This window comes from Cupressus sempervirens, chromosome 8, assembly GCF_028749045.1.
Source record: "Cupressus sempervirens isolate cs-2001-9-10 chromosome 8, ASM2874904v1, whole genome shotgun sequence".
Lineage (NCBI taxonomy): Eukaryota > Viridiplantae > Streptophyta > Pinopsida > Cupressales > Cupressaceae > Cupressus > Cupressus sempervirens.
The window spans coordinates 755,280,535-755,424,713 of NC_143125.1; the positions used below are offsets into that span (position 1 = coordinate 755,280,535).

The 144,179-nt window shown below is 36.3% G+C and overlaps 3 protein-coding genes across 4 annotated transcripts; all 3 read right to left on the bottom strand.

Annotated features, from left to right (window-relative positions):
- Positions 1-36,638: 36,638 nt before the first annotated feature.
- LOC149544626 (uncharacterized) lies at positions 36,639-37,995 on the bottom strand. The gene is made up of 2 exons (XM_089795220.1): positions 37,535-37,995; positions 36,639-37,399 (listed from the first exon to the last, which is right to left on the bottom strand). Exons 1-2 carry the CDS (start codon positions 37,884-37,886, stop codon positions 36,816-36,818), a joined length of 936 nt encoding a protein of 311 aa, XP_089651346.1. The 5' UTR covers positions 37,887-37,995; the 3' UTR covers positions 36,639-36,815.
- Positions 37,996-38,017: 22 nt separating this feature from the next.
- LOC149544627 (uncharacterized) lies at positions 38,018-40,272 on the bottom strand. The gene is made up of 4 exons (XM_089795994.1): positions 39,142-40,272; positions 38,787-39,019; positions 38,517-38,669; positions 38,018-38,445 (listed from the first exon to the last, which is right to left on the bottom strand). The coding sequence occupies exons 1-4, from the start codon at positions 39,756-39,758 to the stop codon at positions 38,018-38,020; spliced, it is 1,431 nt and encodes a 476-aa protein (XP_089652120.1). The 5' UTR covers positions 39,759-40,272.
- An 820-nt stretch (positions 40,273-41,092) lies between these two features.
- On the bottom strand, positions 41,093-103,293 carry LOC149544628 (tRNA-splicing endonuclease subunit Sen2-1-like). Of its 2 annotated transcripts, none has more exons than XM_089795221.1 (5): positions 102,956-103,293; positions 101,757-101,884; positions 76,767-76,951; positions 41,699-41,801; positions 41,093-41,582 (listed from the first exon to the last, which is right to left on the bottom strand). In XM_089795221.1, the coding sequence occupies exons 1-5, from the start codon at positions 103,197-103,199 to the stop codon at positions 41,427-41,429; spliced, it is 816 nt and encodes a 271-aa protein (XP_089651347.1). In that variant the 5' UTR covers positions 103,200-103,293; the 3' UTR covers positions 41,093-41,426. The 2 variants fall into 2 exon arrangements, with proteins under 2 accessions (XP_089651347.1, XP_089651348.1); XM_089795222.1 differs by having other exon boundaries at positions 76,767-76,948; positions 102,956-103,288.
- Between the last annotated feature and the right edge of the window lie 40,886 nt (positions 103,294-144,179).

Sequence of the window (144,179 nt, forward strand, 5' to 3'; positions counted from 1 at the left end):
TCCTACTAAGGTTCTTCTTACTAACTATTCCTCTTTGACTTCAATCACTAGTTGTTCTAATTGTGTCTGTCTACTATTGTCACCCTACTGAAGAGATTTCTTTCATCTATATTCTAGACATTGACAGTTGCAATCAATCCTATAACATAGAAAATTAACTCAAAATGATAAACTTGTTTCGATATGTCAAGCTTTTTTTTGTTTATTTTGCTTTCACTTTATTATGTCTCTTTGAGCAACTCGGTGATTTCTCTGTCGAATAGAGAAGTGAGGACTAGTGGCATGATCTTTTCTTTTCTTTATGTCTGTGGTTTAGTTCCAATGATCTAACACATCCACATCAAATGGGTGTCCACTATGAGAGCCTCCATCTTGTACTGGATGGTTGTGTGTACCTCAACTCCTTTTATATGAATAAGTCAATGAGATTGATTCTTTTCCATGTTTGTTAGAGTGAACTCTTTATGCTGTAGTAAATATTGATACTCATCCTGCTAGGTGAATGTACGGGTCACTGTGAGTATGCATAGCACACTTTTGTCTCAAGTTACAAATGCAAGGGTCGTTACATATAGAAAGCTTACTAACTACTTAGCATAAGAAGGATCTCTTGTGTGCCTATTGTGTTTGCACATAAGAAACATTCTAGTCATCCTAGCATTTATGCTTTGATGCTTATGTTTGCTTGCTTCATTAAAAGGGACAAATGTTATGGTCATTCTAGCTTCTTGTGCCTCGAATGCTTACATTTAATCCTGACAAAACTAGAATAGATTTCCTATGATTGCAATGTTAGTGGGGATTGTATGACATTTGGGGTTTCACTATATCCTCAATGATGATAATTGTTGAAGCTTGGTAACTAGACCTAGGGTTGCATCTAGCTTAGAAATTACATCTAGAATCAGCTTGCATTGCATAAGTACATGGTTTGATGACTAATTCACATGCATCCTTTGTGGTAATGGATTGTTTGCTTCCTCAAAGTATCATGTTTATTCATGGCTACACAAGTGTTCAGTCCTTTGGATTGTCCTATCGATCTTTATGGGATACCTGCCACTATCAACAACAAAAAAACATTACATGAGATGTTACTTCATTCACATTTTCTATTTCATACATAATCCCATGATACACTACAGTCATATATCAAAATCACATCTGAATTCATACATCACATCATATTTGCATTCCTAATCACAACATAAACATCTCATGTACAATAAACTATAAAGAGAGAAAGTGACACATGTAAATGGTACTCGACTCAAAATCTTTTGTGTGTGTGTGTATCTCAAAAATGTACATCTATGGAAAACTAGACACTACTCGAGTGTTGTCGATATCAAAAATGGTACAAAATAGTGCAAGCACACCAAGGGATACATAGCTAGATCAAAATTGGGGCAAAAATGTATCTAACTCTCTCCTTCCCCCTCACCTCCCACTGGTGGAAAAGGAGGAGGAGGCATATTAGGTCTCACTACAGGTTGTGCACCTCTAAACTCTCGTGCATACTATGAAAATCAAAGCACCTGCTCAGCCTCATCCAATACAACTATTGCATAAGCCACAAAATAATAAGTTGCCCAAGCTTACTATAGCTAGATTTCATCCTACTGTTGCTCTGATCTCTGTGTCACACGCTCTAGCTACTCTCATAGCTCTTGGATCTCACACTCCTTGTCAGCAATCTGGGAGTCACTCATAGCTACTTGTATCTGCAACTCTCCTAGCTACTGCTACATAGTGTAAATCTGCTCTATAGCTCTCCTCAAAGCATCCTCGGTCCCTACAGCAGGCTAGTCCTACATCTCCTCATCTCCCTGCTTAGCCAGCTGCTTGGCTGGTCACTGCTCCTTTGTATGAGGTCTCTATGTGTCACATCCTATGGGTCCTAGCAATCCCATCTCTCCTCGCCATTGCCTCTAACCCATCCCACTCCCACCAACATTAGGGTCTAATCCCATCTGTCTCAAAGGAATTTGAACCTGTCTGGTCCTATGCCTCACTCCCTCCTATTGCAGTTGTTGTAGTGGTGCATGGGGTACTTGAATTGGCTATCTAGGTGTGGCCATCCCCACTAGATTTGTAAACCTAGGAAAAGGATGACTCACAAAGTAAGCTTGATATGTAGGAGTCATCCCCCCATCTGTACCACTAGCAAGTAGTCCCACTATGTCATAACCAAGTTGCGCACATCTATCACTGATCTCCTAGGATACAATCTCGGGACCACCCCTAGTCCAAATCTCTAGCTAACCACACATAGGAGCAGTACTCATGTGATATATCCTATGGTCTCTCATACTATTGCCACATGCGAGTCAATGGGAATCTCTCCACTATCTCCATGGATTGACCTATCAGTGATCGCAAAGAGAACATCTGCCCTAGCTCTTAGGGTGCATTATCCCACTCCTTTATCTCATGTCTGGGTCACCATACTATGGGCACCAAGTCATCGAGGTGACCCCTCCACTACTCAGTCTTCCCCAAAGCTGTCTAGGTAAGCTTGCCTCTATATCGGCAAATATATGCCTCCATCAACTATCACTCATTGGAAAAAATGGCTCTAGTAACTAGAAGGTGCTCTCATGCCCATATCTGGAGAACATAAACCTTGGAGGCCATGCTCTTCCTCTCATGATATACTATCTTGTGCATCTTGTGATATATGTCCACAAGCATGCACTTACCCCATCCATACCTCTCTAAGGTCTTTAACATCATCTGGAGCATCTGGCCCCACCCACACTCCAATCCATGTTGGCCTCTATCCAACATCAAGAAATAGTTGATGAATATACAATTTGTGTGTGTCCCCATAAGTATGCACAAGCTCCTCCCATGTGATGGCTCTGCTCATGATCAACTCCTAAAATGTGGCCCTCAGTGCCTTTGTGCTTTTCTATGGCACTATGTCATATACTACTCTTGGCCCATGGAAGGGTATTTATAGTATCCAGTAGATGTCCTCCAGTATCATTGTCATCTCTCCTTGTAGCAAGTAGAATGTGTTCATCTTTGAATGGAAATACTCCACCAGTGCAATCAACAAGTCATGATTCACAAACACTAGTGGAATTCGGCAAAGATATGATAGGCCAAATCTATCAATGTGAGACATATCTCATCATCAAGTCTCTACAACAAAGCTTCATGCAACGTGTAATAGAATTGAAATTTGACATCCTCAAAAGTAACCTGCACACACATGAAAACAACATGCAAATGATCAGTCTTTGCTAAATGAACATGATGAAAGAAAGCATGAAATTGCAACAAAAAATCAAATTTCAAATGCTAAAACTTGCATTTAACAACAGAATTCCATGCAAGATCTCATGTTCTCACGTGAGATTACACATCTTCACGTGAGGATACACTTTCTCGAGCAAGTAGCGATCAAGTACTAAGAAAAAAATGAACTAAAATCAAGATTTTTCATGTGACAGATGGGTATCCACCATTTAAGAAATCCCACAAAGCCATGTGATGAAGTACTAGGTTGGTACTTCTTCGCACAAACTTCAATTAGCTATGCATGAGGAGATACATCCTCGCACAAGAACTGACAAGCCAACAATTAAAAAGACCTAAAAATGACCTAAACTACCTCAAAATGTGTGAAAAAATAAATGTGAAGCAAGTTTATCAATTACTCATCGAATGCCCATAGTTTGTCAGTCGGCTATGTCGTCAAGAGCACTCAAATCGATGTGTAGACAAGGGGACCACCATTTGCACCTCAGAGCTCTCTTCTTCACAAAAGACAAAAGTGCAAATGATTTGAAAATGACCTTGTGGGCCCTTTTATAGGTTTCAACCTAATTTTTTAAAGTGCTTTGATTGCCATGAAAATCACCCCCTACATAATTTGACCACTCTGAATCCTTTTTTGGGATCGAATTTGAAATTTAACACACTTAAGCAGTTCAAAATTGCATTTTAAATTTTTGGGACCAACACAATCAAACACTTGTGTAGTCCAATTTTTTTGATACTTTGCGAATCTTGGAATCTTTTCAAATCACAACTCTCTTCAAAAAAATTCCAAACCTCTAGAAAAAAGTCAACTCAAGTCAACTATGGTCAAACTTCATCTTCTGGACCTCTAACTCACTTCCAATCAGCTCTAAATTTTCTTCTGATCATTTTGATTTCTTCTACATTCTTCCAAATCTCTGATTTCTTTACTTTCTCTCCATTTACTGTTCTATATCATATTTCTAGTATGTCATCTTTCGATTTCACTCCCAAGGGGGAAACATGATTACATCATTGAATTTGAATTTCAACTCAATTTGAAACTCATGTCCTCACCACTTGGGGCATCTTTTCCCCTTTCTATCTAACATCTACGTCATCTATCTCATCTTTTGATCAACTAATCACATCTTATAGAAATCCTTATCAGAGTTTGATGGATAGGTATTGGGACAGTCTAAATCCTGACTCCTAAGGATCAAGCCTCATTCTAGGGATGATTTTATGACTCGTGATGGGATCTTGCTATCTTTTACAGATAGGTATCTAGATGTTCTATCTGGATTCCCTAAGGTTAAGCTCCATTTTAGAGATAATATTTAAAAGCTTATCAATCTCGTTATCTAGGTGTTTTATTTGGATTCCCTAAGGTTAAGCTCTATTCTAGAGATAACCTTTAAAAGTTTATCAATCTTGGTATCTAGGTGTTCTATCTAGATTCCCTATGGTTAAGCTTCATTCTAGAGATAATATTTAAAAGCTTATCAATCTCAATATCTAGGTGTTCTATCTGGATTCCCTAAGGTTAAGCTCCACTCTAGAGATAATCTTTAAATTCTTATCAATCTTAGTATCTAGGTGTTCTATCTAGATTCCCTAACGTTAAGCTCCATTCTAGAGATAATCTTCAAAAGCTTATCAATATTGGTATGTAGGTGTATTATCTGGATTTCCTAAGGTTAATCTTCATTCTGGAGATAACCTTTAAAAGCTTATCAATTGGTCTTTGTATCATCAATTTTGGAAACAATCTCATTTCTTGATCTTTGCATTATACTTCTAATTTCTTTGAATTGAACATTTTTCTTGTACATTCATTCAAAGAGGGGCAAATGTAATACCCCAAAATTGGCACATTGCTATGTAAACCAATTCTGATCTATCTTGATCAACCCTAAGTCTTATTTTACTAGGAAATTCTTATTCTAGTTATTACTACTTGACATAATTGTCAGATGTAGAAAATCCTAATCTACATCACATTCTCTATTTAATTCCTAAGTATTGACTCGAATTAGCTACATTACACCTATTGATTAAATTTGATTCCATTATAAGTGTTCATACTTTAATTTAATTAAATTACTTCTTTAAGCTAATGTGCAAAGGAATTAAACATATTTAATTTAATGAGATAATGTCATTATTTCAATTATTGGGTTTAATTATTCAATTAATTAGAAATATGCATTTACGAAGTCATATCTCATTTTATTAAATTAAATAATCTTCCAAATCTTATCTTCAATTTAGGAATGGGAATTCTATGTGATCTATCTCTCGAATTAAAATTGAATTAATCAACTTATTCTCAACACTCAGGCAAATTTTAGTTAACTCTTCATTATACTTAAGATCTGAGTTAGTTAACCTCACCTGCACTAGGAATCTTCCATCCTAACTGACCATCCATTCCAATTGATCTCGACCATTGGTTGATTTCAAGAATTCTATTTAAGAGACTTCTAATTCCTCATTATGGGGATAGGAATGGAATTGCATCAAATTATTGTTGAAATAGATACTTAATTGCTTAATACTTTCATAGCTTTTATAATTGCTTAGCATTAAATATCATCTAGATTAAAATTCACTCATATAGCTTAATTTTCTTTTCCTATTATTAGATTAGAATTGTATTTCATCTAGATTAATTGCACTATCATATAGCTACATAAATCCTTCATAGTAAAAAGTTTGGTTGCCCACTTCTCGATCTGAGAGAAAAGAAAAAATTCCTTCTAGTTAGAAGGCAACATGTTGCTCTGTTAGATTACTCAAATGAACAATTCAATCTTCATCCCAGGATGATCTCTTAGGTAATTATCATGTTGGAGTGTGTGTGAGGATCTGAGGCCCACAATTCACATATACAATATCATAACTAATAGATAAAAGATAAATAAAAGAGGAAAGCAGGTAGAATGGACTCACCTTGAAGACAAGAGAAAAAAATGGTATTTAGATATGATTTTTACTATTGTCGGGATGCCATAAATAACCATAACTCCAGATCTAGGATTCTAATATCTATATTTTTCTATTGTGAAATTTGTATCCAAAAAGTGTAGGACCAAATTGACTAGATTGAACTAGTCTAAGGCTATTGTAAAATTCAACCTAGCCCCTATAGGTCGAAATCTACTAAAAATTTCTCAAGGTATGAGACTCCTGAATTAAACTTTGCAACTCCCAAAAGTATTATTGCACACACAAAAAGAGAAGAGGTCTTGGAAAGGGGTTTTCCTTTGTCAAACCCCTGTATAGGAATTGACCTTGAAATGAAAATTAGATTGCACAAAGGAAAGTGATATATACTAATGCATGAACATCCTAGGTGTAATGTCAATCTTGCATCACACAAATATATTTTTATTTTTTATTTTCAATAAGAGTTATTTTAATGAAGATTTTTTATTTCTAGCAGCTTACTATTTTTAGTAAGTTGGTTATTCAAACTTAGAATATTTTTATTTCATCCATGGAGGTTCATTTTAGATATATCAGTCTACATGTAAAGTTTCATTGCAATACCAACCGTATTCATGAAGTTACTGAGAATTTTCAATATAAAACCTTTGGACTTAGTTTTGAAGGCCTTAGAGGCTATGAAAAGGAGTCCAACCCTGACTTACTAAAGCCTATGTGAGTCATGTTCTTTAGATTGGGAGGTGTCATTTCTAAAAAGGGGTAATCATAGTCAACCGAAGCAACAATTGATGAGTTATAGTCTCCAAAAGTTGTGATACCTGAAATTATGAGAAATGAAACTATTTTAGTTGACTCCAATGTAATAATATATGAAAAATAATAGTAATGTAGGTTTGGTCAACCTTGGGGTCTTGGACTAGATTCCTAGAACCTTCTTGGGTGGTAGAAAATATCTATATAAAGAAGGCTCGTAGGGTTGTCTAGGGAAGTCATGGGTTTTGGTGGTGGCTCTAGCATATAGGATATTGTAAGGAAAATGACCATGTGGTTTTGCATGTCATATTTCTAAAATTTATAATTACATACTATTGGAGATCATAAGAAGTCCATTTTTTGTTCTTGCAAACTATTGTTATTCCTCAATTTTTTGTGTGTTTTTGCATTGATAAGGTGAGAAATCTTCATCATAAGCAAGATAAATCTTGGATTCACCTTGCATGAAAAAACCTTTATAAATGGATGTAGTGATCCTCAAACCCACAATGATGCTTGAATGTGTGCTTGAAATATATTATAGAATCAAGGATGCCTTCACAAATGCATGGATCTGTGCTTGCCAATCCTAGATCTTGAATAAATGTATGCTTGATAACTATTGTCACTAGAGTATGCACCCGATCTTAGATGGTGATTAGAAATCTAAGCATTCTTGTGAAACATTGAAACAATATCCCAAGTGTGGGACTTGACAAGTGAGATTGAGTCTCCAGAGAAGGTCAACTTCTTATACAATCACAATGCACCTCAAACTACTGCTTTGAGGGAAAAGGGCAAAGGATATGTTAACACCAAATTGTTTGGTTACCCTCTCTTCCTATCGTACATATGACATGAATAAAGCACCCAAATACATTGATCTTGACTCTAATATACTCTCCAAGGATTCATATACAAGAACAAATGAGATGTTGAAAGGAAGACTAATCTCCACAATCCAAAAAAAAAGGAGCATATTGAACACAACATAAAAGAAAGGATACCAAAATAGAAATAATCCATACAAGGTAAGAAAAGTACACAATGTATTAGACTAGAAAGATAAGGTAAGAAATAAGATTTATATTCATGTATAGTAAAAGAAAAATACAATTATAGAGCAAAAGACTACTGCAAAAGAAAATAGAGAAGAACCCTTTTTGAAATGTACAAATTCCCTTTTTAAAGAGTAAGCATACTTGTGGTTCACAAACAAAGCTCAAACCCAGCTAGGTTGGTTATGAAAAGAATCCCTCGCAAGATAATCTTGGCCTTAGATATCTATCATCATAAATGAGCATGGCAAGATGTTGAAGATTAGATCAGGCCTCAACAATAATGGTGTTACTTGAAGGAAATGACAAGGATAGATAAGTAGTTGAACATAGCTAAAAGGATAATAACGACCATCTTCTATATGCACTTCTCAGAAAGACAGAAATATAAACTATTATGTACAAAATTTACAAATGAAAACATCAAAGAAAACTATTCATTGGCTTGTTGAAATATCTACTTTGCCAATTAGATTTTGGTTCCTTGTATGCATTTAGTAAACTAGATAAAGCAACAAGAATGATAAGAAAACTTAATAAACTACAATAATTCCCTCTAACTATCAAGATCTGGAAACTAGACAAAGCAACAAGAATGATAACCATTCAACATATTGCAAGAATGCCCTCTAAGTGTCAAGAACTAGGAAGCTCTCCCACAGTAAGATAGACTTGCTCCTTTTTATGATTTTCACCCTCGTTTTTTTTATGCAAACATGACTGGAGGAAAATGTTAAGTTATTGCAGAGCTAGATGCCTATTGGGGCATCCTCTAGATGGCAAAGAGCAAGCTAGACTTGACCAATCATTGTGATTTGCAATGATGCTATCCTACTAGTTTGGAAATACCTCTTCTTATTTCTTCAAAGATAACCTCTTCATGATGCTCATGAACCACCTCCTTAAGAGCTAATGGTATGCACTAAATTTCCCTATGTTTTTGGTTCAACTTATGATCTTTTGATGAAGGAAAAGATGACTTGATGTCGATGGATGAATAAAACATCTCTAACTCATTCCAAAAGTTCTCATACTCTTCATGTTGTATTGTGGGGATATGTGCACTCTAAGAAGAAACCCCGTGTATAACAACATGGTCCTTGTCAAGTATAGATCTATTCCTAGAGGCTTATTTCTTGTCATCTATATCATGGAGGAATTCTTGTTGCAATGATAAGTCTTGTTCTTCTTTTCCTTGCAACAAGTCCTCTGATTTTCTTAAAGGCTCATAAGCCAAGATTGTTTCCTTGAGGAAAAAATAATATCATTATCTTATCCGCAAAATAAGAGGGAAGCTCATTAAATAAGAGGATTGGGTCCTCTTCCTTTTGTTCCTCCTTAGTATGTATAGAAGGCTAAAATAAAACAAACTTATCAAAATCCTCTTGTAACTCCTTTATATCCTCCCTTAGTTTATTTAATCAAGCTCATGTCAAGGTCTAAAAATAATAGGTTCTTCCTCAAACCATCAACAGTCTGTACAATCGATCCACCCTTGAAGAGTAAAATGGAAATAGGTATAGAAAATTGAAAGGGTATTTTTTATTGCATAGGAAGTGAAGAAGCTATAGTAGAAAGTTCTTGTAATGGAGGAGATTTCTCAAAGCTTGAGATGACACATTTAGGGAAGAGGTTGCTTTTCTCTCTAATTCTTGCACTCTAGCTAATAAAAGCTTCATTTTCTCATCCTTTGTAGCACCTTACCCTACAACTCTTCCTTAAATTGTCTTTTTTTGATCATCGTCTCTTTTTTTAGCTCTACAAGCTTATCCAAATTTTTTCTTTTGGCTATTCAAAGTAATAATCAAAGGAATTTTTGTCATGTGGAGCCTAATCAGACTCAGAGGTTTAGTTAGCATGGTTTTCTCCATATATTAATTCTATGAGGTCAAGAGGTAGCGCCCCTGCAATGTCTTGGGGCAACGGTGTGCTCCTTGTCACAATACAAGGTGGGGTAAAGGGACAATGCCCTTGCGAGGGCTTTGGGGGCTAGCGAAGCCAAAAATGCCCTTATATTGTAAAAGGTGTTGGCTGCTATTTTCATATTGGACAACTTATTCTAGCCCTAATTTTGTAAGCAGCAAAAGCTTGTATAAAAAGGATTAGGGTTAGGGATTTCATAACATAATGGTGATATTGTAGTTTCTTGTGGCAGTACTGAGCTATAAGGGATTGTGGATTGTAGTCATTGGATAATAATAACATTAGACTTGTTGTTGGTTGACGTAGCCCATGGATTGGGTGAACCACATTAAATCTTGGTGTCTTGTGTTCTCTTTTATGTGATCTATTATTTTTTATATTATTGGTTATATTTGCATGTAACTATTATTTATGTTTGATTTCAATCCTAACAAGTGGAGGCAGAGCCAAACAATTGTCATTTTTTCTGGCCAAACTATTGTCAATATTTTTAGCCAAACCGTCATCATTTTTTTAGGAATCCTTTGTAGGAAGGTCTTACAATTGAGTGGGAACGATGGTAGACGAGGGTAAGCTAAAGGTGGAGAAGTTTAATGGGTAGAACTTTCAGTTATGGAAGATGCAAATGGAGGACTACCTTTATTAGAAGGATTTATGGAAGTCGTTGGAAGGAAAATCCAAGAAACAATGAACTATGTCAGATGAGGATTGGAAGATGTTAGACAGAAAGGCACTTGGAAGCATTTGATTATGCTTGGCACCATCAGAGATATTTAACATTACAAAAGTGAAGATGATCGAAGATTTGATGTAAACCCAAGCAAAACTGTATGAAAAGCCCTCTACTTCAAACAAGGTATTTCTCATGAAGCATTTATTTAATATGAAGATGATAGAAGGTGGATCTATTGTGGATCATTTAAATGAGTTTAATATTGTTACTAGTCAGAACTATCTTCTGTGGGTATTAATTTTGATGAAGAAATTAAGGCTCTCTTGATTTTGTGATCTTTGCTTGAAAGCTGGAATGGCTTGGTAATGGTTGTGAGTAATTCTATTTCTGGATCTAATATCCTAAAATTTGATGATGTGATTGGTGTTATTTTGAGTGAGGAACCTCATAGGAAAACCTCAAGTGGATCTACATCAGGAAGTGCTTTGAACACACAAAGCAGAGGAAAAATAACTAAGAGAGGAAATAATTTTGAAAATTGTGGAAAATCAAGAGAAAATTCAAAGGGGAAGAGGTCTCAATCTAGAGGACCAAGAGATTGCTTGTACTATGGTAAACTATGGCATAAGAAAAAATATTGTTGGACTGAAAAGAACAATGAAGGAGATAAGCCAGAAGGGAACAAGGAGGCAAATGTGGTAGGTAACAAATCTGAAGAGGAAGCTTTTGTTCTTTCTTTAGAAAGTGTTGATGATTCATAGGTTTTAGATTCTGGTGCTTCATTTCATACTACACCTCATAGAGGTTATTTTATTGATTATGTCCAAAGGGATTTTGGGTTTGTTTATTTGGGGGATAATGAACCCTGTCAGATTGTTGGAAAAGGAAAAGTTAAGATTTAAGTTGTAGAATGAGAATCATTGGCTACTACATGAGGTAAGACATGTTCCAAGGATGAGTAAGAATTTAATGTCAGCAAGGCCACTCAGTGATGAGGGTTGAGTAGTTACTTTAATGAAAAAAATTGGAAGGTTTCAAAAGGTTCTCTTGTAGTAGAAAAAGGTGTGAAAGTAGGAACCTTATATCTTTGTGCAGGTCATATTTTTCCTTCTGCTTTGATTGTTTCAGAGAAAAATGAATATTCATGAATAGTTGTTGTAGTTGAGTAGGGAGAACAAACAAATGTTGTAGATTTTGATATAGTGCTATGGCACAAAAAACTTGAGCACATGAATGAGAAAGGTATGAAATTATTTCATTCAAAGAAAGTTTTATCAAGTCTGAAATGTGTTAATATAGTTTTTTGTGAAAGTTGTGTGTATGGAAAATAAAAGATAGTGAATTGTGTGAAGCCTGGAATGAAAAGAAAAGTGAGAAATTAGAGCTTGTGCATACAAATGTATGGGGACTAGCTAAGGTATCTTCCCTTGGTGGCTCTCATTATTATGTTACATTTATTGATGATACAACTAGAAAAGTATGGGTTTATTTCCTTAGACAGAAATCTGATGTATTTCAAATTTTTAAGAAATGGAAATGCTTAGTTGAAAATGAGACTGGAAAAAATTCAAATGTCTCAAATCTAATAATGGTGGTGAGTATTGCAGTCATGAATTTGAAGATTATTGCTCCACTAATGGTATTTGTAGATAGAAAATTGTTCCAAGGACTCCACAAAAAAATGGAGTGGTTGAACGCATGAATAGGACTATAATGGAGTGTGCAAGGAGCATGAGGTTATATGCTAGGTTGCCCTTAAACATGTGGGTAGAGGCTATCAATATTGTTGTATATTTGATTAATAGAGGTTCCTCTACTCCTTTGGGCTATGGTATTCTAGAGGAAGCATGGACTAGTAAGAAAGTGAGTTATTCTTTTTTCAAAACCTTTGGTTTTGAATCATTTTTTAATATAGATTTTGAAAATATAACCAAGCTAGAAGCTAAGTCAAAGAAATGTGTAGTTGTTGGATATAGCATTAATGAATTTGGTTATAGGCTTTGGGACTTTGCAAATCATAAAATTGTAAGAAGCAGAGATGTCATATTCAATGAGAAAGTGTTGTACAAAGATCTATTGCAACAACATGAGAAGAAAGAAGATGATTATGTAGTGCTAGATGATGTTCTAGCAATTCATCATGATCTGCAACAAAAAATACCACACACACCACTGACTGTTAGATAGTAAACAAGGCTAAGTAGACCTCCAGAAAGATTTTCTCCCTCTTTGTATTCTATTTTACTTACTGATGCTGGTGAACCTGAATGTTATGATGAAGTTGCACAAGTGGATACAAAGATTCGGTGGGAGTCTACAATGAAAGAAGAAATGGACTCTTTGCTAAAAAATAAGACGTGGGATTTATGTCAGTTGCCTACAGGTAAACAGGCTTTGCAGAATAAAAAAGTTTACAAGTTGAAAGAAGAGGATGGAGGTAAGAAATGATTTGAATCAAGGTTAGTGGTAAAAGTATTTGCACAAAAAAAAGGCATTGATTTTGATGAGATATTCTCTCATCTTATAAAAATAACTTCTATTCACACTATTTTAAGTATTGTGGCTACTGAAGATTTGCATTTGGAGCAAGTTGATGTTAAAATAGTCTTTCTTCATGGTGATTTGAATGAAGAGATCTGTATGACATAGCCATAGGGATTTGAGGTCAAAGGTAAGGAGAACTTAGTGTGCAAATTGAAGAAAAGTTTATATGGCTTAAAGCAAGCACTTCGACAATGGCATCTGAAATTTGATAGTTTTCTACATGAGCACAGATATAGTAGGTGTCATTCAGATTATTGTGTTTATTTTAAGTAGTTGGATGATGAAAACTACATTATTTTATGTTTATATGTTGATGATATGCTTGTAGCTAGGTCTAACATGGATCACATTAAGGGGTTAAAAGAATAGTTAGCATATTCATTTGCTGTAAAGGATTTGGGATTAGAAAAACAAATTCTTGGTATGAAGATTTGTAGAGATAGGAAGAACAAGAAATTTACATTATCTCAGGTTGATTATGTTGCGAAGGTGTTGCAACGTTTCTCTATGGAAAATGCTAAAGTTGTCAACACACCTTTACCTAGTCATTTGAAGTTGACTAAGGAGATGTCTCCCAAGACAAAAGAAGAGGAGGATAAGATGCCTAAGGTACCTTATGCTTCAGCTGTAGGAAGCTTGACGTATGTGATGGTATGTACTACCCCAGATATTATGGATGCAGTGGGAGTTGTTAGCAGGTATATGAGCCATCCAGGAATTGAGCATTGGAATGTAGTTAAATGGATTCTCAGATATTTGAGAGGAACATCCAGTAAGTGTTTACATTTTGGGGGCTCTATTACTAATTTACAGGGATATCTTGACTTATCTTTAGTAGGGGATATTCATATCAAGCAGAGTACTGCAGGTTATGTATTTACTATTGGTGGGATAGTAGTGAGTTGGGTTTTTCAATTATAGAATTTTAATGCTTTATCCACTACAGAGGCAGAGTATTTTGCTACTACAGAGGTAGCCAAGTAGATGATATGGCTTCAATTCTTCATGGAAGACTTGGGACACCCACAGAGGGATAATTATTTGCTCATAGATAGCTAGAGTACCATTCATCCTGCAAAGAATTTAGCTTTACATTCCAAGACAAAAAAACATATAGTTGCAATACTATTATATTCGATCAATTTTGGATGATGCACAGTTAAAGCTAGAGAAGATACAACTAGATGAAAATCCAGTGGATATGTTTACAAAGGTAGTGATAAGGGAGAAGCCAAACTTCTCTTTAGCTTTGATTGGTCTTCTTTACTAAACAGAATAAAAGAATAGTAGAGTCCAGGGTGGTTTGATATATTTCAGTGGAAGCTACAGGTTTAGCAGTGTTATGATCAGTCTCCAAGTGGGAGCTTATTCTTGTGGAGTTTGATCAGTCTCCAAGTGGGAGATTATTGTGATGTGGAGACTAGTTAGACTTGTAGGTTTATTCAATGTAGTTTTCTCCCCATATTATTTCTACAGGCAGGACAAGGTCAAGGGGCAACACCCCTGTAGGGTCCTGGGGTAGCACCCTAGGAACACTCCCTATCACAATATAAGGTGGGGTCAAGTGGCAATGCCCCCATGAGGGTTTTCAAGGGCAACATCCCCGAAGCCAAAAATGCCCTTATATTGTAAAATGTGTCAATTGCTATTTTTCTTATTGGATGACTTATTCTAGCCCTAATTTTGTAAGTGGTAAAAGCTTGTATAAAAAGGCTTAGGGTTAGAGATTTCATAATGTAATAGTGATATTGTAGCTTCTTGCAGTAGTATTGAGCTATAAGGGATTGCATATTGTAATCACTAGATAACAATAATATTAGACTTGTTGTTGCCAAACCTAGATGAGGGATTGGATGAACCACATTAAATCTTGGTGTCATTTCTCTTTTATGTGATCTATTAATTTTTTTGGTATTGTTTATATTTGCATGTAACTATTACTTCATGTCTAAGGTTAATCCTAATAGGAATTGGTGTGTTGGCTCCTCTAGTTGCATTCAACCCCCATTGTTTTCTAATACTAAGTAGTTGTCTAGCCTAGTCCCACAAAAGAATTCTCAAATCCTGGTCATCCATGCCATTAAAATATAGGGGAATATCTATAAACTAGGTGTAAGCCATGTCTAGGCTAGAAAACCTATCACAGAGATCCATAGCCTAATCCCAAATCTCATTAATGTCCATTCTACCTAAGAGATGAGTTGATGTAGAAGGGTGGTAAGTAGGTGGAACATGTTGAGAACTTAATGTTGTAGGAGAAGATGAAGTAAAACTAAATTGAGGCTCAAAATGATTTGATAAAAGAGGGGTGTGGGGGAAGCATTATCATGATATGGAAGGGAATGGTGTGTGTTCCTATGAAAACAATCCATTCTATAACTTCATAAGACTACAATTTCATAGAAAAGTTAGAAATCATGAAATATTGGAAATAATCCTTACACACACCAACTCTATAATTGCTTAAAATCAGCACATTTGCACTCAGAGTCATTGTGTTGTTTGATGAAATGCCTCCAAAGTCTAATAGAACTAAGAATAACACCCAAATTCTCAATGATTGAAACTTTATATGGTCCACAAGGTGATTTCTTGAAAATGATTTTTATTTTTTTTACTTAGCAATCTAAGAAACCTTGTGTGTTATTGAAAACAAAACCCAAAGTGGGGCACTTGACTACTGAGATTGAGTCTTTAGAAAAGGTTGGCTTCTTATACAATTATGATGCACTTATAACTACAGCATTGATGGGAAAGGGAGAAGGAGATACGGACAGGGGAAGAAGGTGACACACCATATTTATTGTTTGGTTACTCTTTCTCTACCTATCATACAAATGACATGACTAAAACACCCAAGTACATTGATCTTGACTCAAGAAAACTCTCCAAGGATTCATATGCAGGTAAGGACAATGAGATGTTGAAAGGAAATCTAATCTCCACAATGTAACACTCAAGAGTATATTGAACGCAACATACAAATAAGGATAACATAATAGAAATAATCCATACAAGGTAAGAAAAATACACAATGTATCATACTAGCAAGATAAGGTCAAAACTAAGCCTTTTATTCATGAATGGTAAAAGGAAAATACAATTACATAGTGTAAGACTACTACAAAACAAAATAGAGAAGAACTCATTTACAAAATGTACATTGTTTTAATGAGAAAACATAACTTTAACTTTATAAGAGAAGCTCTAACCCAACTAGGTTAGGTTACAGAAATAGGGACATATCAAAAGAAATGTGATCTATAAGAAAGACACACATATGTGATAGAAAAGATGACCACATAAATTGTTTTTAGTCAATAAGAAGAAAACATCCTATCCCCTTCAAGTTTATCCTATCCTTAGATATACATCATCATAAATGAGCATGGTTGGTGGTTGAATATCAAATCAAGGCCTTGACAATGATAGCACCACTTGAAGGAAATAACACATGATATTCAACATGATAGTGAACACTATAAATTTGTCACCTTACAATGTTGTATACAAGTGTATATTATGAGAAAGATTATCACCTTCCAATAATGTACATAGGGGGCCCATAAAGTTGTAGAGTCACACATATGAAAAAGGACTTTACACATTAAACATCTTTAAATATATCTCAATACAAATAATATAATTTTGAAACTTAGTCTCAATAATTACATTTCAACCATACCAAGTTTCTTTCTGAAGTGTTCAACTTTGACTTTAGAGAGAGTCTTGGTGAGAATGTATGTTATTTGATCACTTGTACTAATATACTCCAATTGGATTTCATTCCTTTCCACCATATATCTCAAATAGTGGTAAGTAATCTCTATGTGCTTAGATTTATCATCAAACAAAGGATTCATTGAGAGCTTGATGCAAATTTGATTGTCATAGTTGATAGTAGTAGGTTTAGAGGCACACCAAATAGTTCCACGATCAAATTTCAAAGCCACATTGCTTCTCTAGATTGACTCATAATGGTTGCAATGTATTTTGATTATGTAGAAGTTTGTGCTACAAAAGACTATTTTCTGCTTATCCAAGAAATCATGGTTGATCCCAAACTAAAGGAACATCCTGACATTCTCTTTCGATTAGTCACACTTCCTGCCCAATTTGAATCTAACTATCCATGTAGATATAGGTCAAATTTCTTATATTTGAGACCATTTCCAATAGTATCCTATAGGTACCTTAGTAATTTTTTGTAGCAACAAGGTGTATCTCATGTGGTTCACACATAAATTGACTCAAAGAATTCACTGCATAGAAAATGTGAGGTCAGGAGTTAACCAAGTATGTCAATGATATGATAATATGTATATAAAGTGTAGGATCTACAAATCTAGATTCTATTGTTGCCTCTTTTAACTTCTGTAAGTTTTTTTCCATGGGTGTGGACATTGGTGTACAATTTAACATCCCAAATATTTTTAGAATATCAATAGTGTACCTCCCTTGATTTAGAAGAATAGTATCAGGTTTATGCTAGACTTCCAAACCTAGGAAGTAATGTAAGATACCCAAGTCCTTCATATCTAATTCTAAATCCAAGTCCTTTTTGCATTGAACAATAAGATGATCCTCTTTTGTGATTCATATTTCCTAAAAAAGGATTAGTATTATTATATCACCTTTGATAATTTTAAAATAAAGGTTTTGATCTACAACATTCTTTGTGAACCCTAGACCCATGAGATAGTTGTTGACCCTTTCGTACTAGACTTGTGGACCCTTCTTTATCCCTTATAGTGATTTCTTTAATTTTCATATATGAAATGTTGCATTATGAATCACAAATCCTTCAGTTTGTTCTAAATAGACTTATTCTTTGATAGTCTCATTCAATAATTCAATTTTCATATCCATTGGTGTATCTTCCATCCTTCGGTTATTGCAATAACTGTGATTGTTCTAACAGAAGTATATCTAGCAAAAGGTGTAAATTTTTCTTCATAATCAATACCTTCCTTTTGAGAGAACCCTCTAGCAAAAAAATGTGCATTGTGTTTCTCTATTATGTTGTCTACATCATGCTTAATTTTAAACAGAAACTTGGAAGAGACAAAAAATTCTCTTTAGGGCTAGATAATATATCCCAGACATTATTTTTCAAAATGGATTGATACTCTTCTATCCTGGAATCTTTCCAAACTCGATGCTTGAGAGCTTATGTTACACTAGTAGGTTATGAGTTCATGATTTCTCTCATTAAGGCAACATAGCTTAAGAATTTATTAGGCCTCTTGCTTTCTCTAAAAGTTCCTTTGGGTGTTGCTAAATTTTCAGCTTCCTCAATCATTTCATAGCCCAAAGTTTTTTTTTCTGATTGTTGATGATTTGACTTTCCTCTTGATGCTTCCTTTGATTCTAAGGATTGGGTCGGTTTTCATTTGATTTGATGTTTCTTCTAGATACACCCTTTGAACTTCAGGAGAAGGGTCTTCCTCCATATTTGAGTTGGAATTCTAAATTTCCAACTCATTTGAGTTATTTTCCATTTTGAAGGCAATTTCTTCCTCAAATTTGACATCTTGACTCGATTCTATTTTTCTTTGTCCAGGAATGTAGATTATGTAGGCTTTTGAGGTTTCGTTGTAGCCTACAAAAATTCATTTCCTCTCAAAAGGTTCTAGTTTTGACCTCTTATCTTTGGGCACATGAATATACATAAGACAACCAAATATCCTTTAGATTGCTTATAAAAAGTTTTAGGCTAATAAAAGTCTCTTCAGGGATTTTATTTTCAATATGTGAATGGTGACATCTTTTTTGGATGTAAATGACTTCTCTAGATGCTTCTATCCAAAATGAGCTATCTCAGTTTGGTCATACATCATTAATTTTGCAGCCTCCACAAGAGTTTGGTTTTCCCTTGTATCTACCCCATTTTGTTAAGGATTATAAGGTATAGTAAACTCCCTCTTAATCTAGGTAGTAACACAAAATTCTTAAAATATTTTTGAATTGTACTCTTTCCCATTTTCAATTCTTAGTGTTTTAATTCTCTTTCCATAGGAGTTTCCTATTAGGGTTTTAAACTCCTTAAACCTATTAAGAATCTCTTCTAATCCTTTACACTTTAGGAAGTAGATCCACGTGTTTCTAGAGAAGTCATCTATTGTATGTGACTTGTAGGGAGGACTAAGCTTAATAAGTAGAAAATCACCCCCACACATTATACATGGTGATCCAAATATTATAACTAGTATGACAAAAGACACATGAACCACTCCCCTTATCAGAATCATCAAAGTTATTAGCATAGAAAGAGTTCCTCCAAGAGAATGGCTTGCAAACATAGAGGCTAGACAAAAGAATACATATTTAAATGTTACTATTGCATTTACCATCTTCGAGAACTCTTCTTCTTCTAAGGCATTGGGTTTGTCCTATTGCATGCGCATGGATTTACAAATTCAATGCACTCCTCCATTTTTCAATCTATAATTTCTTAATAACTAGGAAAAGTAGTTATTAATTTCTTGAAATGCGGCATTTTAAATTTTTCCTTTAATTGTAAATTCCAAGTTAGAAATGACTTAGAAATTTAGCAATCCTAATCTTTTAGAGGTTATAATTTTGACAGTTTTGAGCATTAAGGTTCTATATTTGACTTGCCTGAGCATTTAAAAGAAATAGTTAGAAATGCATATTTTTGAAGCATTTAAAATCTCTAAGTTTTGCCCCCCACTTTTTGAGCATTCCTAACCATTTTAATTTTGAGTGCTTCACTTTTGAACATTCAAAATTATTTTGGTTTTGTTTGCTGAACTTTTAAACATTTTCAACTTTTTAAGTTGTGTCTGCTCAATTTTTTAGCATTTCTAACGAAAAGGTTAGTATTTAGAACTTTTGAGCAATGCCAATATAGGAAGAGATATTTCAATAAGATTGAAAATATATTCCTCCTAAAATAATATAATGGGAAATAAATAAAATTAATTTAAATATTCAATTTGTTTTTGAAAAATAATTTTAAACATTTCCCATTAAAAATTAAAAGTCAATTTTAGGAGAATGCTTGTGACTTTTGGCTGGTAAATAACTTGAATTTAAAATTTCAACTAGGTATGAAGTTGGATGTTGGATTTAGCAAAAAATTAAAAAATTTGGGCGAGAAGTATAAAAGCCTAGGCAATACACTTTCAAGTCATGTTATGTCAATTGTATTGCATCAACAAAGCTCAAGTATTGTTCTTCCAACAACCAAATCCTTAGATCTAATACCAAAACTTATGTTGACAAGACCTCTACCAATGAATTTTAGAAATTTCATTTTGGAAAGACCCAAAGATGTCTTTTTGAAACACTTCATTGATCACCTAGACATCCTAACTCACGTCATAATGAGTCACATCATTGGTGTAACTAACACTATTGGGCCACAACTTTTCCATCTTTTCTATGATTATAGATACACTATTGAACTCCATTGGAAAGATTGTCAACTTGCTATGTCGATAAATGATCCTAAAGCCCAATAAATGAAATTCTTTGGATTTTTATGAGAGCATGGACCCAAAATCTTGTCCTTGGTCCTATTGAAGCATTGCAAGACCATATTGGTGGAACATGAGAGGTGTTACAGTAATATTTTGAAGAATTCCAACTGATTAGCTCAAAAGACTTGCACCATATGAGCTTCACTTATGAGATCAATCTAGAGGGTTATTGGTAGTTTAAAAAGGTCAACAACAACCTCAATGGAGAAGGAGAGAGAAGAAGAGTGGATGTATGGATCTTCTTTATTTGTTGTGTGTTCCTTGCTTGGCCATTGTGGGACACAAATTTGTATCAATGAGATAAGATTTTCCTTTCTTGAATGGATCTTGAAGAAATGGAAATTTGGAAATCCTATATTTGGTGCTTGCCTTCAAATCTTGAATCCACCATTTCAATTGATTGAGATGTTGTCTTTCATGTACTTGATCAATTGATTGTTTGCATATGGATTGGATATTGAGAGATCATGTGTTGTCAAAATGGGATGAGAGAGTCCCCTTTTATTCTCATTTTAGGATTTAATTTAATTCCAAGTCAACCACATATTAGGGAATTGGAAGAAAACCACACCATCAACCCCCAAACCAATTTAAAGCACAAGAACCAAGGACAAGGATGACCTAGTCTAGGTTAAGGTTGGCTTGGTCAACCAAATCCAAGCAATTTTACTTCAAATCTTCCCATGATCAAGGAGAATGTGATAGAATGTGGAGGTAGAAATTATATATTGTTGACATCAAGCATAACGGACATTGGGACCTCAAAGTTAGCAAAATGGGGTCTAATAGATCCTAGAGCCTCTAATTATTGGTGCTTAATTTTTTGGATGGTATGCTATCTTTTATGGGAACGTAGGCCTTTAAGTTGAAACCTCTTCTAAGATCGAAGGCTTAAGAGGTACCCATTTGCACCAAATTCATCTAGGGCATCGATCTAAGCCTCATCCCTTATGAAGTTGGAGTTTTGCTTAATTCAAACTTAATTTTTGGTTGTCTCATTAAGAACCATTCTTCTTCACTAGCGGACAAATGGCCCATTGACTTATTTTTTAATATTAACCATCCATAAACCTTTTAAATTAATATGAATTTCCACACTTGTTTTTTCCCTATGGCATAAGATCCCAAATGGACACAATTAATACCCATATTTTTGAAACTTACATCTTTAACCAATTTATAACCATGTAATATGGTTGTCCATTTATCATTATGATTCAACTTGTTTACACCCTTATTCTTTGCATACTTTCACCTTTTGATTATTACTCAAATATTTGCACCTTATACATTAAGATTGGTTGTATTATATTTCATCCATGTATACCAATGCATATGGTTGTTGAACTAAATCATATGTTATGTGTTTATTAGAGTTGCACAACATAATATTATGACAATATGTGTTATATAGACATCATTATGCTTGCTAATACATTATCCAACGCCCAATGTATCATTATTTGCAAAAGTGTAGCAATTAACTGCAAAATTATGTGGTTCAAATACTAAATCATGTTGGCTTGATATTTTTTAATTGACATTTTTTGGATTAAATGCAAAACAATATTTGCAACCACAACACAGAAGGCAAGATCCCTCCTAAATGCAACGAAAGACTCCCCTTGTTTATTTTTACTGAAAACACCTAACTAAGATCTATGATTATATATACTAAGTCAAGCAATGGGTGTTACATTTTTACCATATTCTCTTTCTTCAAAAAATGTGTTCTTTATCATATCCTCTTCCTTTAGGACTAATGTCACTTTCTTACAATAAACTCTCAAGTTTAAACTAGCAAATTATGTGATCACCAAGAAGCTCATGAAAACTCAACTGTCCATGATTTCTTATGAGAATTCAAAAACAAAGATGGAGCAAACATGCAACACAAAGACTACAACATATGTTACACCTTAAAAGCACAAACATAGAAGATAAAAGTAACACAAAGACTACAAATTAATTCTTAGCTTAGGAAAATGAGATAAGCTCCAAATGTAACAAGCAACACAAAGACTGCATGATCAAGTATAAAAACATAACATTAACTATTAACACAATAAGCTGCTCAAAGACTGCAAGATTGGGTTCAAAGCCTTTTAGATGACATTGCAAGACTCACAATCAGTTTCGAATAATGGGTCACAACATAACTTGCTTCACCACAAAGTTTGGAAGCAACCTACTTCTTTTATTGACTACAATTTTCTTTTACATCATAAATCAAAGTTTGGTAGAATTTTTGTTGCATTTCCAAAAGATGACTATTTAGGGTGAGCCCTCCCTTATTTATAAAAGAGATGCAAGAAAAAAGAAATAGGATCCTAACTAATTGGTGACCTATTCAACACTGTAATTCTATGCTAATTTGTCTTGTAATGTGATTACACATACTTTCATTTTATAATTCTATACATGATGCGATCACATATAATTATAATTTATGACTTTACACATAATTTGTTAAAATTGAATTACATGTACCTAATCGAAACTAAGGTAAGTGTCTAAAAAGACACAACTCTTATGGATATCATCTTCTGTTAAGGTCTTCATGTCACTAGATGGCTTTCATATTGCCAAATTGCTAGTGCTTGGAATCTTCAAATCTAAATGCAGGTAAAACATATTTCGAAAACAACACTTTGAACTTTACATTTAATGATGTCAACAAACAATTAATCATTACTTTGACTTGTGACTAAGAATTGTTCATTTCATGTTATGTCAATGATATATCATGTTTTTTATAAGGAAAATAGGTTTTGAAGGGTGCCTGAAACCCTTTACAGATCAAATAATTTTCAATGAAGCCCAAACATAAAAACAACAATCCTAAGGTGAAATAGGTCACCCACCAAAACAAGGTGACCAGGGTGGCCTCACAGATAACACAGTGCTCTACTACCACCTAAACAGGTTTTAAACGGGATCCTAAAACCCCATGGTTGCAAAAGAAGACATTTAATTTGAACCATGTAAAACTACAAGATAACATATCATATCAATGACATATCATGTTGCTCCTTGCAATTTTCTTGCATATAAAACTCTCATGGATATGTATCTCATGGCACTATCAATTATAATGAGACATCATGTTGCCTTCTTACTACCATGAACTATTATGTTGTCTTTGTATTTTCATCCCCTAATGACTACTCTTTCTATGACACCTTGATAGCGATTATTACTAATCCTTGGCATTTTGAATTTTGACCATTGTCTTAATACATTTTTTACTATCCTAGTGTGTTCTTATTATTTTTCACTCCACATCTAATCTCTGCATCCTATTTATCATATCATTATCAAAAGTGAGGTTAGGCCTATTATTCATACATTGTTGTCCTTTGTCTCTATCCTTTGTCCTTAAAGAACCTTGCTTCATCCTTGAACTTGATGTTTGTAGTAATCTCTCATGGCCTTATATTATTGTGGCTTGATACAATGACTTCCTTGAAAATAACTTGTGATATTCCTTATGAACAGTGTAGCACACAAGTCTTTGTTAACACTTGTATGTCATCATATGCAATAGATTAAAAAGATTTCCAAGTTGGCTAACAACTTGACAAAGGAAATAAGATGATGGAGAAGACACAAAAAGGAGAAAAACAACTAAAAATGGGCAAACTTGTGATTTCAAGGTTTTGAAAATGTATTGCACATGAAAGAAGGGTGTTTATGTTTATAGGTGTGATCAAGACTAAAATTCTTGACTACACTAGTTCATAATGGAGGGGAAAATATTATGTAGTTGAAACTAAAACTTTCAACTACACAAAAAAAAAATGCACGATACTTAATGCATTCAAGTCTAAAAGTCCTTATTGGAAGGTTTTTGGCAACTGAGGATGGAGTCAGGACTAAACATTTTGATTTCAAAGGAAAATTTAATAATATTTAAGTGCAAATAGAATGTCTAATCAGAACTTATAATTTCAACTACACTATGCAAGTGTAAATGTGCACATAAGTGCAATTGGAACTATATCTCTCGATCACACATATAGAAAATGTAAAGTGTCTTGCAATCAAGACTAAAAGTGCTAAATACACTTAAAGAACATTCAACATTGTATGCAATCATGGTTATAAATCCTGACTAAACTAGGCATTCATGTGTTCTGACTACAAGTTACTAGTTCTAATTGCATCTTTTGAGGGTATTGTCAAATGTTGTAATCATAAATGGGAGTTTTGATTGCATTATCATTACAATAGAAAATATGATTAAAATTATTGACTCTCCCATGGAAGTTATGCGGGAAAATTACCTTGTAATCATTAACCGCATTTACCTTTTGCACATGATAATGTTTATGTGTTGTAAAAAAGAATAGTGGTTTTGAAAAGCAAACAAGTAATGTGTACAAAAACTCTTGAAATTTGACTATGATATAACGATTGTTAAGTGATTTCGCACAACATATTGACAAATGACACAAAGTAGTTGATGTAGACAAAACCCGCCAAATCAAAAAACACCCTAAACAAAAAAGGAAGTAGGGCATAAGAAAACATGGAAACACCAAAAATGTTAACAAACCCCTAACTCCAAAAAAAGAAATTGAGTTAAACCATATTTTTGTTTTAAAATGCACAAGGGTTTGGATGATGACAAGGAAGAAATAACAACTCACAAAAGACAGCCTATGATTGATCATGGAAATGCATATTTGTTTGTCAAAAAAATTGATCAATACACAAGTTATATGCTTGCACAAGATTCTAGAAAGAAATAAAAAGATGCTTTACGAAAAACTCAAAACAAGATTCACAAAAGGTCAATGAAAAAGAATCACAAACCATTTAAAATGTGACTTCAAAAACTAATTGCCTTATTAGTTATAATTGGAAATTAAATAGTTATTTATAATTGTTTACATGGCCATTAATGTAATTCGAGACTTTAGGTCAACTAGCAAGTGTAAATTGGGATTTGAAGTTCGAATTGTGTGTGTTTATAAACTCACTTGCAATGAAGGGGAAAAGTTCCAAATTTGAACATTTTTTCATATATATTACGATAGTTCAAAAGATCTGAAAAATATTCAAGTTGTTGTCAAGAGTTCATGTCTTCTAGAAATCCTACAGTCATTAGTATGACATATATCTTTACATCAATATAACATATAGTTTTACAAAAATAAGCAATGCCAATGATGAGTTTGTTTCATGTTATCTTTACATATTAGACAATATTAACATCATCTGTACAAAAAGAAGTATATCACCACACTATCTAGTACAAGGATCACCATTAGTGTTGCTCCAACCTACATGGTCACTTGTATCAATCCCCTAGCTAGGGGATTCCTCGACCAACTCATTACCTGCGACATCCCAGCTATATGAATAGGGGCAATTGTGTCCAATCCCCTAGCAATATCCTGATTCGCATTAATCTTGGGATCTTTGATGTACTAATTAAGAGCATCAAGTTCCTTAGGGTCTAGCATATCTTTATGCTTTTTGAAGTACTAGACAAACCGAATATCATTTTTACGAATCTCTAGAGTGCCTTCTCTCATTAGAATCGTGAATCTCTCCTTTGAAATATCTACCACCGTGGATGCCTATGACATAATATGATAATGTATGAATTTAATGTTAAACCCAATAAGTTGGCTCTTGTTACTTTGAGAAAACTCTCCATTTGTGTCCTTCTAGAGGAACCAAAAGATCTCACAAGTAAGAACATAGCAAAACTTATTAAAATCAAAAGAATTCACAAAACTAGCAGGGATCTCATTCTATGAAAGGCCAGGACAACTATCCCAGACAATGAGATGCCCAAGGAAAATTGACCAAACCACCCCCCCCCCCCCCCCCCCGCCCCCCTCAACACAGACACACTAGACATATTTACAATTAAAAAAGGTGATCAAAGGTTTTGGGGACAGAACAAGCACCACATGTAATAGGATCAAGACCACAAATGACAAAACAAACCCAACAATCAATCTCTTTAAAAACAAGAGCCAACAAAAGCAAGATGTATGGGGTTCACTAGGAGAATGCAAAAAAAATAAAACACAAAGTGTCACTTAGAAATAGACCAATCAAAGCCCCAACATTGGTTAACCCGATAGATAATAGAGGAATTCTCTTTCAACATACTATAAATTTTCTTAATAGAAACATCCATAAACTTACAATCATCAACCCATTTTATTGTTGCAAAGGTATTCAATGTGCAAAACATTTGTAAGAAAATAATATCCAATAGCTTTGGCAATTAAAGAACAAGTCTTTTTTTCTGGTAGAACTGATCTCAGTCCATGTCCCTAACCAATTGTCAAACATGATATCTCTTATTAAGGAAATATTTTTCTCATTCCAAATTTCAGCAGAACAACTTTAAGATAGAGCAATAGGCTTATTTTTCATAACCACACCCCACCAGATAGATTTGTCAAAAACAACATATGAGGAAAGGCTACCAATAGTCCCTTTGGATGAGAGTAAATGGCTTACCCAAGACCATGGCTTCCACAAGGAATTAAACACTTGAGAATCAAAAAAAATCATTTGAAGTCACCCATAACAATGTCACGTAGAGGAATATCCTTCCAATTTTACCTCTTTTAATAACAGACATTTCAATATTGTTTCTAACCAATACTTTCAATGGTTCATCACCCTTCAAGGATTCAAAGATCCATTTAGAAGAAAGAGCACTACCATGCACCCTCAAACCTCTAATGCCTGGACCATCCATGTTCCTTGGTCTACAACACCATTCCCATCTAGCACAATGCCTCCTCTAGTCACCCATGTCATTGAGACCAAAGAAAATCTCTCATAATTTTGTCATTTTATCACACGGACCTGGTGGATCCTCTAGGGGGACTACGTCCAAGGATGGCTTTCTACACTAAGCATTTCTTAGTTATCCGAGATGGGATTATTGTACGCCCTGAGTACTTACATAGATATTAGACTCACACCCTGCGTATCTCCCTTAGCTCCTTTAGGGTGGGCTCACACAAACTCCGAATTCAGGTCGACCACCATATTGCTAGAGAGGATCAGGTGTGTACACTTTGTACCTTAGCAGAGGCAGAATCTGAGATTCTTTTTTTTTCCAGATGCCCCATATACTACGAGATTAGAGGGAGATTTTACTGTTTGTTTAGAGATTGCAGATCCCTCTCAGATTTTTTCAAGTACACAGATCAGTGTTGCATTGCACTCTATCTCTGCGAGTCCTTACAGCTTCGTGACCATACTTTACAGCTTTCATTTCCCAGGAGTCAGACCCAAGAACAGCTTATTACGACCTTCTTCTTGCCCTTAACTCCAGCTCGGGGTGTGAAGCGACCGTACAGTTTCCCTAGCACAGGCGGTTCCAGATCGATGAGACCCCGCAGGGGACCTTTTTGCCAGCGACACTCCTCTCGTAGCACTCAACTTCATCACAAGGCTTCTGGTAGCCGCACATATCAGTCACTGTTGGACTTTTTCCCTATGAAGATGGATACCTAATCTTTTCCGTGATGTTTCCTGCTTTCTTCTTCTTTTGTTGTGCTTGTTCTTTCTTTTTTAGGACACCATTTGGTGTTCCGTTTGTCTGCTTTTTCCTTGTTGTAAGCTTCCAGTCCCATAGACCCACGTTGTGGCCTTTTGTTGGACATTAATAAATTTATCTTATCTTATCTATTAGTCTTGTAATTGGAAAAGAGCCATGAAAAGAAGTAAATATGGTGAGGAAAGAACCTTTTGCACAACTTGAAATATCCCAACCATTGATAGCATATGAGTTTGCCACTTTAAATGTTTCTTCTCAATCTTCGAATAAAGCCACATACACATGTCTTTGGTGGATGATTCAACAACAAACGAGATGCCCAAATGTCTAACAATAGTGTTCAATCTAGCCCACAGCTATCCCTTAGAAGACAACCAGTTAGGAGCAAAGTTAGACCATCCCAAGAAAATGATTTTTTGAGGAGTCAATTTTGCTCCAGAGGCCAAACAAAAAAAAAAATGGAGCTCTTTTAACACACTATCTAAATTTACCTCATTCAATTCAAGGAAGAAAGTTGTATCATCAACAAATTGTGCATTAAAAAGTGGCTCCTGATTAGGGAGGATAATACCTTTGACAGGGAGACCAAAATTGGGATTTCTAAAGATATAATATAATGCATCATCACAAATCACAAATAAGGCAAGCACAATAGGGCATCCTTTCCTAATTGACATCCCCACAATAAAAGGTCATTCAACTATGTCATATGTTTTCTCAAAATCTAGAAGAACCATTGCAGCATTATGTGTATCAGCGTTAGCAAATGCATAACTTCCCAACTAGTAATTAGATTTTCAAGAATTTTTTTCTTTCCAATATCTTTATTTGGCTAGTGAATATGAAGTTATTAAGGAAACCACCAATCCTCCTAACAAGAGCTTTATCAATAATTTTGTATTATACGTACAACAAAATTAATAGGTCTCTTATTTTTAATCAAAGTCTTGTCACTGCTATTTGGAAGCAATTTAATTACTCATCTATTAGCATCTTCAAGTAACACTTTCTCATAAACATCATCATAAAAAGCCATCAATTCTTGACTAGTCCAATCTGAATGTTGTTTTAGAATTCATCAAGTAACCCATCAAGTCCTGAGGATTAGCTAGTGAGCTAATTGTTACTTCAATCTCTTCACGAGAGATCTTCATATCAAGAGCACAAGCCCCACAATCATAGATCTTTTTTGGAATTGATTTTAAACATTGATTAATTTTGAACTTTGTATTTCATCAATGATTTATCTCTTGTTCATAGCTCAAAACAAATTTAAAAACTATTTAGATTATGTATCCCCTCATTTAAGCCAAATCATCTTGGCCCTAACATTATGTCCATGTATCTTGTTTTGATGTAATCTCCTCAAATAATCTTTGACCTAGGATAATTGTTCTTTCAATGCAATATCATTCATTTTTACCTAAAGGGCCTTCTCAATTGAGTTCAATATGGTTTGCAAGAAAGATTCTTCCCTAGTTCTATCCATGGATTTCATCTTACCAATAGTTGAAACAATTTTCTCCAAGTTGTCGTGAGAAACACCCATTGTTCTCTAGGTCTAAGCTCCTTATAACAATTCTTTGTCAGACAAGACACCATCTTTATTGCCTCCCTAGAGTCCTCATAATTTTGCAAGGAGACATTCAATCTAAATCCACTAAATTTTTTAGGTCTTATAGGAGATGATTACCAAATTTAGTAGAAGCAACAACATAGATAGGAGAATAATCTAAAGTGGAGGCAGGAGAGACACAAATTGGTGAATGCGCCCCCTGAGAGGAAAAGGATAAGAAAGAAGCCTATTGATAGAATTTATCCAACCTACATTATACTCTCTATTGACCACTTTGATTGTTACACCAAGTGTACCAAATGTTAGAAAAAAACTATTTTCTTCTTTCAATAGGATCAACTAGATTAGAACGCCTTTTGAATTTAGCCTAGGTAAAAAAATGCATTGCCTTTCCACCCATGAACATTACCCCTACATTTATCTTCCCTTTGTTCAATCATGGTAAAAATCACGCACATTAATCCAATGAGCATTAAGTAGACTCAAACTCCACAAAACCCACAAGTAGACTCTATCTTTATAATCATTAGCATATATGTATTGCAAATGTGTCTTTGTCTTCAAATGTGACCCAAATGGCTCTTTGACAAGGAGAGACCCCATTAGTTGTAACCTCATCAAACCACTGTAGGCCAATAAGAATGGTAGTGCCACTTTTGCCCCTCTTGTCATTGTCCCAAATTTTAATGTAATAATTTAATTTAATTAATTATTTAACTAGTCCCAAAATTTAAATAATATAGCAAAAAGACCTTTAATTAGTTACTTTAATTAATTAATATGGAGCCCAAGTTGATAATATTTGTATTTGTTGTTCCAATTGATCTAGTATATCTCGGACCCATTTATATTTTAATTGTTTTTGTAGGTGTGGTCGTCGTCTTTCTTTGTAAACCCTCGGGAAGTTCCTCTAAAGGGTATTTTATTTAAGCACGACATGTAGGTAGCAGTTGGTATGTGATTTGGATTATTTCTTTGTACTATGGATTCTTGTTGGAATTCAGTATTGTTTGTCACTTCAGAAGTGAAAGATCTTCCCTACTTGGCTCTCACGGTTTCGGTAGGAATCAATCCTCACCCTATTCCATCCATTGTACTTCTTTGCTTCAAATCTGGCAAATCTGGAACACCATTTTAATCTGGACTATATCTATATATATTTGTATCACTATTGGAAAGAGATCATCTTTCCTACATCTTTCTTTTCTTTTCAACACTCTTGTTGGTGACTTCAGTAAATTTGTTTGCATTGTCAACATCAAAACCTACTAACATGTCAACCAACATGGCAATGTTCTCCAATGTTAATTCTTTTGTGGCATCCTTGGTGCCAAACACGAGGTTACTCTTATCCAAAGGGACATGTTTAGATTTTCTAACTAATCATTTTTTTCCAGCAATGGTGGCTAGGGCCAATTGTTGCCCCTCTAATCTTAGTGGTGGGGCCTCACAATTTGGGTTAGCAACAAAAGAACTTGTCGAACAATCAACTAAGGTGTTAGACTCATTACTATTACCAGAAGCAGATACCACCTCATTCTTCCTCGAAAAGAGGATTAATCAAACTAATAAATTCCTTATTATTGTTGGCATAACCACCTTAATATTATCCAATTGTTCAACATCTTTGTTACGACCAAAAAATTGAACAAAGAAGTAATATTTTCCTTGTTCATTCTTATGTCTATTTCCTTATTTGACTTATCCTTCACAGATTCCTTAGAAGCTACATTAAAATTAGTTTTCTAGGAATTTTTGAGAGATAGACAATCACACTTTGTGTGTCCATTCAACTTACAATGAAAACACGCCCCAGGTTACCCAACATGGATATTTTCCAAAATAAGTTTAATCTATATTTAAGGATATTTTTTAGGAAAATCAGCTTCTAGAACCAAAGCTATAAGAACCCTAGCATTTAAATGACGAAGAGTGGTACTTGACACTTCAATTTGCTATACAAAGCCTAATGACTTTAAAATATGGGGGATAAAAGGCCAACATTCTGATTGTAAATCCTTAATTTCAATCCAATTCGAGGAAGAACAAGCAATAACCTGCTTAAAGTTCCCTTTAGGCGACCATGGAAATGCTCTAAGAAAAGAGCCCCACATTCCAAAAGCTCATCTTCAAAAACTTATCCAGCATGCTATAAGAATAAGAAAAATCACAATACAGAACTTAACATGAATTCCCAATTTCTTGCCACCCATTAGCAATCCACTCATCAAAGAATTTTCGTGACAGTAAAGAGTCTTTGTCCATACAAACTAAAAAATGACAATATTTCTCAAACAAGACTACTCAAACCTAATGACTATAATCATATCCTCATTGGCAAAGAGGGAGAGAGTTCTCAAACCACACGAGGAAAACTTACCATCTTCATTCCCTCCATGGTCACCAAAACCATTGGGTTCTTTGTCTCCATGCCTATCTCCATCGGTTGTAGCTCTTCCCATTCCACTACCATATTCTGGACTTGGTTGTCTGCAAAACCTTCCATCAAAGCAAGTAGATGGTGGGCACACAGGTAAAGATTGTTCTGACACTGTAGCTTTGTATCATAATTTATCCTTCAACTCCACAAGGAAACCATAAGCAATATTATCATTTTTACCACTATCAATGATGATTTCCATATCATCATTTTTGCAACTTGTACTTGTATCATTATTACAAGAGCCCATTAACAATCACATGAGTGAAACAAGGTCTACGCTGAGATTGACCAAACCCAAGTAACATGAAGGGTTTAATCGACATAAAACAAGGCAAGCAAAATGATCCACAGAAAAAGAAACCAAGGGTAACAAAATAAAACAAGAAACAAACACCACAAAAACCAAGAAAAAAATAGTTAAGTCATGTAATAAAACCGAAGGCAACAAAGCAGGGACACATGTTGGCAATGAAAAAAAAAAATGTTGGACTTATTACATTAATTAGGTTAGTTTCTAATAAGGGGGAATGTTAGACCTATTGGATTAATGTAATAAGGGGGAATGTTAGATATATTACATTAAATTGGGTTAGCTTCTAAGTTATGTTTAAATAAATAAATTAGTTAAATATATAGTTGTTGGGAAGTTATTCCCGTAAGTAGTTTTTGTAAGGGAAAATAAGGCTATATAAAGATGCTCAAACATCAATATAAATAGCATTCAATATCATTCATTATCCAATTCAGTTTGTATTCAAATGTATACAGAAAATATGAATCAATAAAATCAGTATTTTATATTTCTGCTCTTTTATTTGGTATCAGAGCCTATTGATCAATGGGGAGAAGAGTACTTTTAATGGATTTTGGATGACTAGACCCTATTTTCTGTGAATAAAATAGGAGGTTGGAGGCAATGGAGGTTGGAGGATTTTTATAATCTCAAGTTAGCTTCTCGCTTAGAGATGATTATTGCATGGGAAGCACCTATTTCTGTCCCTATAAAGTTGAGGCTTGGCAAACTCATCCTTGAAGATAAGAGGGGACTTGATAGATTTGTGTCCCTGAAGAAAAGAGGGGCCTTGGCTGTGCGATTGTCCTTCTATGGAGTGAAGGGAGGCACGATTTGAAGAATGGTGTTAGAGACACTCGGAGGAGATGTCGATTTTTTAAGGAAAGGCGTCTATATGTAGACATATTAGTGGTGATTGTTTCTATAGCACTTGAGGAGGCGTTAGACACACTCAGAGGAGATGTGGACTTTCAGAGGAAAGTCGTCTCATGTGCAGCACAAGAAGAGGCATAGGCATACTCCATGGAGATGTGAAATTTTGGAGGAACTATGTCTCATTGTGTAAGGGAGGTGGAAACAATCTTATTATGAGGACAACTTCAGGATTTGCAGTTTGAAGTTAGGATATGAGGGCAACTTCAAGATTAGGATTTGCAATCTGCAGTTGCAGAGAGAAAATCTACTTTTATAGATTGGTCAAGGAGCTTCATCAAAGTTTCCAGAGGAATAATATTGGTGAAGGCTTTCACTTTTATTGGATTAATGAAATAAAGGGGGAATGTTGGACTTATTACATTAATTAGGTTAGTTCAAAATAAGGGGGGACGTTAGATCTATTGGATTAATGTAATAAGGGGGAATGTTAGATTTATTGCATTATATTAGGTTAGTTTCTAAGTTTAGTTTAAATAAATAAATGTGTTAAATATATAGTTGCTGGGAAGTTATTCCCGTAAGTAGTTTTTGTAAGAGAAAATAAGGCTATATAAAGATGCTCAGACATCAATATAAATAACATTCAGTATCATTCATTATCCAATTCAGTTTGTATCCAGATGTATATAGAAAATCTGAATCAATAAAATCAGCATTTTATATTTTAGCACTTTCATTTGGTATCAGAGCCGATTGATCAATGGGGAGAAGAGTTCTTTTAATGGATTTTGGATGACCAAACCCTAACTTTTGTAGATGAGATCTTCTACAATTTTTTATTGAAAATAGGAGGTTGGAGGATTTTTATCATCTCGAGCTAGCTTCTTGCTCAGAGATGATTATTGCATAGGAAGCAACTATTTGTGTCCCTGTAAAGCTGGGGCTTGGCAAATTCATCCCTGAAGAGAAGAGAGGACTTGATAGATTCGTGTCCCTAAAGAAAAGAGGAGCTTGGCTGCGTGATTGTCCTTCTATGGAGTGAGGGTGGGCAGGATTTGAAAAATGGCATTAGAGACACTCGCAAGAGATGTCGACTTTTGGAGGAAAGGCGTCTATGTGTAGACATATTAGTGGTGATTGTTTCTACGGCACTTGAGGAGGCATTAAACACACTCGGAGGAGATGTGAACATTCAAAGGAAAGGCGTCTCATGTGCAACACCAAAGGAGGCATTAGACACACTCTAAGAAGATGTGAAATTTTGGAGGAACTATGTTTTGTTGTGTAAGGGAGGTGGAAACAATGTTATTATGAGGACAACTTCAAGATTTACAATATGAAGTTAAGGACAACTTTAGGGTTTGCAATCTAAAGTTGCAGAGAGAAAATGAAGATTGGTGAAGCATTTTATCAAAGGATCCAATGAAGAAAACTGGTGAAAGTAGCTTCATCAAAGTTTCCAGTTAAAACCTTTACAACTTTCACTCCTATTGGTTTAGTGTAATAGGGGGGAATGTTGGATTTATTACATTAAATTAGGTTAGTTTCTAAGATTATATTAAATTAATTAATTAATTTAATATTTAATTGATGAGAAGTTATTCCCGTAAGTAGTTTTCATAAGGGAAAATGAGGCAATGAAAGAGCTAAAATATAAAATGACTAAATTTACTGATTCAGATTTTTTGGATACATTCAAATACATAGAGAATTGATACTGAATTGATACTAAAATGTTATTTGCATTGATGTCTGAGCATCTTTATATAGCCTTATTTTCCCTTACAAAAACTACTTATGGGAATAACTTCTCAACAACTATATATTTAACTTATTTATTTATTTAAACTAAACTTAAAAATTAACCTAATTTAATGTAATAAATTTAACATTCCCCCTCATTACATTAATCCAACAGATCTAACATTCCCCCTTACTAGAAACTAACCTAATTAATATAATAAGTCCAACATTCCCCCCTTATTACATTAATCCAATAAAAGTAAAAGCATTCACGAATATTATTCTTCTGAAAACTTTGATGAAGCTCCTTGACCAATCTTTGAAAGTAGATTTTCTCTCTGCAACTTCAAATTGCAAATCTTAATCCTAAAGTTGTCCTCATATCCCAACTTCAGATTGCAAATCCTGAAGTTGTCCTTATAATAAGATTGTTTCCACCTCCCTTACACAACGAGACATAGTTCCTCCAAAATTTCACATCTTCGTGGAGTGTGTCTATGCCTCCTCTTGTGTTGCACATGAGACATCTTTCCTCCGAAAGTCCACGTCTCCTTTGAGTGTGTCTAACACCTCCTCAAGTGTCGTAGAAACAATCACCACTAATATTTCTGCTTATAGACGTCTTTCCTCCAAAAGTCGACATCTCCTCCAAGTGTCTCTAACGCCATTCTTCAAATCCTGCCTCGCCCCCCCCCCCCCCCCCCCCCCCCACTCCATAGAAGGACAATCACACAGCCAAGCCCCCTCTTTTCTTCAAGGACACAAATCTATCAAGTCCCCTCTTATCTTCAGCCATGAGTTTGCCAAGCCCCAACTTTATAGGGACACAAATAGGTGCTTCCCATGCAATAATCATCTCTAAGCGAGAAGCTAGCTTGAAATGATAAAAATCCTCCAACCTCCATTGCCTCTAGCCTCCTATTTTAGTGACAAAAAATAGGGTCTAGTCATCCAAAATCCATTAAAAGTACTCTTCTCCCCGTTGATGAATAGGCTCTGATACCAAATGAAAGAGCTAAAATACAAAATAACTAAATTTACTGATTCAGATTTTCTGGATACATTTGGATACATAGAGAATTGATACTGAAATGTTATTTACATTGATGTCTGAGCATCTTTGTATAGCCTTTTTCTCCCTTACAAAAACTACTTACGGGAATAACTTCCCAGTAACTATATATTTAACTAATTTATTTATTTATACCAAAGTAACAAGAATCGGAATCGGATCGGAATCGGCAAGGCCGAATCGAATCGTGAATTGGCAATGAATCGGCAATGAATCGGCAATGAATCGGCAAATTTGAAAAAACCCTTTAAATTTAAAGATTTTAACAATTTAAAACTTATTTCATGCACCCTTTATTGAATATAACTTAAACACACTATAACATCATCAAATAGAAGTTAAAACTTAACATACATAAACATGGAACATAAAATCCATCACATATGTAACTATGTTATCTAAAATGTAAATTGTAGGCTAGCTGAAGTAAATAGAAATCAAATGATCACAATGATTTAAATCATAGAATGTATGTAAGATGATCCATAAGACATCAAATCATAAATGTATGTAAGAATCTAAGATGAAGATCCATGAAAGTTTGAAACATATGTCTATCAATGATTCAGTATCAATATCTGTAAACAAAATATAAAAACAAGGCTCCAGCTCAAGCCTCAGACTCATAGTCATCATCATCATCCTCAACATCATCCTGAAGCTCGGCTGCAGCCTCAGCCTCAGCCTCTGAGTATCCAGTCTGCCTAGTAGCAAGGCGTCTAATGTAGGTCCTAGAGGACTGCCGAGCCATATCTCCCGCATGTAAGATGGGCTCATGAACGTCGCTAGGGCCTGTGCCTGTGCGTGCACGTGTGCGTCTACCAATGCCTGAAGAACGTGCTCTAGCTGCCTCAGCCTCTATATCCACCTGGTCAACCCACACACGGTCTTCCTCAATGAAGACTGGATCCACAACCTCTGTGAGCCACTCTGATTCTGGATCAATCTCCTCTAGAATGATCGGAGAGGAGTCAGTGCCCAAAATCTGTCTGATCCTAAGACGGAGGTTGTAATGAACAAAGACAATATCATTCAACTTCTGCACTGTCAACCTGTTTCTCCTCTTCGAATGGATGTGCTCGAACATGGACCAACTGCGCTCACATCCAGAAGCGCTGCTTGGCTGACTCAGAATACGAATGGCAATTTTTTGAAGTTTTGGGGTTGTGGCCCCAAACATTTGCCACCATCTATCTGCAATAAGGGAAAAATTGAAAATAGAAACAATTAGTCTCATTTACAAATTACAAGTTAACTCTAAAATTACATAATCAACTTTAAGATTAGAATCTAGATTCATGAACATTGAATATATTATTTAATTTTTACCTGGCTGTAGTGTTGTCTGAGCATTTATGGCCATCCTGCTAGAGAAAAGTGGCCCCTCTTTGTTGTTGAACTGGTCTAGCTCAACAATCGCAGCAGCGCTATCTTCATCGCTACTCAACCTCTGAATCACTGTGTATAAGCCAGTGAGAACCTCCGCATCCGCCTTGAACTCAGGACGGAAACGATATGCCGGATTCAGAAAGTAAGCTGCTGCATGGATGGGTCGATGGAGCTGATTCTGCCATCTCCTATCGATGATGTCCCAAATAGGGCCATACCTCTCCTGCACTCCTGCATATTGGGCTCTGATGGCCTCCTTGGCCCTATCCATGCCCTCATAAATGTAGCCCATAGAGGGCTTCTCCCCATCAGCAGTTCGTAGCAAAGCTACAAGGGGCTCAGTGACCTACATATAAAGTAAAACAAAAAACTTGAGTCAAAACTTAAATATAAAATAATATAACTTAAAGTAAAAGTAAAATACTAAATGTTAAATTGCAATAAATTTACCTGTAGGATTTCTCTAGCGGGTTTCCAAAAACCATCCTCATTAAATATGCAATCCGCCACATCTATCCCTACAGTGGTCGTAGCATAGGAAGAGGAAATCCACTCCCGCCCAACAAACATGCTCCTCAATTCATCCCTTGATGTCAACAAGGACTGCAAGGTGATGAAATTTGAGGCAAACCTCGTGATACCTGGGCGAGCTAACTCTTTTCCTTCTGTGTACTTCCTCATTGTGCTAAGGACAAATGAATGATTATAAATGAATTTGCATATGTTTTTTGCCCTTTCCACACATGACTTGACAAACTCAAGTTTGCCAATTTCCTCCAACATGAGGTCAATGCAATGTGCCGCACAAGGGGACCAAAATATGGTGGGGTGCCTCTCCATCAAAAGTTTACCTACAACAATTTTAAGTCAATTAGAAATTCAAATAAATTTATTTTCAAAACTTGAAAAGTTAAAAGTTTACCTGCAGCAACATAACTTGCTGCATTATCCGTCACCACCTGGATCACATTTTGTTCTCCCACCTCTGCTATGACTTCCTCAATAGCCTCACATAAGTATGTGGCATTTTTTACATGTGCGGAAGCATCAATGGATTTGATGAACATGGTATATCCTACAAGTAACAAAACAACGAATTAGAATATTAAAATTAAATGGATCATCAACAAATTAGCATTCAACAAATCAAAATTTACAATTATGTATGTAGGAAAGTAGAATGATCAATTACCTCCACAGGATACAAGAAAATTGAGGAGTGTTCTATTCCTCCTATCTGTCCAACCATCAGTCATGATGGTGCAACCCTTTGCAATCCACTCCTTTCGGTTCTCCTCGAGCTCAGCCCTCATGTCCTCTACCATCTCATCCAAGAGGTATCCGCTCAACTCAGCCTCAGTTGGGGCTTTAAACCCCGGACCACAAATAGCAACCGCGTCTATCATGTTCTGCCAATAAGGAGCCCTGTCACAAATAAAAATTTAGATGTCAAAGACTCAAATTATAAAACAAGTAAATATAATTAAAGTTTTACTTTTACTTTTAATTTTAACTTTAAAGAAAACAACGAAAAAAGAATCAATTACCTGGCTGCAATAAATGGAATGTTGCAAAAGTACCAAAATTTGCATATCTCCTTTCTGGCAGCATCATGAATTTCCTTGTTCAAACCCATGCCCTCAAGCGTGGGTTGGGAACCAGGAGTAGTGCGGGGCACAAAGTAACTATCCATTCTGTTTTTCCGCACTCTAGGCTGCAATAGGTTGGTGTGGGACTCTGTCTCAGTATGTGACCGACTAGCACCAGCACGAGCAGAAGAACTAGGATAAAAAGGAGGCCTAGAAGAACCCTCTCCAACACAACCTACAGATGCAGAAGCTGATGCAGATGCAGATGTGGATGCGGCTGCAGATGCGGATGCGGGAACATGGGAGCCAATACCCCTTAACCCTTCAAGTTGCATTTTCCTATTGGCTTTGTCTTTTTCAATTTTTTCTAATGCCATTAAGCAAGTGCGTTTTGCCTCAGGAGTTTGGTGAGTGCAAATTGTAACATCGTGTCCAGGTATAGCAGCAATGTGGTATTTCAATCTATAAATACCCCCAGAAGTTATTTTTTCTTTACAAAAAATACATTTTGTTTGATATTTGGTTCTTCCAGGAAACTCTTCGTTATATTTCCAACATTCATCTTTTCTACCCATTGCGAATTTGCAAAAAATGAAAGCAAAGGCTGCTGCAATAAAAATTTATATGTAAAATATCAAAGTTTGAAGCTAATAAAAGCTACAAAACAACAAACCCTAGTTTGCAACTTAGTAAAAATAAAGAACATTCAAGATCTAAACTAAAAATCTTGAAAACTATAAAAATTTAACAAAAAATGCATAATACACTAACATGCAAAAAAAAAAAAGAGCACTTACCTCTTGCAAATGAGTTGAGGAGTGTTGAGATTGGCTCCCTAATGCTCCCAATGCAATTGATGGCCTCCACAAATGGATTGCTGATCTCTTTTGTGCTCTTTCTTCTTGCCGGTTAGAAACCTATGGCTTTTCTTTTCTCTTCTTCTCTCTCACTTTTCCTCTCTTCTACTCATGTTAAATAAATAGAAGGCCCTTTAGGGTTATAACAAAGAGAAATGGTCAAAAACAAAGTAAAAAAACCAAGCAATTTTTTAAAATTTTACAACTCTATACTTTATTGGCCGCGGGCGATTCCTGCTGATTTTTCTAGGCGATTCATGCGAGTTTTTGCCTGAATCGCCTGAATCGGCGATTCAGGCGATTCACCTGAAGAAATCGGCAATGGCGATTTCCGACTCCAAAAAAATCGCCATTGCTGAATCTAATCGCCGAATCGCCGATTCAGGCGATTTTATGGCGATTCTCGTTACTCTGATTTATACTAAACTTAGAAACTAGCCTAATTTAATTTAATAAATCTACCAACATGAAAGGTTTAATCGACATAAAACAAGGCAAGCAAAATGACCCACGAAAAAAGAAACCAAGGGTAATGAAATAAAACAAGAAACAAACACCACAAAAACCAAGAAAAACACAGGGAGCCGCATAATAAAACCAAAGGCGGCAAAGCAAGGACACATGCCAGCAATGAGGGCACATTCTCCAAAGGTGGTGAAAAGCTAGCCTTCAATCAAATCTGAACAAAATTGCAAATACTAACTTTAAAAAATGACCAAGAACTAACAAAATGAAAACAGAGAACTTAACTCTTTTGGTAACGCATGGCTTGAAGTCAAAAACACTCAAGACTCTATAATATGCACCTTAAAAACCATGCAAAAAGAATGTATGCATTACCAATTGAACAGAATTCAAAGGGTTGTCCCTTGATTTTCATCTAGTAAAAATCAAGGATAACAAAGCATTATAAAGTCTTATTCTCTGTGACCCTTGCCCGAGAAATATTAGCTAGCATCTATCCAGCCATCAGAAAATATTATACCTTCAGCAAAATAGCAATCGCCAAACAATAACAATAAATAATAGATTATCATATGATGCCTTAAAGGTTTAAGTGTTAACTGAGCATAAAATTTATCAAATTTTATGATGAACATGTTCTTATAGTTACAACCTACATTGCCAGTCAGATGTGATGAGATGAAATTTCTCAATGCTTCATGACAAAGTGATAGCCTGCTAATATTTCCATGATGCCAATTTTCATGCTGATCACCAGTTGTAATGTAGTGCAGTCAAACATTTGCCGAATAGTCAACAAAACAAGCAATGCTCTGATGAAAATTTGATATTAGTGTATGTATTATAAATGTCAAAGCTGCAATAACATCATTTGTATTGGGAAATTTGTCCAATTGTATATTACATAATTTACAAGGCTGGTTATCTTTTCTCTTTCCTTAATGAGACATTCTCTCGGTGCTTCTCTGCCATCCATCTTTTAATTTCGAATTCTTCAACATTATAATTGTCCAAACATGAGGGTGATGCTTCTTCAGTCTCATTGTTTTTTGGCACAATAGTCATGAGCAATGTTGTCTGTGTAATATGTCACAATGAAAACAAAAAACCAAGTCACCATATAACATATTTATTCCTGGGTCAGACAAAACAAAAACATACTTCATATATACAAGAGGCAAGAAATGAACTACCTTGGCAACACTACCACAGAGACGAAGCATAGATTGCCAATCTGACCATGTTGTTAGCCTACCTTTTCTGTCATCAGCTTCAGAAGAAACAATAACTGCATACCTGTCCGATGAAAAGAATAGCTTGAGACGTTAGTATTAGATCATTATTATAATAGAATTTACTGGCCTAAACTAAAAAGAGCAACTAATTTATAATTCCTATCGACTCTTATATTGCATCCAAAGCTGTCAAAAATCATATCTAACAACAAACAAGAAGCTTCACAATATTGTTGTACAAGAAAGCAAACATTTATGCAAAGTTATATTTAAAATGATTCTATTTAATAAATTAAGTGAAGCTTCCCTGCTATTCATTTAAAAGAACAAGCTTTTGATAGTATTCTAGCTTCCAGCTGAATAATCAAGTGAAGTATTTACCTTCTACCCATTTCAACTTGTTTGAAAGGCACTGGCTGAGTCTCAACACTTGGCCTTACATGACCTGGCCTGTTTTCGTAATGTGTCTTCTGCTTCCTACCAAATATGTAGTGGTCATGGATCGCCTGTTAACATTGCGCAATATGTCTTTGACCAGAGAGGATTCATGAGTAAACATTATGTCTACCTCTAATTACATCTCATGAGTGAGCGTTATGTCTAATTACATGAACTGCCAGTGTGAAGTCTTATGCGTGGTAACAGTGTGCAAGATGTTGTCAACCAAAGGAGGTTCACTGTCTTGAACAGTGCCTGAAGTAAACATCCACTTCCAGTTATGAAGTCTCATATGACTTGAGTTGTTTGACCTTATACCATATGAGTATGTTAAGCTGAGCTGGAAGGTCAAAGCATAAAGCATTCAGAGCAACTTCCTTGATGATAGTGCAAGTGTTAGGATTTAGTGCAACATTCACTTTATAATCCTATGTATAATGCTTTTGTCGTAAACAGCTTTTGTCGCATCGTCCTTGGAATGGGTATTGTTGTCGATAAAGTTATAAAATAGCCGACAGGTAGATTAGCATCCGAAAGGACGTGTGATAGTTGAGTCACCCCTTCGGAATGGTATATGTACACTATCCGGAATGGACTTTGGATCATTGTGGTAATCATCATTGGAAGCACTACGTAATCTCTTCAACATATATGCGAATAATAAAAGAAGTACTGCTGTGTTACATGTTTCTGTCTATTGTCTATATGCATTAAACTATTTACCCCATACGGTAAACATTTGGCACCTAGCATCCGAAAGGATGCGTAAGGGTTGAGTCACCCCTTCGGAATAGTATGTGTATACCGTCCGGAATGGACTTTGGATCATTGCAGTAATCATCATTGGAAGCACTATGTAATCTCTTCGGCATATATGCGAATAATAAAAAGAGTATTGATGTGTTACATGTTCTTGTCTATTGTCTGTATGCATTAAACTATTTACCCCATACGGTAAACAGGTACTTGGATGTTCACAAAGAGTTGATAGAAATTACTTTATGGTTATTCTCCTAGGAGTTTGAAATATTGTTGCAATGCAATTTGTTAGGTGGATCTTTTGCAACCAACTGTTAAAATTCAATCGCAAATTAGGTAGACCAGCCATAGCGTATGAGACAGAGTTTGTCCTACTTTTAAGGGAAGACTTGCCCTCCTCACCGTTCCTTGGATCAACTCAAGGTAAGCAAGAAGTCGAGAGATTTTGAAAAGGTGTTACCAATACTCTTTCCTCTTAACTTTCAAAAAAGAATCCACTTACCTAGAGAACAAGTAATGGGCAAGATAAAATCTCTAACTCCACTTCTATCTAATAGTTGGAAATGGCAATACCGATAAACCAACACTAACTCAAAAGCTAGTCGAAAGCGTACCGATTTGGCTCTAAGTCATTTTTTAACTTATTCTATAAGAATATCCTCTAGTATTGGGGCACAAAGACTTCCAGAAGTAGGGAATTCTAATTAGTTTTGTGAATTAAGAAGGTAATATAAGCTACATTCAAAGCTTCAACTCTAATTGTTTCTTAACTCTTTATGCTCACTTCTTTAAACCATACAACAATAACATGAATCAAAGAAGATAAACACAAATAACAGTCAAAGCTTCAAATTTGCACTTATCACAATTGCACTCAATCAAAGTTTTGGCTCCAATTCCGTCTTTGTATTCATTTTTTATCAAAATGGTACTACACAATCAAAGTTATACTTGCACAATTTTTCAGAGCTTTCTTGTATACAATAAAAGATGATTTTTAGAATGGGGGGGCACTCCTTATATAGGAAAAGAAGTGAGAAAAGGGAGGAAAAAGTGGGAGAAACTCAACCACTTTAACCTGGTAAAACTAGGTGAGAAGAATTACTGGATTACATGTCAAAAGGACATGCAATCAAATTACATGTAATTGCATCACATGCAATTCATCCTCTCCAACTACAAACATGAAAATTGAAAGAAGATTAAAAAAGTTTGAATCAATCCTAAGGATTGTGTTGAATAGCCTCATACTTGGTGATACAATCAAGAACTATTGGAAGATCTGGGATCTCCATTGTCTTCAAGATAGCTTCAATTTTGACTACATCCGCATGAGCTGATTTTACAATTTTGTAGTTTTCTGCAAGAGAATCCCACTGTTTTGCTACAAATTTGTATGTACTGAACCTATTCATCGTGTGTGATCTGAATTCTTCAAAATCAAGATCAGCATTCACTCTATCAGTATATTTTAAAGTCATTTCCTCTTCTTTGAACAGGTTATCATGTTCAGTAAGGACATTGCATCCCATTTGCTCCAAATTGCACATGATCTTTGTTTCCACTATTTGAGAGCCCTTTAAGGCTCCCTGCAACTTTGTCAGAAGTTTTCCAAATACCTCTTTATTGTGACCCATGAGCCCCTAATATCTATAGAACATATCTGAACATGGAATGACTTCACATGCAATTAAGGCATCTAGATCAACATTTGTCAGTTGATCCCAATCACCCAAACTTTCCTTCAAAGTATTGGTTTCTTGATTGAAAGAAATAATCATGTCATGTAATATCTGCTCAATACCCCTGATATATTCAAGGACTTTGACCGCATCTTTGATGGATTGAACTCCTTCGAAGACAACTTCTTTGAACCAGGTCTTGGCTACTTCGATTATCCATTTCTCCTGTGTTGTCTGAGATGTGGTGACTACACACTGCGAAGACTATTGGTGGATGACCTCATTAAGACGAGTAATCTCCTCCTTAAGTTGATTCTTTTTCTCCCAAAGCTCGTGATTGCTCCTAGACACATTGGCAAGTGCATCTTGGGCATCTTGCAAACACCCCATCCGTGATCGTTCACCAAGTTCAACTTTGGTGAACTTGTAATCTAAGTGGTTAAGCTCCTCAGACGGTTTATCCACCAAAGGTTCTGCAATTTCAGCATACTTGATCTTTTCATAAACAACAACAATTCTTGAAACAACCTTGGCTTTGGAAGATTTTGACTTAGTCTTCTTGATAGGGAAATTATCTAGAGGTATCACAACCATTCTTCTCTTCATAGCGATTTTTCCCAACCATGTGAGCAAACTGAAAATGTCATCAGTTGAAAGAAGTACAATGGCTACAACAAACACTGATCCTAATTGTATTTATGTTGTGACCGTGCATGCTTCAGTTTGCATGGCTGGAACCATGGGAATCCTCCGAAATGACTCTGTCATGAACATTTCAAAACCAACAACTAAGGTATTAAGTTGGGAAACTTGACCTTTTGTAAGAGTTGAGAAATCTTCAAACACATTTCCCATATTCTCACACTGCTCTGCTGTGAAGATAGGAGCTACCGAAGAGATAGGAAGCACTGACATGTTCACTTCCGAGATAGAAATTGTAGGAATAAAGACAATGGAGAATGAATCCAAATCATTGTCTATGGTATCCAAGAAGGGTCTTTCCTAAGTAGATGGATCTTGATTATTTGCTGGCCATGGAGGAGATATGATCATAATCTTTCCTTCTTCCCCTTCATCTTCTTCATTAGATTCTTGAGACTACATGGGTATTTGAAAGGATTCTAAAGGTGGAGTTCATCATTTTCCGCCTTTGAGCTTAGACTTGAGAGTTTTAGCTGGTGTTGAAGAAGATGAACCATCTCTACTTGTAATCTCCACCTAATATGTTCTTCAAATAGGTCCAAAATGCAATCTAGCCCGAGTTCTGGATGTGCCCTCCTAATGCCTTGAATTTTAATTTGCCAAGATAGATTGGAATCTATCAAAGATGGACATTCCTTCTTTTTGTTGCCATTTAACAGGAAATGGACAAAACTTGTTGTAATGTCCCCTCTTTAGTTCGACATGGCGTTAATCATGGATTTGCCTATTCCAGACTCTCGTAGGCAGATGGGGTTGATAAGAAAGTCATTTTTGGCATTATTTGGTGATTAGATGGCTCATTATGCTCTTGGAGATATTATTTTATTTATATTTCATCATCACTTCTTATACGGGGCCTACATGTTATAATTCTAAGTTGAGTTGCACTTTTATTTTACAAAGTTATTTATTATAAAAAAAAGTGCACTATAATGGGATTTTATAATGGATGTTTCTAGAAGTTGATAGTAACTTCTTAGAAAAGGATGTATCTAGAAGTTCTTAGTAACTTCTTAGGAAAGTAGATAAATAGAGGGCTTGGCCTCCCATTTGGACACACAGGATTTGGTGACTCAACTACATCTTCTATGAGCATTTGTGGAGCTTGATAGTTTGCAAATATTCAACATAATCCTTGAGAACGATACCTCTCAAGAGATTGCATAACTAAGGAAGTGAAAGATCTTCTGAAGGGTTGCACTTTGGAAGTGGTATTCAGCCATTTCAAGTTGAGCTTAATTTGTATACTCAGACTACCTAAGGGTTTGAGTTTTTGAAAGCAGCTCCAAAAAAGCAATTCGAAAAAGCAAAGCGAAAAAGCAGATCCAAAAAAAGTAGGTGAAAAAGCAGATTGGAAAAAGCAAAGTAGAAAGGCAACATTGGAGAAAATTATTACAGCCATCTACAAATAGGTTCCTTCATACAAGTTTAATGATATTTTATGTGCATTCATGGTAGCTGCTGTAGTTGAACATTTTGTATCAGCCCTGTTTGGAATTATTATATGAGTTGTAAGCCAAAAGTCTTGGCATTAGCATTAACTTCATTGTTAGACAATTGCATTTTTAATACCATATCATTAGTTGAAAGTTATCACTTCTTGTTTTTGAGCATTGAATGTTAAATCGGAGGGTGTATGTCAATTGTTTGATATAATGTCTATGAGCTGTAGCTACACATTTAGGACATGATACTCCATCTATTACATTTCAGAATACAAAAGAGAAATCTGCATTGCATCAAGGACCTTGTTTCAACATCATAGGACTCTTTGCAAATAGTAAATATCTTGAATATCATTGGTATTACATTTCTGCATTTAGATTAGCAAGTTACAAGGTTACATGTGATTTGTTTGATAAAATTACAAGCAGCAAATTTGGACAAATTGTGATCAGTTTGAGCAAGGGTCTTTACACTTGCCAAAACTAGCCTAGTAGTATTTTGAATCTAGGATGACGCCATCATCTTTAACCTAAAAACCTAGTGGAGTCTCAACCATGTTAAGGTCAATGATTTGCCCCAATGTGATCCTATAGTAGTCCATGCTCATGGCATCCACCTCTATGCGCAAATCAATCCATAAATCCTCCATGCGATGAAAATGAGAGAATGCTCTTGTGATTCTTGAATGCATTCATCGGTAATCAAAGTCAAACCTAGCTTTGAATTTCTTCAAGGTGACAAGCGGAAGTTCTACGTCCATTGCCTTTGCTTTGTATATCAAATTAAGCATATACCAACTAATTACAAGGGGTTTAGTAATAGTAATGTTGAATCCTAGCCTACGCTGACTATGTTGGTACGATTGCAACTCCATGAGTTGTCTAGCCAACTCCATCAAAATAATCCTATCAATAGGATATCTTGGTAAGGTATATGATTCTCCTTGAAAATAACCAATTCTCAAATAGGTGAAAGTTGGAAACTACAAGAAGATGCATCCGAACTAATTTACCCTGTTCCTCTTTCTCAAATTAACACCTGAAATGTCCAAAAAATGCATCTTGGACTCTCCTGTAGTGATATTTGCTTTGTGTCAATGTAATATAATCATAATAATCCCAGATGGGAACTAGAATCTGATCCCCCTTGGTGGAAAGTCCTGAGAAGGATCCCACGGCCACAGCAATATAAACTAGGTATGAATTCATGTGAAAGATGTTGATGTTTCCACGTTAAGTAATTGCTCACATAGCGTTGTGATTAAAAGATATTAAAAAGAACAAATTTCTTTGTAAAACCCTTGGTTTTCAAGCAAATTCAGACCTTCTATCAAAGATTTTATCATCTCACACATCCTAGCATCTCAAGACTTCAAATCTGATTCATTTGAAAGATATTCCAACCCCCTAAACATTTATGAAGGATTGAAACCCTTATCCTTCCACACAAACACGTGACAAAGCTAGAAACAAGAGAAAAAAAATGAACAATACCCAGAATTTTAACCACCATTCAGTAAATTTCAGTTTTCTCCCTCATACGGAAGAGTTAGAACCTCCAACCAGATTTGTTGCAAAGCTAATTTGAATATGTATCCAACCATATAAGTTTCAGACCTTAACCAACTCGCATATACAAATGGGAACCAGAAAGCAGCAAATGTGTTTTCAAAAATCAGAAAATCTCTCTTGTTTCTATATCCAAACTTGTCAAAAAAACTCTTTTTCGTTGTTCATATATTTTCCCTATGATATAATTCGACCAATAAAGCATATATAAATGTGACTCTTGGCCATTTTAGTTCTTGTGTATTTAAAAGACTCTTATACTTCTAAAATTTCTAGAATTTCCTAGTTTTAAAAGTGTAACTTTGTATTATGCAAGCAATATTAAACTACCATGCATTTCTATTTGTCTGACCCCTATGAAACACTTAGATGATACTAATATTGAATTAAGTGAACTAATTACATGCTTACAGGCTAGTTGACAACTTGAACATGATGGCTTATAGGTGTGCCAAATCATGTGTCTTACACAATAAGCCTTTAATATAACTACATGCAATTAAAAGACTAGATGACATGAACACAACCTATCAAACATAAATAACATGATCTATCCTAATGCATGATGGACATATGTACATGTGGAAATGAAATTTAAAAACTCTTTATGTAGGTTCTCCTACACCATACACCCCGGGCAAATTTATCTCAAGCGCACTTGAGATGAGCTCTTGTACAGTGGTACCCTTCTTCCTTATATCTTCCTCTGTCATCCACACAGCATCTACATCAGAATAGCCTCTGATTTTTACCAAGTACTGCTTGTACTCCTTTCCTCTTGTCTTCTTCACTACTTTGGTGTCAAGTATCTCCTCTAGCTTTGGTGCCTCCTTCAATGGTAGATCTTTAATGTCTTCTACATCAGCAATTTGCCCTGTATCAACTCCTTCACTGGCTGCTGTGAATGGTGTGAGGTCTGCTATGTTGAAGATGGGAGAGATTCCAATCTTAAGTGGCAATTGAATCTATAAGCATTGGTTCCAAACTTTTTCACTATTTGGCAAGGACCTAGTTTTCTCAACATGAGCTTGGTATGTTTACCTTTTGGTAGCCTCTCCTTCTTGAGATTAGCCCACACTAAGTCTCCAACTTCAAATTCTAAGTGTCTCCTTTTCTGATCTGCATGCTTCTTATACTTTTTAGAGGTTTGGTGGAATTGTGCTTTGACTTCATCATGGATCTCTTTTATGGCTGTAGCAAACTCCTCTCCTCGTGCACCAACTTGTTCTTGTGAACTCATATCTCTTAACTCCAAGATCCCTCTAGGATGAATTCCATACACCACTTGAAATGGTGACTTTCCTATACTCCTATTGATGGAGTCATTATATGCAAATTCAGCTTGGGGTATGATTGCATTCCACTTTTCTCCATGTTGCCTTGTGAGTGATCTCAACAAATTTCCCAATGTTCTATTAACTACCTTTGTTTGCCCATCAGTTTGAGGGTGATAGGCTGATCAGAATGATAAATTGGTTCCGAGTTTTCTACATAAAGTCCTCCAAAAGTGTCCCACATACTTCACATCCTTGTCTGAAACTATGTTGAGAGGTAGCCCATGAATCCTTATGACTTCTTTGAAAAAGAGATCTGTTATATGGGAAGCATCATTGGTTGATTTACATCGTAAAAAGTGAGCCATCTTGTTGAACCTATCCACTACAATAAACACTATCATGCCCTCTTTGTGTTCTTCGCAGCCCCATTACAAAATCCATCGTTATGCTTTCCCATGGCCTAGATGGTATTGGCAAGGTTGATAGAGCCTTGCATTTGTAGTCCTCCCTTTGGCTCTTTGACAAATCATACATGTTTCTACAAAGTTTCTAACATCAATCTGAAGTTTAGGCCAATAGTAATACCTCCTAACCAATTCTAAGGTTTTATCCCAACCAAAGTGTCCACCAATTGTTCCACTATGCTTCTCTTTCATAATATTTGACTTCATACAGCACCTAGGTACACATAATTACCCTCCTTTGAAAAGAAACCTGTCTTGTATCAAAAAATCAGAAATATCAAGATGGTATCTATCACCAAACTCCATACATACCTTGTAGCTTTCACCAAAATCTGGATCTGCTTCGATTCCCACACTTTCTAGCTGAATTTGGGAGACAGTCATGTTCCTTCTACTAAGAGCATCGACAACCTTGTTTGCTATATTGAAGGTATAGGCTTGCAAAGACTCCACCCATTTCATATGCCTATGACTTCTTGTCTTGGCTATTCAAAAAACTAAGTGCTTGGCTATCCGTATACACAACAAACTCCTTTGGTAACAAGTAATGTCTCCACCTTTTGATGGCTTGAACCAAAGCATACATTTCTAAGTCATATGAAGAGTGTTTCTTCTTGGCTTCATTTAGCTTTTCACTTGCATAAGCCACTAGTTTTCCTTCTTCACTAAGAACAGCCCCTATAGCAACCTTGCTAGCATCACATTGTACTTGGAAAACTTTGTTAAAATCAAGTAAAGAAAGAATTGGCTGCTCACTAACCTTTTTCTTAAGCAATTCAAAAGCTTCATTTGCTGATTGACTCCATGCAAACTTACACTTCCTTCCACCTTTAATAGTTTCCAACATAGGAGCACATATATGACTGAAATTTCTTATAGATTTCCTATAAAATGTAGCAAGACCATGAAAGCTTCTAACATCTCCAACTGTTTTAGGAGGTGGCCAAGCTAGTATAGCACTTACCTTATCTTTATCCATCTTCAAGCTACCTTGGGAGATCACAAAACTAAGATATGTCAGCTCCTCTTGCATGAACAAGCACTTTTCCAAATTTATCACCAATTTCTCCTCGTGAAGGCTTCTCAAAACCATGTCAATGTGTTTTAGGTGTTCTTCCTTTGTTTTGCTGAAAATTAATGTCATTCAAATATACTATAATGAAATTACCATTGAAGTCTTTGAGCACTTCATTCATAAGTCTCATGAAGGTAATAGGAGCATTATAGAGTTCAAATGGCATTACCTTCCACTCATACAATCCATTATTGGTTTTGAACGCTATCTTCCACTCATCTCCAGCCCTTATCCTTATTTGATGGTACCCTCTTTAAGTCAATCTTGGAGAAATACTTTGCCCCTCTGAAGCAATCAAGAAAATCTTCAATTCTTAGCATTGGAAACATATATCTGATTGTACTCTTATTAATGGTTCTTGAATCAGTGCACAACCTCCATGTTCCCTCCTTCTTGGGTGCCAAAACAGCAAGTACAACACATGGACTTAAAACTTTTTGCAATTAAACCATAATCTAGCAACTCCTTTACTTGTCTAGCAATCTCCTCATTTTGTTGAGGTGTCATCTTGTATGCAGCCTTATTTGGTAAAGTAGCTCCAGGAATGAAATCAATACAATGACTAATGTCTCTTATAGGTAGTAAAGACTTTGGCATACCTTCTAAAATCAAACCTTCATACTTATCCAAAAGTGCTTTCACTTCACTAGGCATTGCCTTCTTTGTTTCAGCCTTCTTCTTGTCATTTTCAATTGATCCTTGTGTTTGTGGTTTAGGTATCCAAAGAAAACAAGGCTTAGCTTCATCCTTCATGTCTTGTAAGAACTCCTTATCAACCATCATAATTTTGGTTCCCCTCTCTTTATTCTCTTCCACTTCTTCATGATCAGCAAATGGAATCAATCCAATCACCTTTCCAGCCTTCTTGATGGTGTATACATTAAGTTTTCCATCTTGTTGTGAGATATTGCCAAGGTCTACCAAACAATAGGTGGCATGCATCCTATTGGTTCCCTGTAATATCCCTTTCCGAATATTTTACCAAAAACCCAAAATATATATTTGCAGATTTAAAATCCAAACAGTAAACCAAAATCCAATATAAATTCTAGAACTTAATTGTTAATAACCAGCAGATAAGCATACGAGAAACTCCAGAAAAGAAATGTATTTATTTCCTCCAATAATCAGAAGTACATATTAAAACCAGGAATTTAACACAAATAACCCAAAATGCGTTACTATATTATACAACAGCAATACAATAACATGCAACAATCCAAGTAACTCAATCTTATAAACAGAAATAATAGTCAGATTGGCAATATAAATTAAACTTGTAAGAAGGCTAGGTTTGCTTCCAACCTTCAGATACTTCTTCAAGGGTTTGCGTCCTACAAAAAATAACCAGCAACTGTTTCCAGCTCCCAGATTAATATTTGTTTGACTATTATAATCTTCATATATCCTCTCATGTGGAGTCTGTTGTACCTTTATGCCTTTTCCCAATGTGATGCATACTCTTTTAGGCAATGTGGGATAAAACACTTTTTTTCTCCTTTAGTCACTTAAGTGAACATAGTAACTTTTAAAAATAAAGTGACAAGTTAAATAACTTTAATAGTCACTTAGTCTAGAGACCATATAATCATCAGGCATTAAACTAGCTGACCAAATGAACTCAAATAACCACATACAATAGCTCGTTGGAAAGCTCTCAGTGAGACATTTCAAAACTAACACTGAGGTACCGAAAATACTATGCTCTAATTATTTACTAAAAATAGTAAGCATCTAGACAACCTGCCAAACTGCTCTGATGCGTCTGGAACTGGAAATGTCTAGGCCAAATCTTGAACTGAACCCCATAAAGGACCTATCCGCCCCCAAACCTAGGCGAAGTGAGCTGACCACATAGAATTATAATGTCCCAGAAAAAGGGGCCATTACAAAGATTCCCCTCTCAAAGATTACTTGCCCTCAAGCAATCCACTCATACCTATAGTAACCAAATGCCAGGATCCCATGCTCACCTCGAGAATGCAATTTTACTCCTCAGCCGATGTACTCCAGCATGCATCTTCCCAAACTCAGAATGGTGAAACAGTACAATAGGAATCAATGTGCCAGATAACTGAATGCCAAGATTCCAAGTCTCACCATAAAGGGACACCAACGGCCATGTGCCACTACCCCGTGTACCACTACCCTCAATCAGAATGAATGCCTCACTCCATGAGTGCACCTGCGAGTCTCTACTATCAAATGATGATGGGGGCTCGGCAATATACCAATATCCACCCCAAGATAATGACGACCAAACTCTCCTCGCTCCCTGATAAAAGGCAATGCATAGGGATGCTCCACCTGGATCCCAAGTGAGAACTCGTGCGCTTTCTGAGATACCACTAACCAACTCCTGTAGTATCTGCACCACTGTACCACTCCAACAATATTTGTACCGATGACAATGGCAGATCCAACCAATCTGACTCCACCACTATATCACCTTGGTGGAAACGGAGTAATCCTAATCCCTGAAACTCTGATGTGTGAGAAGGCTGAAACACACAGATCATAGTCACAGCATAATCCACTAGATGTAAGATACTATTAACACCTGGATCCCCAATCAACCAATACATCGTGTCAAATATGTCGCCACTTGGATCCCAAAATAATCGAACACCACATCCATTTGCCATATAGAGGTAAAAATACCTAGTATCGTCTATAACACAACATCTCTCTATAGCTCACGCTAAATTACCATGGATGTGATAACTAACCAAACCATCATGCCAACAAACACCATGGTCGTCCTGTAACCATGTACCGATAAGAGAATTTTGTGACATAGAAGTAGCAAACCATATTGGATACATATCAGCCTGATGTATAACTGACAGCTTTCCCTGCAAGTAATCCCCCACAAACAGCTGAGTTGGATGCTTGGATCCGCTAATCCCACTTTCTGAAAATGGTGAATGCCCATCCCACAAAGGATGATATACTTCTAGAACCAACCCACACCGATGCATCATCAAGTCCTCCATGCGTGGGTCAAAAGAAAAATGATGAGCACTCCTCACTATGTATTCGCGGTAAAATGCTCCAACCTCTGTCAATGGCTCATCATTAAAAACACTTGAATCAAGTAGCTGATCTCTCTGACTCTGAAAATCAACAAGCCGGCATCCAAAATCAGCTGCATGGAATGAAGTGACAGATTTGCTTCTAGGAGATGGAAACAAATCAACATGAGAGCTATACTCCCAACCGGATGACACTCTGTGGATGCCTTGTGTGGATGACGGAGTAGCATCGTGTACTACCACACAACTCCCAAGAGAATCCACCATTGTGACACATGAGCTACTAGTAAATTGTCCTGTATCAACTATCATGGCACTAAACTCAATAGAACTCGATACAACTAGTGGTTTTCTACTGTTTTCCACCAAGATACTCATCCCAGCTGAAACCTCAGTAACTATATCTGTGATAGATGTATCCCTACTACAACCTGTAGTTATAAGATCCTCATCAACTGCCTCTATATGTAACTATACTATATCTGCAATTGGTGGAGACTGTGCCCAATTGTGACTCTTGAAGGGCCAACTAAGCACTCTGCAAAGAGTCCATAGTCACCTTAAGCTCATGAGTGAGCTTATCAAGCTTCTCCTTGTTTCCCTGCAATGCAACATAACAAATGCAGTCCCGCTTGAAAAGAAATTCTCTATCTGCAAGTAGTTGTAGGTAATTTTGTTTCATCGATCCAATCGCTTCTTGGAGTACATGTATCTCTACAAGGGAAAAAAACACTATCACCATGCTCATCTGTCAAAGGAGTACCCCAACCATAGGTGGCCAACATTTGACGAGCAACATCAAAATGCTTAATGGTTGTGGCAACCATCCTGTCATTTACGTTCAATTGGCTTGCTAAATGATGATCCCCTTGTGACGAAATAATTCCACACAAATCTTCCAATTTGTCATCCGCACTGTGATATGAAGCTGAATCAATGCCACTCACCATATGATAAGCAGCATCATGTATGTTGTCATCTAGGCATTCCTCAATATCTAGGGTTCTGTTGCCATGCACCTCATAGGATGACTCAATTGGCGAGGTAGAAGTTACTAATATAATAGTATCTTCATGCACTTCCACTTCCAAGGTGACTGTGTGTCCGTCCATATCATGACCTTGGGATTCATTGTCATCAAATGAATTTTCTGATTTGTTTTCGAAGGTCTGAATTTTTCTCTCCATGAGGTCAGTTGTATGATGGTCACTAACTATTGGGAATTCATCATAGATGCTTCTGGATAATATAGAGGCCTCTTATTCCTCTTTCTCTTTGTTTTGTGATGTAGTCCTCTTAATCATGGAAACCATACATCGTGCCACTTTGTCTAGTTTTGCAGGGTCTGAAATCAAATCATTCACCCTTTTCTGACTTTCATCCAATCTTTTCAAACTTTGTTTAAGCTTCTCCATATTCTTGTCCCACTGCTTCTGGGTACTTGAAGTAAACATGATTAACTAACTGATTCAATGTCTAGTTCACTGTAATAAACTGAGCTTAAATTCTGTAATCAGAATGCTGAATGTAAAGTATGAGAGGAATTTTGTCAAATAATCCACAAACAACTTAGATATGATCTGATGTCACTGCTAATAAATTTATTAAACTGGACCAGGATTCAGTTATGAAACTAAAGCATTTTAGCAAACACCTGCCGAACAATCTCAAGTTTTTGCAACAAATCAGTGTTTTGAAGACAATGTGTCATTGTTTCTTCCCAACAAAATATGAATCAATACCATTGTTAAAGTCGGTTCTTTCACACGCGATCTCCAAAATGAGACCCAATAGGATTTCTTGATTGATTTTGCATATTAAACTCCCTGCCAACAAGAATTATATCTGAACAGGCACAGTATTCACTCTTCTTTTAATCTTAGAATCTCTTTTGTTGTTCATTAGTGCAGTGCAATTTAGGCAGACTTGACAACTTATTGTCACTTCAATGAGTAAAATTAGAATTGACAGTAATTACCATTTACACACAGCAAGAGAATTTGTTGAAGATTCCAACTCAATGCAAAACATACAATTACTGGTAATGCCAATTTCTTTGTACTGTATGTCCTAGAATGTCCTATAATATTTTGCACTAAATTTTTTCCTCAGAAATACTGAATGTTCAACATTTGACACTAAATCAAACAGTTCATAAGCAACCTAAGAATGGTCTGATACCTCTGTAGTATTTTATCTAAATTGTTAACCAAAATATGTTTATACAATCCAAACGTAATTCCAACAAACAGGTCATAGTCAAGCAGTCCAGAATTGGAATTCACTGTAGACAGTCTTAATTTGAACCTGAATGAGTTAATCAGAACTGAACCAAAACTAATTCTGAAGATTGAGTCTTTTCACTTCAAACGTACAATGGAAGTAATGCACTAAGTGCAGCAATCAGGAATTTTAAATGATGTACATCTTGTCCATTCTCTCTAAATTTCTGAATATAATATGCTAACACGTAATAACTGTTCTATGACTGATGCAAACAAAAAAATGAACATACCCAAGTTTGTTTCGAATGCTCATTATTCCATTTGCTGTAGCCGACCCATAAACTGGTACAAGATGCACGCCAGTCTTGGTAACGTTTGAGACTGCAACTACTGGCCACGGTTTGCAATATGGACCAAGGTGAATGTTTTGAAAAACCCTGCGACTGCCTCCAAAATCTGTGTATGCCCTTCACACGGTATGTTAATAGTTCCCAGCCCGACTATAAACCTGGTCTAAACGTTATGTGATGCAGCCCGAAATAGATTCAAAACGTAGCACTAACTTCCACGTAATGAGTAAATTGCCCTTTTCTTATGCGGATGGAAGTCGAGATACAAAAACCTTTACAAAAATGATGGCCCCACGTTCACAAAACTAACCCTCGGGTCTTTATGTTAGCGCACTCACATATGTGAGGTTCCTGTACATCGCGTTATGTCTCCATTCGAAGGGTTTTCGTTTCAAAAACTATATCCGCACCAGGTCTTACTGACCATTATCATGTCAAGTGTGTTTGCTGGTGTATTGCTCATCCAACGTCGGCCCTGTCAAACTCTTCCCACTCTTTACATGGTTATGCGTCAAGTTTAACTTACTGCAATCAGAACCTTTCCACAGCACTATGCTTTGGAAGCCTAGCTTGTTTAGTGTCGTTTGTCTCTAAGGCGTTTTTAATAAAGTCTCGTAAAGCATAAATGGAATGGATGGATTGCTCACCATTATAAGAGTTGGCATTACTCCTTTCTAGAATCACATAACATGCTATCTGTCGTATAGTCCCATTCAACTATGAAAACTGTAGCAAAATTGTGATCACTAGATTCTCGAATAAGCTTCACAGGCTGGCAGGAAAACCAGCTCTGATACCACTGTAATATCCCTTTCCGAATATTTTACCAAAAACCCGAAATAGACACTTGCGGATTAAAATTCAAACTAGTAAACCAAAATCTAATATAAATTCCAGAATTTAATTGTTCATAACCACCAAATAAGCATACGAGAAACTCCAGAAAAGAAATGTATTTATTTCCTCCAATAATCAAAAGTACATATTAAAACAAGGAATTTAACACAAATAACCCAAAATGCGTTACTGTATTATACAACAGCAATACAATAACATGCAACAATCCAAGTAACCCAATCTTATAAATAAAAATAACAGTCAGATTGGCACTATAGATTAAACCTGTAAGAAGGCTAGGTTTACGTCCAACCTTCAGATACTTCTTCAAAGGTTTGCATCCTACAAGAAATAACCAGCAACTGTTTCCAGCTCCCAAATTAATATTTGTTTGAATATTATAATCTTCATATATCCTCCCATGTGGAGTCTGTTGTACCTTTACGCCTTTTCTCAATGTGATGCACGCTCTTTTAGACAATGTGCGATAAAACACCTTTTTTGTCCTTTAGTCACTTAAGTGAACATAGTAAGTTTTAAAAATAAAGTGACAAGTTAAATGACTTTAATAGTCACTTAGTTAGGAGACCATATAATCATCAGGCATTAAAATAGCTGACCAAATGAACTCAGATAATCACATGCAATAGCTCGTTGGAAAGCTCTCGGCAAGACGTTTCCAAACCAACACTGAGGTACCGAAAATACTATGCTCTAATTACTTACTAAAAATAGTAAGCATCTGGACAACCTGCCAAAATTGTTCTGATGAGTCTGGAACTGGAAATGTCTAGGCCAAATCTTGAACTAAACCCCATAAAGGACCTATCCGCCCCCGAACCTAGGCGAAGTGAGCTGGCCACATAGAATTATAATGTCCCAGAAAAAGGGGACATCACATTCCCAAAACCGTAGATTGGAAATCCAAGGCCCTGCCACTTCTTCAATTGAACTTCTCAATCAATTCTGGCCAACTAATGGGAATACTTCTAGATTCCCTTGCACTTCAGGCTCCGCTACACCTAGGCGGGTAAGCCTTCACCTCCAATGCTGAATGTCTGATTCAAGGCTTTTCTATAGCGAATTTAAACTTCTGGAGTTCTTCGGCTGGCAAGGTCCTTGAATTCGATCAAAATGAAACTGAATATTGAATACTTGATAATTGAATGTTTTGTTAAATTGAATAATAATTAATTTGATGCTTGTAGGAAGGAAGTTATAGATTTTCTGACTTCAATAATAAAAAGACCAGTGCCTCTACTCATCTGGGTATAGAGTCAACTTTAGTGCATTATCACGTTCAACTTTATAATGCTTTACACACTGTACTACCAACAATTAATTAATCGAGATGCAACAGACCAAATATTATGCATCTTGAATTAGTGCAAATTGAATTTTAACTCCTCTGGCAAGGAGACAAACTAGATACAAATACGGAAATGATTTAATATTTCACAATATCTATAATGATCAAATTCAAAATGCTAAATGATCATGTCCACTTATCCAATATTTAAATCGTATACAGATTTCCAGAAGATAATTACAAAGGACGATTCACCTGTAGTTTAAATCTCCACACCATTTGAAAAATAAACAAAAGACATTTTATTTTATTATAAAAATAAAATAATGAAATTTATATTACAAAGCCATATTGAGTCATTATTCCTCCTTACAAAAATATATAAATATAAAATGCTTCTTGTTGAAAATATGAATCTAAATGTCCAAATATGTCTTCTTTTCACCCCTTTATATATGAAAATATTTAATAGAATATGACTTTTCCAACCCAAAAGTCACTCCCTTACATGAAAATAAATCATACCCCTTTGTAAATAATATTTAATCGGGTGTATAACATGGTCCAATTAAAGTTTATAATTTGAACTTTATTAAAGTTGCATAATTACTATTTTATGGCATAGTATTTTATGGTTATGGAAAGAACAACGCTTCATATTCTTCTCCATCCTACTGCAAGAATTCTTCCTAATTTGTGTCTTCCTTGGATCGAAGAACTATAGTCATATGCTCGAAACAATTATCCATTGTTCCTCATGTTATTTATTCACACTCTTTAATATCAAACTAGAGGCATTAGTGCTAGGAGAGTAATAATATCATTTCTGCCCCCTTTCAAAAAACTATCACGTCTTCTTCATACAATTTCCGTTGATGATATCGTGACATGCAACTATTCCATCGATGCCTCTATTATTTCTTTTCCGGTAGATTGACAAATATGAATGTGTTGTATTTGATTGTCGTATCATCATCCTAGCCTCCATATTATCATGTACAAACGCTATCCAATATTATTATATCATATAATGTCATATTCAACGCTTCTTGAGCGGCGCCTAGAAATCAACCTATTACTAATATGTAGTGTTTTTGTTTAGAGTTTAGGTAGAAGAAACCTCTGGTTCGACGTATCTTTGTTCCAACTTTCTTTAGCTTCAATGGTTATGGCTCGGGGTCAATATTGCCAATCGCTCAACAAGGTTTACCAATATGCAATGCTCCTCACCCTTCCAATTCTTTGTAAAAATTGGTACATGATGACAATGTTACGTTACTATGAATTAAATCATATGATCTTAGATTCAAGGGAATCCCAATTGTTGTTTAGAGTTTTTTTCTTCAAATTATCATTCTAACCATTCATGTGGCTATCAAGTTACACTAGGCTAGATACCCACAATGACTGCTATTCAACATTTTTTTATTATATAACCTCATCAATGCTATTAGACAAGTTTAGATCCTTCACACTTATAGCTGGAGAAATTGGGCTTCATGAGTGTTCCTTTTATTTATTGTGTCATTTTATTAATAGTCTCTCACATTACTTCACAAATGGAGACCCAAAATTTTGCAAAAATTTTAGAGTTTCATCACATCCAAGTCAACTATATCAAACAATATTCTGTCCTTATACTTTCCAATCTGAAAATCAACCCATGCTTGCTCATTTACAAGAGTTTATTGACCCTTTGTTAGCCATGAAACCTTATAGGGAAAAAGATGAGGTACTCTCCTAAGTTTTAACTTTTGAACCATCTCAAGAGAAACTAAATTTTTAGTAGATCCCAAGTCAATAATGACTTTACATGCCTCACCTCCTGATTTGCAAGCAGTCCTAGAGATGGTCTTCCTTTGTAGTGGCTCCATGGTAGTAGGCACCTTCAAAAGTGTTCTTCTCATCATCAAATTTTCTCCTCTTTCAGGTACACTATCTAAATCAGCCATCTCCTTCTCTTGGAATTCATCATCTTGTACCAAATGTGTTCTTTCACCTTGTGAACTTGAACTAGCTCTATCTGGGCACCTAGATGCATAATGTCCCTTCTAATTGCAATTGAAGCAAGTTATTGGATTTTCCCTTCTACCACCAAACCTACCTCTTGAATTGCCTCTTCTACCTCTGAAATTTCCTTCATTTTGATTGGTTTCTTGCTTTATCTCCTTATGATCTTCATGGATTTGTCCTCTTCATTGGAAGTTTCCTCCTCCCCTTTGGTTTCTTCCTCTTCCTCTGCTATTTTGCTCTTGTCTTCTCTTCAATTTGGCTTCCACCTTCAATGCTAATTGATAACATTTTTGAAATGTATCAGGACACAACAGATTCAGTTCTTGAATTTTCAACCTCAATCCATTGAGGTATCTAGCAACTTTTACACTTTCACATTCACTCTGTTTTGCCCTTAGGCTCAATTTTTGGAATTCTTTAGCATAGGCTGTAACATCTAGCTCCTTTTGTCTTAAATTTTGTCTTCTTCTATGTAATTGGATTTCATAATCCTCAGGTAGGTAGGTTTCTCTTACCTTGGCACTCATCATGCCCCATGAATTTATCATGTTCTTACCTTCTTTGACCCTTTCTCCTTGGGTGAAATTCCACCAAGTGAGGACTGCTCCCTTCAACTTTGACTTGGCAATCTTTACCTTATCTTTTTCTGCTACATTTTCACATTCAAAGTGGTTGTTCAAGGATTCTATCCAATCCACAACAGCATCAGCATCCATCTTGCCTGAAAAGATGGGTAGATTACCTTTGGCATCCTTCTTGCCAACTCTTTTAGGGGCTTCTATGAAGTATCTCTAGTCTGCAAGCAAGTTAACCACCTCCTGCTCAGGGGCATTTTCTTCTTCCCCTTCTTCCTCTTGCTCTGAGGAAACCTTTACTCTTTTCTCCATCTAGCCCTTCAACTTCTCATGTTCATCCAATAACCACTTATTGGTTTTCTTGTGTTCTTACATCTTCTTTGCCAATTCAGCATTGGTGACCATGTTTGATGTCTCAGCTTCAAACTTTGATTCTGACATAAAACCCAATTGTTTCAGGAGTTTTCCCCAATCTCTGATACAAATAATGATGCAGAGATATCAGAAACAACAAATTTCTTTGTAAAACCCTTGGTTTTCAAGCAAATTCAGACCTTTTGTCAAAGAATTTATCATATCTCACACATCCTAGCATCTCAAGACTTCAAATTTGATTCATTTGAAAGATATTCCAACCGCCTAAACATTTATGAAGGATTCAAACCCTTATCCTTCTACACAAACACATGACAAAGCTGGAAACAAGAAAAAAAAAGTGAAGAACAATACCCAGAATTTTAACCACTGTTTAATAAATTTCAGTTTTCTCCCTCATACAGAAGATTTAGAACCTCCAACGAGATTCGTTGGAAAGCTAATTTGAATATCTATCCAACCATATAAGTTTCAGACCTTAACCAGATCGCATATACAAATGGGAACCAGACATCGGCAAAGGTTTCTTCAAAAATCAGAAAATCTCTCTTGTTTCTATATCCAAACTTGTCAAAAAAAACTTTTTTTGTTGTTCATACATTTTCCCTATAATATAATTTGACCAACAAAGCATATATAAATGTGACTCTTGGCCTTTTTAGTTCTTGTGTATTTAAAAGACTTATACTTCTAAAATTTCTAGAATTTCCTAATTTTAAAAGTGCAACTTTGTATTATGCAAGCAATATTAAACTACCATGCATTTCTATTTGTGTGACCCCTATGAAACACTTAGAGGATACTAATATTGAATTAAATGAACTAATTACATGCTTATAGGCTAGTTGACAACTTGAACATGATGGCTTATAGGTGTGCCAAATCATATAAGTGCCTTACACAATAAGCCTTTATTATAACTAAATGCAATTAAAAGACTAGATGACATAACACAACCTATCAAACATGAATAACATGATCTATATTAATGCATGATGGACATATGTACATGTGGAAATGAAATTAAAAAAATTTATGTAGGTGCTCTTGCACCATGTTGTACTGATAAGTTCTCTCCAGTAGATGGGTTCCTTGTTATCAAAGATCTGGAGGATAAACTTATACATCCATAGTTCAAAATCACAAGATTCATAAGGCCACAAACTCTGCTAAGGAGAGTTATCAAATACTTAGCTTCTGATTTGAAGTTGGATCTATGTAGTGTTCTAGGCCACCTGGAAAAGTTGGTTCTCTTATTTTCCAACCAATGTGTATTTGTGTGCTTTTGACTTTCCAATTTGTTCTCATTCCAAAGTTGTAAGGAAATCTCTTTAGACAAATCTGCACATTCTGGATTTTGGAAAACTCTAAAGACTTGCTCAATTACATCAAGATCTAGACTAATGATGACCTCACCATCTGCATTCTTGATTTCTTTGTTTTTGGACTGAATCTTTGAGCGCATCCCAAGACGAACTCAAGTTCTAGGGCAGCCATGGGAAAAGTAGACACCAAATGAATATTTGCTTCTTTTGATGCGTCTCATCTATCTCTTAGCAGGGGCTTTGATTCTTTGTAAGAAATCAGCCATGTCTATGCGCTGAATCTCCATATTTGATACTTGATCAAGTGGAAATGAAACTTGTGATGCAATCACATGAGCCAGCTCCTTATCATATTCGTACTTCATTTTTCCTTTGGATTTTGTCGGCGTGGACATGTCTTGTGTTGCAACATGGAAATTTCAAAGAGTGAATACATCATCTGAAGCGAATGGCTCCATGAAGATGTTAGTCTTTGATTGGCAAAGGTAGATCAATGAGGAACAACATGTTCGGAGTATTGATTACATACTCATGGAACACACATGATGGTTGGAAATGATCAAATTCAGTATACCTCAGCACTGAATTTGTATAATCAATTCAACTTCAGACATCAATTCAATTGCTTTACTACAGCAGCAATTGACAAGTCATTCAAAAGGGAATCAACCCTCAAGAATCTCAAAAAACCACAACTCCAAAACCCTCACCAAGAAATATATCAAAAGCAATAGACAAGAATCATCAATTCTCATAATAGGAGTCATATTTATAATCTCCATTGTGCAACTTAGCTTCAATTACACACCTTTCACTTAAAAGTGTTTTAGCTTTATACTGGGGCACATAATATAATTTATTAATTTCCTTTTTCGCTCCCAAAAACAGCCTTTTCAACCATATCGTGAAATTCTAACACACGAGGTCATTGTTTCTTGTGCCCAACATTTAAAACTTTTCAACTCAATTCCAACGAGCTATGACACTAAGGTGACCAACATTCAATACCATAAAAAATGGCAACCTTAGCATATTTAGTTGAATAATAATAATAATTCACACGTCTTGCCAAAATGACTGAAGAAGCATCAGAATCAAAATCTGACAACACAAGAGTGATCCTAAATAAGAAAAAAGATGAATGAATCTGACGAGGTGACTTACTAATAGTAGAGGTTCCCTCCAAGATTCTTGGAGCCCAAACCAAAAGCTCAAAATAAAAACTGACAGCATCACTCAACTCTAACTCAACTGAGCTCATCGAAAGCAACTATTGACTTACCATAAATAGTAAGTCTCTCAAAACGAAGCCAAAACACACTAAAGGCCACTAAAAAGATTAATAACTCCACAACAAAGACACTCAAATCCCACTGTCAGCTCACGAGGGTCGCGATGATGAACTGACCTATGTTACCCGGGGATGGGTTTCCAACAAAAATTGACTCCATCCCCACGTCCCCTCATCCTAAAAACTCGAAAACTTCTGGAAACTTTTCCCTTGGCCGTCCCATAAAATTAATGTTTCAGTTTTGATAATTTGTTTGATTTCCACTCTCATGTGAACTCTAAAGTTAAATTATTTAACACAAACATTATATGTTAAGGTTCTATAATTTATATAAGCATGCGTTATCCATGTTTTTATATGCATATTTAAAATTTTCCTGTATATTTTAAATTTTCCCTACTTTTTATATAGCTGTTCTCACTGCCGTCCTCTATCGTCCCCTACTCCAAGAAAAAAAAATCCATCTTGGAAACTTGTTTCTCCATCCCCACGTCCCCCATCCTGGAAGCCTGGGGTAACATAGGAACTGACCAAGCCAACTGCAAGAATCTGCTAAAAATGGGGACATTACAAATTATGAATTTTTTTTATTTTTTTATCCTGTGTTTTATTTAAATTATTTAAATTTTAAATTTTAGAAAAACTCTATTTTTTTTAAAGGTTCCTAGTCCATTTAAGAAGAATTGGAGCACATACTCCTTTATCCACTCAATAAAGTCCAATCAAAATTACACTAACATAAGGCAGAGGACTCAATGTGCATGCATACAAGCTTGCGCCTCCTGAGCACAAATGTGACTAAAAAGGTGACCAAATGTTGTGGCATATGGAGCCAAAGCTATCTTGGATGCTTCCACTTCTCAACATACTACATTTGAAAATCCAAATGGAAAACACACTTCTACTAAAGGCTGCTACCACATTGTGGTTCTTCATATTTTCATACATCATTTACTATTTGATGATAATGATGCTCATGATTTGTAAAACCCATATGACACTATAAATTATTCGCTGAACTTTATTATTAATTTAATATTGTCTTTGAAGTTTGAAGAATATATGTTATATAGTATTAATCATTTATGTTTAATGAGATTCGAGTTTATTGTGGTTTTGATAATTAAATGATGTCATGTGTCATTCTAATATTTATTCCTACATCTAGGCTATAAAAATATCTATATAATATTTTAAATAGATGAACCCACACCCCAAAAAATTGTTGCTAGATATATGAACCCAAACTAGGATTTAACAAAAAACCAACTTGGCCTAAATGTCAATAGTAGGAGTAATACAGTTGCCCCTATTGAATGTAACTCTTGTAGAACACAATTACAGTACCAAGAGGGGGTTGGTGAATTAGTAGTGTAGAAAATCTTTAACCAATTTTGGTTATTGATTTAATTTGTGAGCATCATATAACAATTAAAGCAAATACAAAAGCATTCACAAAAGACTATGCACAAGATATAACGTGGAAACCCAACTCAAGAAAAACCACTGACACAAAGACTACTAGGATCTATTTGTTGTCAACAAAACTATATTGTAGCCGATAGGATTACAGTTAGTATATGAAGGATTGCATGACAATTGAGTCACCCCTTCGGGAAGTATATGTACATTGTCCGAATGGAATTATGAATCATCATTGTAGTTGGAATTGCATATCTACTTATATGAATAAAGTATCTTGTTTTGTGTTACATTCTAGTCTCTTAATGTGATACACATTCGTTTACCCTATACAGTAAACACTATTGTCCTGATCTAGCCACACCCACCAATTTGAACCTCACTTAAAATTTTAAGGGCTTCAACCCCTAAGAACAATCCCCATTTCAGAGCAACAACTCTGTCAAATTCTGAGCTTCAACTCACTCAATCTGAACAAAAATTCGGATTATAATAAACTTTTGAATAGTTAAATTGCAAATCAACACAGATCTGAAAATTCTTTATGAACACAAACATTGTAAACTAATCATCAACACTTGTTCGTACAAAAACAATCTGCCTTTTATAAATTCAAAACTGAATCAGTTGTAACTTTCAACTAAGTTTATTCTGAGAAAGAAAATTACAGATATCTTGATGTTGAAATGATGCTAAATCAATATTGAAAAATAATGAATATAAATTCACAGGTCTGAATCAGAACTATAGATATTCGATCCCCACTAGGAAGAACATTTATTGATTCCAATAATCATATCTCTTGTTTGGATCCTCATCTTATATTTGCTCCAAGGGACAAAATCATAGATGGTCAAGTCTATTCACCATATGTCTCTTTATGAAGAGACATGATTATCTATTAAAGAGCATTTATCAAGGGACCTGATCCTAATTGGGTGTGATTAGGTTAAACTAATCATCTACAAACTTTGATCTAGAATAAACAATCATAAACACAATTTGTTTGCTTGATTGAACATGATCCAGGAGAATGAATGCTTCAGAATTTATACTTAGTTTGATGATGATAATTTGGTCAATTTCAAGAGCTATTACATTGATGGCAACAACAGTTTTGATTATGTATATGTATGCATGTATACCAGTTTATATGAAAAACTAGTATACATACATGCACATACGTAGATAGATTTATCAGATCATTCCTTGAATTCTGACCGACGCTACCATATCTTTAACACTCTTTCTTAACTAGGGAAGATGACTAAGTATGAATTGATTTAGACATCACCTAACACATGATATCAAGGAGTATACAAAATATCAAGTCACATGATGTCTACCATAACTTATCATGGTATGTCCACAAATATTACCTCACATAATATCCACCATGATTATCGCATAAAGAGCAAATTGACCCACAAGAGATATCAAGTCAGCATGATATCTACCAATAAGCCTAAGAGATATCAACTATCAAGACATTTCCATGAACATCAAGTCAGCATATTCATCATGATAGTGAACATTATAAAATCGTCACCTTACAATGTTGTATACAAGTGTATATAATCAGAAAGATTGTTACCTATCAATAATGTACACAAGGGGGCCCATAAAGTCATAGTCACACATATGAAAAAGGAGTTTACACAAAGTCACCATGCATTCTCTCACGTGTTCTTGTCATGGCATCACACACATGACATCCACCATGAACCACATCAAAACTTGGATCCATCACAACTACTCCCAGAGAAGTGGAACATGGGTTCCGCATTAAGTTTCTCTCTTATAGAGAAGAATCCAATAAGGCATATTTCAAGAAATCACTGCAATTGAGTCTCCCTCTCATTAATGGCTTCTTCTTCACAACTTCAAATGCACAAACTTTATTTTGGTATGAGACTTGGTGAGAATATCGTCTGTATGTTCTTTAGTGGTAATGTACCTCAACTAAAAGTTAGAGAGACCATCTCCATATGGTTTACCCCCTCTGAATCAATATCATTGGATGTCAACAAATGTAGATCCTTAGGTTGCTCCCTTTGTGATAGAGGCATGTCCTATTCATATACTCCAATCATGGAAAATATCTTGTTCCAAGGGACTCATCATATGTTACATGATTTATTATTTTAATAACAAGAATTTCCCAAAACACACATGTACTTGTCTTATTCTAAAGTAACTTGAGTGAATGTAATAAACTATAGATTTATCCTCAGATTTGGTTGCATCAGGCATTCATGCTAATTTGGCTTCCTTTTGAAACTCGCGTAATTTTGTCAACTTCTTGACCTCCTCGTCCAAGGTTGCTTCTAATGTAATGCTATTTTCCTCTTTTTTGAACATGCTTCAAGCATCATTTTAGTCACATGACTTTACGCATTTAAGCATCCATCTATCCTCAAAGATCAATCGAAATTAGATCAACTAGTTGCTCCCTCTTGTCATAGAAAGATAAATTTCCTTAATAGACTCACATCTTCTAGCATAATCAACATATGACTAAGATCCAAAAACACTTTGGAGCTACAGTCCTAAAATTGGGTCCTCTACAATGCCTTGGTAGCATACCTAATATACCATTCTTCTTTTCCTGTAAAAACATCCTCAAAGACAAAGGAAAAGATCAAGGAAAATAACTCTTATAGAATGTATATACAATTAAGAGGGAATATATTGAGTAGATAAATATAATACTCAAAGATAATGAATACTTATCTATGAATCCTTGATATGCATTGCTTTAATGAAGGTCCATATCCATCAAATCAGAAAATGCCTTCTTAGATTGTTTAACAGACATCTCCTCTAGTTATCTCCCAATTAAGGGTGGTTCAAATTGGAACTCTGATAGTGTATCTTCTCTAATATCTCCCCTCTAAAGATGGTTCAAGTGGGTATGGAACATTGGTTATTATTCCTCCCTACAATATAAAATTCCCACTTACTCCATTTTATAGAGTTTTCAATCACTATCAAGTTCAATGAGAGACAATCACGTATGAATGCCATGAACCTCTTAACTCTGTTAGTCATCAACTCGAGCCTCATTACACCAATTATCAAGATTTTTCTTTAATGCAATCTCTTATGCTTATTGATCCATCTTGAGAGAACTTCAGAGAAATTTCAGATAGTTCATAAAAATTATCTATCTCGATAAGGAATACCAATGATAGAGGCATATAAGGTTTTCTATTCCAATGTTGTACAGTGAATTAACTGCATCAAATTTATGATTGAAAGGTATAGTCATAAAATACTCATCTTTTGTAGTCGAACTTTCAACTCACTGTGTTATGCCTGTCTTCAAAGAATTCCCTTGAACATCTTAAGTTGGACATTTGCTACATACTATTGAGCCTAATCCATATCTCTAACAAGCCACTCAACTTGATTTTCTAGTTCCATTGATCTTACTAGAAGGGGCATCTGGGAATTATCCAACATCTCCTCTCACTGCTGAATAAGTTGATTTCTTTCAAGAAAAATTTGCTCCAACCTATCAGGTGACTCATCCGGATTCAAGTACTTGTGCTCGAGTTCTTCATTTCTCCTCCTTCAGTCTTCAATCACTTCATTTTGACTTGAGTTTGAAAGACATTTCCTGATCTAGTTGGAACGTGTCACTACGCTTGCTTTGTTCTAACAGATCTCTCTAAGAAATGCCAAATGTACTGAAATATAGCATTTGTTTGCCTAGAAGCTGGCCACAAATGCACAACTATGCATTTGTTGATTAACAAAATTGAAATCTTCCTTGCATTCAAATCAATATTGTCCACGCCTTTATCATATTATCTCCACCTTTAATTGTCATAGATTTGAACTCCAAATTCCTCTATTATTGGCTCCAACTAGCTATTACTTCTGTAACGAAAATTAGAGATAGACAATTAAAACTTTAACTGCCAGTCACTTGTAAACACCACACAAATCATGTTGCCTTTTGTTACTTTTAAAAGGACTTAAATTGTTACAATTCTTCCACATCTTATTCTCAGCTCTGAACTTTTGCAGTGATTGCTTTAGAGCACTTCCGTTACTAAAAAACTACATAGACCAATCATCGTGTTAACAGTCTCCAGAGCATTAATCATCACTTGGCTTTACATTTCCTGCAAACAATAACGAATTGTATGCCTTAGGTTATTATACCCAAAAACATAAGTGCCTCTGTTTATATTATATCTACTGATTATAAGACTTGAACCAAGAAAAATTGTCATTCTATAGATGTAGAACTGCCACATAAATCAGGAAAACTCCCAATATGAAGAATGCCACCATAGAAATGTCAACTCAATTAGCAAAGATAATTTTCATGCAAGATATATGAAGATATAATAAGCACCATACAGAAATTTCAGGCCAACAGCCGATAAGGCTTCATCACCCAAAGATGAACAGAAGAGTTGATTCGGTATAGACAATCTTCACGGTGTCTCCAGAACTTCAAATATAGAAAATATTTTATTTTCAAACTTGCCCTTTGAAAATGTGGCTCTTCAAAGCCTGCAGTTGAATGCCTAGGTTTGTTCATGGTACTAATTTAATTGGTACATATCACCAATAAAGTTATCATTTCAACTATAGCTCCATACTTAAATCATTCTGGATATATATATATATAAGGTCTGATGATTTTAAAAATCATTTGATTCAATGCAATTTAGTGGTTTATCTCCTTTTCGATTAACATCGCTGGCATATATACAAATCATTACTTAGGTCACCGCCAATGAAGACTGAATATATGTATAATTTTATGGACAATCCACAGATCCCTGTGTCGTTGTTCAGACTATGGTCACTAGAGGCTGTCTTTCCCTCTCCGTGATGCTATCATGCTTGGACTGCCACTATCGTTCCCTATTCCATCTCTGTACTCACTGCTCATTGACCCTGTGTTTTCTATTATATCTGTCCATACTAATGTGTCTCATGCTGCCAATTGAAGGCTCGATAGTTTCTTTTATTTATTACCTTTGTTATCCAAATAATTACATTTTCTTCTCTCCAACTTGATTCAGACTCAAATGGCCTCCTGCAATTTGTAATACCAAGTTCAAATCCTGCTCTGATACCATGTTGAAATGATGCTAAATCAATATTGAAAAATACTGAATATAAATTCACATGTCTGAATCAGAACTATAGGTATTTGATCCCCAAGGGGCAAAACATTTATTGATTTCGATGATCATATCTATTGTTTGGATCCTCATCTTATATTTGCTCCAAGGGACACAATCATAGATGGTCAAGTCTATTCACCATATGTCTCTTCATGAAGACACATGATTAGATATCAAAGAGCATTTATTAAGGGACCCGATCCTAATCGGGTATGATTAGGTTAAACTAATCGTCTGCAAACTTTGATCTAGAATAAACAATCATAAACATGATTTGTTTGCTTGATCAAACATGATCCAAGAGAATGAAAGCTTCAGAATTTATACTTAGTTCGATGATGATAATTTGGTCAATTTCAAGAGTTATCTCACAAATGGCAATAACAATTCTGAACAGGTTTTTAGAATTGTTTAATAATTTTTGTACAGGTTTCGGATAAAACAAATATATCCCTTCAGGCTATGGATTGCCACCTGAATGTCAAGACAAACATTTATACTATTTTTGAAACTCTGGTTAACTTGGATGCCTGGGTGCTAGCCTGATAGAATATAATTCAAAAGTCGCCGCAGACATACCTTTGCGACCGACTTGCCCATTTACCTACTAGGGTGTGTGTTGTTATCGGGACCTACTTGGATGCCTGCCAAAAAAGAAAAATCCAAACCTGTGTTCATTATCTTCTCTGCATTTACATATTATTGGAAATTTACATCAGATCCAAAACAATATCCAATCCGACTCACACTAAGAGAAAATCTAATAACATTTGCAGGTTCCATGGACTACAATAGATACATGTTTGAACATGAGAATGCTGATTAAAAAATCCTCTCTGTGCAAGTATACAGATGCTTCATGGCTGTCGCCTTTTAAACTAGGTATGATAAATATACTATCCTGCAACATTATTTTGACATCAGTGACATTTTGTTTCAACAATCTCCCCATTTCATTGATGGCAAAACACCTGCATATGGAAACTAACTGTACCATACATCTAGTCACTGTAAACTAATGCTGAAAACATCAAACTGAATGAGAACTAGATCTGAGAATCTGAAAACACAAGAATCACTGCAAAAACACCTCAAAATTCAAAATTTATCTCTGCACACCAAGTCTGAAATCTGACACAAGCATTCAAACCATCTACTGAATCTAAAACATACATTCGTACATCTACACCAAACTTTCTCCCACTTTGACATCAATGACAAGGGGACAGGGTAAAAAAATACAAATAAAAGCTCCCCCATAGTTCATGCTTGATGGCGAGAACTTAGTGTGGCAAAGCCACAACTTCAATTTGCTCTCACGGAGTTCCAAACATAGTTTCTGACTGATTCCCTGTAAAAACAATTTCTCGCTGAAACCCACTATCTGCAACTTTCCCTTTCAGATCACACACATTTTGCTCTGTTCATATTCCTTCAACTACTAATTTCCCTGAGCCAATGATCCTTATCTCACACCCTCGAGCATTAAAAGTTACATGGTACCCAGTGTCACACAACTGACTAACACTTAAAAGATTATATTTTAAACCATCAACATACCACGCATTATTTACTTCCAACATACCATTAATGTTCAATGAACTCGTATTGGCACTGTAGATCTGTCACCAAACTTCACAGGACCACTATTTCAATCTGCTAATGTAGTCAAATTGCTCGTCTCCTATCATATGGTTTGAGCATCCACTATCAACAATTCATAAGTTCTCTTTGGTAGCATGCAAAACCGTAACAACAAGTGATTTGTATTCCTTTTTCCTCCAAACTTTTATTTCTTTCTGATTAGCCAACCTGTTTCAAGCATCAAAATTATTCAACTGACAAATCTTCACAATGTGTCTTGAAATAATTTTCTTGAATCTGTTGATCTCTTTTAATGCAAATTCTAGTTCTGCTTCAAGATCAATTTTGTCCTCTGTTTCGCTGCTTGATTCACCATTGCTAGAATCTGTTGAACAAGTTACTACAGCCATAAACAAAATTTCACCATTATCAAAATGACAACTATCAGTACTTTCATTTTTTGTAACTAAGCTTTTCCTTTTCTTAGCAAATTTCTTTGACTTATAATTGAATGATTTCTTAAAATCATCTTCTTCATCGCTATTAGCATTAGGACACCTAGCAGCAAAGTGACTATTTTTACCACAGTTAAAACATTTCATGGGTGATTTCTTCTTATTAAATTATTTGAACCTTTTTACCAGATTCGCTAACTGTTCTTCTAAGTCTTATGTTTCTGAGCTTACTACCTTTTCCTTGCTAGTAGTTTTGAAAGCAACTTCCTTTTGTATTTCCGTTTCACCTGCCAACCTCAATTCATAAGATGCTAGTATGCCATGTAGCTCGCTATTGTACGTTTTGTCAAATCCCTAGCTTCTTCAATAGCAGAAATCTTTACATTATATCTAGGAGGTAAGCAATGCATAACCTTTTGCACAATAGTATGTTCTTTTACTTTTTCACCTAAACTTATGATTGCATTCACTACTTCATCCACTCTTACAAGATAGACTGCAATACAATCCTCTTCTTTCATCTTTAATTCATCAAACCTTGCAATATATATTTGTAACTTTGTGTGTTTAACCTTATCATCCCCTTTATAAACACATTTCAATTTATCCAGATTTCCTTAGCAGTTTTAAAGTGCATAACCTTAGCGAACTCATTGTTAGGCTAGCTAAACCACACAATAAGGCATTTCTTACTTTTGCATTGTTTTCATAATCTCTTTTCTCTGCTGCATCAGTTAAAGGGGCTTTAGGTAAGGTATAACCATTTTCAACTGACATCCAGACATCATAACCAATAGATGCAATGTAACTTTCCATTCGAACATTCCAAAAGACATAATTTGTTCCATCAAAAAGAGGTGTTTTGTTTGATGATGCTTCTAAATTGGCCATGTGTTCTATTACCAAGATCTGCTTAGATTGGTTAGATTTTTGACAAGCACTGGCTATGATACCAATTGAAGAACACAATTACACTACTAAGAAGGGGGGCTGAATTAATAGTGTAGAAAATCTTTAACCAATTTTGATTCACTGATTGATTTACTTTGTAAGCATCATATAACAATTAAAGTAAATACCAAAGCATTCACGAAAGACTACACACAAGATATTAGGTGGAAATGCAACTCGGTAAAAACCACCAACACAAGGGCTGCTAGGATGAACTTCACTTACAATTTTAAGGGCTTCAACCCCTAAGGACAAAAATCCCCATTTCAGAGCAACAACTCTGTCAAATTCTGAGCTTCAACTCACTTAATCTGAACAACAATTCAGATTATAATAAACTTCTGAATAATTTAATTGCAAATCAACACAGATCTGAAAATTCTTTATGAACACAAATATTGTAAACTGATCATCAACACTTGCTCGTACAAAAACAATCTGCCTTATATAAACTCAAACTGAAACAGTCGTTACTTTCAACTCTGTTTATTCTGAGAAAGAAAATTACAGATCTCTTAACTGTAAGATTTGATTCATTCATTCAAATCAGACTGCAGATATCTTACTACACATGTTTGGAACAGATATAGACCAAAATATTCAAATTAAGTTCATTGAACACAAGCATATCAAATTCAGAATATAGTATTCAGGAGTTCAATACCAGCTTATAACTCTCTGTTGTGCACGTATATCAGTGTTTATTCCTGTTGGATGATCTTTCAATTTTCTTCTTCAAAATGTTTATCTGTTCTCCTTTGTAGTTAACTGCTATAGAATGATACTGAAGTGATCTTCAAGTCATGTTCTATCTTCGTCTTAGAACTCTTTAAAATCTGAATGAGCGCATCAGGCTCAGGCTCACCTCCTCTCTTAGCAAGAGCTGAATGAGCACTTCAGGCTCAACATCAACATACAGTATATTATCATGACATGGAGTCACCCTCCGGAAGGGCTCTGCCCAAGGATGCTTTTCTATGTTGAGCACTACATGGATATCTAGGACGGGGTTATTGTGTGCCCTTGGTACCTCACTCGCTGCTGGACTCATACCCTCTACATCTCTTTGGGATCTTTCAAACTAGTTCCTATCAATTATGTATACGAACTGACCACCAGATTGACAGAGAACACAGGGTCTGTCACCTTTATCCCCTTGGGGAGGCGGAAACTAAGACTTACTTTGTTTTCTGTTGCCCCATTTACAATGAGATCAGGGGGAGGTTCTGCTGCTTGTTTAGAGAGTTCACGTCCATTTCTTCATTCTTCAAGTACACTGATTAGCAGGTCTTGCACTTTAACTCTAGGAGGCCATGTGTCTTCGTGATTACACTTTGCAGGTCCAGTTTCCATTGAGACAGACTTCAGACCAGCTCATCACCTCTTTGTTCACACCTGTGTCTCCTGCCCGGGGAACGAACCAGTCACTTGGCCCTTCATCAAGACACACCAGATTTGTGAGGCATCACAGAGGATCCACTTGACAGCATCACCATATCCCTAGCGGCTACCTGAGATGGTCCAGGGCACTCCCCTGCCCTGAGTCGTATCCTTCAATGTTGGGCTACTTCTCATCTGTGAGATGTATTTAGTTTTTCTTTGTTATGTTTCCCTTCCTTACTGCTTGCTCTTTCCATGGACATCATTTGGTGTTCCCCCTGTTGGTTGTTGCCTTGTTGTAAAGTTTTGAGTCCCTTAGACCCTTGTGGTCTCTTGTTGGACATTAATAAATTTATCTTATCTTATCTAGGAGGCACCAACCTCCAAATGAACAAATTGTTTGCCTTCTTGAAAATTGATTCTTCAATATATGAAGATTATTTGATTCTCCTTCATAAAATTTGCTCTTAAATGATGTCACATTTTTCACACATTCACTCTTCTTCACAAATCTGCTTGTATTGGAATGATATTACATTTGTATATCTTGCTGCCTTACTCCAATCTTTTCTTCATTTTATACAATATTATGCCTTTTCATGAAGGGGGTCAATTTTTTCGGAGGCCTCAATTAATAGTAAAACAAATTTTCCCACGACAATTTTGCTCATTTCACAATTCCTGCGCTGCCTTAAGTGAGGGTTGAGCACCTTTTTTATCTTAATGATTGCACTAAGAATTGCAATTAGTGGGCTTTGACCTTCACACTTCTAAACCCCCGTCACAACATATTAAGGCATGTGACTTCCTTCTTTGAGAGTCATTATGCTCCTCTTCATTGATGTCAATTACAAAAATATTTCCAACAAGTAGGAGTAAACAATCTTCAAAATGTTGTTGAGATTATTTGACTTGACATGAGCTTTGTTATTTTCTTCAGCTTTGGTTGGATTTTAGGCCTATGGCTGGTTGCTTCAGGCAGTGTAGTTTCTTCATTTTGACTGGAATTTGCATGAATGGCTAATTTGTCTGCAACCTCTTCTCTACAAAAGGATTCTTTCCCTCAATAAACTTTCTAGTTTTTTATAAGTTTTATTAGAATGCGAGACAGCCCTAAACTCTAAATTCATTAATCAAAAAAGCAATAAATTAATAGTTGGAATAAAAATCTCTGAAAAGTTTATTGAAAGTTTCAATTACAGAAAGCCTTGCATATTTGCAAATTGAACAGTTGCATTAAGTTTCAAACATTTGCATAGACTACAAGCAATAGTAATGAAATAGCTATAGAAGAATACAACAAAGCACTATATGAATAAGAACAAGGAACTTTACTCAGAGTGCACAAGAGCGGGATGGTGACGATATGCAACAAAATCAGCACCATATTGTAAACCTGATCGTACAACCCAATTCTTTGCTCGGAGATGAGAATATGCTTTGTAATGTAGCACAAATGTCTTTTCCCTTTCTTTCATATACCTCCAGGATTCATCATGACTCAAAGTCTGGCGACCCTGCTAAGATTCCATAGACCAGATCAACTGTACTGTATACAAACTTGCTCTAGTTGTAGATTTGGAGCATGAAAATAATGTCTTGCTCAATATGAAGCAATGAAGCACCACAATCAAGCATCTATAATTACTAAGAAAATCATCATAATAGTAATGTATCTTTTCACGGATAACTATAGTTCATAATTTATACAAAGATTAAACTAGGCAAACATGACTCACTATCAAAAACTATAAAGTGAATTTTAGATCTAACATACTAAACACAATAAATAAGTATTTAATTAGTCTCCTATAACACAATATTCAGGATATAAGTAACAATATTTCTTATGTATACATTATATAGTGGACATCTTTCAATGCAAAGAAAATCAGGTCTGGTGTAGCATAAAATTGGATAATTTCTAGGTAAAAGTACCTTAATGGCATGCTAATATAAAGAAAATTGGAAGACTTGTGGAGAAAAGATTATGGCAGTAAAATCAGAGAATTTGAAATAAATGTGACAGTAAGGAACATACCGAAATCAATTTCATGAATGATTAACTGCATTGACATCAATAAATGTTTCTGATTTTCAATGCTGGGTTGGTAACCCAAGCAGTTATTTCTGTGAACAAATCCAGAAAAGCACAGCTCACATAATCCTAGACAATAGCCATCAATCTTACGCCCATTAAGTAAACAGTAAATATTTGAACTTCAAAAGAAATCTACATCACTTCTATGTATATATTTATCCGTTCCACTAACTTTTCTTTATGGAAGCTATGGCACTGCCAAAGTTCACTAGTAATGAGGCAGTTTTGGCAAAGGACATCGTAACCAATGTCTCAGATCTGGTAGGTGATAATTGTAAGACCCTTGCTGATACTGCTGTCATCGCATAGATCCTGGGCAGACACAGATCTTGTCAACAAATTCGGTTATAGGTAAAGCATAACTGGGCCAGCGTTATGACTGGATTTTATCTCCTTGCCAAGCAATTCTTTATAGTTGATTTCAATTCGGTGGAAAAGACAAATGACATCCTTCTACAACATTGGGAATTCAATAATCAAGCCATTTTTAATCAAAAGTGAGTCCCTACTTTAAACCACGCCAGTTTGAACCTTACAACGAACCTATCTGGATCTGCCTCTATAACCTCCCTTTCAAATTCTGGTCAAACGGAGTTTTCAAAAGAATTGGAGATTTCTTGGTAGAACGATGGATATCAATTTGGGGGATGGTATCTTGGTCAGATCTACAAAAATTAAAATTCTTGCAATTAACAAAATCCCCAACAGATTGTCCCTAGTTACATCCGCTTGTGAATGGTGCCAAAAAATTGTCGTGAAAGATAATTGTAGAGTGGAATTACCAACCAGATTTCAGAATACAAAACTATGTTAACCATATAGGACAGTACAATCTATACACAAGAAGTAAAACCTCGCAGATACTATTCTTACCATAGTAATGATAGGCAAGGAAATGACCTTTCTTTATTGATACCAAAAAAACCACACCCCCGTACAATACCAATGTTCTAGATATTTATAGAAGGGTAGGTTAGTTGAAAACCAACCAACGCATTTCCTCACCACCTAACTACCCAACTCAACTAGCTTAACAAGTGCTAAACATAATAGTTACTTTATTCCGACTACATCTATCCCCCCCAAAAAAAGAATTACTGAACATGAAAACAAAAAAAAAAAACTTTGATTGCAAGAAGAGGTATGGGAGGACATCCCTATGCTCGGATCTGCTTTCTCTATCTTCCAAGCTTCCTCCATGGCCACTTTTTGTGCTTCCCATTAATGAGAGGTGGCAGCCATAACCTGCCAATGCTGTCGCTGCCCTCTACCATCTCACCCTTGCCCTTTGCCATCTCCCTTGTCTCTTCTTCTTTAACTGCTTGTATGTGCCACTTGTACCAACCGTCCCTCCGCAGGGATTGCTTGTAACCAACTTCCACAAGTTGTCCCGGATTCCATATGAATTTCTCAAGTATTAGGAATGCCTGTGTTTGTCGTACCTCTATCTACCGTCCTCCAGATTTTCATTGTACACGTGTCTCCACCTGTCATACGGAATTACCTCTTATACACCCTTGTTGTACGGATGTGAATAGTTGTCGTACTGACTTGAATGGATATCATACGAATGTGGTTGGAAGTCGTACGGATGTTGCTCGTCATTTCTATATATTGCCATGTTCAAATGAAATTTTCCAATGTCGTACAGATGACTGATGTACGGGATTTCTTTCTGAAGCTTGTTGCCGTACAGACTAGTGTCTCTGTTGTACAGGCGTGTCTTAGCGTATGGATGCAGTTTCTTGTTGCCGTACGGATGGAATTCTTTGCTATTGTAGTACGATCGTACTTCCTCGTTGTCGTACTTCCTTGTTGTCGTACGGACGTGTCCACCTTGTGTACATTGTTCTGTCATATGCCTATTTCACTGCGCTGTCGTACAGGTATGTTCTGGAAGTGCCTTTGCACGGCCACCCGTCCCTCTTGTATGGCTGTTTGTATAGCTCTCTGTACGGCTACCTCCTCGACCACTCCTTCCTGTATCCGTACGGCTACCTCAGCTGCATCTTCCTGTCTATCAATTCCTTTTCTATTAATCGTGGTAATGCTTTTTGACTTGGTCTCTTTATAACGACTTGGTTTCGTTTTTTCTCCTTGGTCATACTCAGTACACTCCTCCGAGTACCTTCCTTCTGACTGAGATCCTTGTATTTGCAACATATTACATTCTCAATGGAAAACTTTATAGTCTCCCATTTGCCAGTGGAACCATTAAGGGAGTCTGTGTCATCCTCCAAATATTCTCCTAACCTATGTACTCCCTCCTCATCAAGTTCCATCCCTTCATATTCTTCTTCTTCAGAGTCGGATGCCACGTCCTGACTTACCGACTAGTTTTTGAGATCTATAGTGTACTTCCAACCCTCCGATTCAATAGAGAGGGTGTTTCGTTTCCAATTGTGATTGGCCTTTGCTACTACTAGCCATCCCCTCCCTAATAAAGCATCATATCCTTTCTTCACCAAGGTAATAACCACAAAATCTAAAACAAATTGTTGGGCCCCTATTATTACCTTTTGCCTGATCAAGGTGCCAATCGGTTTGATGACATGTCGATTTGTTCCTACGAGCTGAAATTTGGGCAGCCACAAGGTAGGTTTCCCGATCGCCTTCCAAGTATCTTCCAATAGAACATTCACCCCAAAGCCTCCATCAATTATCGTGTTTGAGAGTTTGTACCCCATAATTTCCATCTCTAACACTGTTGGCATTCTCCCTAGACCTGTTGTAGATAAGGTATTTTCTTCCTTTTCCACTAAAGTTTCTTCTTTTTCCACCCCCTCTACTTCTTCTAGTTCCACTTGTTCTACTGTTTCTGGTTCCCCTTGGGGATCCTACTCAGTTGGCCACATTCCTTGTGTCAATGCGACTTGTAACTGTGGTAGTGTATCCAGTAATTCTCCAATGGAGACCGGAATGGTAGTTTCTAATACTTTCCTTATGATGTTAGGTACCCCCTTGCTCCTAGGGGTCTTGGTTGGCTTAGCTGTTGTTTCCTCTCTCAACTCATTTTGGATGTTCTACTTTGCCTCCTCAAATCTTGCTTTTTCCACTGTCGCCTCTAGGTATATGGCTTTCTTGGCTTGCATCCTTGTTATTGCAAGTACCTCCTCTTCTGATCCTTCAATATTCAACATGTTCACACCTTTTTGCCTTGGGCAATTGGCATCCTCATGGTTGCCCGGCACACACCATTTACAGAGCATTCCTCCATTCTGTCCCCCTCCGTTTTGACATTCTCGAGCAAAATGGCCCCATTCATTGCATTTCGGCATTGGATCATGGGCCGACCTCGAGAATCATATTGGATTGCCCATCAGGGTGTGTTCGAGTTGCTATTGCATTACTACTATTGGCACTGCCTCTTCAATTATTCCTGTACCCCCCTGGTGAAGCTTTTGTATTATTGTTATTTGGGGGAGTTGCTAGTGGTGTAGACTGTTCTCCAGTAAATAGTATCTAGGCGTTCCTTGTTTTTAGGTTATAAGGGCAGTCTTCGATTGCATGACTCCCTATCTGGCAAATCTCACAAAACATCTTTCTCGAGCATGCTCCTTTGGTATGACCCTCTTTTTCGCAGTCTATACACCATAGGTCTTTACCTTCCTTCTCATCCTTAGTTCCGGCTACTTCCTTCATTAGCCGTTTGAGGTCCTTCCTCAAGGCTTGGATCGTTTTTTATTCTTCCTCACTCTCCTCCGAACTCTCACTAGAGCTTCCGTGTTGTCTCCTCTTGGAGGTTTTATTTTCACTTTCAATGTCCATGGCACGCATACAAGCATCTCCAAAAGTGGATGGTGGGACTATCTTCATTTTTTTCTTAAGAATGAGGTGAGGCCTTCAATAAACCATCTTTTCTTTAACCCATCCGCAAGCTTATTGTCCAATTGCTGATGAGCTCCTTCAGTGGCCTGGGATAAGCCTTCACCGATTTCTGCTTGTCTTGCCTAGTGTTATAGATTTCTGTGACAATTTCATCATCATCTCTTAACAATTTGAATTCCTCCTCAAATGCTCCATGCAAGTTATCCCAAGTGTTCTTCTTGCCAGCATCCAAGTTTGCATACCAATCTATGGCGATCCCTCTTAATGTGGCAAGAAATGCCTTCAACCATTCATTACTATCATTCTCCCCATTCGCTTGCCATATAGTTATACAGGTTTTGCAATGGCGAGTAGGGTCCTCTGATCCGTCCCTCGTAAATTTAGGCAATTTTTGTTTATCAACTGCCATTTTCTTTCCTTGTTGCCACCTTCCCAATGGAACTCCTCCTCCTGAGGGAACACCACCACCTGGTGGAACCCCACTTCCAAATGGAATACCTCTTCCTAATGGAACACCCCTGCCGGATGGAACCCTACTTCCCACTGGAACACCCCCTCCAAATGGAACACCACTTCCCGATGGAACTCCTCTTCCTGATGGAAGTTTACCTCCTGATTGAACACCACTTCCTGATGGGCTAGACTCCTAAATCCTTATCTCCTCTTAAGGGAGTTCTTGCTATTCAGGGGCTTCTGGTTTCCGGCACTTGAACTGCATTTCCGATGTGTTCGAAATAACCAAATTGGCTAGTTCCTCAATAGTATGTTCAATCCACCCTTCTTGACTTTGATGGGAATCCCCTTGTGTTCTCCAGTTCCGGTGTCTCTCTTCTTGTTGTTGGAGACGTAAGGTTCTTAGGGCGACTTCCTCCTCAGTTTTGTCCTCTGGTGCTGTCCTCGAGTATTTATTTGGAATTAGGGGCATCAAGTAATTCAATGCCTATCTCCCTCTCTTGGCTTATTGGGTTCCTCTACTTTGTGATTTCGTGCCCTCTCTATTGAAGAACTTGTTGCCTTCTTCTTTCCCTCTCAATTTGTGCTCTTTCGTCCTTAATATGTACGAGATTCCTTGGCAAAAGCCAAGGAATCTGTCCTAGGAGATCATGCACCGTCGGTGGCACGGAGAGTTCGTCACATACTGTGCTCTAAAGAACTGTCCTCTCACGGCTTCCTTTTGCACGTATTGCTCGATCGCAACTTCCCACGCTGTCACCAGCTCGCATGTCAACTGATCCTCCCTAGTTATTTCTTCCTCCTCTCCGTTGTTATTAGTAATTTGGATGCAAGGTATAAATGGTCTTCCCATTAGTCCATCCTGTCAGCACAATACCTCCAGATCCGAACTTAGGCAACAAAGCCAGAAATGTAGAGTGGAATTACCAACCAGATTTCAGAATACAAAACTATGTTAACCATATAGGACAATACAATCTATACACAATAAGTAAAACCTCGCAGATACTATTCTTACCATAGTAATGATAGGCAAGGAAATGATCTTTCTTTATTGATACCAAAAAAACCACACCCCCGTACAATACCAATGTTCCAGATATTTATAGAAGGGTCGGTTCGTTGGAAACCAACCGATGCATTTCCTCACCACCTAACTACCCAACCTGACTAGCTTAACAAGTGCTAAACATAATAGTTACTTTATTCCTACTATAATAATCAACATTTGTTTTGCTTGCATTGTCGCAATAGGAAGCATTTTGAAGTTGATTTCCCTATTCTTGTTGCTGAAAGATGGACCCCTAAAAAGCCACAATGCCATAGGTGTGATGTTGTCTCTACGCCCTCCACTTTTGAATGTCTTATGGCCAAGGTGATTGTCTTGCCTTGCCCTAGGGGTAATCTTGATTTTGGTGAATAACCAGCTGGCCAAATTTCACAATCCTACCTCTAGATACGATTTGGTCCCTTATTTGGATGCCATTAATGGTGGGAGCAATTGCTATGTGAAGGACCCACTTGATAATGCATTTATGGATGAGCTTGATGTTATTGAGCCATGAGGTATATCCTAATCGGCTTTGGATTTGTCGAATTCAACACCATTCAAGAAAACATTGGACCGTAAAACAAATAGACATAAGAATAATGAAGATGCTCAAACATTGGGCCTTACATCAATCAAAACCTACCCCACTTATTCTAAGGGAATTGTAAGGGAGTTGTGCCCTCCCTTGGAGATCAATAATGATCCTCACAGATGCCCTAAAAATGTGCATGTTTAGGTCTAATTCCTATCATGCATTGCGAGGTGTGACAATCTAGTTAGCTGAAATTTATTTCCTGCATGGCTAAATCCTTCAATTCCAATGCAACATGGCCTAGGTGTTGGTTTTTGGGTGGCTTGAGTTGAATTTGTGGTATGTACTCATGGTTCTCTATAGGGATCTTGATGTGTTCTTCTGTTTGTGGATCCACTCATTACTTGGTTGGCCAAAACGCTTGATGTGTAGTGGCTCTATTTGGTTGCTTGGTCATGTTTCCATTTGTTGTTGTCTCATTTCCACTTTGTCTAGTTTCTTCATGTGGTGCTGACTTATTTCCATTTAGTCTGGTTTCTCCATCTTGAATCTCTTATTCATGTGTTAGGTCTGCCATGCCTATTTCTGTTGTTTCTCCTTTTGCTCAGTTTGTGTGGTCCTTGACACAAGACAGCCACCATTTTCTGTAGCTTTTCTCTATGTATTCAAGTTTAATGATAACAATGGAAAGGGTGTTACCCCTGTGGTAGCAATTTGCCTAAAAAAAATTTTAAAAATTAAAAAAAAATCTGTTGCACTGTTCCAAAGAGACTGAAATCTCTTAGGCTAGATTTGATCTTCATTATCACAAGCAGTGGTTCATTGTTGCATGGGAAATATTTGAAACAAGAAGAAGCAACTGAGGTAGATGTTTGAAGAGATTTTACATTTGAGGTTCCAAGATCTTGGATAGACCAAATGATAAAAATAGAGACTACCAAAGCAATGAGAAAGTGTTGAATTAAGAGAAGAATTATTACATCCTTTTCTCTATTTTGCTCTTCTATGTGAGCATTATTTGTATTGTACATTTGTTATTTTCAAATGCATGATGATGCTCAATTGATGATCTCAACATGACTCAGAACAATGTAAGAAGATAATGCCGAATGATATTAATAATTAATGCAACAGCTTCCCAATGAAAAGATGTTATTGTCAAGTGCTTCAATTGGACTTTTATGCATGTTAAAATGATTCTACACTAAATGAACAAAATAAGATCTATGATGAAGAATTGCTTTAATTGTAGATGTAGCCACTTTTATAGAAGATAGCTTTGCATGAATTGACCTACAATCATGTGATGCCCTCCACTTTTTAATTCTATATTAAAATCAGAGTGATGCCAAGAAAATAACAATGCACTGCATTATCAATGTAAACACTTATATTCAGGGTCCCGAAACTCATCGCGAGTAGGATGAGTCCGGCAAGTTGGTGAGTTAGGTCATCCGAGTCATGTTATGTCAACTTGGCAACTCGACTCACTGAGTTGGCATAACTCGCCCATCTTGTCAAGTCCAAACATGCATTACTCAATTGGGTCCAAGCATACCCTTGCAAGTTTACTCTGCAATTCAACACTTGACTGAGGGGGCAGGAGGATTTATCCAAATATAACACTTAGTTATACTTTAAGTTATATTTGTATAAATGTTGTCAAGATGTTTGAGATACGAGCTTCATAGGATTTAAGATACAAAATCTACATTTTGGGGTTTTCCTAAAATTTCTAGACTAGACCAAATTCCAAGATTCGACACGCCTTCAGCACTCTAACCCACCATAATCTATCCTAGCTTTCTAAGGCCAAACTGAAGCAAGAATGTGGATTGTCTAAAGGTTTTGAGTTTTTAACTCATTTCATCCAAAATCCCTTTGGTTTCAATTTCATATTTCTAACAGACTTAGCTACAATATACATTTTACGTACATGATGAATTTATCATTTATGTTTCGTTTTTGTACATGTGATGACAAATTAGCTCCTATTTGATGATGTTATAGTGTCTTTAACTTTAATTTAATATAGGGTGCATGAGACAAGTTTTGAATATTTAAAAATCTCTAAATTTCAAGGTTTTTTCATTTTGTCAAGTCATAGCCACGTTCGAGTCGAGTTTACCTTGTCAAATCTGAGTTTGGGAGCTATGCTAATAATAAAGCTGGATTTATATTCTATTAATAAAAGCTGCTGGAATATATCAATAAAGAATAATAAGGCTATCTTCCAAAATACATAAACACAATAATCATAATGTAGGACTAATTATAAATCAAACACCTAGCAGTAGACCTTTCCCCAAATCAGAACTGGCAGAACTGGCACTACCATAAGATGCTGTTTCAGCCACCCCATAAATCAATTTGGCAAGAAAATAGACAATACTTCTGGTTTGATGCAATCTCTAGGGTATGCGAACAAGAAACCAAAAGGTTTCCATCCTCTAATTTCTCCATCCAATTTCTGCCCCTCAGTTGGTAAGTGATCTCTGCCTATTGTAGCCACCCACTATAGGTCTAAAAATATGTAAAATGAGCATAGAATAAATTCCTCACTCTTGGTTGCCCTCTGTGTATTTGTTGGAATGCTCCAAACCCAAGGTTTATAGAGTTAGTGTAAAACAATAGAAAATTATTTTTCATTTGATATGAGACTAATATTACTTACTAATCAAGTACCACAAACCATGGCACTACTAATCATTAAATTGTCCAAGTAACTAAAATGCATTTACCTTTCATTAGTAAATCAAACATTACTTGAAAACAACTAGGCAAAAAGACCTAATATAAAGCATTATGAATAACAAACTCACACTTAAGACTAACAAAAAGTTGCATTGTGTGATCTTGTTGTTATAGAGCTCCAAAATCCCTTAAGAAATCAAAACAAGTTCTCCTCAAGGCACTCAAAATGGACATTTTAACAATATATACAATGGAATGGCAAGAAAATCGCATTAAGATGCAAGAATGATATTATTGACAATGGGCATTGTTGGATTACAATACGATAACTGATAGATTGAATTGAGTCTTTAAGTTTTATTTAATAATGGGTGCATGAAACAAGTTTTGAATCATTAAAAATCTCTAAATTTCAAGGGTTTTTTCATTTTGCCAAGTCATAACCGAGTCTGAGTTGAGTCAATCTTGTTGCGTCCGAGATTGGGAACTATGCTAATAATAAAGCTGGATTTTATATTATATTAATAAAATCTGCTGGAACATATCTATTAAAGGATAATAAGACTAATCTGCCAAAATACATAAACGCAATAATCTTAGTGTGGAATTAATTATAAATCAAGCACCTGGCTGTAGACAATGCTGTTTCAGCCACCCCACAAATCAATTTGGCAAGAAAATAGACAATACTTTTGGTTTGATGCAATCTCAAGGGGATTTGAACAAGAAACCAAAAAGTTTCCATCCTCTAATTTCTCCAATTTCTGCCCCTCGGTTGATAAGTGATCTATGCCTATTGTAGCCACTCACTATAGGTCTAAAAATATGTAAAAGGAGCATAGAATAAATTCCTCACTGTTGGCTGGCCTCTGTGTATTTGTTGGAATGCTCTAAACCCAAGGTGCTTAGAGTTAGTGTAAAACAATGGAAGATTATTTGGCAAGCAAATAGACAATACTTCTGGTTTGATGCAATCTCTAGGGAATGTGAACAAGAAACCAAAAGGTTTCCATCCTCTAACTTCTCCATCCAATTTCTGCCCCTCGGTTGATAAGTGATCTCTGCCTATTGTAGCCATATGTTGTTGTTTCAGGCACCCCACAAATCAATTTGGCAAGCAAATAGACAATACTTCTGGTTTGATGCAAGCTGTAGGGGATGCAAACAAGAAACCAAAAGGTTTCCATCCTCTAATTTCTCCATCCAATTTCTGCCCGAGTTGATAGGTGATCTCTGCCTATTGTAGACACCCACTATAGGTCGACAAATATGTATAATGAGCGTAGAATAAATTCCTCATTGCTGGTCGCCCTCTGTGTATTTGTTGGAATGCTCCAAACCAAAGGTGCGTAGAGTTAGTGTAAACAATAGAAGATTATTTTTCATTTGATATGAGACTAATATTACTTACTAATCAAGTACCACAAGCCATGGCAATAGTAACCACTATATTGCCCAAGTAACTAAAGTGTATTTACCTTTCATTAATAAATCTAACTTGAAACCAGCTAGCCAAAAAGACCTAAGATAAAGCATTATGAATAACAAACTCATACTCGAGACTGACAAAAAGTTGCATTACATGAGCTTGTTCTTATAGAGCTCCACAATCCCTTAAGAAATCAAAACAAGTTCTCCCCAAGGAACTCAAAAATGGACATTTTAACAATATATACAATGGGATGGCGAGAAAATTCCATTTAAATGCAAGAATGATATTATTGATAATGGGCATTATTGGATTACAATATCATAACTGATACACTGAATTGAGTCTTTAAGTTTTAATTAAGTTTTGAATTGTTAAAAATCTCTAAATTTCAAGGGTTTTTCATTATGCCGAGTCATAGCAAGTCTAAGCCAAGTCAACCTCGCCAAGTCCAAGTTTGGGAAATATGCTAATAATAAAGCTGGATTTTATATTCTTTTAATAAAATCTGCTGGAATATAGCAATTAAAGGATAATAAGACTATCTGCCAGAATACATAAATGCAATAATCATAGTGTGGAACTAATTATAAATCAAGCACCTGGCAGTAGACCTTTCCCTGAATCAAAACAAGTTCTCCTCAAGGCACTCAAAATGGACATTTTAACAATATATACAATGGAATAGCAAGAAAATCGCATTAAAATGCAAGAATGATATTATTGATGATGGGCATTATCGGATTACAATACCATAACTGATAGATTGAATTGATTCAATTGGAATGATTTGAAATGTAGATGTGTCTACTTATATAGGCAATGCAACAAGAGACTATGATAAGAAGTAGGTAGGTTATCACCCACACAAGGTGGATCATCATCCATTATGCAATGAAGTGTGTGCAACATGTGGAGGATGATAACATGATTAGAGCACTACAGGTGGGCATCACAAATAAAGTGAAATGTGATTACAACTATCACCACCTAAAGTGGAATTTCCCCTACACCATGTGCAAACAGTGAAAGGCCAAGTGTACCCCCAATGGAGGTGACCAAGTCCCTAGCAAATTACCACACAATGGATAATGAACAATAACATAGAGATTCAGATCCAAAGTAATGCTCTTTCATAAATAAGAATCATAAGATTTACATCCAACATGTCGGGCTGTAAGATATTTTTGGTTACAGCCATTACAAAGAAGAATACAACGCGATCCTCAAAGAAGAATACAACTCAATCTTCATATGCGAATTTCCATCTTCTAGCTATCATTCCTCAGGATGCCCCTAGCTACTCCATGCTAACAACTTCTGACTCTACACATCACAAGACCCTCTACTTATACCAAATCATGCCACAAGTCAGCCTAGCCAATTGCATTAAATAAACACTTAGGACAGGTCCCAAATTTACAAACATAACCAACTCATAAGATAAAATAAAACCATGCAGCCTTAGACATAGGTCCACACATCATCCCACGATCCAAATCCAAGACCACATTAGCTAACTCCCAAATGTCGAATCTCGTTGAAACAATCTCCAAGGTCTGCCCAGGAAATTAAGAACATGTTACCAACAGCCACCAAAAGGGCTCTAACTCAAACATGATCCATCCAAATTTCATGCGAACATACGAAAAGGTCCACAAAGAGGCCCCAAATATAACCCCAAGCTCACGAACATAGGGTCCACTCAAAACCATGCTCGATGCTCCTGCAAAAGAAATATCTACACTCAACTTCATCTTCACCAAAGGTTTCCAATTCATCAAAGGCAAGAGAACACATCTACTAATCAACCATATCTACTTCATCCATTCAAACATCAAAATCATATGAATCTCAGCAACCCAATCAACATGCCTACTCATAGGAACCAACTGAACATCATAAGGCTTCACAAACAATCTTTGCAACTAATCACAACCATCAATAATAATATCTTCACACATGGAAACCAAATCAGCAGCAACATATAAATCAAGATCCAAATGAGCAAAAACATGCAAATCCTCTTAACATTTAAATCCACAACCAAATCAGCAGCAATATGTAAATCCTCAACCATATCAGCAAATTGTAAATCCTCATCAACACGAACGAAAGTCTCATAATCAGCGACCTCATTGTCCACAATAAGATGCTCTGCAATTTCCATGTCAGATCCATCCATCTACTGATGAAAACCAAGACATACCTTAGTAACCTCAGCGAAGCCATCATGCACTTCTTCAACAATTTGTCTTCTTCTCTGAACAATCCTTCTAACCGGCCAGACAACTCTCTTTCTAATCGGAAGGTGCCAACTCAAACAAGATTTCCTCATCTCTTCAATCCTCTTAGTAAATTTATCCCACAACTGATCCAACTTAGCCATCAGGTTCCTTTCAAAGTGCAGCTGCCTCACATCGGGGATTTGATTACAAAACTCCAGTTGCCTCACACTCAACAATCTATTGTCCATCTTTGCAACCTGCCCCAATTCGGTGATCTGTTCACCCAAGGAAAACATAATGTCTTCACATAAAAGTTTCACAACCAAAACAATCCATTTGTAAGTCCTCTGCAATTGTGAGCCAGAAACACAATTTGCCACCTCACAAGAAAGATATCTAGGGCTCAACAAATGATCAATCCACTGCACAATTGTCACAAGATCAAAATCTGCTCTAATACCATTTGACACAGCCAAATGTACCCCCAATGGAGGTGACCAAGCCCCCAGCAAATAACCACACAGCGGAAAATGAACAATAACACAAAGATTCAAATTCAAAACAATGCTCTTTCATTTACAAGAATCATAAGATTTACATCCAACATGTCGAGCTGTAAGGCCTTCCTGATTACAACCATTACAAAGAAGAATAAAATGCAATCCTCAACGAAGAATACCAATTCTCATATGCGAGCTTCCATCTCCTAACTATCATCCCTCAAAATGCTCCTAGCTACTCCATGCTAACAACTTCTAATTCTAGACATCCCAAGACCCTCTACTTATACCAAATCAAGCCACAAGTCGGCTTGGCAGATTACATTAAATAAACACTTAGGACAAGTCCCAAGTTTACAAACATAACTAACTCATAAGATAAAATAAAACCATGAGGCCTTAGACATAGGTCTACACACCATCCCACAATCCAAATCCAAGACCACATAAGCTAACTCCCAAGTATCGAATCTCATTGAAACAATCTCCTGAAGAACACATTATCAGCAGCCACCAAAAAGGCTCTAACTCGAACATAGGAAATAAAATAGGAAAAGGTCCATAGAGAGGCCCCAAACATAACCCCAAGCTCGCGGACATAGGGTCCACTCGAAACCATGCTTGATGCTCCTGCACGAAAACGCCTATGGGTCTCGCACACAAACTACTATGGAATGCATTATCCTAGGTAAACTTAAGTAAAGTGTAATTAGAAATATTTAATTACACCAACACCCCCCTTATGAGTAACTTAGGGGAATGGACTTAAACTCACAATGCAAGATGGGTCCCGGCTACTAAGCCATTTTAGGTACCCATGTACAATAAAGTGGAGAAAGGGAGAAGACCTCATGTGACAAAACTACCCTACAAAAAAGAGATGAAAACAAACAAGATACATGGTGGAGGACTCAAGATCCCCCAAAGACTACATATGTCATGCATGTACAATCAAGTATTCTACCATGGGAAGAAAAGGAGACAGTTGGACCCCCCCGTTATGGATAATGTCTTACAAAAACAATGAGTGCTTGAAGACAAAACATAGTCCAACGACTACAAACAACATTTCTTCCCTTGGGAAGAAGATAGACAAAGTACAGATGTAGGAACACTTCCCATTCTAGATAGGAATTAGGACGTAAAATCCAATGGAAGTATGATAATGCTTCTCTAAAATCTGCTTGTGTGTCGCCATGTCCTTAGATGATGAGGATGTTACAAACCAAATAACAACGTTCGCCATCACAATAGAAGGTGGCAAGCAAGGAACCAATGGAAATTGATTGTGAACAAGCTCCAAAGACAAAGACAAAGTGACAACATTGGTGCCACAACTATCATTAAACATGAATGCCCTTTGAAAATTGAATGGGAGTCTCTGAGCTCGAAGAATCCATTACATAACCATCACCAACCTAAACCAAGCAATGTGAAATATCAAGTAAATAAGAGACTCATGAATATCAATCTCCAAAAAGGGTTTAGAAGATTCTCCAACTATGATGAAGTTGTCATCAAAGACAAGAGAAACTCCCTCAAATGTTTCCCAAATCTGAAATGGGAGACCACAAATAATGAGCCAATATCTAGCAAATAGGAATCCCAATCAAGAAGACAGATAGATATCTCTTACAATGACTCACTGAAATCACCAAAAAAAGATGAATGTGATCTCAACAGAAGAAGTAGGAGCTGCAAGTGGAGTCGCTGGATCATCCTTACTCTAGTGTTGCATTATATTTAATCTCCTTTAAGGCTTCATCATTGTAGGGAATGTTATTTGCGTCATCAAGTGGAAGCTGACAATCTGCAACACAATTATCTAGGAATGGAGCAACATTTGGATCTCCAAAATGCTCCGAAATAATAGTCCAAACAATGTGTAGGCATTAAATACCCATGATCTTGGAGTAGATATCATGGCAAATATCCAAACTAAGACTCAAGCCAATCAATCCTCTGATATGTCATTCTTATCTTCCCAAACTATTTTCTTCCATTGTGTCTTTGGATAGGGAATGAGTCCATAAAGATGAGGCAAGAGGTTGAGCCATCAACAATGTGTGATATCTCCTTTTGCTCGTGGCTCATAAGTACCCTTACTCAAAGTTATTATAGAAGCATGTATTCTATAATACATTAATGATACACTTCTCAAATAAAAAATATAGATCAACAAATGATTACACCCCACAACTTGGCTATAATAGACTTAGATCACTGTGGAAAAGACCAAACTAAAGTATATGCATTACAATTGCAAAACTAAGACAAATTCAAAAAGTAAAATTTCTGATCACGGTTACTATAATCTGATGGTACCACAGTAAAATATAGAAAAAAAAATGCACTTGAAAAGGACTACATGAGTGCAAAGAAAGGCTTGAAAGTTGCAAAATGGAATTAGTGATTTTTTTTAAAAACAAGGCTTCACCATTGTGTAGAGCACGAAATTCTACCCAAAACGAAAAAGATGCTTGAAAAAAGGAGTTTGGATGACTAAGATATTGTCATTTGAAAATCGATTGCCTAATTATTTTTTCTAAATTATTGTCGTTGCGCCTCCAAACTTCAAATGGCTCTAGATTTGGCCTTAGGGTTTGTGGACCTCCTCAATGTGATGTCAACTTCAAATTTGCACTAGCAAAGTCTGATTTTGACCTGCAATACAAAAACAAAAAATACAAAACCCCAAATTGCACCAAAATTTTCTCCCAATAGAATATGCAATGGTGATGTCCAAATAGCCTTATTCCGCATCCACAATCAAATCAAGCCAAATTTGCTACTCTTGAGAAGTCTTCATACCTTGAGAGCTTCCATACCATGTTAGAGTTTTAGGTGACTCTACAAGAGAATGGCAGGACAATTGTATTAAGATCAAATGAAAGATCAAGATAACTTCCACAAGAGAATGGCAAGACAATTGCATTAAGATGCAAGAATGACATTATTGATAATAGACAAGATTGGATTACAATACTATAATTGATGGATTAAATTGATTCATCTATAATGATTTACAATGTAGATGTGTCTGCTTATATAGGCAACGCAATAAGTGACTATGATAAGAAGTAGTCATCACCCACACAAGGTGGAATTGCATGTTCACGAAATGTGGATCATTCTCCATTATGTAAAAAAGTATGTCCTATGTGCGGAGGATGATAATGTGATAAGAAAACTAAAGATGGATCTCACACAAAAATGGAATGTGATAACAACTATCACCACCTAAAATGGAATTTCTCCTACACCATGTGCAAATATAGGTATATCATATGTAAACTATTATGTCATGCATTATCCCAAGTAAGCTCAAGTAAAGTGTAATTACAAATATTTAATTGCGCCAACAAGGCCAAATCCAACTATGTTTTTTTGGAGGTATTTGTTATGATGTGCATGTGTGCGCATGTCTATGTAGGTGTGGATGCCTCTGTGTGTGTGTGTGTGTGTGTGTGTGTGTGTGCGCGCATGCTGATACAAGTCTAATGAGGTCATTTGCTGAAGAAGCATAGCATGGTAATGTTAGCCAAAAATGCTGCCCCCCCCCCTCCCCAAATATTTGAATTTAAATGTCTCAGCCCACCCAAATATCAAATAATGCCAAAAAGAAACGCGAAATAAATGAAATAAAACCTTATTGTATTTCCATATTTTCCAAAGTTTATTTCTCGGCCCTACAACTTTTGAAACCATCAGATCTTGCATAGATCCACGGTGGGCACTTTCCTGCATTATGAAATTGTTCTATCTTTATGCAATGTGGGCAAGCACTTCGTTGCCATGTGGCATGTGGGTCCTATTTCTTATGGGCTACAGATGAAGTAAAAGTGTCAAGCAAGCTGTCAGGTGAGTTGGCATATAGCTGGATTGCTATTAATGATCACTTTCCCTCATTTTGTATTTTGTCAAAATTTCTAACAATGCGGGGAAGCGACGTTATGACATGTGGACTGGTGGGTCCGTCCTTTTGTGTGGACCGCCAGGGCTAAAAGGTAGTGCCAGAGGGGATGCCAGGTCGTGCTGAGGTGGATTTCCTTCTAGTTGCTTCATGTTGATTCGCTAGGAAGGGTGACGTGTTGTTGTGTTGGATGTTGAGTAGTCCGTAGGCCCGAAAGTTTAGAGGGGCAAGCGTAGTAATAACGAAGGTTTCAAACGATCATCGATCTTTCGTAGATCGACGATCAACGCTTTTCCACATTTTGGAATTGCAAGGACTTTAAGCAATGTGAGGAAGCGCCTAAAGGCCACGTGTCCTTGCGGGCCTGGGTGGTAACAACAACAGTAACATCACGGTTAAGTCGTGGTTTCTTAGACAATCACTGTTAGGGTTTTAAAGGATGGCACAGTTATGATGGACAAGATGGTCAAACCATGAAGACTTTGCAAGGTGGTGGAAAGATAAAAGACTATTGGCCCATGTGGCTCATCTTGGTTGCAAGACTCTGTTGACCTGTTGACCTTGCTGATTTGTGAGCCAGAAACGAAGGAAAATTGGATTTTCTTGCACAATCCGATCTTTCTAATTAATCCCAACTACTCCAAGTTAATGCTAGGTTTAAACGACGCAAAGGACACTCTTCCCACCATCTGATCATCCATTTTGAGGAGTTTTAGCATTGATTGGTACCTTTTCCATCACTTCAGAGTTTGCTCCAGTCAGGGTTTCGATGATTTGCATGCCTCTACAAGTGTACTGAATCAAATCTATTGTTTGGATCATCTTGAGCATTTAATGGCAGTGGTTGTGGAATAACTTAAGTTAGAAATATCTCAGTTAGGGTATAATTTAGTGGCTAATATTCGTAAATTGGCTAATTTTAGAATTTTTTGGCTAGTATTTTGGCTAATAATTTAAGATTTGATACAATCTAAATCGCCATAGTTTTATAAAATTCAATTCTAGAATATTTAAAATCGCTCAATAATTTATTTTATTGAAAAATTTAAACTCAAATATTCGCCACAATATTCGTTACATGAATAGATTTGAGTAACCTAAATATAATATATTATTGGAGAAATTAATTATCATAATTATTAGTTAATTTAGGGATATATCACCAATATTTATTATTCACTATTGATTTAAAGTATATGTAACGATTCTCATAACATTCCACAAGGTAAAAAAATGTTCAATTTTGATTTGTAATATTCCATGGTGATTAATGAACTTCCCATTATTATTGAGATTCGTCAATATTTTATACAAAAAAAATTATGATTCAAAAATAATCGCCAAAATTAATCATATTTAGAATAAAAAATTGAGAGTTTCACCAATATAAATAATTTTGTTTTTTCAAAATAATGAAATATTCGCCAATATTTTATATCTTTTTTTGGAGGTGGCTTTCTTAAAGTTTACCCTGATCTCAGTTATGCCTGAGTTATAAAGGCAAATTTTGTAGTCTTTGTAAGGGTTGATCTTTCTCTCATTCTCTAGTTTGCTTCTATGCATTCTCACGCCTCTAAGCCATTGTAATCCTCTGCTGAGTCTTTTTTAGCCATTAAAACACTGTGTAAGATTTATTTGCCTCTGGTTAATGTTCTTGTCTATATTCTGCAATTTGCATGATTGTATCTGCTTTTGGCATTTGAATGATATTAAGTGAAGTCTCTTCCTATAGCAACTTTTTGTTGTCTGATCTACATGTGGTTGTTGAATTAGGCTAAGTCTGAATCTGTATTCTTTGAGGTTATAATTGGTTAACTGTGCATTTATGAGTAGAGAGAAGGTCAAAACCCTCTATTTTAGTGCATCACCCCTTAGGTTAGAATAGGTAGATTCGCTTTCTATGCATTTCTTCTCCCTTTTCCTCTCCAAGTGTAGTTAGGTGCCCCCTAATAGTAAAGGAAGCTGGCCTTCTCCGAAGACTCAATCTCACAATTCAAGTCCCACAGCTTGGAGGTTGTTTCCATGTTTCACAAGATTGTCCTTAGGTAAAAACTTTGGACAAGAGTGCAAACTTTTGTAACAAGTAGTCATTCCCATTATTGCTTGGCATAAACATTTAATTGTGTCCCTATTTGTACTAAATACATTCTTCAGTAAATAGTTAAGTTTGTCCTTGTTTACTCAAATCTAAATGAGTGCAAGGTGCGCTCCAATTCATGTATTATGTGTGTCCCTCAACATATTGTGAGTGTGTAGACATTCAACAATTAGTTGTGCTTTTATGTAAGTTGAGCTATTTTGTGTGTCCTAGTTTACATACAAAGTCATTGTTGGAAATTAAGAGAGTAACTAAGAGGGGAGGGGTGAATCAATTACCACAAAACAATTCCCTATCCCTAGATGTCAAAACAAACTTTATTAATAATGAAATTCTTTATCCAGCTCAATTAAGACTAAGTTCTTCCTGTAACTTGGTTAACAAAGTAGTCTTATGAATATTAATCTATTTTAACCTTTAGTAACTTAGTTGCAAAAACATAAAGCATAAAGCAAATAACATGAACACAGATGACACTAAGATTTAATGTGGAAAACTAATTTATGAAAACCACCACACAACTAATTACAATATTTTCACTCTTCTGAAGTGAGCCCTATTAGGAGCCAAACTTGTTAAAGTTTACAATACATACTATTATGTATGACCTTTTTAGAGGATTTAGTTCACCCTATTAAGAGTGGCTTGGTTAGAGGTCTTCAAACACTTCAATCTTGAAATGCTGCTTTGTTAGAGGATTTACAATCTGACTGTTAAGTCAACTCTATTTAGAGATTTCTTAATTACTACAATGGTTAGAAGGTAACAGTAATTTGACTTAATTTATGAAGCAACTTCTTCTTGCAGATTCAGATCTTTGTTTGGCTTGACTTTTGGATCCTTGATGATCAAAATATTCTTTGTTGCTTATCTTCCACACTTGCCTGCTCTTTCCTTTTCTTTGATCACATATCCATCTTTTTCCACATCATTCACACTCTCCTCCACTTCTTGAACTCTCTTATATATCATAAGCTTTGCCAAGTCAGCTTGAGTGCCTTTTCAAATAGCCATTAAACATCCAACTAGTCGACCTCAATTAGTCAATTAATTAACAAGTGTAATCTGCTAATACTCGATTAATACTCGGATTAACCACCAAGTTTATACTGAGATTTCTTCATTGCTCGACTACTTGGTAAGTACTGAGATTCCTTTGATGCCCGACCACTCGGTTAGTACTAACATTTGTGTAACATCAATGATAACATACAGTTAGAAGAATTGTATCCAAAAGTCATTTCTCTCTTTGTTTCAAGACTAGGATGTATTAGGATCATAGTTGTGTTAGTTACAGGTTTGAATTACTAAACCTACTACATATGTTTTTTTTATTTAAGATTAACAAACTAAGGATTTTAATTTGTAACAATGCCCAAAGAATAGATCTAGTGATTATTGTGTTAGTTGTTATTAAACTAGTGTACATAGCTTCTAACTGAGGAAAAGGCGAAAGTGCCACTTAAAAATAAGAGTCAAAGTTATTGCATATTTATGCCACAATATTATAAATAATATCATCTTCTTATCATGTGTTTCATTGCAAATTTCAATAGGGCTACCAATCCACTTGTTTTAGCATACACAATAGAAAACAGGAGCAATGACATTAATTCCAAATATCGTTATGAGAGCAACCAGATGCTCATCCTATTCAATCGTGACCAACACATCATCAATCAATATTGCTCTTGTAATTATCAAAAATCCTCTTAATGAGTTGATTAAGCCGAATGAATATCAAACTATCCAACAAATCCAAATTCATCCTTTTTCAAACATGCTTAAGAAACTTCCAAGCACTTAATGGCAGTCAACAAAGAGATCCTCCAACATTTGTGTCAAAAATGTATGAAGGCAATCAATCATATTCTTAGCATGGTCAGCTTTGACAAGAGAATGTTGCTCTCCATCAATCCACTTCACAATGTCATGTACCAAGAAGAGCTCAAATGGGTGAGTAAATGAATTTGAAGGAATCATCCAATGGAAGTAACTGGTGGTGGCAATCTTGGCTAGACTTGAGAAATGAATGAGCACTCTACTCTTCAACACAATCTAGAGGCGCATAGATGCATAATGAATATTCTTTAGGTTAATTTATTTTCATATTTCAGTAAATCTTATCTTTTTTTGGCATCCAACAAGTGTCTTTTAAACAATGTTACCTTAGTATTGGGGTATGTCGAGACGGTGGGACGCTGGCACGAGTTTCCAGGACGTAGGGAAAATGGGCCTCATCTTCAGGATGACTGGGGGACGGCAGGGGGATGGCGGCAAGGGGAGGACGGTACAGGGAGGGGTGTTTTATAGTATACACATAGAACTTGAAATGCTAGTTATGAAATGATGTTTCACTAGAACATGGAAAATTAAAATAATTGAACATAGCAAAATTGCAACATGAGCTAGAACTATTGAACATTCAACCTAGCAAGATATTACATACCCAATAGTAACATTCAAAAATCAAAATTCAAATAGAAATTCAAGTACCCATCCCAGCGGTAGCATGGTTGCGGAATGGTGAAGGTGGGGGTGCTTGAGTACAGGGACGTCTCAGGGATGGTGGCTTCAATGTTTTGGGACGAGGGTGCGAGTCCCCAGGTTACACAACTTTTAAACTCTCATATTACTAGTATCAAAGTTATACCTATTGTATATCCCCTTAAATATTAAATAGTTTTGAAGGAATCTTGTAAGTTTTATCTTAATATCAATAAATATATTTTGTTTAGACATTTCCATTTTGTTTGTTTTTACCATTTTTTTCTCAAGACATGTTAGTACCTACATGTTTGTGTATGATCGTAAATTGTAAGCACCTTATGGGTGTGTACAATCTCATGATTGTTTAGCAACACCTTAGTCTGTTTCCATCTTAACATGCATGTTGGGACTTTGTACTGAATGAACACCTCTATTGAAATATGAGTTCTGTGTTAATTCAATTTCATCATAAATCAATATGAGCCCTTATTTTTAGGTGTGATCCTATATTATTTCTCCAATTCAATCATTTATTAGCCAGCATGGGCCCCTATCTTACTATTTGTGGCCTTTGTGCTTCTTTCCGACATCAAAATCAGTTGTACCTCAGAATCTCAAATCCCCTCACTATGTGGGACTTGTGCTTCTAGTTTCATACCTAATTAGTGAGAAGAAGGTGCCCAAGCCATCTTCTTCCTCAATGTTTTGCCCAAAATTTGAATCATGGACCCACCTTGTAGATCTAGCGGGATTTTTAATTTATGTTGACCTCCTTCGAGTTTTCAGCCTCAAAATGTTGTGAGAAGATGTAAAAGCAATCTATCTCTCCACATTTGAGAATCAATCATTCACAATCAAACAATCAAAGTTGAAATTCAAGAGCTCTCTTACAATTTCACATCTAAGCATTCTCAAGCAAGATCTCAAGAATTTTAAGGTATTTTCAAGAAGAAAAAAATTGTGAGTCAAGCTCCTTTCCCCCATTGAAGGCGAAGAAAAGGAGTCCACCATCAAGGGAGAAGATCATGGAGCAAGCATCCATCTACATACATTCAAGCATCATGGAAAACTACAATATCCATTACACAAGGTTTTGTCTTTCATGATTTCCTTTTGGGTTCTTCGTGTGAAGTCAAAGCTATTGCATCAACATACTTGATCACATTCAAAGAAGCATTTGCATTGCTTAATGTAACACAAGGACACATCCCCCCTAAACCCCCATGAACCCATGAGGGGAAATCCCCGCACCACCTCCTTCACATCACCATCTTGCCACCTAGAGTTTTTGCAAGCAAAAGTTGTAGTTGCAGCACTTGTGGTAGAAACAGGGTTATTGGCTATTGTAAAGGTCACTGTTACACACACACACACACACACACACACACACACACACACACAAACTACACACTACATATGCATATTTATGAATGTATTTACATGATTTTGTACTTGTTTTGATATCATGCTACTCGTTGCAATCATCTTTATGATATTTTTAATATTCATGTTGCAATTTTGCTATGTTCAAGATTTAGTATTATAATTGATTAGTTCTTATACTATTATACATCATTTCATAACTAGCATTTCAAGTAAAAGCTGCATTTGCAGCACTTATAGTAGAAATAGGGTTATTGGCTACCCTAAAGGTCACTATTACACACACGCGCACTACATATGCATATTTATGAACGTATTTACACGATTTTGTACTTGCTTTGATATCATGCTACTCGTTGCAATCATCTTTATGATTTCTTTTTATATTCATGTTGCAATTTTGCTATGTTTAAGTATTTGGTATTATAATTTATTAGTTCTTATACTAATATACATCATTTCATAACAAGCATTTCAACTACTATCTGTGTAGAATATTACAGCACCCCCGCTCCACCCCCCCTCACCCACCCGTCATCATCCCCAAATTGAAGCGGCTGCTTCCCTCATCTAGGAACCCTGTCCCGACGTCCCCCAAGTGCTCATATTACACTGTCATTGCTAAGGTATGATATACTTCATTTTTCAGATCTTGCCTCTACCATATGACAACATACTTTCATTTACTTTATTTCATTTCAAGGCTGTTTCCAACCCAGGGTTTGATTGAGGCAAACCCCTCTACACAACCATTTTCCTAATTTTTCTGTGTGCAGGAATAGGTGACCAACTTGTCGTTCCAAATCAGGAATGTACAGGATCTGGCAGCCAGTCTACAACCGAGCTTAGTCAAAAGTGTTGGGAATAGGATGCCTTACTCACTCTCTTCTTTGAAACAGAACACCCAGAGTGACCTCTTCCCTACAAATCAGCCTCAAATTGAAATCACGGATTACTGGTGCTACGTGCTTGTTGATTTGGTACCTGTGTGTGGATGTTTGTTTTGTGCTATACTACGTACTCTTTGTCTTGTCATTTTTGCCTATTTTGTCTTCTATCTTGCATCATCCAATCATATTTCTCTAAATCAACTCATCTAATCATCCACAGCGAAAAAATCATTGCAGTTATTTAGTTCTTAAGTCCTCTTAAGGCTAGTGGGTCATCTTCCTTCCAATTGTACAATAGGGAAAGAGGAAGGATCCCCCATAGTCCCCTTTTGCTACTGTAACAGTTTGTTTACTGCTTATTCCTTCAACACAAATAGTTCAATCAAAAAAAAATAGGCATAGAGCATCTGGATTGTGTGTACTATATTGAAGTTGACTGAACAGTTATATCTGGACGTAGAATATATTTTAAATTTTTTATCAAACAAACACATAGCGTTGCACAATGACAACTTCAAACACCTGTCCATCTCAAGCATGCATCGGTAACAATAGCTTGTAAATAAATATAGCAACACCTTGCAAGAACTTACTGACATATCTAGTTTCACTTTAAAATTGCAATGCATAAAATTTGAGAAAGAAATACAAACATCAAAAAAGGAGATTGATATTTTGTGCATTTGGGGAAAACAATCAATAAGGGGAAAAAACAATGTAGATAGATTGACATACTTCCACAGAAGAACGACAAATTTTAAGACAGTTGAGTGAGTAGCTGAGATAAAAAGCTTCTTCTAAACCCAACTGAAACCACTGTAAACTACCAATTTGCTCCTCCCTAGCAAGAATAGCTCTTCTTCCTGGGAAATTTCACAACAGTTACTGGTAATTTCAAATATTTTTTGTTGTCAAGCTACAGACTACTGTTTCAACTGATAACTAAGAAGAATAGAATCGGCCACTCAAACTCCTGACCAACATTAAATTTATAGGATGTCCAACCATATTCAGCACACATAAACATACATATTTTCTAAACGAAATTGAAGAACCTTTTGTAGAATTCAATGCAAATTGAAAATTAAAAATTTGAAACAATATTTATAATCTAAAAATGCATAGTTAATATCAAAACATACAAAACCAGCTTACATGTTCAAACTATATTTCGGAAAATTTGCTAACAGAATGGAGAAACAATGAATAAAATAAAATAAAACAGTATCATGAGAGATTGAAATAAATTGTACCTTTTTCTAATACTAGAAATTTTGTGATGAAATATAAAATTTGACATGACACCCCAACTACTCACCACTGTTTGTAGAATTTTACACATGTTCAATATTTTGATCTATAGAAACTTAGAAAGGATTCATACTAAATTATCTTTTACTGAAATATTCAATAAAGTTGTAATATCTCAGTTGGCCTTATCAAACTTATCATCTGCCCAGCTGTGATTTAATCATTGATTTAGACATCGTAAAAAGAACACTAAGTTAAAAGCTGAGGAGAGCGTAGATCTTTTGCATTCGACCCACAGAAGTTTTCCTCAAATAAAAACCAGGGTCTCATAGTTATCTGCTGGCCGAATCAAGATATTAAGAGCGTTTGAATCGTTCAAAACAAATTAATTAAACCTTTGTTCGGGTGGATGGACTTGGCCAAGTGCATTAATACCCTAAAGCCGATCTCTCCCTCGACCTCACTATTAAGGCCTTTAATTGAGTCCTCTCGTAACGGTCAAGCATCTCACATAAACTCATTTATTTGAAAACAGGATATTCTAAGTAATTCTCAAAAATATTTAAAAACTATTACAATGCCAGAATTGCACAGGTTTTGAACATTTTTTCCCAAGTGACTGCCATGTGCATGTGGTTAAAGGAAAGGACAAAAAAAAGTATTTCTCAGTTCTTTAAACTTACCTTTGAATGAAGATGAAGATGCAAAATCGGCCGTGATAATGGGACGCCCCAAGCAAGCTCTGTTTAACAACTTCGTTTGCTCGGAATCTGCTTCCAGAAGCACGGCTGATCCAGTTAAAAGCCCATAAATCTGAGATTGCTGAAAAGAGGATTGAAGCTGTCTAATTATGTTCGACATTGGATCTCCAACAGCAATCCCCGCTGCATCTCTGCCCTTCCATCTCGCACCACCACCTCCTTCCATGAACTTAACCAAATTATTTCGCAGAGGGAAGATGGATTTTTGATGAAATGGTTTTCTCGAACAAAACTACAAAATTATTAGCTATATATCGAGAAGACAAAATTACTACACTAGAGAATTTAATCCCACTTCTAGTCATGATGAAGGCCTATATAAGAGCACCTATTAATTGGAGAGCAAAAATGTTGCTAGCACAAATCAGAACTAGTTTACACCAGCTGAGGTGTGAAACAGGTAGATGGCAGGTTTCAAAAGAAGAGTGGAGAGACAGAATTTGTTTACTATGTAATATGGGAGTGGTAGAGATGGAGCACCATTTTGCCAAGGAATGTCTGACATATAGTGACATCAGATCGAGGTATGCAGAGCTATTAGAGAATAGAGACTTGAACTACTTATTTGAGGAGGATCAAGTGAAGAGAACAACAGCTTTGATTATCAAAATTCAGTGACAAAGAGACATGTTAACCAAAAGCTTATAACTAGATTTGATTCTCTCCTTCCTAGAGGTTTCTTGTGTGGGTCCCATAGGCTAATCTAGCCTCATGGATGTTATTAAAATATTTCATACATTCATTCGTTTACAAGCCTCGAAAGAAAGGGACGCAGCTATCCTCCTTCACGAATCGTCCATCCTACTATTATGCATACAAACCATCCATCTTTGACATAACAAATGAAGTAAACGAATACCTTGTCAATGAAAGTAGACCTTACTTCATCTTGTACGATTTCATTGATGGAAATTCATCTCACATGGAATGCATTATTTAGTTTTAAAAGACAATCCTTCTTTTATAATCATATTATTGTTTAAAAAAAATCAATTATTATTATTTTCTCATTTTAAAATTATTAGCTTAAATTGTGTGTTTTGACATCAAAGTGTCTTATCGTATGAATATTTGATTGCTTGTTCAACATGATCGCAGGCTGAAATTGTTCTTAGGTGCTCAAAAACATAGTGTTTTTTTTATATCAAAGGAGTTCGGCTTATCATAGGAAGATTATATTTCTCATCGACATGATCACACACCAAAATTATATATTTTTTACTTTTCACATAATCACAAGTGGGTCTAAAGAAAAAAAAATCTTGGTGCGATCTTGCACAATCCCTTCATGCAAAAATGACTTGTAATGTCATGCAAAAACTAAAATAGGTTGTAGTTTCAACGTGTAACATTGTGACATTGAATGAGCAAAAAAGGCTTCCTACGATAAGCCAAACTCATTAAACAAGCTCTTACGATGTTCGAAAATGCACAACAATTTCGACTTGCACTACATCGCAACATGAAATCCCATCCTGTACAAATGACTTGCAATATCATGCAAGTATGAAAATACATTGTAGTTTCAGCCTACATAACATTACAACAGGATTTCCCTTTCCTCACAAAAGGCTTGCAATGTCACGCAAGCACGAAAATATACTATAGTTTCGATCTACATAACTTCACAACTTTGTGATGTCGAACGAGCAAAAAATTATTTCTTCAATAAGCCAACTCATTCAATGAAGTTACTTCGACACACAAAATTGCACATCATCGCAATATCACAACAAGGAGTCCCTTCGCTTCAAACGGTCCTGTGCTTTTGCACAAGCATGAATATGCACGACAATTTTCGACCTACAAATGTTGAATGAGCAAAAAGATATTCATTTGATATTTGACTCATTCGATGTGGCTCCTTCAAACACAAAGCTACACAATGTTTTCGTACACCCAAGAATGCCCAAAACTGCACAACTATATTTGGCCAAAAACTGCAGAACTTATCCCATGAAAGATGTCTATGATCAATTATCTATAATGGGATAAATGATGACAAAAAATCTCAATAATTCCATTCATGAAAAAAAGTAGTTTGTGAGCATAAACATGGGAAAAAAATGAATAACATAATTTGGAATTATATTATATTATTTAGTGAAGAACAGTAAAAATAAGAAGTACATAATCGAAAAAGGAAAAAGTCAAAGTACCTTTTTTTCTTCCTATGAGTATAGTCAATGATTTTTCTTAATTAGTCATTCTAATGCATAATATAAAAATATTCTTCACAACTTAAATGAACATCTCTTCATATATAGCACATCTAAAGATTACTTATGTAAATCGCTCATTAAAAAAGATATTGAAACTCAACATCACAAGTCTTTTGTGAGCAAAAGGAAATCATGTTATGATATTATGCCAGTGTATTTTCATACTTTTTGTAACATCGTAAGTCATTAGTGAAAAAAGTAAAATCATGTTGCAATGTCATGCCAATATATTTTCGTGCTTGCATGGCATCGCAGGCCTTTTGTGCAAGAAGGAACTTCATGTTGCAATGTTACACAAGCTAAAACTGCGGTGTGTTTTCATATTTTTCGTAACATCGCAAGGTCTGTAAGAAGGAAAAATTTTCTTGATGTAATGTTGCAGAATTTGAATAAGATAAATTATTGGTTGATTCCAAAAGAAATTGATAAAAATATTCTTCACAACTTAAACAAATATCTCTTAATATACAACACATCTAAAGATTACTTATATAAATCGCGCATTAAGAAAGACATATTAAAACTTGAAGATAACAAAATAGATGTAGTTTATTTCTATTAATAAGTGAATAATTACAGAGACTTTATAATTTATATCTCCCAAATCACTTAAAAGATAAAGCAAAATCATTGGACTTGAAAATCATACTAAGAATGTATTAGAAAGGTTCTAATCAAGCTTGAGAAAGGTAGCAATTGCATAGTTCCACTTGTATTCCACATTATTAGTGACATCCAATACATACCAATGAAATAGATAATCAACCCTCCACTCCTCCATTGATTCCTCATCTGCCTTTGTATAGCTTAGATAATAAAGAGGAACCTTAAATCCATCTCCATCTAACACATGTATTTCTCCTCTTCCTTTGCCTCTACACTTTTTTTCCATCGCGGTTTCTTCAAAAAATCTTCCAATGATGGCATGTGTTGCATCAACCTGCTAAAACTTCCACTTGAAAGTTCATGTTCTCCACCATGCCCTCCAAAAATTCACAATACAAGCATTAATAGCCCTTTGTGATTTCTAGCATTCAAACAACATCTATTACTTGTACTCAAATCTAAATATATAAATTTCAAAATCTAAATGAAGAGGACATAGATATTGATCATCTTCATGAATGAGAATTGCATATAAAGATGTGGTGATTTCCTCTCATAAGTCTAGTTTTGAACCATCCTCTACAATAACCAAACTAAAATATATACCAAATATTGATTGCTCTCACTAAGAAAATTACTTCTTCCATTGCTAAATTTCCTACAAATATTTTTAAAACTTAGAATATATCTACAAAATAATCCTACGTAAATCATCTACAAAATAATATTTTTTCGAATAAAAAATACATAATAAGAAAGAACATGAATAAATTACTTTAGATCTACAACAACATAAAAATTACCAAAACGCAAAATTGACCCCTTAGAAGCTCTGGAAGGAATGGTGTACAAATGAACAAATGAGAGCAACAAAAATAAGACTTAAAACTATATAGGGGGGGAATTGATTCAAATTCTTGGCGGGAGATTAGTTTTTAAAAAATATAAGATTGGCTAAAAAGTTTGTTTTGTTAAGTTTGTTTCGTCTCTTGCATCATCACACATGATGTGGGTATGAATATGGTAGCATGTCTTATACTAGTAGATACATGCATAGCATGCACAATTTATCGAGAGATTAGCTTGTCCCAAAAGAAAATGCTTCACACACATCATCCTCTTATAATTAATTTTCATTAAACCTAGGCCTATATGTTTTATGTGCTAATGAATCTAATAGAGATTTTGAAGTGACATTATTTGCCAAAATAATAATAACAAGTGCCACATAATGACTAGTATTTGCGATCATTTTAAATTATATTGTGGAAAGAAAAAATTGTATTGTAAATGATAAGATGTTATTAGAAAATATATGATATATTGTATTGTATATTATATTATTATATTATATTTAGATTATATAATAGTATATTTTAGGTATTTTAAATTGTAATACTAATTTGTTGTATGTATATATTATAAGCTTAATATAATAAATATTTAAAATATATAATTATGATATATTATAATATTATTCAAAATATATAAATAATATATAGTACAAATTTTATATAGAGATAATATAATTTGTTGTAATATATAAATTGTTAATAATGAGAAGTTTTAAATTATACAGGTTTATTGAGTATAATTGTATATTTGTAGTTTTATAATAAAAATACATTACCATAAATAACTCATAAATAATGGCAAGTGAAAATTTGGTTGACAAAAATGGAATATGAGGAACCTTTGAAAAATGGTTATTTGAGATAAATAAATTATATAATATAATAAATAAATACCAAACTTTAGAAATTTTTAATATATGAAAATAGTAATAGTGCAAAACAATTTAGTTATTGTACTAATAGTGTAGAAGTGAATGCAATAGTATATTACCAACAACAAATACAATAATAATAATAAATTATATTTGATATAATTATAATTCAATTGAAACTTTATTAGCATTTTTACTATATATATATATATATATATACAGTACATTGTATAGTAAACAATGATAATTATTTGGAGTGTAAATGAATTGATTTTCATAATTTGAAAATGACTTGTGATGCACTAGATTTGTAGACACATTTTTCTATAATCCTAATCCTAATATAATACATTTTTCAATAATCCTAATCCTAATCTAGCTTAACAATATATGTTTTGTGTAATATTTTTGAGGGTACAAAAAATAAATTGAAAATAATTTGATATACTTTAGTTTTAGTTAATGTACGAGAGGTTGAAGGGAAGAAATCACATATAAGATTTTTGGAAATTGTCAGGGAATTGAATCTTCATTGATTAGATTGGCTTATCTCAGGCTTGATTATCTTGGAACTATTTAGAAAATTGATTTTGACAATATGTTGCTCTATCATAATTGTAGTTTGTTAGCTATCTATGAACTATAAACTTCGTAAACTTCTATAGCAAATTATAATTTTTGAGATGCAAATTTCTTTTTGAAAAAATTGTGACAAAGTCTCTTACTTTAATTTAAAATAATAAACTCTTAACTACTTTAATACAACTTTTGCTATTAAATTTTTCCTCAAATGTTAGGGGAAGAGACCTAGTAGCCCGATCCAATGACCGTTAGGGTTTTGTGATAGATACCCCTAATTAACACTTATAAAAAGCCTTAAGAAATAATAACATAGTCTAACAGTAGATACCACGTATATTAATAGTCAATCACACATGTACTAATAATTGATCATTTTTTAGCTTTCTTGGTGAGCGGCTACTAGGGGTGAACATAATGGATATTAGGCAAGTGTTTTAAAATGATAGTTGTCTAGCACTTTGCACTCCACGACCTCTACAAAGAGATCTGTAAATGTCCAAATGTTAAAACCTTAGCTTTAACATCTTGAGTCATCTATAGAGGTACACTAGAAAAATTGATATAATTTGACTTATGATTTAAGAGATATAGGTGAGCAAAGTTAGCATGGGCGACCACTGAGTCTCTTTACTCATTGTCAAGAATTTATTGGAAACAATATATCTTAAATTTAAAAGCAAGGAACAATATATATTAAATTATAAAACAATTATGTACCTTAATTTTAAGCAATACATTTTGCAAATTTCTTTATCACACTTTTACATATTTATTATATATTTGAAATATAAAATACGCATATAAATAGAAAATGAATAGTTTTCTACTTAGTTTCAAATGTAAAACATATAGTATAATGCACCATACTAATGTAAAAAGTTAAAAAAAATATAGAAGATATTTTTAAAAACTTTTAAATTAAATATAAATGCTTATATTTATAAGGGTTTTTAATTTTTATTAATTTGATTTAAAATAGTCGTAATCAATTAAATATCTTAAATTTACAAAAAAAGAAATGATTATTATATATTTATATTAAATACTATAATACAATATCTAAAATATTATTTATCTTATGATTAATTAGCTAGTAGGTTATTATTTGGGGAAATGTTGATCTATTTGTAAGATGTCTTACCCAACAAATGAAAAACCCTTCATGAAAAGTTAAAAATGATGTTGGTCAATGGGCCCTTGGTCTACTGGTGAAGTTGAATGGCTCACAAAGAGCCCACTAGGAATCAAGTCTTGCTGAGTGCAAGGCTTCGACACGAATGAGGTCGAGATCATGCCCCAGGTGATTTTGATGGCATGGATGCCCCTCAGTCCTTGGCTCTAAGCTGAAGAGGTTTCAGGTATGTGTGGGTTCATATCGAGTTCCTAAATCTTTCAGTGGCAGCCTTTTCTTGTTGGTAGCTCATAGGCCTCATGCCCTACTAGGTTGCCTCATAGGTCTAAACCCTTCGTCAACAAAAAACAAAAAAAAACAAAAAAAGAAGCAATTGTAGATTTGCAATTAATGGTTTTTCACCTTCATGTGCTTTGTTGCAACATAGCGAGAGCTGGTGGAGTGCAAGTAAATATGCCAGAAACTTGAAATAAATTAAGTGCCCCACAACTCAAATCTAATTTGGCATGCGTGATGTCCATGACATTGGTCACATGTGTCATGTCATTACTCTGGTTGCACACCAACCCAAAGTCCACCACAGAGGAGTTAAAAAGTGTCATCTAAGAGAATGTTGTTGGCTTTGATGTCTCTGTGGATGATAATGGAGGGGCACTCATGGTGTAGAAACCATAATGTCGAGAAACACCTAACTATAATTTTTATCCTATGTGGCCACTCCATGAGTCCAACAACATTGTACAACCATTCTTCTAATTCTATTTAGTCTTGGATTTCCCCACAAAGCTTAAGACTTTGTGCAAGAATTAACATGGCTATCAACCTCAAATTAAAAGAGTGGATTATTTATCAAATTGTGGTGTATACAAAAGGGTGTATTGTTCTGGTTCCATGTGAATGTAAAGAAACCAAAGTCTCAAATCTCTTTTTCTTCTTTTCCTTTATCATAATGAATGACAAATCTTGATGAAATCATTGATGTAGATCAATATTAACATGTTAATCCGTTAACACAATATATTGTGTACAATTTTTATTTTCCTTTTGCAACAATTTGTTTTCTCATTGCCTATGAATATGGATGTATTTTTTATTTAAAAATATATATTTTTATACCATTTTAATTATATTCATAAATCTTAATCTAAAATATTAGATTTTAAATGTCTTTTAATTTCATATCTATATTCTTTACAACAATAATTAATGATTTAAAATATTATTATTACATATGTTAATTTATATTCTTATTGTATATTATATATTATATATTATATTTAGTAAAATATCATTATTTAAAATATATAATTTAAAGAACTGAATGAAAATGTGCTCTGTTAGGGTTTGTATGGCTTTCATCTGAGCCCTCATTGGTTTGTCACCTGACATACCACATTTACTATGGGAATATGTTTTCATTTATAATGGCCTCAGCCTTCTCTGGCTCAGTAGTTGATGTTGCAGCTGGAGTTGTTGCTATGGGAGAGAATGACATCACCAAACAAAACATTTGCTCAAGTTCATTCCCAAGGTGTTCCATGAGGTAATTCCTCTCCTAATATTGTTTTGAATGTCAAGGATTTTGATAGTGCATGCAATTGGTTAGAGCAACAAACTCTTATTGGGTATTTTGTGGGCCACACTCCTTCTAAAAGCATGTTGCTAGATTGGGTTTCCAAGGTTTGGACGCCTTAGGGTGCTCACCTTGAAGGCATGCAAAGCCTTACCAAAGGCTTTTTCCTTTTTCGCTTTGGCACTTCAAGCCAAGTTGAACATGTGTTTGTTCAAGGTCCCTAGACTACCAAGTCCCCTCTCTTGGTTTTTCAACATTGGTCACGTGATTTTGCCATTTCTAATGATAACAAGCTTAAGGTGTCTATTTGGGTGGAGTTCCCTAGCTTTCCCATCCTATGCTGGTCCTTTTTGTCAGTCATTACGCAAAGTGTTGGCAAGGTTAAATGCCTTGAACCTAACAAGTTTTTCAATGCTCAGCCCTAATGTAGGGTTTGTGTTGAGATCAACCTCTCTTGGGACCTCAAGGATTCTATGGATATCCAGATTGGTGGTACCACCACTTAGAAGGTGCTTTACCTTAACCTTTTGAATACTTGTTATCAGTGCTAGTCTATTGAGCACAAGATTAGGGACTTCTCTTTAATGGACTGCAACCGCCCACCCATCTCGGATGCTAAGCTAGTTATAGTTGTTAAAAAAGATGAATGGACAACAACAGTGAAAAAAAGTAAGGGCTCAGTGACAGCTAAGGTGAACCCTTTACTTGGGGATACAAGTCAACCTAGCCCAAGCCTGGTTCAAGTAGAACCTTTAGTTCCTCTGCTTCATTTCAAACCCTATTATGTAGGAGATAGTGGGAGGTCACACTCTTGAGCCTCAACTCTCATGGATTCTAGCACTGCAAGTGGTGTCAATGATCTCAGAACAAACTCTTCATAGGTCTCATAGACTAGACGACCATGATGAGTATTTTGATAATGGGGAGAAGATTCGAAGAGTCATTTCTATTGATGACTCTTCATTCGATGCTCCAACATATTTGCATAACAACTTCTCCTCTCTTCGAGACAAGGATGACATGCAAGTTGGTTTACAATGAATTATCTCTCATGGAATGTGTGGGTGCTGACAGACCACCCTAGAAAATATTATGTTTGTGACGCTAAGTGCACGCTTGGTAATATTGATGTTCTTTGTCTTCAAGAAGTTAAAGTTACTAGGTTTTAACTCACCTCAACTTGTACTATTATATGGTTAGATAGCATCGTATTTGCTTCCCAACATGAGGTTGGTCGAGGTGAAGTTGTTACTCTTCTCTCTCGTCATTTACTTTCTTATGTTATTTCGCATGGTTCTAACCCACTACATAGGGTGGTTTGGATCTTGTTATCTTTTTCAATATCATTCTTTTGGTATTGTTAATGTTTATGCTCCTAATGATGTTGTGAAGCAATCACACCTGTGGCGCTGGTTGGTAGATAATTTTTGACCCGTGACTTGGTCTTTTGTGGGGATTTCAACATGGTAGAGTTGCCCACTGACAAGGAGGGACTTCTACCTTTTAGATGGGTAGCCAACGAATTTGAGGCCTAGTTTTATACATGGAACAAGCTAGGTCTTTTTAATCCCAATGCTTGTTGCCACCGCCCAGATGGGGTTTGGCATACATGGTCCAATCTTCAAGCTAGGTTTGACAGAGTTTTAAAGAGACTTGATAGGGCTATGATTTTTGTGTAGTCCTTTTTTCCTTTTTCCACAAGTATGCCCTACCTTTTACTTCGTTGCCAGATGTGACGCTATCCGATCACTACCCCATTATTTTTTCTATCACTTGGAAAATGCCTCAACCTCGTCCTTGAAAAACCCAAATTTACCTCAACACCTCATTGTTGTCCCATCCTCCCACTATTTCCCATATTCTTTGAGTGTGGAATCTTGAGCCTTGACCCCACACCCATGTTAGGTGGATTCAATGGTGGAATGACATCATTCTCCATGCTATGAGGTTTCTTCACATTTACAATAGACAGTTGGCCAAGTATCACAGAAGATCTTGTGAAGCCACTACCAAAGATCTACTATGACTTCTAAAGCTCTTGCCATGAATCTGGTTGATATGGATCTCCAAATTAGGCTTGCAAATCTTCAACACTAGAAGTAAGTTGCAAACAACCATGCTACTAGAGGAGCTCAAATCAAGGCCTGTCTCCATTGGTTAGAGGTTGACGATTAGGCTTCCAAGGAATTTTTTAATGCTATGTAGGCTCGCCATTCTGCAGTTGGCATCAAGCGGATCCGTGAAGACCATCATGTCTTTACTGATCTACTAAATATTCTTCAAGCTTTTGTGCAACATTATGAGAAGGTTTTCATGACTCAAGGGCCATCTATTTTGCATCACCAAGCTCTTCAAGTATGCCTTGTAGTTACTCCCAATTGGCTTGCTCCTGAGCAATTTGTCTTTTGTAAGCAAAAATTAATGCTTGCAGACTTAAAGGAAGCTATCATTTACATGGCTACTGACAAGGCCCCTAGTTATAATGGCTTTCCTTATGAATTCTACAAAATCATGTGGAATGATATTGGTCCTAATTTGCTTCAAGTTTACTATGAAGCTTCCAATTCTAATTCCCTAGGTAGCATTATCAATAAGGGCAATATTAAATTCATGCCCAAAGTTGGTGATCCCGAGGAAATTCACAATTGGAGACCCATCACCTTATTGAATGTCTCCTACAAGATCATTGCCAAAGCCCTCTTTCTCAAAATTTGGCATTTGCTTCCTTAGATTGTTCAGCCTAAACAAACTAGTTTCATCAAATGCCACTATATTTTGGACAACATCATTGCTATTTGGGAAGGCATGGAATGGTCTAGGCAATCTAAGCAGTAGGCCTTATTTCTCAAAATCGACTTTGCCAAAGCCTATGACCAAATTGAATGGCCCTTTATTCTGGCTATGTTGCAAGCTCTAGGGTTTGGGCCAATTTTTTTGCAGTTTGTGCAGATGCTTTTTGCGGATGCCTCTACTTGCATTACCATTAATGGGAGGCAATTTGAAGCTTTTGGGCTTTACAGATCTATTTTTTTTCCCTCTTGCACCTTTGCTCTACATGCTAGCAGCTAGGGGCTTTGGTTATCTTCTTGCCATCACCATTTCTCAAGGTATGGTTTGTGGTATTTCTCTTCTAGAATCTTCTACGCAACTTGTGAATGGTCATTTTGCTAATGACTCCTTCCTTACTTTGCTTGAGGAGGAAGATAATATAGCCAACGCCTTGCAGTGCCTGGATACTTTCTGCCTTGCTTTTGGGTCTACTATTTAGGCACAAAACCCTTTGTTAGTAATAGTCCTTCTTGCTAAACACTTAATGGCTTCAGCAATATGGGTAGAAATGGGTCCAACATGGGGAAATCTTTAAATTCTTGAGCATTCCTTTCACTTTTTAAGCCTCCCATGTGGAGTTGTGGAATGATGTCCTTGCCAGGATTGAGAAGAAGCTAGAATATTGGATCATTAAACCACTTTCCCTTGCAGGAAAGTTTCAAATTTTCCCTAAAGTGCTTGCTACCACCCATGTGTACTATTCTTCCTATTGGGCTCCTTCAAAAGCTTCTTATCTCAAGCTGGAGCATCTCCTCTGAGACTTCCTCTTGGCCATTAATGCTATGTATCATGACTTTCATAGAGTTGCCTAGGGTTATTGTTGCTTACCAAAAGCCTTAGGGGGGCTTGGGTTGCTTTCCACTAAAAAATAGTGGAATTCCCTCTGTGCCAACTAGATCATTTAGGTTCTCACCAGAGATGAGGCCTAGAAAATTCTTTTAAGGCAGTACATTTCTTTAAGCTTCCTGGTTAACCGATCTGTCTAGAAGGGGATTGGTTTCCAAAACCTTCTTGTGACTCCTGAACCTATTTAGATTCAAGGTACTTTTGTTGTTAAGAGTATTTGGAAAGCCTGCAATGCTCTCAAACCATGGCTTCACTAGGTTGATAGATGGGCTCTCAATGAACCAACAAAACCTTTGGTGGTCTCCTTTGTTTGTCACTCAAAGTGTTCCTTTATCTAAGATTTAGGAAGCCAGGGCTCTACATTTATTCCACAAGGGTATTAAAACTCCCAAGGACTTATTTTCCAAAGTTACTATGAGCTTATCCATGTAGATTGGCAGACAGCTGATCTTCTAGTTTCTGGGGTGCCTCCCAATCTATTACACAAGCTTGGCATCTACTCATCTTGCCCTTAGTGGAAGGTTTGGAAGTGGTATCTTGCCACTCTCATGGCTAACTACAAGCCCAAACTAGGTTATTGGTGGCTGGTGCCCCATCTTTCGATGGTTGATACCCTCAATCAACGTTAGCATTTGCATTCTTCTCATAAGACTTGAAGTCTTATATTTGCTACTATCTGGAATGCCATTACAAAACTAAAGATCACTCACTTTGCCTAGTGTATCCTCTTCCAGGGCTTGCCTTTGGGCCCTTGACTCTGGTAGTTGGGAGTTACGAATCCTAGATGCCCCTTTTGTGGCTAGCCCAAAAGCTTCTTGCACATTTTTTGGTTTTGTAGGTGAGCCCAGAGATATTGGCTCTAGATTCATGACTTTTTCAAGCCTTTCCACCCCAAGGAGTTCAGTTGACATATGGTGGTGTTGGGAGATCCACCGAGACTTCCTTTTAGATATGCCTAGATTTGGCATGCTTTCAAAATGGAAATTTTGTTTACTATTTGGGAGGACCGAAATGCATTTTTATTCTCTCACAACTTTCTTGGTATTAATGTTGCTATGTACTCTAAAACATGTATTTATAATAATATCATGATATAGATTGAAGTACAGATTGACAAAGTCGCGTTGGAGGTGGCTCACCTATAAGAGCTACTTGCTCATTGGGGAAATGCACCATGTACAATTTCCTGTGTGCCTTTGAATGCTGTTTCTAGTGACGACACTCCTCCTAGTGGTCACCAGTGAGGCCAGAGAAGATCTACACATTGCTTGCACACTCCCCTATCACAACCACATCACCACTCTCCTAATGGTGGTTTTGATGGCCATTATCGCTTGACCTTACCTCCATGGAGGTTGGGCTCAGGCTGGTCCCTAGTGGCCACCCCTGGCACCCCTATTACGAGTTGGTCATCTATGCAATGTGATCCTAAGTGGACTTTCCCTCGGTTGGACTTAGCTATCTACCCATCCAGGCTTGAGGGAGATAAAGATGATGATGTTGATGCTGCCACTGCTGACAATTGGGCTACTCCTGAGCCAACCAATAACCCCAAGGACTTCTAGGGTTATGATGATAAAGACCCTCCTTCAGTTGGCACTTCTCTCACTACCTGAGGCTTTATGCTTTTCTTTAAACAATTTTTTTTTTATGAATAGTTGTTAATTCAACCTTGTGTCATTTGAACTCGTGGGGCGATCTTGTATCCCCGACCCCTTTTTTTGTGAATATATATCTTAATATTATAAAGTAATGGAAAGTTCTATTCATAAAAAAAAAAAACTAATATTAAAATACCATTTAATTATTTTTATTAAATATTAAAAATAACTATTAATTTTTAAAATAAAATAGTTTACAATAAACAATTCATATAATATATTAAGAGTTATTTAAAAAATAAGACTATAAATTTAAGTTTAACTATTTGAAATAAATCATGAATATATTACTTTTTTTTTAATAATGATTTTACAAAATAAGGAAATAAATCTCTTATAGACAATTAGTAGATACTTGTGTTTAAAATATGCTCTTGTAACACGAAATCATTTAAATTAATTAGGTTTAAGAAAATTTATTTTTATAATTTATTAAATAAAAAGAATGGCATTTTAACATTAACTAAATGAATGCAATTAAAATTAACAATACAGTCTTTAAAATTAACGTCATTATTGTGTGGTGTTATGGCATGATTAAGGAAAAAGTTCACATTAATACCAGGGCCAGATCATTATGGTATTACATGCAGAATCCTCACACTCACCGTAATGATACCACTAACTAGCATGTACATTGTATTCACAAGCTTGTCAAGAACAAAAAGAGAAAGCTTTTATCCACCAGTTCTATTTTTATGCCTGCCTTGGCGATTTTCTTTGTGCAAATGAGAATTACTGAGATTGTGGAAGGAGATTTGGTTGAGGAGAAAGTTGTCATGGGTGGAGACCTAAACATATTGGAGCCCACAAAATTGGAGGACTTCTCATAGAGGCAAGCCACTTGGATTAAAGGAATGAGGGTTTGTCCCCTATATGTCGGTTGTGGTAGGGTATGATGAAAATTGTTCACAACAATTCGTTGCTACCTGGAAGGATAGGCATGTGACCATTAATGGAATTTCTTTTCTAGTGAATGAAGAATATATTGCTATGACAATGGGTTTAGAGATGAAGGGAAGGAAATGGTAGAAAATCACAAAGGTGGTGAATGAGGTGAGCCTATCTAATTTCTTCAAAGAGAATGAGGTGTCTAACCAATATCGGGGAGGATTTAGGAGAGACAAACTTCTGGAGCCCTAGGATGACATATGTTTGATGATAATGAAGTATTTGACATTGGAGGGTAGGCACGATGTGTATTACTTTTATCATCTCCCTTTGCTTAACCATTTTTGTAATAGGAAATTTGTTAGTATTCCTTTCTTCCTATTGCATGCCCTTGAGGACATTGTCATTGATGTCAGAGAAAAGAAGAAAAAAGGGGCCAATTTCATCATTCTCCACCAAGGTCTCATATTCCACCTCTTCCAATTTCACTTGGCCCTCTACCCTCCTCATGTGATTTCCATTGATAACATTCTCCCCTCTAGGTCCCCCCTACATTTGGAATTTACTAGTGGTAGCCAAGGCCCCACTCCTCAACCCTCTCCTAGCCAAACCCATGTTAAGGGAAGGAAAAACAAAATTTTGACCCTTGAGCCAGAGCCCAATAAATGAATTAAAATGGACAAGAGGGTGGAGTATGAAATTGGTAACTCTGATGAGGAAATTTGTGGGAGTAGAAGAAGTTCGGGAAGAATTGCTAAGACCCAAGGTTGATACAACCAAATGACCAATCACTCTCAAGAAGAGGAGAAGGATGATACCAACTCAGAGGAGAGTGATAATAATTTGGGGGACGGTATGGATAAGGGAAAAGAGGAGATGGATAAAGAAGTCAAGAAATGGGATGATACCCTTGATGGTACCTAGGACTCTAAGGAAAACATCACTACTAAGGACCCCTCCCCTGACCCCATGCATGTCTTTGCCACCATCACCTTGCCTTTCGTTGTTAACTAGGAGCACCCCAATATCACCAATGCCTCCCCTGACACTATTTCCTCCCTGGTTGGTAAAGAGGGCTAGGAGAACCTGAAGGGCCATGCCAACATTTCTAATGTGTAGGTTAAGTAGAACCCCTTGGAGAATTGTAGCAGGACCCTAAAGCTAGAAACCAAGGAGAATGAACTTGTTATCTGCAAGGAACACAAGGAGTTGATGGATAGGTACTTGGTGGTGGAAGAGGGATTCAACCTTTTCTCCAAGTTCACTCTCAAAGTGACGTGCGTGGTGGCTACCACTCTACAGCTATTGGCTAATAACTCAGAGGAGGAGAACCTGGGAAAGGAGGACACGAAGCTTCTTTATAGCTTCCTCGTTGATGACTAGGCCAAGGTTCTCATGGTTGGGAAGGGAAAGAAAAAGGAGGCTAGTTAATGGCTTTCTAGTTTTTTTTTTTTTTTTAGTACTCTTTTGGTCTCTCCCCATCTGTTGTTGATGGTTTTTTTTTTTATGTTGAACTTGTTAATGGGTTGTAGGTGGTATGATGTGATGACCACCTACATGCAGTTTGTTAAGTTACTAAACTCTGCTAGTTTTAAAAGTAGGAATACTAGTAACTCTATATTCTGGTATAATGTTTATGATATTTTTGATATTAATTGTTAGGGGGGCCATTTGGTTGTGTGTTGGTTGCTAGCTAGTTTTGTGTTGGTTGCCAACTGGTTTTGTGTTGGTTTCCAGCAAGTTTTTGATGGTTGTTCCACCATTGTTGTAAAGGGAAACCCCCTAGTTTTTGGTTACTTTTTTATCAAAAATATTAGTTAAATGAATTATAGAAAAATGATAAATTTTAATTGGTGAAAAATTGATTCATTATCGAATTAATGAATGAATAAAGGATTTTATTGACATCCACAAGAGCACCGGTCTAAGGAACCACAAATCATAAACATTAATCCTGATTCTTTTCAAGATCCAACCTCTTGCTATGAATCTTGACAATCAAACTAGTAGTCTGTCATATCTTATCATCATCCAACAAACTATGTAAGCTTATGCCATCCCCTAAGATGACCCTATACTGGGCCCAAATATCCTCAAATGCCTTGCAATCAGTAAGAAAGTGGCATTTGGTCTCAACCACCCCTTTCTCATAGAACCTGAAGATCCTCTCCTCCCACTCCTCTTTAGGCCTCTCTCATCTACCAATCTCACATCTGAGAAGATGGGATCTAGTCCTCAACTAAACAATTAACATCCTAGCCTTACTATTGATAGCTGACCCCAGATATGATTGATCCCCATGCCCCCTAGAAGGATTGAAAACTTTGATATAATGTGTCTTTTTCCAACCCATGTTAAGAGACCATATGGCAGTTTGAAATTTTCCCATGACAAACTTCTTTATTTCTGTGTTGGTGGTAGGACACTCTTGCAACTTGATATTCCACGTGTTCAACCACTTTATGTTTTGTTTCATCTAAGCCTTCTTCCTATGATTCAAGTCCTCTTTCATTGCAATTTTGGGCCAATATTGTTTATCCATGTTGTCGAGTTTCATTAAACAACTTATTAGTCAAGTTATGATAGCTGCCTCCAATGGGTACATACCGATTTTTGCTAATAGGATTTCATAAGATACATAAGCCTAGATCTTGATATTAGTAGTGATTAGGTGTTTCTGGATCATCTATAGTTGTCTCTACCCACACTTTGTCAGGTTGCCCCTCCAAACCTCACAACCATAAAGAACAACTAGAGTGATCAACAAACCAAATAGAGTTTTCTTGGTCTTCCAGTCCCATATCTCAACATTCCTACATATGTTTTGTAGTAGATATAGTGCCTTCCATCCCCCTGTATCCTTTTAACTATACAAATCTCCAAGTTAAGCCTGTGGTTGAATTCAATCCCTAAATATTTCTATTCTTTCACCTTTTCTAATGAGTATCTTCAAAAAGAAAATCTAAATGTTCCTCCTTTCTTTTCAAAGAAAAAATCATGATTTTTGTCTTGGAATTGTTCACTTGCATCCCCTCTTCCTGACAGAAGTGCTCTAACACCTTTAAGTGATCTTTTTGAAAGTATAAAGTGAAAATGATTGCAATACTATTATCTAAAAGGGAAGTACTAATAATGCCCATAAAGCCAAAGGAGCCTATGGGACCTACAAGGTAGCACACATCCCCAAAAAAGCGGAAATACCCTAAGCAAGTTGTAATCCCTTCATTATCTCGTCTCTTCTTTAGTGAATTTTGATAGTCAGATTTGCAATTTTGTCCAACTATGAGGGAACTTTGTTTTGGAGAATATAACTTTTTATTCTATCAAAAATCTATTAGAGCTATCATTCTTGATGCACAGTATGTAAGTTTGTGTACAATATCCATGTGCAACATCAACTACTATTTTCAATAAGATGGTGGGTTTCCAACTCTCAACTTTTCTTAAATCTATAAGTTGATGCAAAATATTTCAAAGCTATGTAAGACTAATATATAAAACCACAAAATTTTAAATCAAATTTGTTTATAACTCGGACATGTAAAGATAATGAATTTTATCTAATTTGTGTGGCTCCAACATTTTATTTTTGTATTGAGTTTGCATTTTGGACTGTACAAGTTATGGGAAAGGCCAGAGGTTTTCTTACTCCATTCTTTCCTATCAATGTCCACATTGAATGAAGATGTACATATGAAATTTCTTTAATTTAACAAAATTTCTCTAAGCTTCAATCACTCACTCACACACAACACATGCATATTTGCGCGCGCGCGCGCGCGCGCGCGCGTGTGTGTGTGTGTGTTTGTGTATGTATGTCTATGTGTGTGTTTATACATATATCTCTATATGTATATACATACATATATATATATATATATATATATACACACACACATACATACATACATACATACATATATATATATATATATATATATATATATGTTTACAACATGTATATATATACATGTTGTAATGCCCCACTCAGACATCCTTGGAACAAGGATTACATACAAGCCTAGATTTTTTTTTTCAAGTATGAATGCACATGACAACATCATACAAGGATCAAAAATATTGCAACGGAAGATTTCACCAACAATCCCAACAACCAATGGATCTCCAAATGCCACTGCCTAACTGACATCACCAAACTGAAGAACAAAAAACCAAAGACAACAACAGAACACAAAATCTTTGATCCGTTGAAGCATGGAGCTATTAGCATTCCTAAAGGGTACTCAAAAGTCCAAATTGCATTCTTCAAAAAACAACAGAGATGCCCCTTATTTTTTGTGCGAGAGAATTCGCAACTGATAGTCTCGCACGAGGAAGTACCTATTTGTGCAAGAAAGTACACTAAGCCATGCAATGAAATGCCATCTCATGCAAGGAAATGTCGGGACCCATAGTTAAAAAGCACTACACTAGTGCTGAGGTTCACATGAGAAAATGCTAGGAGCCATGCAAAGAAATGCAAGGCCTTGCCAAGGAGTACCAAATCCATAATTGAGGCATAGACACTCAAATCATAACCACTAAAAGATGAAAATTGAATCTAACCATCTAAACATAGTAGTGAATGAAAAGAAGAGAAAGAAACATCGCAATGAGCTAAAAAAAAAAAAAAAGTGTGTGGTTCCTCCCAACCATAATAGCATCATGAGACCTCCAAGGTTCTAGCCATCCCCCATGCATAACATCCCAAACTACCAACTCAATAGTCAGAGTTGTCTTATAAGGACGTCACTACTAAAGCATAATAACATCATAAGAATAGGAAATCTAACATGCTAAACCAATAAGCAATGGATACTCTAACTAAGCAAATTACATCATCTAATCATATGCTAGACATCATAATATAGGAATGCGTCAAATAAACTAACATCATCTAAACAGGTGTCCAATCATTCCAATGAAAGCATAAATTGCAAGAAAGCATACCCCAAAACCTGAAGTACTAAGTGAAAACATCCAACAACGGTCACACTAGGACTATAGACTATCTCTATACACTGATCCCCAATAGTGGTTAAGGTAGCTACACCTCCCAACCATGTGGAACCCATAGGTCTACTCCCACTATGTTGATGGAGATAATGATCCAACCCCTAACACATATAAAGCAAATGTCTATGGCTAACACTCACGCTAGACAGTAATGATGATTCAAACCAAGATCATGAGACAATGCAAGTACTACAGGTTCTGGTCAGACACTCAATGAGTTACTATGTAGGGGTTGTTATCATGGAGAGTTGCTTGGCATTGGAAAGCCCAAGCTAGTATTGGTAGTTTCCCTCCCCAACAAAATGTGTACAATCCAAGTTTTAGCTCTCCCCAACAGAAGGCAAATAATCCACTTTAATTATCTTAAGTTTTATTACCACTCACACATTTTATTTAGTTATCTCTTGATTATAGCTTCTACATGCAAACACACTAGGCATGGACACTAGGTTGTAGAGATAGAAGCCCCATCCATATGTTACCCTACCCTACCCATGCTCATCCAATGGTGAGTGCTTGTAGGCATGCATATTACCAACTTAACCTCAAATGATCATAACTTTGGGCAAGTCTACAAAAGGTCAAGCCTCACAAGTCACCCAACAAATGCATGAGTACTTGCTCATGTGTGGCACACCACCATCATGAAGATCATAACACAAGGACTGGATGAGAACACAAGAAAAATATCACACAACCAAAAAAAAACTTAGGAGGATAGATTCTACATGAATCCCAATGACAACAAAACCATACATCATGATCTCGCTCAATTGGCCTCAATTCGGGAGTATGGATTCTACATGTATCCCAATGATGCAACAAGACCAAACATTATGAACTCACTCAACCAGCCTCAATTCAAGTGTATGGATTCTACACAAATCCTAGTGTCCATGAAATAACAACAAGGGTCCAAAAGAATAATAACACTAGGAATAAAATCCTTCGACTGAACACAAAGTGGAGAGTACGGATACGACATGCATCCCAATGCAACATAAAAGTGCAATAATGGTTTGATTGACATCTTACAGATAATCCAATTCCACAACCAACATCATGCCAAGAAAACCCAAGAAAATTGGGTGACACATAAATTGAGGTAAAAACCTCAAAACTCAAAAACTTCAAAATTAAAACCCATTTGGTCTTAGGGAAGAAAATCTACAAAAATCCAATAAAATATGGGTTTGGTGTCTGTATGCAAAAATGGCTAGCATAACGGTGCAAAATCTCAAACCCTCATTCCAAAAATAGGGAAATGCTCATACCTCCCCAATCGGGTAGAGCTAGCATACAAAAATGGAGGGGAACACTAGTTTTTAGCCTCCTAACAAATGGCTACCAAAAATAGAAGTAGAAATGGAGCTGAAACAATAAAATGGGAGAACCCTACCTCGCAACCGAAAGGGAAAAAAGGGAATATGAACCATACAATAAAAATCCCATAGAAATAGCCAACAATCACTAGAATCCAAGGTCTCCCTAAGTTGGATTCAATGAGACCGATCTCACAATGATCGCATGCCCATAGCTCCCACAAAGAACAAAACAATATTTCATCATGAAGAGGATTTTGGGTTTTACTCTCAAACTTTCTAATTCAAAAGTGAGAAGTGATGAGTTAAATTCCTTTTTGGATAAATAAGCAAGAGAACTAGTTATATCCTAAATCAACCCAAACAAAAATAGGCTATTCCAAGCAATTGGAATTCATCAATGGAAAAGCTACCAGAAATTAAAATAAAATAAAATAAAGCCCGAAAACCCCAACAATCACAAAATTTCCTTAGAAACCTTTGCGACAATGCGAGCCTCTAAATGCACAAACACATTCATAGGTCTAGTCACATAATGCAAATGAGTTCAAATTTATCAAATCACTGAAAGGTTTGATTTCAACATTTAAATAAGATACATTGACCATATAGGGATGACATTGGCAAATATACATAGCTGAATTACTAACTCCATATGCCACTACCAGGGATATAAATCTCGCACACTAAAATACATGATCAAGTGCAATTGCATATAATAACTTAGCCAAAGCAATAAATGCATTAAAGCACCTAATTTAACCATTTATTCAATTATACTAAAATATTGTATTTACATTACTCACACTCACATATAGTGTAATGAGGCAAGAATGAAGTAAATAATTGTAGCATTAAATCCATCACATAACATAATCAAAGATATGTCTAAATACCAGATAACCAAATATCATTATAAAACATACTGTCATCTCAAAATGGCATCATCATGCAAGTATGATCAACTAAAAAACATAGTAGTCTAACATCTATGATACTAAAATCAAAGTATAATGTCTGACCCTTAGGTCATCTCAAACGTAAAACATAACATGAGTATTAAGTATCTCTCAGATTAAAATATAACAAGGTAAATATCTGCAACACATTACCAATGAATCCATCATGGACAATCCATTTCTAATTATTTAAGCATTTAGTAATGGTTGTATAAACAACATTTAAAAGGAACTTAAAACATATAAGCAAACAGTCATAAACATGACAAACCACTACTACAGGAACCTAGTCCAATGTAGCAGGGTAATAGTACACAGTGCAATCTTTGCAGACATCTTAGGGTAATCATGGAACAACATCATGATACCACATCAATCCCAGTAACCATTGGCATAAACCTCAGTGAAACCATCTAACACATCATAATCTCATAAATCAACCATAATAATAATCAAAGCAACTAATAGAGTAACATAAATCAAATCACCTCAAGGGTGTAGACCACACATGGTCCCAACCATGATCACTCACCAAGCGAGATTATGAAGGTTGCATTCATTAGGATGACTTATAGAAATCAAAATTGGAGAGGCACTACATCATCACCCCAAAGACTAGGCTTACTCCTAGAAGCCTGCAATACAAGAATAGAAACCAAACATACCAAGAACAAAATCAAAACTAATCAAAAGGAATGACTCACCGATTTCTTCAGAAGTCCAACCAAATCACTCCAAAATTCTCAAAACTTTTTGTCAACCCCTAGATAGGTTAACCACAAGAGAATAGGTGTCAACTGACACAAGGTCCTCGAACAAGTAACTTCCTATGTGCTAGGAAAATCCATCTAGCCATACAATCAACAATATAAAGTAAGGAAAAAGCCACTCAACCTTTTCAATAGGTGTCAAATTATAACATGCACCAATCAAGTGACCACCAAACAAGGTCAAAACACTAGCATTTCCAATAAGAGTTGGAATTATGGGGAATAACCATCCCAAGATCCCAAGAATATTATCATGTCACACATGAGCATCCTTGAATCCATGTAAACTCACCCTTAGAACATAAAGGATGACCGTTTACATCAAAAGTGCACACTCCAACGGAAACTCTCCACAACTAACCACCAACCGTAGGAGCACATAATCTCTATGATACAAAAGCTCAACTATCACTAGTAACTTAGGTTACATAACCCAACCAGACAAGATATCACCTATCCACAAGGTTGCAAAGAATTTCATTAATGGACAAAATCACATAATATCTTCATACCGACTCATAAGATGGTAACATGTGTCCAACAATACCATGTTCCTCCAACAACGTGTTGGGAAAAAATACACCCAACCTACCACTAAGCTCAATCTCTAGCCTCAAATCAACTGTCAATGAGAAAGTTGATTGAGACAATCCTCTTGAAGATATAAGGTTAGGGAGGAAGAAACTTACAGAGTATTGGGATTGAGAGGGAGTCACTCTCAACCTCTTCACTAAATCAACCCAAGATGTGTTAGGGAACTCGCAATTCCACCAAAAATGTAAATATTCATCCAACACTAACCAAGCTAGTGGCATAACCACACTAGCCTACTTCCTCAAGAAAGTCAAGGATACAATGATGAGCCACATTCAACATCCAAAAGGAGGACCTAGACTCACCAAAAGATTGCATCATTCTCAACCGACAAGGCAACATCAACCTCAAGTAGGGAATGCTCATAGTCCACACTTATTCTCACAAAGGTGGGATGGTATTATAGGGTTTACACAAATCCAAGCATGAATCCCAACAAGTACCTAGTAGATTATGAAGGATTGTTAACTCCTCCTTTAAGAAATAACATGAAGAGTTAAGCAAAAATTTGCATTAGCACAGTCTCGCACAAAATTTTAAATTAGCACAAAAATTTCCTTCACTCTAGAGGCCATAACTTTCATGTCTAGACTCAGATTGACTTTGTTCAAAAAGATTCAGAAAGATATCGACAAGGCCACAACATGATGGAGCTTAGAGAGTCCTAAGACCTAAGAGTTTGAATCACCACTCAAGATTAAAAAAAAAATCATAAGCAAACTCAAACTATCTCAGTTACCCAGACAAGCAATAGATGAAACGTTCAAAACAACCCAAGAGCACACATGCCCAGAATAACATAAGACATGAAAATAAAGGTAATTCACACCCTAAAACCAATATTACTTCTCTTTCATAATTCCATTAGTTAAACATAACACAAGCATTAATGCATAGTGAAACTGAAAGATTTTCAAGCAAGGGTTCAAGAGTCACTTACCATAAAACAAGTACATATCTTTTCAAATTCCTTTCCAAAATAACCTTACATTTAATCATCATTTAAACCATCCAATAATACTAGAAACTTTACATATATTACAAGCACACTAATATGTTCTTTATGGTATTATCCCTTGTATGTACTGTATATGAGCAATGTTAGTATGCTAATAGAAACCAAATTTAAATAAAGCTTCTACAAACTAAACAAAATTCATAAACTTCAAGATAGACTAAGATGAGCTCTCAATTGAGAATATGAGCCATTAATGGGCTCTCTCAATAAGAAGCTCTCTTGTTGAGTGGCTTTGTCTAAATAGATAGGATGTATGCTCAAGCTTATGCTTCAAAAAGGGCTTCAAATGGAGTTGGAATTTGGGTGTGAGTGTATAGTTTTGATGTAAAATGGATTCTTAAAATGGAATTATGACTTTACTTCATGGATTGTGTTATTTTGCAAAGGGGAAGGATCCAATTTATAGGCAAGAGGCTTGAGGGATTGAGGGCTAAGATGCAAGAATGGGAAAAAGCTCATGGAGGGCTCAGATTGCATGAGAAGAGAGCACATGGATTGTGCTTCCTTACAACCAATCAGGGAGTGACACATGTCACAAGGTGAGAGGATGGAGGAAAGGGGAAGGATGAGTCAACAAAGGAGGCTCAAGGGATAAAATCTTCATAAAGACCCTCATAATGGCTTGTAAGAGCAATAAAAGGGCTTGGAAGAGTCATTTATGGCCTAGTGGGCTTCATAAAGTTTTATGGTTGAGATATTTTGAGGGAGATGAGAGCAATTTCGACTTAGGCTTGATTAGGAGGGTTTTAAGCTTGCTTAGGATTGTGCAAATGATTAGAGGATGGATTAGGATGGTTTAGGATTAGCTTAGGGATAGGCAAGTGGATGGCATTTAATGAGGGTGGGTGAAGGAGGATATATTTGTTAACTTTGGCTTGGGTTAGTAAGTCTTAACCCATTTTTAAGGAATGCGACAAGGTTAGGAGGGGATTAGGATTAGGTTTAAAGACATCTTCTAGAAGAGTCTAGACTTTGGATGAGGATAAAGACTTTCTAGAATAGTCTAGAATTTCCTAGGATGAGGATGAAGACTTTCTAGAAGAGTCTAGAACTTCTTAGGATGAGGATAAATTAGATTTTTAGGAAATAAATAAAGTTTTATTTATTTCAAGGGTTTGGGTTGAGGAGATATTTATTAAAATTTTTTTAATAAACATGAGGATTAATATTTAATCTTAATTAAATATTTTGAGTTGGGATTAGGGGTAGGAAATGATGGGATTAGCCTTTAATCAAAATTAAAGAAGGATTAGAAGATTTTGGAAGAGGTTAGTGGTCTTAAGGAAATTGGACAAGCTTTGGGCAAAAAATAAATTTTTTATTTATTTTGGGTTTTTTGGTCAATTTATTAATTAAATAATTAATAAATAAGGAAATAATGTTTAAATAAGATTTAAACATTTTTGGGAGGGATTCCTTAATTAAATATTTTTAATTAAGATAAAGGTATTTAATGGCATAAAAATAAATAAATTAATTAAATAAATAATTAATTAATAAATGATGATGTCATCAGGACTTTTTCAAAAAATAAAAATACTTTATTTTCTAAAGGTTTTTAGGTGTCTACATTTTGCCCCTCTTTGATGTGATGCCGCAAGTGGCATGGCATCAAAGATAAGAAAATAAGATGCCCAAGGCTAGAGCAGAAGAGGAGAGAATGGACTGTGAGATGCCCCCTCAAGAAGGCAGCGGGAAGAGAAAGCGAGGCTCGATGGCTTCTTGAAAAGTACAAGAATCTCGGATGAGCAAGGAAACTCAGATTGGCAAAGAGAAGGGGTTGAATTAGCTCAAACTCTCACTATGGGAGAATGATAAAGGAGAATTAGATGCACAAGAGGAAGCAAGCTTAAGACTTTAGGGAAGGTGGAGGATGAAGAAGCAAAGTACTATAAAAAGGAATCTAGGATAGGGAGATGGATGAGGGGATTATAAAGCTGATGCAATAGGATTTCAAAGAGTCAGATTGGTGGAAGATGGGTTTCGAAGATCCCTAGGACTAGGATTGTAGATCTCGAAAGATGAGGCTTGGTGGATTGATTTAGATTGGTGGATCCCTAAGACTAGGATTGTGGATCCCTAAAGCTAAGAGTGATGAGTGATTCAAAGAGATACTGATGCATAAGCTGGGGTAGGAGAGACGAATGCTGGATATGGATGGGGGATAATGGAGATGAAGGAAAACCATTGAAGCTTTTTGAGCGGGGGGATACTTCAAAGAGAAGTACCACCATGTAGTTGAGCACTAGATTTGCTATAGGACTATTGGTTAATTGCCAAGGTTACCAAGAACATCAAGGCCTTTTCACCAACCATCCAAAGGACTGACAAACTGACTCAAAACAAACATGCAAGGATTGCCCCAGCATCACACATGAATCCTAGAGGAAGCAGCGTGGAAACGACACTGGAGAACCCACAAGCAGAAAAGACAAACAAATGAAAGACCTAATCAAGACCTTACGCTCTAATTGGCCCATTCGCAGCATACCATGATATGGAAGATCGTGGCAACCTTGAGGAGGGAACAAGGAGATTGCTTGGAAAAGATACTTCAAGACCCAAAAGGGAAGATCCCAAATCAAAAGAAAGTGAAAATCCAAAAAAGAGTTGTTTTCCAACGAGATGGGTAGGACAAGGTACTAATGGACCAAGATCAGACATGAGGAAAGCTATATCCTGCAAGGACCTATCGAAGAGCACTGAAGCTGGTGGATTTGGATGAGTCATGCGTCTGGCAAGCTGAACTAACAAAGATAACACTTTGGTGACAAGAAATCTAGCTAAAGGATGTGTTGGAATAGCTAACCAAGATGTGCGATGGGTGCAAGATGCTGATCAAGGACGAACTGACACGAATGCTAGATAGATACAATGGTACCAAGCTAAAGAGGATGTACAAGATGATGGACCAAGATATGTTACAAATGTACAAGTTTGTTCATGTTTTGGTTTTTGTGAGATGGAAATGTTTGTGAAGGATGGGATGTCTATAATAGGTGATAGGTGGATAGGTAGATGGTTTGCGAAAAGCTTAAGTGAAAATGGGGTTTTGTGTGTGCACGTGATAGTATACAAGCTAGGATACAAGATTATTTATAGGCTGGAATATGGTACAAACTTTGGACAAGATTCAGATAGACAAGGTATGGTACAAGATTTACAAGGTATAATACAAGCTTTGGTACAAGATTTTACAAGCTGTACAGGAGGTATTTACAAGCTTCATCAGATTTTGGATATTTGGTTGGAACACCAAGGGAACAAGCAAGTGTGTCTTATGGGATGGTGGGTGAATGGATGAGGGATAGGATAGTGATAGATAATGGATTAGTCTTTAGTACACAAGGTGCCTGAATTACCAGGTTTTCACCAAGGTACCTATCCAAGGCGCTTGAATTGCCAAGTTTTCACCATTGGACGCTTATTTCTCTTTACTATTTTTTTTTTGTATTTTTCAAAAGCTAGGTATACCAAGGATCTTCACGCATAGAACTTCTTGAGATGAATGATGTTAGTAGGATCATTCAAGAGTTCTCCTTCAACTGTAGATAGCTGATAGGCTCCAGAGCCAAAGGAAGCAGTGACAACATAAGGACCAAGCCACGTAGGTTCAAACTTGCCTTTCTTTTCTCAATCTGCTTGGACTTTCATGTTTTCTTTAAGGACCATGTCACCTGGCTACAAGTGTCGTGGAAGCACCTTCTTGTTGAAATTCCTTTTGAGATGAGTTTGATAGACTGTGAGATGATCATAGGCTTGTTGTTGCTTTTCGTCTAAGAGATCTAGCTGGGTGAGCCGAGCTACTCTATATTATTCATTTGATATTTGCCCTTGCAAAGATATGTGCAAGGAGGGAAGTTCAACCTCTATAGGTAGTACCACTTCGGCACCATAGACTAGGGAGTATGGAGTTGTGCCTGTGGATATACGGAAGGAAGTTCGATAGGCCCATAGGGTTGGATTTATTTGTAGGTGCCAATCACGGCCGGAATCATTGACAACTTTCTTTAGGATTTTGAGGAGGGTTTTGTTAGTTGCCTCTGCCTAGCCGTTACCTTGTGGGAAATATGGACTAGAAAAGCGGTGATGGATGCAGAGGGAAGTGCATAATTCTTCCATGTTGAGATTTTCAAAGTTACCTCCATGGTCGGTGAAGATGGTGGATGGGATGCCGAAGCGGCAAACAATGTGGTACAAGATGAACTTGGAGACCTGAACTCCTGTAGCTGAGACTAGGGGGACTGCTTCCACCCATTTCGTGAAATAGTCTATATCTGTTATTATCCATTTATGTCCATTAGATGAGAGGGGTGTGATAGTTCCAACTAGATCAAGGCCCCAACAAGCGAAAGGCCAAGGTGGTGCAATAGGCTGTAGATCCTGTGCTGGAGCGTGCACAAGATTTGCATGCTGCTGACATGGGAGACACTTTCTGACAAAGTCACAGGAGTCTTCTTCAATGGTAGGTCAATAGTAGCCTGCTCTAAGGATTTTTCACGCTAGGACAATACCACTTGTGTGGGCACCGCAAAGTCCAGAGTGTACTTCCTTTAACACCATCGCAGACTCATTTTGGTCTAAACATCAAGAGAGAGTATCGTGATAACCCCGACGATATAGGGTATTGGTTATGATAACATAGCGGGATGATTTTTGGATGAGGTTCTAGCATTGGGTATGTGTGAGGTGAGGGGATATGATACCATTGTTAAGGTAAGCGTGAATCTCATGGTACCAAGGGGATTGGGGACCAACCAAGATACAAACACGGTTTGAATCCTCATTCGCATAGGTGGGTGTGAGGAGCTGCTCCACTAAAAACTCATACTATGTAGCTGCTTGGGGAATTTCCAAGAGCGAGCCTATAGTAGCCATAGCATTTGCTGCTTTGTTCTGTATTCGAGGCACTTGTGTAAACTGAAACTTTGTAAAATGTTGGGTTAGTTGATCAACTAGCTCTTTGTAGGGTAATAGCTTTTCATCTTTGGTTTGATATTCATTTAGGGCTTGCTTGATAATGAGCTGAGAATCGCCAAAGATTTTTAGATCAGCAATGTTCCATTCGGCTGCTATCTTTAATCCTACTATGAGAGCCTCATATTCTGTTATATTGTTGGTACTAGGGAATTGTAGCTTGAAGGCTTTTGGAATGTAATCTCTTTGAGGTGTGACCAACAATATTCCTGCCCCTGATCCATGAAATGTGTATGAGCCATCAAAATAAAGTTTCCATGGGGGTTGTTCTTCAATTAGACAGATATGCTCATCTAGAAATTTTGTGATCAACGGATAAGCATCTATTAGAGGTGCATCAGCTAGGTGATTTGCTATAGCTTGCCCTTTGATTGCCTTTCTATCCACATACTGGATGTCAAATTCACTAAGGAGCATAACCCATTTGGCCAAACGGCCTGTAAGTGCTATTCTAGAGAGCATATACTTGAGAGGGTCAATCTTGGAGACTAGTTGGATGGTATGACTTAGCATGTAATTGCGAAGCTTTTGAGTTGAGAAAAAAACTGCCAAACAAGCTTTTCCCATAGGAGTGTAATTGAGTTCATAACCAACTAGGGTTATACTGATGTAGTAGATGGCTCTTTCTCTGCTGTAGTCATCAAGCTATGCTAGAAGTGCCCCTAGAGCAGTAGGTGTTGCTGATATGTACAAAATCAGGGGATGACCAGGAACTGGTGGAACCAAGATAGGGCGGTTGATGAGATACTACTTGAGATGGTTGAAGCTGCGCTGACATAAAGGATCCCACTTGAAGTTCTCATCCTTCTTCAGTAAATGTGAAAATGGTGTACACTTATCTGCAAGCTGGGAGATGAAGCACCGAACAGATTGGAGCTTTCCTTGAAGAGAGCGAAGCTATCGCAGTGTCTACGGAGGAGGCATGTCTAAGATAGCCTTGACCTTCTTGGGGTCAATCTCTATACCTCATTTAGAAACTATGAAGCCTAGAAGCTTGCCAAATGTGACCCCAAAGACACATTTCTTGGGATTCAGCATGAGATGATATTTGGCTAACCTATCAAAGACTTTCTCTAGGTCAGCAAGATGATCCATGAAGGTATGAGACTTGGCCAAAATATCATCCACATAATCCTCCAAAATGCTATGGATGAGATCATGAAAAATGGCTTTCATAGCTCTTTGATAGGTAGCCCCAACATTCTTTAGGCCAAAAGGCATCATGTTGTAGCAAAAGGTTCCCCAAGGGGTAGTGAATGTTGTCTTATGCTGATCCTCTTCTGCAATCTTGATTTGATTATACCCAGAAAATCCATCCATGAGGGACAAAATTTCATGTCCAGCTGTAAGATCTACAATCATATCTATGTTGGGCAAGGGAAAATCATCTTTTGGACAAGCTTTGTTAAGATCTCTGAAATCAGTGCAGATTCTGATGTCACCAAAAGGCTTAGTGACGGGGACCATATTGGAGATCCACTCTAAATAGTCGATAGGTCAAATAACCTTAGCAATTAACATTCTTTCTAATTCAGCTTTTACCAATAATGCCACCTTGGGGTGCATTTTTCTAAGCTTTTGTCTGACAGGCTTGATCTTTGGATCGACTGCAAGATGATGAACTACAAGCTTTGGATCAAGCCCTGGCATGTCCCGATATGACCATGCAAATCGACCAATGTTTTCTCTTAAGACTTCAAAGAGGAGATCAGCTTGGTCTTGTGATAGGGATGCAACAATGTGAACAAGTCTGGGGATCTCTAAAGAACCAATGTTGACTTCTCGAGTATCCTCAATTAGAATAGAAGACACCTCTGGTCGATTATCTTGAGGAGGCAATGCTAAATCCTCATGTTCTTCTTGTGGCTCTGGATTTTCTTGCTGAGGGGTTCTCTTCGCTGCCTTAGCTAGTCTTAGATTCACCTTAGTTCCAGTTTTGGGTGTATCGAAACTAGGTTGGGGATTTTCTCCAAAATACCCCTTGGGATCTAGCTTGTAGATATAGGCAAAATCTAGCTTTATTTTCTTGTGAGGTGTTTCAGCTCCCATGAATCTTAGAAGTGCTTCCTTTGATGTGAACTCATCAATGTGTATGATGCTTGGTCGGTCCCAATCTATGAGTTGTGGATGGGCGAGTGGTAGGTCAATAAGGTGGATGGATAGTTCTTTGAGAACAGAGTCTCCGAGGGAGATTTGGTCTAGGATATCATTGTAGGCTCTCTTTTCAACTTCCTCAAGAATGTCTTTGATTTCGACAAGGTCGCGGTGAATGTTCAAAAAAGCGTGACCGTTCGTATTGGTGCCTTCAGTTGTGGGTATGCCAAAGCCAAGACCTGACTTCAATTCTCACTTGTGTGCATCGATGGGGCACTGCATGCCTCTTTCTTCTAGTCCTAGACCACCACCTTGATAGTTCCATTTGTCAGTGATGAGCTTATGTTCTTGGGGATACTTCTGGCTGAAGTGATCAAGGCGTGCTTGATTCCTTTGAGGTGCATCCTTATGTAACCATTTGTTGATATCTGGAGTGAGCTCCTCATGAAGAGGGATTTTCAAGGATACAAAGGTTGTTGGGCCAAACTGTTTATATTGAGGTGGTGGAATCTCTTCAGCTTTGTGATATGTCGGTCATCCATGGGCATGTGGATCAAGTGGGAGTGCCCCGACAACAAATGCATCCGACAGACTATACTCTCCACGACCCTTGTTATTGATCTTCACGGTAGACAGGGTAGAGGCGAGGATGGTTTTTGGGTCATTACAAGTGTGGGATGAGCTGGTGATGGATGTGCCGATATCAATTCCAGGGCAATGGTTTGTATATGAAGCTTCAACCGCATTGCAGTAAGCAAAGGGTTCTGGATCAGCATGGATGGTTACCTTAGTGCCTTGATGCAAAAATTTGACGCACTGAAGGTAAGTGGATGGAACGACTTTCATGGAATGAATCCATGGGTGACTGAGGAGGATGTTGAATGGTAGGTTTAGATCAATAACATGGCAGAGTGTTTCTTGGATGACTGGCCCAACCTTGATTGGTAGCAAAATAGTTCCTTCTGTGGTTCTTTCCAAGTTGTCATAAGCTTTGATGGTGATAACCTCACTGATGATATCTGCCTCAGTATACCCAGCTTGTTTTATGAATTTTAGGGTGCAAATATTCAAGGCTGATCCATTATCTATCATTACTCTTTTCACAACAAAATTGGATACCATGATGGCTATGCGAAGCGGAAGGGTGTGATCTGGCTCAACCACGGGTATGTCGGTGGGTTTGAACGATAGGGCACATGAGGAGGATAGGTGTCCAACAAGATTACAAAAATTAGTAGCATTGATATTTGAAGGGACACAAGATTCTATGAGAGCAATGTCAAGGATGTTCTTGTACACAGGACTAGTGCAAAGAAGGTCTAAAATGGAGATTTGGGCTGGCATGTTCCCAAGGTGTTCCAAGATATTGTACTGGCTTTTTGATGGAGTTGATGGTGCTAGTGGAACAGGTGGGCCTGCGATGTTAAATCACACTATTCGAGTGGTGACTGCACACTCATTGTTTGGTCTTTGGATATTGATAACATTGAAAGAAGGCTCTTTCTCGGATATACAACCTATAAGGCTACCATAGTCTATATAGGATGAAGTGTGGTCATTGTTCTTCCCATGCTGTTGGTTTGGCTGATAGTTGTTGGTGTTGTTGTTGTTGGTTTGGATAGGTTCTTTTCCAAGATTTTGGTTGTGGTGTGGAGGAAAAGCATTTTGATAGATCCGTAAGCCTACATTGGGAGAGGTTTGGGCACCAACAGTGATTTCCTTCCGATCAATGAGGTCCTGCACATAGTCTTTCAGTTTCATGCATCTGAGGGTAGTGTGACCTTTTACCCTATGAAATTTGTAGTACTCATTATCTTTGCACCATGCAGCTTTAGATTGGCTTGGGTTGATTTGCTGGGTAGGAGGAAATTTGACGAGGTTTTCCTTGACTAATTTCTCAAAAATGACATCTAAAGGTTCATCAAGGGGTGTATAATTTCTAGGTGCAGGTTGGAATCTGGGCTTTTGTCTTGTAGCTACATTGATGGCATTAGCTTGATTGCTAGATCCTTGAAAGTTGGGTCTTGGATTGTGGTTTTGATAGCTTTGGTGATTATGCTATTGGTAATTGATAGCTTGTTGATTGTTTGGTTGATATGGTGGGTTGGACAGGTTTTGAGGAGGACAACAATATTCACATGTCTGGTGTCAGTGATGCCATCTGTTGCAACGTGCTTGTTTTTGTTCCAATACCTAGACTTGTCATTGGAATGTGATTGATTTTGGTTGGCTTCCTTGTAAATCTTGACCACACCATCTTTAATGAGTCCTTGCTCAAGGATCATTCCTTTCTCTTTGATATCTTTGTAGGTCTGCAAACAGTTCATGGTCATGTGGTGAGCCAAGCTAGGATGGGCATTATCAATAAACATTTTCACCACATGGCGCTCTGGCAAGGTGCAGGATATGCGGGTGGTAAGGGTTTGCCATCTTTGCAGGTATTCAACAAGGCTTTCTCCACCTTTTTGCTTAGTGTGGACAAGGTCAACTATTGATAGCTCTATTTCAACAAGATGGGCATATTGGGCTATGAATGCCTCAGATAATTCAGCAAAGTTTTTAATTGTGCCATAGGGGATTCTATAAAACCATTCAAGAGCTGGTCCAGCCAAGCTTTTGGGAAAAAGGCACAAGAGGAAGACATCATTGTATGCTACGTCCTAGCAGTGCATGTAAAATTCTTTGATATGTGTGACAGGGTCTCCTTTTCCTCTGAATTTGTCAAATTTGGGTACCTCAAAGTGTTTGGAAAATGGTGTCATGGTAATGGCTCCATCAAATGGGTAAGGACACACATTCTCAAACTTGAATGTCTTCAGATCATTCCCTTCTTGGATGGCTTTCAGAGCTATCTTCATTTACTCCCATTCTGAATTGATAGGTGATGGCTGGGGTGCCCCCAATGTAGGAGTGCCTTGAGGTAGGTATGCACTAGATGGGGCCACTAAATACGGATGGCTGTGAGGGATTTGCTGATAGGGATTATACATTGTTTGGGAAGGTGCATGGTGGATGACGGGTTGTTGACGGGGAGGTGGCGCATATTGATGCATGTGCTGCGAGGCTTGTTGTTGATATGGGTTTTGAGGTTGGGATTGAGGAACATAAGCTGGCTATGGGATAAATGAATGCCTTTGTGGAGGTAAGGTATAAGATGGCTGTGAAGCTTGGGAAAAGGATCGGGGGGCTTGTGGGGTTTGACCAAGGTATGTGGGTTGTGCCCCCATTTGGGATGGTACCTGCAAATAATTGGTGGTTGGCTGGATTGGTGGATTACCTCCTAGAAGTGGCATTGAAAAGTAGTTGGTAATAGGAGGTAATGGATTAGTTGGTGGTGGAGGTGGTGGGAATTGAAAGCTTGGGAATGGAACTGATGGGGTTTGATAGCTTGGTGGCTGGATTTGAAAGCTTGGTAGAGTGGTGGCGGGAGCTGGGGTTACTTGGGAGCTTGGTAGAAAATTGGTAGTAGCTTATGGGGTTTGATAGCTTTGTGGAGTGAGGGTAGTAGCTTGTGGATTTGTGGCTGATGGCACTGAGCTCCCAAGACCTAATGGAAATGATGGGATTGTGCTTTGGGCTGTAGTGAACAAGATAGGGGTGATGAAAGGTTGATTACTTGGCCCCATGGGTGGCATCCCTGTTGTATATTGCTGAGGTTGGCCAAAGATGCTATCATTGATTTGGGAGATGGGTGGATTTGGAAGGTTGGGTTGGGGAGTAGCAGCAGCAATAGTGAAGGGGGTGAACGGTGAGCTATTTCAGGTAAAGGGGGTTTGGAGCGGAGAGGTATGAACCAAGGATGGAGTGGTGGTGGCCGAGTTGGCTTGCGGCATGGAGATTTCAACTTGGGTGGATGATGGTATGTTTGGGTCTGTTGGATCATATGGATTGGCTGGAGGCTCTTCTTTTGGCATATATTGAGGATAATTTGGATCATAAGAGCCTATGGGTGGTGGTAGCTGCCCAAACAATGGGTGAGATGGATCTGATAATGGAGGGGGTCTTCCAAAGTCAAAGGTTCCTACATTGTCCCTTCGAAAATTAGCCATGATTGTCTCTTTGTTCTTGTCTATAATGGCATTTACCAATACTGCATTTCCTGGTTGGTTCATGAAAGCTTCAATGTTAGTACATGATGGCATAGCTTTCTTTGGGCTGAAGGATGGCTAAGTGCTCAAGGGGGGTGAGGCTGTTCGATCCAAATGATAGGGCTCCATTGTTTCTTTCTTCTTAGCTAAGTGAGTGACGGGTGGCATGAAAAATGCTCCTAGGGATGAGATGCAATAATGTTGAGGGATGCAAAAGGGGGAAGGCTTCTCTATGCAAATGATTTCCTAGGTTAAGGCAAAGCTATATGAAAAAACCTAAGGAGGATTGGGTTGGAGATTCTAACTTCAAAGATATGTTGCCAAAGCATGAAAGGTCTGCTTTCCTATGTACAAGCTTGGTGGTGATTGTGTCAACTTAAGGATAGACTGATGTTCCTTTAGGAAGAACATGAGATTGACCACTTGTGGATCCCAACCTTTAGCTCAAGGTGATGAGGGATAACAAGTGACAAAGCTGGATTACCCTAGACAAAGCTCTGTCAAAGGGATAACCTTGGTGAGATTGATGGATTTGGAAGATTTTAGGAGTGGCAAACTTTTGGCAAAAGTGACAACAATTTTGAAGGCTTGGATGTGAGGTTTTGATTGATGGCTAGATGGTTTGGTTCTAAATGAGATGAATGGGCTAATAATGCTTAAGGGGATAACCTAAAATGGCTGGCTTTTCTACAAAGATGACTCTAAAGTGAAGCTTATCCAAGAAGATGTGGAGAAACAAGGGGGTCTAATCATAGAAATCATGCATATTTGGTAAGGCATAAGCAGGATTAACTCCTGGATTTTGGCTAAATTTGATGGTGCGCTCTAACCAGGCCTCTTGAAGTGCTTTGTCAGCAACTTTGTCCTCTACTTTGTGGAGTTTGGCAATTCGAGGACTTGGTGTTAGTTCCCTTCTCTTGGCTGAAAGTTCTTGGTATGCCTGAGATGGTTTGAGTTTAACTTTGTGGAACTTCTGTTTGGGTTTGGGTTGCTCTGACATCAATTCTTGAATCTTCTTGTTCAACTTGTTCAACTTTTGGGATAGGTAGTGACTATGCTAAGTGTACCCTAAGCTAGGATTGACCAAGTTTGGCAAACATTCATTCAATAAGTAAAAGACCAAGCAATAGATAGAAACAACCATATAGAAGTTTTGATTCCCAGAATGTGATACTTGTGCCAAGGAGTGTGTGTGTTCTACAAATGTTTCAATCAGTCACTTCAAGCACATTAACATCCTAGATGGTTGTCTACAAGGCTGACAGTTGGTTTAGTTAGGGAGTCCTCGATATACCCAAGGTACGTGAGGCCCAAATCTGTAGATGAAACCAAAAAGATGTCACACAGCCGAGAGGAGAGGTAACCCACTTCTCCTCTTTCACTTCTCAAGGGTATAAAGTTCTTTGAGGCTTAGCCTGAGTGACAAAATCTTGATCCCAAGAGAGGTGTCTTTCGATTCACCTCCCGGTTCTTATACTCCGCAGGAACGCGAGAGTTGAGGTCGTCCAAGGGGTGATGAAATCCCCAAGCAGGCCTCCTAAAAAGAAACAAGGTTTTGGATCCTAATCTTATGCACCCAAGATGGCCTCGAAAGACGACAAGGGAGAGAAGACTTGGATGACCTTGGGCTTAAAAAAAAATGCTTGTTCTTTTACCAACTGACTCTTATGTGTGCTAATCTAGACTTTGCAAGCACTCATGTTTAAGAGACAATGTTCAATTCCAACTTGAAGCGCCAAAAAAAGTAAATCGATTAAAGAATGCAAACAAGAAGAAGAGTTAGGGTCAACAAAAGAAAACTCGCATGCCCGGAGGCCCTCCATGTCAAGTATTGATTAATTTCCTTTAAAGCATTCAAGAGTTGGTGTGATTTTGTTTTAAGCCCAAAGCAAAGATGTGTGAGACTCAATTTGTCAAGCGCGTGCCCGGAGGCCCTCCACGTCAATAGTTGTTCAATTTTAGTGCCCAAACTTGAAGTGTGATCGATTTAATCTAGAGTTTTGGTCATTTAAATTTTTTGATAAAGTTAAAGCAAACGTTCAAAGACCAAGTGAGTGAGTTAGATTGTGGAACATTTAACACCTTTTTCAAGTAGACCCATCCCCATAAATGGCGCTGAGATTGCAACCAATGGTTGAATTGATGGGTGATTAGAAAAGAGGTGAGTCCAAGGAACTACTCAAATTGATTTTTGCAAATTTATATTTAACTTAACAAAGTTTCTTAAATGTCCAAAAATCAAACTTTACCTAAATTGCATGTGGAAAAGAGATTTGTTTTGTTCAATTTTAAAAGCTCCAAATGAAGTATTTGATATTGCAATGGTTAATTGATCCTTGGAATTCAAGATTGAATTTTTTGTTTTAATCATGCATTCAAAGAAAATTTGATTTTAATCCATGACATTCAAGAGTGTGTTTAGCAATATGCATTCAAAGACAAGTGATTAAACATTCAAGTTTTTTTCCTTTGAGCATTCAAGATTGAGATTTTGTGTGTTGTTTTAAGAACTTTGAAGTGCTTTGTTTTAACCTTAGATCATTCAAGATTGTTTTGGACTCAAAAGTGAAAATGACTCTTTGGAATTTGGTTTTCATTCACGATTTTGTGTTCTAGTTTGCATAATTTAACCCCAAAAATGATATTCCTAAATTGTTTTGATGCATGAAAAATCTAAGAAACATTCAAAATTTTGCAACAAGACATTTGTTTGGAAAAAATAACAAAGCTTTTAGGACAATTTTTGGCAACCATTTAGGACTCTTAGTTTTGATGAGATTTTTAAAAGAACTTTAAAATATTTGCAAATGAGGTTCATTTTATCCTTGATTGATGCTTTGAGTTTGATTTAGATTTTAGTGTGCACTTAGTGTTGATTTTGAACCTTTTGAAATGGAAATTTGAAGTTCTTTTTAAATTCCCAAAAATGAAGTGTTCCTAACTTTACATGAATGCATCTAAAACCTTGATGTTGCAAGGATGCAAATGATTGGATTGGTTTAGTTTCACTTGTTAAAAGATTTTTTCTTTTTTGAAAATTTTTAATTTTTTAATGGATTTAAGTATGATTTGGGGGTTCATTTTAAGCACTAAAAAGAAGTGTGTATGATTTTGCTTCCTTAAAAAAAAAATGGCCAAGATCTCCCACAAGAAGAAGAAGAAGAAGTAGATGGAATAAGAAGAATATAGACAAGAAGAGGAAGAAGAATTCCAAGTTCTTTTTCCACCTATAAGCTTGAAAAATCTGCAAACACTATGAGATATACTATGAGTTCCTTTGTCTTCTTCATGCTCATGTGGACCTACCAAACCAATTTATACAATCCTACCAATCACAAAAATAAGCAAAATTAGCCAAAATCAGCAAATGACATACAAAACTTGACTAAAAAAGCTAATGAAGATGACCCATGCGGGGTCCCACTGGGCATGCCAAAATGTATATGAGCAATGTTAGTATGCTAGTAGAAACCAAATTTAAATAAAGCTTCTACAAACTAAACAAAATTCATAAACTTCAAGATAGACTAAGATGAGCTCTCAATTGAGAATATGAGCCATTAATGGGCTCTCTCAATAAGAAGCTCTCTTGCTGAGTGGCTTTGTCTATATAGATAGGATGTATGCTCAAGCTTATGCTTCAAAAAGGGCTTCAAATGGAGTTGGAATTTGAGTGTGAGTGTATGGTTTTGATGTAAAATGGCTTCTTAAAATGGCATTATGACTTTACTTCATGGATTGTGTTATTTTGCAAAGAGGAAGGCTCCAATTTATAGGCAAGAGGCTTGAGGGATTGAGGGCTAAGATGCAAGGATGGGAAAAAGCTCATGGAGGGCTCAGATTGCATGAGAAGAGAGCACATGGATTGTGCTTCCTTACAGCCAATCAGGGAGTGACACATGTCACAGGGTGAGAGGATGGAGGAAAGGGGAAGGATGAGTCAACAAAGGAGGCTCAAGGGATAAAATCTTCATAAAGACCCTCATAATGGCTTGTAAGAGCAATAAAAGGGCTTGGAAGAGTCATTTATGGCCTAGTGGGCTTCATAAAGTTTTATGGTTGAGATATTTTGAGGGAGATGAGAGAAATTTCGACTTAGGCTTGATTAGGAGGGTTTTAAGCTTGCTTAGGATTGTGCAAATGATTAGAGGATGGATTAGGATGGTTTAGGATTAGCTTAGGGATAGGCAAGTGGATGGCATTTAATGAGGGTGGGTGAAGGAGGAGATATTTGTTAACTTTGGCTTGGGTTAGTAAGTCTTAACCCATTTTTAAGGAATGCGACAAGGTTAGGAGGGGATTAGGATTAGGTTTAAAGACATCTTCTAGAAGAGTCTAGACTTTGGATGAGGATAAAGACTTTCTAGAATAGTCTAGAATTTCCTAGGATGAGGATTAAGACTTTCTAGAAGAGTTTAGAACTTCTTAGGATGAGGATAAATTAGATTTTTAAGAAATAAATAAAGTTTTATTTATTTCAAGGGTTTGGGTTGAGGAGATATTTATTAAAACTTTTTTAATAAACATGAGGATTAATATTTAATCTTAATTAAATATTTTGAGTTGGGGCTAGGGGTAGGAAATGATGGGATTAGCCTTTAATCAAAATTAAAGAAGGATTAGAAGATTTTGGAAGAGGTTAGTGGTTTTAAGGAAATTGGACAAGTTTTAGGCAAAAAATAATTTTTAAAATTTATTTTGGGTTTTTTGGTCAATTTATTAATTAAATAATTAATAAATAAGGAAATAATGTTTAAATAAGATTTAAACATTTTTGGGAGGGATTCCTTAATTAAATATTTTTAATTAAGATAAAGGGATTTAATGGCATAAAAATAAATAAATAAATAAAATAAATAATTAATTAATAAATGATGATGTCATCAGGACTTTTTCAGAAAATAAAAATACTTTATTTTCTAAAGGTTTTTAGGTGTCTACATGTACTACCAGAGGTTCAAGATGAACATGATAGAGTCACAACACACAACTGGACAACAGTAAAACATGTAGACTAGTCACCATGAAACATAATCAAAAGGCCCAAATGGGGGAATTGTTAGCTCCAATAGTAAATATCAAAAAAGCATAATTCAACAATAAGTCAAATGTGACAATTGTCACAAAGAGAGCGATAGAGAAATTTGATGACTATTTCAAGAAGGGAAAATATTGAAAACCAATGCTAGCCCATCAACATGAGTAAAGTACCTCCAACCATATAAAATAAGGCACCAATCAAATCACATCACGAATGATGACTAAGAACAATCACATATGAGGGATAAATCATCATGTAATGCTAAGGAATACATCATCCTCATAGTGTTAGAGAACACGCTCACTCACATCAAGCAGTATACCATCAAAAACCTCATGGATATGAAGACTACAATAATTTCCTTTATTATTTTTCCATGAAATGCAACATTTAGATATCCATCAATTTAATTCAATTTCCATAAGCTTATGAAGCAATCAGACTGGGGACTTAAGTCATTAACCCAAAGGATCTAATGCAAAACCTACTCCTTTGCAATGATTCACAATAAATACTCATTTCTCAAAGAAAGGAACCATTTCATTACTATATCGACATAACATAGAATCACCAATAAGATTCATTTGTCTACTAAAAAATAGGAAAAAATAGGGAAACAATGCACCTTACTCCACAAGGAGAAACAAAAGGAGGCACTCAAATCCAACAAATGGATACCAATCAACGACTCTATCCAATAGGGTCACACATGCAACCAACCAAACAAGGTAGATCGATTTTGTCTACAAAACAAGGGAAGACTCACTTCCTTGTCCTCATACTACTCTAGTCACATCTTTGACAATTATTTTAGAAGTTTTATGTAGCTCAACTTTAGAAGGGCATAACTCATGAACCGTTCCTCTGATTGGCTATTATAACCACTTTTCAAAAATGCCAGCTCCTATTCTACAAGATCATAATGGCGTGAGCACCTTTCCATTGAGTTTTTAGACCTCATATGAGCACTCTAAGGCCTCCAATAGTGAGCCTAAAGATTTTTTTCTACAAATTATTCCATCAAAAATCTACAATAACTTCTTCGATACTTAAGCTCGAGCAATGAGATTTTTTATGGTAGGCTTATATCTCTAAAATGAACCTTCCTATAGAAAATGATAACATTCTAAGCTCATACGAAAAACTTACTAAAAATAACAAGTTCCCATAAATAGTAACCACCCTATCTACTAGTCCTT

Excerpts from the sequence above, each read along its gene's own strand:
- LOC149544626 (XM_089795220.1), bottom strand. The coding sequence starts at position 37,886 with ATGGGCTACATTTATGAGGGCATGGATAGGGCCAAGGAGGCCATCAGA. Across the intron at positions 37,400-37,534 it reads TCAGACAACACTACAGCCAG|ATAGATGGTGGCAAATGTTT; the intron begins GTAAAAATTAAA and ends CCCTTATTGCAG.
- LOC149544627 (XM_089795994.1), bottom strand. The coding sequence starts at position 39,758 with ATGGGTAGAAAAGATGAATGTTGGAAATATAACGAAGAGTTTCCTGGA. Across the intron at positions 38,670-38,786 it reads TTTTCTTGTATCCTGTGGAG|GATATACCATGTTCATCAAA; the intron begins GTAATTGATCAT and ends TGTTACTTGTAG. Across the intron at positions 38,446-38,516 it reads AGCAAGTTATGTTGCTGCAG|GTAAACTTTTGATGGAGAGG; the intron begins GTAAACTTTTAA and ends AAATTGTTGTAG.
- LOC149544628 (XM_089795221.1), bottom strand. The coding sequence starts at position 103,199 with ATGGAAGGAGGTGGTGGTGCGAGATGGAAGGGCAGAGATGCAGCGGGG. Across the intron at positions 76,952-101,756 it reads TTTGTCGTTCTTCTGTGGAA|CAGGGTCGCCAGACTTTGAG; the intron begins GTATGTCAATCT and ends ATGGAATCTTAG. Across the intron at positions 41,583-41,698 it reads TCTGTGGTAGTGTTGCCAAG|ACAACATTGCTCATGACTAT; the intron begins GTAGTTCATTTC and ends CATATTACACAG.